Source organism: Vulpes vulpes, chromosome 1 (genome assembly GCF_048418805.1).
Source record: "Vulpes vulpes isolate BD-2025 chromosome 1, VulVul3, whole genome shotgun sequence".
NCBI classification, from domain to species: domain Eukaryota; kingdom Metazoa; phylum Chordata; class Mammalia; order Carnivora; family Canidae; genus Vulpes; species Vulpes vulpes.
Window position 1 is genome coordinate 32559189 of NC_132780.1, and position 144179 is coordinate 32703367.

A 144179-nucleotide genomic window follows, 5' to 3' on the forward strand; every position below is an offset into this window, starting at 1 on the left:
GGGGATTGTTAGGTCAGGCTACCCACACAGTAGGTAGCAGCGGGACTGCACACAGCGACAGCATCAGGACTGGGGTCCTCACAGCTCCGCCCCGCGGCGCTCAAGTTCGGAGAACACGCCCAGGGGGTGTGTCCAGCGCCTCCGGGGGGCGTGGCTAAGAGGCGAGGAGGCGGGCCTCAGCGGGCCTCAGGTAATCGGGGCGGGATCGCGAGGCGCCACGCGTCGCAGCGTGATGACGTCAAGCGCGCCCGGCGCGGCGCTTCCGGCGTGCGCAGCCGCGCTGTCGGCGTCCTGGTCGCGGAGAGGCGCGCTGTGCGCTTGGCGGGGATGTTCCCGGCTGTGGGTGCTGTGGGTGAGGAAGAGGAGCCGGCGGAGGAGGACTGCCCGGAATTGGTCCCCATTGAGACGAAGCTAAGAGAGGAGGAGGAAAAGTCTGGTCCCGGCGCTAAGATCCCAGTCACAGTTATCACCGGGTATTTAGGTAACTAACCATCCCGGTCAGAAAATGCCGTGAACGCTGGTATCCTGGGCGTGTGGGGGCTGCCGGTGCCTCTTCACCTTAGGCATCTGGGCCTTCTGGCCCACAGCAGGTGTCTCTGAGGTAGGGGCTGGGTCGCTCGCTCCCCGGTTCGGGTGGCTTTTCATCTCGGGGCTTACGGATGCCCAAGCCCCCTTTGCGTTAGATGCACCTTTGTCAGGGGAGCTGGAAAGCTAACTTGGCATCGTGACACTAGTTCTGGCTCTGCGCTTAGAGGCCTGGACCCGCCCCTCACCCGCGTGACCCCTCCCTGGCTGTCTTAGTTACCTTCCTGAAGCTCGGGAGCCTCCTTGGAAAGTGGAAGTCATCTCCGTCACCTGTTGGAGTTGGTTTTCTCGTCTCCTAAATGAGGGAGCAGGAAACACCTCCCCTACAAGTGTGTTATCTTTACAGGGTGCCCTGTCTGCACAGTGCGCCACCCACAACGGGCTTCCTCTGGTAGATTCCCCTTCCCGCCCCATGGGCCAGTCTCTTTATTTATTTATTCATGAGAAAGAGAGAGGCAGAGCCATAGGCAGAGGGAGAAGCAGGCTCTCTGTGGGGAACCGGGTGCGGGACTCGATCCCAGGACCGTGGGATCACGCCCTGAGCAGAAGGCAGACGCTCGACCACTGAGCCACCCAGATGCCCCCGGACTAATTTTTAAAGGAATTTATTTTTGATGTTTCCCCACTATTATTCAGAGGCTGCTCTGCTAAGAAGTTGAGCAAATTCCTGGTCCAAGACCGTGTGGTTCAGTTTGGCTTTTCCCATTTTTCTAATTCCTAGGTCGGTAGAGCATTGGAGGTAATGGCCTGAAGGTTAGGAATGAGGGCTTTTGCCAACAACCTTGTTGCTGAATATAGGGGATATAGTTTCTCTGCTTATTCCTGATCTTTTTCTCTCTTTTGAAACATTGTTCTGTCAGCTTCCACCACATTTTTCTTCTGAAATTTCCACCCACTTCTCTGGCTTGTCTTTTAAAAAATTTCTCCCACCTGTTTTTAACTTCATCCTTTTAACTTTACACACAGGTACTTTCTATGCTGGTGTCCCACAGACATCTCAAACTCAGCGGGTCCAGAACTTGAAATGTTACCTAACCCTCCAGTCCTCCTGCTCCTGCGATTCCAACCACCTGGAATATTCTAAAAATTTTCTAATTACCCTTGTGTAATGCTTCCCTTTAATACATTCTTTGTATTTTAGCCTTAATGATCTTTATAAATGTCAACTGATTGTGTCACACCATTCAATGGTTTCCATTTGGGCTACAGTTCAAATTCCTAAACACGAATCAGAAGGTCCTTTATGATCTGGCTCTTGACAGCATTTCTAGGCTTCAAAACTGTGGTCCAGCCACATTAAACAACTCTTACTCATAAAAGGTGCCAAGTATGTTAGGCCCTGGAATACTTTTCTTTTTTGTTACTCCTCTGTGTAGACCTCCCTCCGAGGTGCTCCATGACATCTTGTACATCTCTTATCCACTCTATAATTCTGTGGCATAATTGCCTCTTGATTGATCTGAATTAACTTCCATCACGCACTCAGTCTTTGTAAGCATCATGAAAGTAGAGACAGTTTGTCTCTGTTTTGTGCATTTTTCACCAAAGCCTAGCATAAAATCTGGCCCAGAGTAGACTTTTGAATGCACCAACTGTGCCTTAAAGTCTTCTGCTTTAAGTCTTAGTAATTCTATTAGACAATCTCTTAACTCCACCTCTTCCTCTCCATTTTCATGGCCTCAATCATGTTCAGGGTCTCTGTCTCACACTCCATCTGGTTTCTAAGAATTTCCTCAATGCCCTGTCTCCTCAAGCTCTGTCCCTTTCACTATATACTTCACACTTTTGTGATGAGCTTTTAGAAGCGCTCTAAACACAAGCCTTTCATCCCTTTAACAGCCTTTAAAGGAATATGGCCTAAAAATGTAGAAGATATTAATACCCTAATGATCGGGCAGCCCTGGTGGCGCAGCGGTTTAGTGCTGCCTGCAGCCTGGGGTGTGATCCTGGAGACCTGGGATCGAGTCCCACGTCAGGCTCCCCGCATGGAGCCTGCTTCTCCCTCTGCCTGTGTCTCTGCCCCTCTCTCTCTCTCTCATGAATAAATAAATAAAATCTTAAAAAAAAAAATACCCTAATGATCATTAAATCGCTCCTAGTTGTATGGTAGAAATCTTGTATGTCCTTCAGGAGAGACCTATGAGCTTACATGGAAAAGTTCTTAGCAGTACTGTTGGGGAGAATAAAATGCTGGAGAGAACACAAATGCCCACCAGCAGAAAAGTAAATAAATGATGTATTCATACAATTGAACTACACTACAGTGCAATTTTTTTCCCCGTCTTTGAACTTTGCTGTGTATAGTTGTTCTCAAGATAAATGTTTTTCTTCTACTTGAGCTGAACATACTAGGTTTAACATGCCACCTACTGGATAAAGTTAGTGTAGCTTTATGAATTTATTTTCCTAAGTACTGAATATTCTGTACATTAACGTTTTCTACATCCATTCTCCTATTTTGTGTATGTTTTATGGATAGGTAGACAGATACAGTTGACCCTTGAACAGTGTGGGGTTAGGAGTGCCAACATCCTGCACAGTTGAAAACCTGCATATAAACCCCAAAAAACTACCAATAACCTACTGTTGATCAGAAGCTTTACTGATAATATAAAGCCAATTAACACATATTTTGTACATGTATTACATACGGTATTTGTATAATAAAGTAAGCTAGAGAAAAAATGTTATGAAGAAAAATCATAAGGGGGAGAAAATAAAGTACTGTACCATATTTACAGAAAAAAAAAAATCCCAAATGTAAGTGGACCCATGACCCACACAGTTAGTTGTTCAAGGGTCAGCTGTATATATCATATTTTCTTACAGGTTACTGTCAGCATACTGAAAGTAGCCCTATGGTCATTTTGAATTTGTGTCTGTTTAATGACGGATATTGAAATAAAAAATAGGGCTTTATATGTAAATGTTAGGGAAATAAACCATATATATTTAGTTAAGAAACATTGTCATCATGTAAAAGTGCCTAAATATTTTAAATAAAGTATATGAATAATTTAAATAAAGTAAATTTACTTTACAATAAATAAAGTACCTCAGTACTTTATTACCAAGAAGCCATTATTTCAATAATTCCTCACTCAGTAGAAAGTTTAGATGCCTTAGTGTTAATTATATCATAAATTGTGTAGAAGGCAAATTTTTGTTATATGAGGTTGAAGAAAGCTGTGATCCAAGTTGTAGTAATATTCGTAAATATAAGATTCAATCAGTATAAAGCTTTTTTAATAGTTTGCAAAAGATACTTTAATCTTTTCCTCTGGAATCTTCTATACCATAGTTAAATATTTTAAAAATAGCACAGAAATTTTTAAAAACAAAATTTTAAAAATATTAGGACTTTTTTGTTGTATGTGCCTTTAAAATTAGCCTTTGAATGTTATTTAAATATATTTTATAGGTGCTGGAAAGACAACACTTCTGAACTATATCTTGACAGAGCAACATAGTAAGAGAGTGGCAGTTATTCTAAATGAATTTGGGGAAGGTAAGTAAAATTCAATGAATGCCATGCTGTAAGAATTTGTAGGGTAGCTTACCCCCCTAATTGAATTGATGAGAATACAAAGTATTATAATGTGAACACATTGATGCAGATGGTTTTGGGAAAATTAGATTAGTTTCTGTCAAGCCTTATTTTGTAGAGATTGGAGGTACTGAAATCAAGTAGGTTTTTTTTTTTTTTTTTAAGATTTTATTGATTTATTCATGAGAGACACAGATAGAGAGACACAGATAGAGGCAGAGACACAGGCAGAGGAAAAAGCAGGCTCCATGCAGGGAGCCTGACATGGGACTCAATCCCAAGGACTCCAAGGATCACGCCCTGGGCCAGGGGCTCATGCTAAACTGCTGAGCCACCCAGGGATCCCCCAGATGGTTTTTATAAAATTTTATGTAACTTTGGAATTCATAGCAACAGAATAAATTAGATTTTTACATGAAAGAACTCCAGAAGTAAAAATGCAAACATATGAAAGAAAGTTCTTTCAGGCACTTTCTGTGTACTTTTGTACTGATTATATATTGTTCACTTGTAACTTCTGAAAAATATTTAAAAATGCTTCGGTTTTTATAAGTTTACCTTGTTGGATGTTTATTATTTGCAAAGCATTTAAAACTGAAGATTTTTTTTTTTTTAAGATTTTATTTATTCATGAGAGACACAGAAAAAGAGGCAGAGACACAGGCAGAGGGAGAAGCAGGCTCCATGCCAGGAGCCCGATGTGGGACTCGATCCCAGGACCCAGGGATCATGCCCTAAGCCGAAGGCAGATGCTCAACCACTGAGCCCCCCAGACGTCCCATCATTTTTTTGTTTTGTTTTTAATATTGAACTGTGCTTTAATATCTACACAGCAGTGTTAGACACAATTCTTAGATTACTTTTAGAAGTCTTTCTTCTTACAAGTGAACTTTAAAGCTTGCTTTTAACCAAAAATATGTTGAACTATTTCTTATAGTATGCTATTTTCTCAGTATTAAATGAATAATGGAGCTAGGTTTTATGAAGAAGGGAGACCTGTTAAACTTGATTTCTCATTTTAATAAACTAAAGTGAAAAGCTCTGTTAAAAATGGTAAGATTTTTTTAAATCTTTTACTCTAGCTTCTTATTAACATCTGTTGGACACTGATCACATTATTTGTTACTGTTCATTTTTTCATTTTTTCCTGATCATTTATATAATTTTGTCCTTTACAGCATTTGAAATACTTTCCTTTGCATTTTATTCATATCTTTTATACCCTGAATTCTGTAGCAGTCCCTTTCAAAGCTCTTTATCCTTGCCTAACTGAAATATAAACAGAAACTATATGAATGAAAAATTACTCAGTTTTGTTTTTTGGCCATTTGCTTTACTGGATTTAGAATTCTTCCTTTCTTTATTGGAGGAAAAGTAAGATACTTAAAATTATTCTTGTATGATAACAAGTATCTCAGAATTTCAAGTATATATTATTTCCTAAGTAAACATTGCTAGAAAACTTAAGTTTAAAAATTTAATTTTTAAATGAGCAGCACATTGATACCCTGGCCAGACAAACTTTCTCAAAATGAACTAGAGTGTTTACTCATACTGGGAATATTGAGTAGTCTCAATACAAACAAAAACAATTTAGAGGAAGATGGAAAGTAAAAAATAGATAAGGCAATCTTTTAAGAGCATTCAGGGCATACAAAAATCAATATATTAAATGTACTAAATGGTCGCCATGGACAAAAAGGAGTGCTTTTGAAATAGCTACTTTATTAGGATATAGGAGTGAGCAAGCGAGAGGCCTGAAGAAGTAAGTTTGAGTCATTAATTTTGGATTTGCCTTTTTAGGGACTTAAATCCTCTTAAAAACGTAAAAGCTAAAGTAATCTAGAGTAGTATAGTTTAAAATATTGAGGCTGCGCAAACAGAATGTATTGTTATAAATGTATAAAATGATTTGAAATCTGTGCTATTGATAGTCTCATCTTTGTTTTTGTTGGCTAGTGAACGTAATCTAAAGAGTGTTTCTTGGCCCTGGATGGCTCAGTGGTTTACTGCCTGCCTTCGGCCCAGGGCGTGGTCCTGGAGTCCCAGGATTGGGTCCCACGTCGGGCTCCCTGCATGGAGCCTGCTTCTCCGTCTGCCTGTGTCTCTGCCTCTCTCTCTCTGTGTCTCTCATGAATAAATAAATAAAATCTTAAAAAAATAAAATAAAATAAAGAGTGTTTCTTGTTAATTACAGGAAGTGCAGTGGAGAAATCCTTAGCTGTCAGCCAAGGCGGAGAGCTCTATGAAGAATGGCTGGAACTTAGAAACGGTTGCCTCTGCTGTTCAGTAAAGTGAGGAATGTGTTTACTGTGTGCTTGTTGGTTTGTTATAAGTGTTTATTGATTATATTGATTATATTTACAGCTCTTATTTTCTCTTGTAACTGAATTTCACAGTTTGCTTCTTTGTATTTTCACATAGAAAATAACATTCAGATGTATTAAAGTGTTTCTTGCTATCTTACTTATTTTCTTGTCTGCTCTAATGCTTTGGTCCTTTTATTGAGTTTCTAGTTTCTAGTCACATTTCATGTATACAAAAATTATTATTCTACATTGAATATGTCATTGGTCTAATTTCCAAGGATTCAATTTCTAAAAATAAAAATAAATGACCATCCAAAAGGTCAAAAGGCTTATGCTGTGTTCTACCAGTGATAGTTGTTTCCAAGGACAGTGTCTGTTTTTTTCACTAACATACCATAGATCTTAGAAAAGGACTTGACATACATATTCACTCAAATATTTGTTGAGTAAATTAGGAAAATTAATACCTGTGCAGTTAATTTTGTATATTATATTATTTTAGTGAATTAAATTTTTTCTATGTCGTTTACAACTTAGGTATTTGACTTTGAGTCAAATATATTAACAAAGCTAAAATCATGACAGATTTTCTTAAACAACCAAAATGAAATCTAGTAAGTATTTTTCTTGCACTGTTGATATTCTAAGAAAAAAGGGAAATTAAAGTCTGGTACCCTTATTCAGAACCAAATTGAAGAGTAATGATCATGTCCCTTTAGATGTTATATTAAACCACTGTAATTCATAAATTTTATAATTGTTTTGGATGTTCAGTGTTTTCTTACGTAATGCTATGAAAATAGATTTTTATTTTAGTCAGGGTTATTAAAGTTTCTTCTGCTTTTAGTTTTAATAAAATTAAAGTATTAACTCCTCATGTATCTGATTTATTTTACTTGTCAGTATATATGTCTCTGTTTTTCTCCACCATTGGTAAATATTGATGGACATTGTGTTAGAAGTTTGGGAATGAGTTAATTTTTTACACGGCTAAAGATATTTTTGTCTCGGGTTGCTATATATACACTTTAAAATGTTTATAATGATCATTTAAAAATATTCAGGTAATCAGCTGTATTTTATATTTTGGTATTCTCCAGGGACAATGGCCTTAGAGCTATTGAGAATTTGATGCAGAAGAAGGGGAAATTTGATTACATACTATTAGAGACCACTGGGTTAGCAGATCCTGGTAAGAAATGACATTATTAATAACCAGAATATAGTTTTAAAACATTTTTAAATGTATTAGAGAAATATGTAAATTAAGCATTAAACCTGTACTCCAGACTAAACACTTTTTGTTGTTGTTTAAAACAGGGAAAATACTGGATTGTGGGTTTTTTTGTTTTTGTTTTGCAGGTAAATCATGATTAGAGTAGTTGGTACTTTTAACTTGATTATAGGATTGAAGTTCAATTGATTGATTTAAGATCAATGGTAGGAACACAAATTGTTAAAAGTATGGAGATTTAGGAAAAATAAGGACTTTTTTTTTTTTTTTAAGAGTTTATTTATTTATTCATGAGAGATACAGAGGCAGAGACACACAGGGAAGAGAAGCAGGCTCCACGCAAGGAACCTAATGCTGGACTCCATCCCGGAACTCCGGGATCATGCCCTGAGCCAAAGGCAGATGCTGAACCACTGAGCCACCTAGGCATCCCAAGGCAGTCTCCTTCTAAGTTCTACTTCTATATTTGATTGGTTATGTACTCTACAGAGATCTTATTTCTTTTTTTTTTTTTTTATAAATTTTTATTTATTTATGATAGTCACAGAGAGAGAGAGAGAGAGAGGCAGAGACACAGGCAGAGGGAGAAGCAGGCTCCATGCACCGGGAGCCCGATGTGGGACTCGATATCGGGTCTTCAGGATCGTGCCCTGGGCCAAAGGCAGGCGCTAAACTGCTGCGCCACCCAGGGATCCCCCAGAGATCCTTTTTCTGATTACTTTCTAATCCAGCTTTCTCAGAGGGTCATTTAAAGATATTTAAGGGCTTTTGGACTTTAATCCCAGCATTGCTTACTTTTTCAATCAATTGCTAGCATTTTGTTTTTCTATTACTAAAGTTGAAATAATTTTATTTATAAATACTGTCATTAGGTACACAGTTAAATTAAGCCTATTGGGCCTTTGTCCTGAGTGTGGAATTAATGATTATCCATGAGTTTTTATCTCTGAATAGAATTTCATGTAAACTTCTCTATTGAAAGCTACACAAAGTTAAACCGTGTTTGTTTTTTAAAGATATTTATTTGAGGAGAGAGAGAGAGAAAGAGCACACAAGCAGGAGTGAGGAGTAAAGGGAGAAGCAGGCTCCCCATCAAGCAGGGTGCCTGGTTGGGACTCGATCCCAGGAATCTGGGATCATGAACCAAGTTGAATGCAGGTACTTCAGATGCCCCTAAAGCTGACTGTTTTACTCTTTTAACAATTGATTTGTTTCCTTCTTACCCAAATGTCTTTTAGTTGACAGATTATTCCTAGTTTGCTTAGTGTTCATGTGTTCATTTTGTAAGTCTTAAGTGTACCTTTTTTTTTTTTTTTTTTTAGTTAATGGCATTGGGCCATAAAACTATTTTAAAAGTAGTGTTTATGAATAATTTTTTAGGGGTCATAACTGCTTTTAAAACATCCTAAAGTACCTGAAAGGTCCAAATGTAATCAGTAGTTATTGTACTTAAAATAGTAACATTGTCCTTATGTTTTCTTTTTTTCAAAAAGATTTTATTTATTTATTCATAAGAGAGAGACATAGGCAGAGGGAGAAGCAGGCTCTGCAGGGAGCACGACGCAGGACTTGATGATCCCAGGCTACTGGGATCATGCCCTGAACCAAAGGCAGACAGACGCCCAACTGCTGAGCCATCCAGGTGTCCCTTTCCCTGTGTTTTCAAATTAGTATTGATTTGGGCTGTTTTGGTCCCGAACTAGACCATATTACATACATTTTCATACATTTCCAATAGATCTGACTAATAGGACTTGAACTATTTAACATTGATGTTGAACATTAACCTGGTAAGATGGGGAAATATACTGTATGTCTCCTTTTTGAAATAGCAAATAATCAGTTTCATTCATGGTAGCCACTTTATAGAGAAAAACTCTTCTAACTTTTCTTTTGTAGGTGAGTTTGATAAAACATGGTTCAGCTCTTCAGAGAGAGAAAGAAAAGTTAAAGATCTCAGTGAAAGCTTTTATACAAATTGTAGGTATGAATAGGTTAATGTTTCTTTTAACTTTCTTTAGAGTAATGATTTTATTGTTTGGGTAAAATTGGAGCATTCATTATAAAAAAGATTTACCCAATATTTAAGAAAATGCAGAGATGAAAGTTAAAAATCAGTCACACTATATCTCACTATCATGAAATACAAAGTAGGTTGATTTTATTCCAGGGATTTTATTCCAGTGCTACTTGTTGAATGACAGCATCAGTCTCTGCTGGAAGCTTGGGAAAATGCAGATTCTTGGGCCCCAATCCCAAATCTATGAATCAGAATCTGTAAGAGTGCGGCCCAGCAATCTATTTTAATAAGCCCTTCAGGGGATTCTGATACATTCATAAATTTGGGAAGCCCTGCTCTGTGTGCTTCTGAATGCTGTATAAACATACAGAAATAATTTTATAAAAATGTGATTGTGTTGTTTGTGCTACTCTTAATAATTATTAATTTAGTTTTACTTCAATCTTAAAGAGCACTTGGAGGCAGTTCAAGATGGCAGCTTAGGAGAGTTGGAGATGGAGGTGTGATCTTGCCAAAAACTTCACCCCTCATGCAGCAACTCACAGTAGGGAATTTACAGGTCTGGAGTCTTTCTTGACATGAGGAGGGACAGGTTTATACCCCACTTTGGGTATGCCAGTCCTTGGAGTCTGCACTGGAGAGACAAGGCCCCCTAGATGGATTTGGAAACCAAAGGGGCTTGTGTACAGTAGACCTTGGGGGCTCTGGGGAATCTGAGATACTCCTTTTGAGGGGCTCACACGTAAGCACACTCACCTTGGAATCCAGTGCAAAGGCAGTGGTTTGAAAAGTGACTAGTGTGAAGTGATTTATATGTGAAGATTCATTTGCTAATTCTAAAGTGTTTGCCGGAATAGTTGGGACCAGTTGGGACAGAGGTGCTTGTGAGAACCATTTTTGTGCTCTCCTTCCACTTTGCTAGTGTAGTCAGTCATGGTGGACACAGTCTCCCTAAAGCCATGAGTGTGTGCCCCATCCCCAGCCATCCCCCTGCCTCACTAAAGCTTTGAGAGTATCCTGACCATATTGTTCTCCTACGTCCCTAAAGCCATGGATGTGCCCCATCCCCAGTACTCTTTCAGCCTTGCTAAAGCCCGCCTTTGAGTGCAGTCCACAGAGGGAATGCCCGTTAACCAACTGTCCCTGGTGGCCAGACGGGCTTGAATTTCTGGGCCCCATGGAGCTATAATAGGAAGGTAGTTTGGGGAAGGCTACCATACCCAAGGCACTACAGAGACAGCAGGCTGAAATACACCACTAGCCTACCTGTGAAAAAGGCCCATCTCGTTGTCCTGGAGCTCCAGCCTAGGGATAGGCTTCAGAGGTGCTCTCGAAAGGTAGGCAAGGAGACAACACCATCTTTGATCTCCTTTGGCTCAACACAGCTTGCTGATACTTCCAAAAAGTTTATACACTTGTCTGAAGCCCTGATTTTTGCAGCTGGAGTTCAGGAGACCCCTCTAGATCTCTTGGGCTGGAGATCAGCAGGGTTTACAGTTATGGGGCCCCAGGGCCATGTATTTGCATACTCCAAGAGCTCCTTCCTGTGGAACTTTCAGTCAGCCTGAAACTAGGTGCTGAGATCTCCTTTGGAACACTGGCAGGGCTTGACACACTCTCACCAAATGGGATCTATCAAGAATAATTCAGGCTAATTAGGTAATCCCAAAGTTTCAGACAACCAAGAGCTAAGGCAAGATGAATAATAAGATTTATTCACCTATATAAGCCTACTTCATCAAAAGTGGAGAGGTAACCTTTGCTTAATACATAGAAACAGAGATTCAAGGAAAATGACACAGGAATATTTTCCAAACGAAGGAGACAAAACCTCAGAAGACCTTAATGAAGTAGAGATAATTAATCGACCTGATAAAAGGTTCAAGGTAATGGTTATAAAGATGTTTACCAGAGTCAGAAGAATAGTTGAACACAGTGAGACTTCAGCAAAGGGTTAGTAAATATAAGGAAGTACCAAATACAAGTCACAGAGCTGAAGAATACAGTAACTGAACTGAAAAATACACTAGAAAGGTTCAGCATCAGAATAAATGAAGCAGAAGAATAGATCAGTGACCTGAAAGACAGGGCAATGGAACTCAGCCAAATAAAACAGCAACAACACAGTATTGATGAAGACAGCTTAAGGAACCTATGGGACAATGTCAAATGGAATAACATTCACATTACAGGGATCCCAGGGGAAAAGAAGATGAGAGGCAGAAGACTTCCCTAATCCAGGGAAGAAAACTGACATCTAGGTCTTAGAAGCACAGAATTCCAAATAAGATGAACTTAAAGACATCCACATCAAGAGACATAATAATTACAATGTCAGAATTAAAGAGGGGATCTTAAAAGCAATAAGAGAAAAACAACTTGTCAAGTACAGGGGAATACCCAAGTCACTATCAACTGATACTTCAGATGAAGCTTTACAGGCTGGAAGGGAGTGGCATGATAGATTTGAGGTGCTGAAAGGAAAAGAAACTTCCAACTAAGTATATTCTACCTGCCAGTATTGGAGAAGAGTTTACTAGACAAGCAAAAGCTAAAGGAGTTCACCACTACCCTAGCCTTACAAGAAATGTTAAAGGGACTTGCTTAAGTTGAAAAGGAAAGATACTAATAACAAAACGTGGGAAAGTAAAAATCTCACTTGTAAGGGCAAATATATAACAAAGGTAGTGGATTAACCAGTTATAAACCTACTATAGGGGAACGTGTGGGTGGCTTAGTTGGTTGAGCATCTGCCTTTGGCTCAGGTCGAGATACCAGGGTCCTGGGATTGAGTCCCACATTGGGGTCCCCATAGAGAACCTGCTTCTCCCTCTGTCTGTGTCTCCCTTTCTCTTTGTGTCTCTCATAAATAAAATCTTAAAAAAACAACAACAACCCTACAATGAAGGTTAAAAGACAAGTGGCAAACTTGTCTACAACAATTTGGTATGCACAGAGTAAGATGATGTAAAATATGTCATAAAAAACAAAATGTGGTGGGGAACAGAAATGTAGAGTTTTTATAATACATTCAGATTTAAGTTGCTATCAACTTGAAATAGGCTTGTATTTAATATGTAAGTATATATATGTAAATATATACCTAAATATATAAGTATAAATATAAGTATATAAATATAAATGTGTGTGGGTGTGTGTGTAAGTAGGTTGTTAGCTGTGAACCTCATGGTAACTACAAAGCAAAAACTTATGGTAGACGTAGAAAAGATAACGAGCAAAGATTCTAAACATTAAACTAAAGAAAGGCATCAAACCACAAGGGAAAAGAAAAAAAGAACAGAGGAACTACAAAAACAACCAGAAAATAATGAACAAAATGTCAAGAAGTATGTACCTATCAATAATTGCTTAAATGTAAATGGGCACAATCTCCAATCAAAAGATGTAACGATATACTCTTATATGTTGGCTAATTGAATTAAAAAGACCTACAGTAATAGAATAGATTTTTTAAAAAAGGCTCATTTATATATTTGCCCATAAGAGATTCACTTCAGATCTAATGGCACAGAGACTAAAATATTTATGCATAGGAATTCCTAAATAAATCAGATATTGACAGACTTAAAGGGAAAAATGGACAGCAGTACAATAATAGTAGAAGACTTTAATACTCCACTTATATCAATGAATAGGTTATCCAGATAGAAAACCAATAACATATCAGCCTTAAAACAACATATGAGGCCAGATGGACTCATTAGGTATACAGGTAACTAACTCTTGAACAATGAGTTTGACCTGTGTGAGTGGGTCCGCTTATATACAGATTTTTTACAATATAATACTGTACATATATTTTCTGTTCCTTATGATCTTTTTTTTTTTTTTTTTAATTTATGATAGTCACAGAGAGAGAGAGAGAGAGAGGCAGAGACACAGGCAGAGGGAGAAGCAGGCTCCATGCACCGGGAGCCCGACGTGGGATTCGATCCCGGGTCTCCAGGATCGTGCCCTGGGCCAAAGGCAGACGCCAAACCGCTGCGCCACCCAGGGATCCCCTTATGATCTTCTTAATAACATTTTCTCTAGTTTTTTATAAGAATATGATATATAGTATAACCTACAAAATATGTATTAATCAACTATAGTGTCAGTATGGCTTCTAGTCAGTGATAGGCTCGTAATAGTTAAGTTTTTAGGAACACAAAGGTGACATATGGATTTTTGACTGCACAGGAGGTCAGTGCCCTAACTCTTGGATTATTCAGGGGTTAATTGTATACAAAGTATATTATCTAAAAGCCGCAGAATACACATTCTTCTCTGCATATGGGTAGGCCTTCAGGATAGGCCACACATTAGATCACAAAACAAGTCTCAGTAAACTTAAGATTGAAATCATATCAAGTATCTTCTATAACGATAGTGGTATGAAACAAACCAATTACACAAAACTGGAAAAATCATAAATACGTGAAAAATAACATACAACTGTTATAATCAATGGGTCAGTGAAGAAATCAGACAGGAAATTAAAAATGCCTTGACATAAATGGAAATACAGCATTCCAAAATCTATAGGATGCAGCAAAAGCAGTTCTAAGAGTGAAGTGCACAAAAAGATAACTCTACCTAAAGGATTTAGAAAAACAACAGATAAATGCCACAGTTGGAAAGAAATAATAAAGATTCAGAGCAGAAATAAATGAGAGACTAAAAAAATATAGAAAAGATCAATGAAAGTAAGAGCTGATTATTTTCAGAAATGAAAGAAGTTAACATAACACAGAAATCAAGGATCAAATAGACTATTCTAATGAAGTGGGTTAATTCCTAGTAATATACAGTCTCTCAAGACTTCCAATCTTCGGGCAGCCTGGGTGGCTCCGCAGTTTAGTGCCATCTTCGGCCCGGGGCGTGGTCCTGGAGTCCCGGGATTAAGTCCCACATTGGGCTCCTTGCATGGAGCCCGCTTCTCCCTCTGCCTCTTCTCTGCCTCTGTGTGTGTGTGATAAATGGATAAAGTCTTTAAAAAAAAAAAAAAGACTTCCAATCTCCATGAAGAAGTAGAAAATCTGAATAGATGCATTACTAGTAAGGAGATGTAATCTCTCTTTTTTTAAAATTTTTATTTATTTATGTATTATAGTCACAGAGAGAGAGAGAGAGAGGCAGAGACACAGGCAGAGGGAGAAGCAGGCTCCATGCACCGGGAGCCCAATGTGGGATTCGATCCCGGGTCTCCAGGATCGCGCCCTGGGCCAAAGGCAGGCGCTAAACCGCTGCGCCACCCAGGGATCCCGGAGATGTAATCTCTAATCAAAAACCTCCCAGCAAACAAGTCCAGGACCAGATGTCTTCATGGGGGAATTCTACCACATATATAAAAAAGGTGTAATACCTATTCTCAAACTATTCCAAAATATTGAAGAGGAGGGAAAGCTTCCAAACTCATGAGGCCAGCATTACTCTGAGAAGGACACCACACAAAAAAATTACAGGCTTGTATCCTTGATGAACACAGATGTAAAAATTCTCAACAAAATATTAGCAAACTGAATTGGACAATGCCTTAAAAGGATCACACACTATGATCAGTGGGATTTGTTCCTGGAATGCAAGGATGGTTTAACATCTGCAGATCAGTGTGATACACCCTATAACAAAATGAGTAACAGTCATGTGATCATCTCAAGTGGGGAGAAGCCTTTGATAAAATTTGGTGTCCATTTATGATAAAAACAAAGTGGGTATAGAGGGAATGTACTTCAATATAATAAGAGCTATATATAACAGACTCATACTCAATGGTGTCAAGCGGGAAGCTTTCCCTCTAAGATCATGAACAAAATAAGAATGCCCACTCTTGCCTGTTCTATTCAATATAGTGTTGGAAGTCCTACCCACAGCAGTAACACAAGAAAAAGATAAAAGCATCCAAATTTGAAGAAATAAAACTATTGCTACTTGCAGATGACATAATACTATATATGGAAGACCCGAAAGACCCCACCATAAATAAATAAATAAATAAATAAACTCATTCATATTGCTGTATACAAAATTGGTATACACTTATGTGTTGTGTTTCTATGCACAAATAATGAAACTGTCAGAAATTAGGAAGTCCTTGTGAAAAGCCTAACAAAGCAATGTGTATCAAATAGGATAAAATACCTAGAAATACATTTAACCAAGGAGGTGAAAGACCTGTACATTGAAAACTGTTGGATACTGATGAAAGAAGTTAAGTCACAAATAAACGGGAAGTTATTCTATGCTCTTGTCTGGGAGAACTAATACTGTTAAAATGTCCATAGTACCCAATACAATATACATGTTCAGTGTAAACTCAGAATTATATTTAATTTTTTATTTTATTTTTTTTTAAGATTTTATTTATCCATGAGAGACAGAGAGGCAGAGATATACATAGAGAGAAGCAGGTTCCCTGCAAAGAGCCCGATGTGAGACTCAATCCCAGACCCCAGGATCATGGCCTGAGCCAAAGGCAGATAGATGCTCAACCACTGAGCCACCCAGGTGTCCCTCTATCAGAATTTTAATGCTATTTTTCACAAAACTAGAACAAATAATTCCTTTAAAGATTTTTAAAAAGTAATCTATACCCAACAGGGGACTTGAATGTACAACCCTGAGATCAAGAGTCACATTGTCTACCAACTGAGACAACCCAGGCACTCCTAGAGCAAATAATTCTAAGGTTTGTGTAGAATCAGAAGATTCTGAATAGCCCAAGCAGTCTTTAGAAAGAAGAGCAAATGGAAGATATCACAGTCCAGACTTCAAACTATACTGCAAAGCTGTAGTATGAAAACAGTATGGTAATGGCATAAAAACAGACACAGATCAATGAAACAGAATAGAGAACCCAGATATAAACCCACACTTTTCTGGCCAATTAATCTATGACAAAGGAGGCAAGAATATACAAGGAAGGAAAACTGTCCCTTCAATAAATGGTAATGGGAAAACTACACCTAAATGAAAATGAAACTATACTATTGTCTTACATGATACACAAAAATTAGCTCATAATCGGTAAAATATTTGAATGTAAAGCCTGAAACCATAAAATTCCTAGAAGAGAACAGGTGGTTAGCTCCTTGACATCAGTCTTGGCATTGAATTTTTGGATCTATCTCCAAAAGCAAAGGCAACAAAAGCAAAATCAGTACGTGGGACTATATCAAACTAAAAGGCATCTGCACAGCAAAGGCAACCATCAATAAAATGAAAAGGCAATCTACTGATGGGAGAAAATATGTACAAATCCTATATCTGATAAGAGGTTAATATCCAAAATGTATAAAGAACTCAATAGCAAAAAAACCCCAAAAACAAACAGATTGAAAAGAAGGCAGAGGATCTAAACAAACATTTTTCCAAAGAATGTATACAAATGGGCAACAAGCACATGAGAAGATGCTCAACTAATTTTCAGGGAAATGCAAGTCAAAACCACAAAATGATACAACTGCATACCTATTAGAATCAAATCAACAAGAAATAAGTGTTGGTGAGGATGCATAGAAGAGGAACCCTCTACAGTTTAGTGCCGCCTGCAGCCCGGGGTGTGATCCTGGAGACCTGGGATCGAGTCCCACGTCGGGCTCCCTTCATGGAGCCTGCTTCTCCCTCTGCCTGTGTCCTCTCTAAATAAATAAATACATACATACATACATACACACATACATAATATTTTTTTAAAAAAAGAAAAGGGAACCCTTCTACACTATTGGTGGGAATGCAAATTGGTGCAACCGGTATAGAGAAACAGTATGGTGATTCCTCAGAACATTAAAAATAGAACTATCATGTGATCAGCTGTTTCACTTGTCGGTGTTTTTTTTTTTTTTTTTTTAAGAAAATGAAAACACTAATTTGAAAAGGTATTTGCACTCTTATGTTCATTGCAGCATTATTTACAATAGCCAAGATGTGGAAACAATGTGTCTGTCAATGGATGAATAAAGATGATGTGATATAGATAGATAGATAGATAGATAGATAGATAGATAGATAGAGGTAGATATAGATATATAGACAACGGCCTTGCCGTTTGCAACAACAGGGATGGACTTTGAGGGTATTATGCTATGGGAAATACATTCGATTTCACTTATCTGTGGAACCTAAGAAACAAACAAAACTCAGATACAGGGAACAAATTGATGGTTATCAATTTGGGGTTGAAGGCTGAAGCCCTGAAAGGGGTTAGAGGGCTGAAGCAGATGGAGGGAGTCAGTTATATGGTGTTGGATAGTAACTAGATTTACTGTGGTGATCACATTGTAATGCATACAAATACTGAACTGCATACAAATACTGAGTCATTATGCCATCCACCTGAAACTAAATTCCTATACCATTTTACCTTAATTAAAAATGTCTTTTGTGGGCAGCCCGGGTGGCTCAGCAGTTTAGCGCCGCCTTCAGCCCAGGGTCTGATCCTGGAGACCCAGGATCGAATCCCACGTTGGGTTCCCTGCATGGAGCCTGCTTCTCCCTCTGCCTATGCCTGTGCCTCTCTCTCTCTCTCTCTCTCTCTCTCATGATTCAATAAAATAAAATCCTTAAGAAAAAAATGTCTTTTGTATATGTGAACCACCTAATGATAGCCAACACATATTAGGTACTTCACAAATCAACTGTTAGTATCACTAGAATGAACTATCTAATAAATTGCTCAATCAAAGGTAGGAAAAAGCAAAAAAAAAAAAATATGTAATTGAAAAAGAACTTGAGAGAAATGAAGGAACCCTGAATATCAGAAAAATGTTTTTCACTGGAAGGGATAGGAGTTAAGGGGAAAAAAAGGTTTATAAAGAACATAAACAAATGGGACAAGTTGTTTTTTTGAATTCTATGTGTCAGTTCAGAGTATTTCTTGACTCCCTGATATAAAGGAGTAAGGAATGAATACTTGTTCTTATTCCCATCTCCTGGTTTTGGTGGATATATTCTATGCTGTGTTGTTAAGATTTTTTTTTAAAGGACTTTATTTTTTTGAGAGAGAGGTAACAAGAGATAACATGAGATAACAAGAGATAACATGAGAGGGAAAAGCAGACACCCCCACTGAGCGGAGTGCTGGATGTAGGGCTCAGTCCCAGGACCCCAGGATCATGACCTGAGCTGAATGCAGATGCTTAACCAACTGATCTACCCAGGCACCCCTGTTTTCAAGATTTCTAACATCTATATTCTCTCACACTTCGTTTAGTTCTGTTTTAAACCGTTTTAGTCCTCATCACCTCAGTACTGTGGCTTCTCCATTCCTGAGTTGACGAATCTCTTGATTGAGTGTATTTCAGGGTTAGGTAATTGTTTCAAGCTATAGATGGCATGTTCCTTGAGTTCTTTTTAATTTTTTAAAAGATTTATTCATTTGAGGGACGCCTGGGTGGTTCAGTGGTTGAGCATCTGCCTTTGGCTCAGGGTGTGATCCTGGAGTCACAGGATTGAGTCCCGCATTGGGAGCCTGCTTCTCCCCTTTGCCTGTGTCTCTGCCTCTCTCTGTGTCTCTCTCATAAATAAATAAAATATTTTTAAAAAATTTATTCATTTGAGAGAGAGACAGAGTCAGGAGCAGGGCAAGAGGGAGAGGGAGAGAAGATTCCAAGCGGACTCCTTGCTGAGCACGGAGCCTGACATGGGGCTCAGTGTCATGACCCTGAGATCACAACCTGAGCTGAAGCCCAGAGTTGGACAGATAGGCACGCAGGCACCAACCAGGCACCCCTCTTGCTTGAGTTCTTGCATACTTGCTTGAGAATGCTTGTCTTTTGTTTTTATACTTGAAGGATGACTAGGTATAAAATTTCCAGATCACAGGTTCCTTCTCTAAGAACATGGCAAATATTGCTCATTGATTTTGTATTTTTTGATTGGCAGGATTTCCTTTTTTATTCATTAGGAAGGATATGTGAGTGATATATTTTTTGAGCTTTAATGCTGTTGTTTCCTCTAATGCTTTGAGTATGTCTACCTGATGTTTTCATTGTTGAAAAACAACTCGGCAGGAGGTGATATCCTTAGGGAACATTTGTATTAGAATTTTGTGGTCATTATTATATTGGGGCAAGGAATGCTACTGTAGAAAAGTCTGATTTTTTTTTTTCTGCTTTCTTAAAAGTGACCTGCTTTGTCATCCAAAATGCCTGACAATTTTTTCCTTTTTATTTGGAGGTCAGTAATATAACCAAGGTACATCTATGTGTCACTCATAATTATTTTTTTCTTTACACTGTGCTCTTTAATCTGTAGGTTTCTTCATTGAGGGACATTTTCCTTATTTATTACCGTGAAGATTTTTTTGTCCAATTATTGGGTCCTATATTTTATGGTACCAGTTTTCCTATTGAATATTATCTTGTTCTCCATACCTTCTATCTTCTACTTGTTTTGTCTTTTGCTTCTTTTGCATTTACTTTAATCATCTCAGATTGGTCCTCTTTGTCAGTAATTTTGTTTTTACCAGTTTCTCTTCTGTTCCTTGATGTTTTAAAATAATTTGTTAAGTAATGATATGTTTGTTGGCTGTATGTTTATTTCTTTAGCACAAACTACCATTTCATATTATTCTGCTTTATCTTGCCCCTTAGAGTTTGTTTTTAATTGATTGTTTTGTTTTTAAGTTCTTTATTATGAATTGGCCTTTGAGAATTTTCTTTGGCTTCCCGGGTTGTTTCCTTCCAGAATGAGTTCTTTGCCATTTATATGCCTTATTCATTTCTTCAACTTTTTCCCTTTATCTTTTTTGTTTCTTCTAAGTTGTTATATAGGTGCATTGTTTTTCAGCATGTTGGTGCTTGATGTAGGAGGCTCAGAGAACATCGGCCTACTTATATATGGTGTTGATGAATTATTTTTAATATCGTACCCATCTTACCTAAACTTATTTTTCTCTTGGGCCTCAATTTGAATGCTGAATATTGCAGGGAGCAGGGGAAGGGACACAAAGAAGCAGGGTAACTGAGAAGCCAGATGGGCTATCTGACTTTTAGGCTCTGCTCCCTTAAAGTACCAACTGTTCCCCTCCTGTTTTTCCTCTAACTACTCATGAATTCCATACCTTGTGTGGATACATCCTCGAGCTTCAAACCCTTGAGTTCATTTTGCTCTGAGCCCTAGGAAGTGACGACCCCTCCTCCAAAAATGTGGAAATGGTTAGAAACTTTTACCCTTGCTTGACTTTTCCCCATATTACTTATTCCTTGCTTAGTTCCTCTTCTTTTGAAAGCTGTTTCTGATAAGTATTTGGATTTTATTAACTCTTTCCCCACAGCCACTTCTTTGTGGAGGTAGAATTAAGAATTATCAGAAGTCACATAGGACTTTCTGTTTCTTATTGAGACTATCACTCTTAAAATTTGTTACAAGAGGTTGTATATTTGGTTGTTGCTGATAACATTTAGCTTTTAAATTTTTATTTAAATTTTTATTGTAATCAGTTTTGAATAGGGAGATTTTATAATCTAGCTCAAGGTTTCTTAACCTTGACACAAATGACATTTTGGGTTGGGATAGTTCTTTTTCATAGGGGATTGACTTGTGGATTATAGATGTTTTGTTTGTTTTTGTGGTTATTGTTGTTTGCATTGTGGGATGTTTAACAGTATCCCTGGCTTCTACCCACAAATGCCAGTAGCATTCCCCTAGTTGAGACAGTTAAAAATATCTTAATGGGCAGTCCAGGTGGCTCAGCAGTTTAGCACCTGCCTTCGGCCCGGGGCATGATCCTGGAGACCCAGGATCGAGTCCCACCTGCGTGGAGCCTGCTTCTCCCTCTGCCTGTGTCTCTGCCTCTCTCTCTCTCTCTGTCTCTCTCTGTCTCTCTCTGTCTTTCATGAATGGATGAATGGGATCTTTAAAAAAAAAAAAAATATCTTCAGGCATTGCCAGATATTCCCTGGGGAGAAAAATCACCCTGGGTTTGGCACTACTGATTAACTTATTCTCTCATCTTTATTCCTCTTGCTAAACACCTGCATCTAAATTTTAAACAGTTCTTTCTTGGGTAGCTTGGTAAGTGTTACCAAAGATGCACCTCAAAAGAAAAAAAAAACCCTTATACACTCTTGCAGTTCAACTTAATACTACACGAATGTTAACTGTGTAGGACTTACAAGCTATCTGAATAGTAATCCATGAGTTAAAAAAAAAAAAAATGTTTATGAACAATGTGGAATTTTACTGCGTGAAAAAAATTAAGACCTTTTTTTTTTTTTAATGACTTCTTGTTTGGAGTAATGATACTCAGTGTAGATTTATGTTTTTCTCCCCCATTAATTAAAATCATGTTGTTAGCCAAGTAAGTGAAGAAAATTCTTATTGGCAATTCAGTTGTTTCCCGTTTAGAAGACTGACACTCTCCAGTTCTAAGCTAAATAATTGTCATGGTAAAGTAATTTCCTTGAAAAGAACAGGCATTGATTCGCCCCTGTTACTCACAAATCCTATTTCAGTCAAATTGGAAAACTATTAAGTTTTTGGGAAAAAATCAATAGGTATCAGGAAACCATTAGATCTTGTGGCCCTTGCTATATCTTGCATGAGTAATCACTGTAAACAGCTGACAGGTATTTCTCACTGTTGACACAGAGTGATGCTTGGGGGACCACATCTCTTCAGGGTAGGTGGACGGCTTCAGACACTGGAATGAGTTCAGTTATCCTTGTTTTTCCCTACTCCTCATTCTTTTAGACAGCCCTGTCACTAACTGGACCTGTGATGCTTTGAAAAATCAAATACTTTCTTTACTGCCAGTTTTCTTTCTCTTGTATAGGGCATACTGATCAGGGCTTCTGGTTTGCCACCAAACCAATTTCTGTCAAAAACAAGGTTTAATTTTTTACTTAGACATTATTTTTCCTCAGACTCAAATTTTATATCAGTATTGAATAGTGTGAGGTTTTATTAGTAGTACTGTAGATTATATAATTTTACCTTCTCTTTCTCTTCTATAAAACTTAAAAGCTTTTCTCTCTTTTTGTCAAATGACTTCAGAATTATCTATGTTGTGGTTTGCTTTCCTTTAGAGAGATAATTCATTATTTGTGAGCTGTATGATTATTAAATTTGAGAGAGGAAAAAAATAAGTCCTATATGCACATATAATACCCAGATTATTTGGTAATATCTGTTAGTAGATTATTATGGCACTGATAGAAGCTTGGTATTGGGTTTGTATGTGATAAGAGTTGATCTGTTTTCCTTCCTCCTTTTTTTTTTTTTTTTTTTTTTTGAGGAAAAGGGAGAAAGGAAGAAATGAGTATAAAGAGTAAAGGATTCTATCATTGTAATTTCCATAAAGAAGTTTGGAAAGCCATACTTAATTCGTATATGTGTTCGCCTGCTAATTCTGTTAGGACAAATTAAAACAGCATGGACAGAATAATGTTTCTCAGTTTTGTTTTTTTCCTCAGTTTAAAGAAATATTTTTATTTGATGAATATTATATATATTTTTCAGGTGCTGTAGCTTCTATGTTTTGGGTTGATGCTGAATTAGGGGTTGATATTTATCTTGATGGTAAGTGAAAAAGCAAATATTTTTGTTTTCAAGTACAGTGTTATAGTTAAGATTTTTTTTCATTCACATTTTAATCCTCGCATTGTTACTCCTTTTAAATTTGTTTAGTTTGATAATGAAGTGAGCCTTTGTTTATAACAGATTACAAAGCCTCAGACAATGGTAGAACTAGATGCTGGATCTTAATGTCACCTCCCAATTAGTGCTTTCACTAAGATTTTCCTTTTAAAATACGATGTAGGGGATCCCTGGGTGGCGCAGCGGTTTGACACCTGCCTTTGGCCCAGGGTGCGATCCTGGAGACCCGGGATCGAATCCCACATCAGGCTCCCAGTGCATGGAACCTGCTTCTCCCTCTGCCTGTGTCTCTGCCTCTCTCTCTCTCTCTCTCTCTCTGTGACTATCATAAATAATAAATAAAAATTTAAAAAAATTTAAAAAAATAAAATATGATGTAGGTTTTTTTTTTTTTTAAGATTTATTTATTTATTCATGAGAGACACACAGAGAGAAGCAGAGACATAAGCAGAGGGAGAAGGAGAAGCTGTCTCCCTGCGGGGAGCCTGATGGTAGAACTGGATCCTGGATCCCAGGATCAAGCCCTGAGCCAAAGGCAGATGCTCAACCACTGAGCCACCCAGGTGTCCCTGATGTGGGTTTCTTTTATCCTCTGTTTAATTTATGTACTTAGTATATTAGCAAATGTACAGTATGAGGATCATATTTCTACATTTCATTTTTCTCTTGAAGATAAGAATTAAGCAAAGCCCTCACCCCTTACTTTATTTGCTGTAACACTTTTGGACAATTTTATTCATAGACTTCATTTAAGACATATTAGAAACTTTGTGAATGAAGTAACTATGCCCCTCTCATCCTTTACCTTTCTTTAAACCAGGTCTTCCTTAGACTAAAGAGTGAAATTTAAGACTGTGCCCAGTCATTTGGCGCTAATATGTGTAGCATGTAGTTAGTTGAATTCCCTAGATATCGTCAAACTCATTCTGCTGTTACCATTTGAAAAAATTATTTAGCTTATAAATTCAGAGATTGCCAAACAAATTGACCTTTTGGAAACTTAGGTACATGTTATGGAAAATATTAGTGTGAGATTCAATGCAAAGTACTGAGAATAAGATCTCTTAACACACCTCAGATTTGTTAAGCAATAATTTAAATGTTAAGAAAAGTCTCGATTTTGATTATGTGAATATAAACTGGAAAAATAACCTATCTTGTGTAATTTATCACATTGCACTTTATATTATGGAATTTGTCTCATCATATTTTGGAATGTGAGCTTTTTAAAGGCCAAAGAAATCTTATTTTCTTCTTTATTTAATTTAAAAAATATTTTATAATCTCTATAATGCCTTAACATGGTGCTAAGCACTCAGTACACATTTGAAATGTGTTTACTTATTGGTGGAATTGAATTAAATTGCATCTTTGTCAAGAGAAAAACCAATACTTTATTGAGTAACATTTGGCAACTGAAATAGGTTAGTTGTGATTTTCATTCTCAAGTATAAAGGTGATTAAAAGATGTATTCCTTTGTAGGTATCATAACTGTTGTGGATTCAAAATATGGATTAAAAGTAAGTTGAAAGATTGCTGTGCACAAATAACTAATTATTTGTTAAAGCTGGGAATGTGGATTGATTATCATATTCTACATTTTGTTTGGATATTTTAACAAAAAACTTTTTTTAAATATCCTGAATGGTAGATGAAATTTGTGTGTCTTTTAATTATTGCATTTTAAAATTAAGTTATTTTCTGTTACCCTGGTTTGATATGATAGAAATTGGAAGTGTAATATTTTATAATATTTTATAATGACTGTATTAAAGGATACAGTTTGGGTATGTGTAACTAACTCCTCACTGGGATTCAACCCCAATGTTGATGGGTTTTTCTAGTTGATAGAAAAAAGTGAGCTTGATAAAGCAGAACTTTTTTTTTCTTGTTAAACTGCTATCAGAAATAATTGCATTTAAAAATATAATTGCTTTACCTTATTTTGAAGAAATCAAGATTTATACATAGGTGTAATGAGGAGAAACTCTCCTTTAAAAGTCATCCTCCTGTGAATGTTTTCATAACTATCAAGCTCCTCAAATGCATTTAAAGAGACTTCAGTTCATAAAATGCACCTAGTAAGATTTTTTTTTAAGATTTATTTATTTATTCATGAGAGACACAGAGAGAAAGAGAGGCAGTGACACAGGCAGAGGGAGAGGGAGAAGCAGGCTCCATGCAGGGAGCCTGATGTGGGACTCGATCCTGGGTCTCCAGGATCATGCCCTGGGCTGAAGGCGGCGCTAAACCACTGAGCCACCCAGGCTGCCCTAGTAAGATTTTTTTAAACATATTAGTGCATAAAATAAAACAGTAATTCTCAACTTTCCAAGTCAAATATTACTAGGGAAAAGAGAATGAAATTATCTTCCATCTCCTGGTCCCAGTCTGGAATGTGGATAGCACCCTAAGTAATCATTTCTAGGAAATTTAAATTTAATTTTTAAAATTTCATGTCCATTTTGTATTCTGTTCCACAATATATCTGAATTTGTTAATTCGAAAAAGTTTTCCTTCTGGGGCACCTGGCTGGTTCAGTCCATGGAGTTGTGTGACTCTTGATCATGGGGTTGTGAGTTCAAGCCTCATGTTGGGTATAGAGATTGCCTAAAAAAATAAAATCTTAGAAAAAAAGTTTTTCTTCCAAACCTTCAATAAAATTATTCTCTCGGGGTTATATGACAGGCTTGTTAAATGGTTACCAGTATCCCTTCCCTGGCCCTTTGGCTCCTTCAGGAATAGAGCAGGCTAATTTGAGATGTTTGGGAAATAATTTCTTTATAGATTTTAAGTCCAAATTTATTAATCATCTTAGGAATCAAAAAAAAGATTCCAAATATTTCATTTTTACTCAGAAAAATTCCAACTGTTCTAAAATCGTTTTATTTCTAACAAAATGTTTATGGGGGAAGCAAAATACATCAAATTCTTCACTCTGAATGTTTATTATAGGCATATTTGAATTAATCTTATGTATATTTATTATCAAATTTGAGATGCCTACAGGAGATAAGTTATTTTGTTCTTTTGATAGACTTAAAGTATTGAGAGTTATTGAGAGTTAAACTCTTTATGTATTTATGATTACAGGATTAATTTTATATGTATATTTAGATGTGCAGAGGAGTTAAATAGAATCTATTGTCAGTGTAATTGAGGCCATATAAACAAAGCAACATTCTGAATAATGCAAACACAGTAAACGTTTAACCTTCTGCCACCTTGATAAAACCTCTTAAATTATTAAATCAATATACCTACACAAAACTGACATACTGTCAGGATAATGGAAACTTTAGATTTTCTAAGTCAGATGCCAGATAAATAACTTTTCTTTTATATAAAGAATTTGCCCACTTGTCCAATTCCTCTGGATGCAAAGCTTGACCTCAGTAGCTGCTTGTGATTCAGAGAATTCTGAGGCAGTACAAGTAATGACACTTGGATAATGGGCAGCAATTTAAGGGTGTCATGCTTCACAGAGCCAGCCCATCACAAGTAAAGCTGAGAAATGGTACCCTGTGGCCAGGCAGCCAAATTGAAACTGAAATGGTAATTGATATCATGGGCTATCACTCTAATGGGATTGTCACCCATTGATCTGAAATATTCATTTTTTAATCACGGGCAAAGAATTGGACAACTTCAAATGACAGCTCTCTATTCTCAGGACTTGACACCCAGGCTACCAACATTGTTCTTTTCAGTTCTACAAACGTGACAGCATTTAATGCAATAGAATCAATGGATGAAGTTACACAGGAAAGGTCAAGCAAGAGGTTTCTTTCTGGCTCTTCTGTTATATTGCACTAGCTGTTGAAACAATTCAGTCAGAAAACAGTTTGGCTTGGAAAAGACTAGAAAAATAAATAGACTGACATTATGCAATAATCATTTTCTAGCAGCTGAAATAGCATCAGATCTATATCCAATCCTTTAGAAAGAGAGAGCTGCTTACTGCTGCTTTTTTAAAATGTAGTCTGACATCTTTGACACTAGATTTCTTTCCAGTTTGGTCAACAACAACGTTTTCCCCATCTTTCTCTTTTCTTTCCCATCCACCTTGTTTCTGTTTCTGCAGAAAAGGACACCCAGTAGCCATTCTTGAAGTCATGTCTACCTTGGTGTTATTTCAAAGGGTTTCTTTCACAGTAAGAGAGAAAGAAACCTTACACTCTTAACTGTGTGCTGACTTGGAGGGTTGAATCTTGACTCTTTGGATGTGTTGGATTAATTAGTACCAAAATATTTTTTCTCTTTCCTAATATATAAGCAAAAGCCATAGTTTCTCAGCAGAGATAAGGAATCCTTTGTGTGTGTGTGTGTGTGTGTGTGTGTGTGTGTGTGTATTCACACATATGCACTCTAAAATTTGGGGGGAGGGGATTGCAAATATTTTCCTTCCTTGCCTGTACAAGTAGAATAGAATACCAGAATTCCCATTTTTTAACATTATAAATGGAAGTTATCCGACTGAATCATTGATACTGGAGAATGTCCTCTTGAGAAACAGAGTGGTTTTAGTCTTTTTGCAGTTTGACTTGGGGAAGTAGGAAGTTACATAAGGGAAATAAATGTTGGTAAATATTTGTATGATAAAATAAGTGTTAATGTGCATTTATTATTTATGTTTCTATAACCATATATGCATAGAACAGGGCTTTTTATCTGTTTTTCTATAATTATGTATGATTATAACATGTCTTATCTGTAATAGATTGTACATATTGGCCTATTTTTATTTTGGGGATTTTAACTTGTTTTTATTTTTGATTCTTCTTGACTTCCTGAAGGTAGTAAAATATTGGTTTTTCCAAGTTAACTTTTGAGTGTAGATTTCTAATCTTCTGGAGAAGTAAATGCATTAAAAACATGGATTACTTGTGAAACTATTAGTTCTATTTAGGTATAGAAATGAAAAACCAAAATCTCTTATTTTCTTGCCATATCTTTTTTTATAACCCACTAACTCACAGCCAGAGAGCCCCAAATTCATATGTAAATAAAGCTTCCAAAAGGTCAACAATGTAGTACTTTGAAAAATATTCCAAATTTTTGAAAGAACTAGTATATTCCAGGATCTTTCAGGAACAGATACCTTATGAAAAATACATCTTTGTTAAATATACACCACTGAATAGAAAGGGATTTGTTGCTGCACATCAAATAGAATATTTCAAATAACATCCACTTATCTTTGTCAACAAATAGGGGTGTTAACTACAGTTCATTCAACAAATATTTTTTTAGCCTGTGCTAGTTATTATTTCCAGAATGGTGAGAGCCCTTATTCTCTATAGGACATTAATAATAGGGTTTACAGTAGCCTCAGGTCAAGAATAACTAGTAAAAATAGTAAACTTACATAAAATGTACCCATGAACATTAAAACTAGTTGTTAGAAAGATTTAACTAGCTTTATAATTTAAGTTTTAAAACATAAATATTTGCAGCTTGATCTTCTGTTGACAATGATTGTCGGAGCCGTGAATTCACCTAGAATTCAACATCATTTATAATTCCCATTCATGCACACAAAACACACACCATTAACACACAACTTACTCCTCGTGTCTTGAGAGAATCTTCTCTTCTTTAAATCTTTGGCCTCCCAGTCAATCCCAAGTTCAAATGTCTTTTAACTCAAACTTCACTCTCAGATATTTAACAAGTTTCCAACCACACTTCATCAATGCTTTTCCTATTCTTTTCATGTTGCATTGCCAAACTCTGAAGCCTGCCTCAAAGAGATCACCAGATAAAAGAAAATAAATGAAATATAAAGTGGTTATTTCAGAATAGAACATGGGAGGATCAGAATTGTTCAAGATTCCCTGCTGGGATCGATCATACTTTGACTGCAATGATGTTTAGTAACTAGAGATAAACTTGAAATACTAGAATACATTATAAGCCTAATCCTAGGTAGTCTTATGAAAATGTATCTCTTTTTATCTTCTGAACCTATCTATATTCACATTGCTCTTCAAGATATCTTAAGTTATATTTTTTCCTCTTTTCAGAGCTGCTTCTTTGGGGGCTACTTTTTTTTTTTATTGAGGTGTAATTCATAAGGGGCTACTTTTCTGATAAGGCTTCTTGTAACTATGGCTGGATGTTTTGTTCTAGTCTTCCAAGAAGGGCCATTTTATTTTTTAGAGTCACTTCTAAAGTCATGTGGTCTTTAACTTTGGGGACTATTTTGCATATAAGTGCTAATGCAAATAAATTTAAACCCAAGTAGACCTTATCACATGTCACCCCATGAATGTTGACAATGGAAGGAATACCTTGCCTGTAGTATAATATCAGTTCTGGACTGAAAAGCTGGGGAAGAAAATTTTCTTTTTTGCATAAACCAGAAAAACCGCTAGTGTGCAGTTTCCTTGTTGACCTCAGCAGATGAACTGAGCTGATAGTGTTATTTCAGATTCGCGGAATTATCTGAATCTTGGTTTGTGTAGACTTGCAATCTACATGCAATTTTAACTAAATCAGATAGCTTTTACATTTTCACTTTGTACATAGGCTCTCCCCACCCTTTTCAACATCCATTAGTTAATTGATCTTTGTAAACTGGCATTGAAACATTACAACAATGTTTTGTTGCACCAATTTTATAAACTTTTACAGTGCAATACGTGTTATTTTTCCGAGACAAACCAAAGGTTAACTTCTCAAGGTTCTTGCTGCCTGCTTTAGCAGCATTTGATGGGAGGATCTTTTATATACATTTGTAATAGATGAAAAACCAGATTGCGAATCCTTTTTTTTTTTTTTTAAAGCTTAAACCATGTACCAAGTTTTTGGTCCAAATTGTGTAGGATAAGTTAAACTTAAATTGCATTCTATTAACCAATATGAGTGTATTTCTGTAAGCATAGTTATGTTGAAATAAAGTTTTAAAAAGCAAAAAAAAAAAAATAGTAAACTTTGTCTTTTGGCAAGGAACAGTTTTTGATATAATACTCTAATAATAAAAATGTAATTTGTAATTTTTAGGTAATCTCTATGAGAATACTCTTACATGATTGTTAACATTTATGTAACATCTGTATACAAGACTGATTTTATATGACATAAAAAGCTTTCACTCATAAGTTTTTAAAATAATGGTCATTTTACTTCAATTGAGCTTGTTTTCAGTTTTTGAAAAATTCCCCTATCATAAGGTATCCTGTGACAGTGACAGTATTAGATTTAGTTTCTTCTTTTGTAAAATGAGAATAGCTATTTCCTTGAATTCTTATGAAGGCTAAATGTGTTAATGTGTAAAAGGATTTAAGAATTTATGAAGTTTGATTTCAAATACAAAGAATGTTAATATAATCAAATTTCCTCTAACCCCAGTAAACAGCTTTTTATTGTGAGGGTTGGAGTAATGAAGGTGAAACGTTTTGCAGAGATGAGCCTTATGGCATTGATGCCTTTAGGGATTTAAATAGGATTGTGGACAAATAATAACTGCTTCTGGAGAGATAAAAGCTTCCTTGTAGGCCCCTAAATTAGTGTCATAGTATTTTTTTGGAGCTAGTAGTATTTTTTTGACCTCTGGAGAGGGTCAGCAAAGTCAACAGTTGCCCTGAGAGGCCATGTCACTAAAGTGTGGGTTTCTCTAAGTGATAAACTGCTTTTAGGCTAGGATTGGGGCTGTGGCCTTCCCTTGTTTCGAGGGCATATGAAGGGCTCAGCACTGAATCCATATTGTATGTGATGCTAGGATGGGAAGTGGGAAGTGGGACTGGAATGGACAGAAGTGTATTAGATTTTAAGGAAGGCTAATTTTAGTGGTTATCTCTTTAAAATAATGAATATTTAGAAGAAAAACAGTTTTGAGAAAAGAAAAAGGCCTATACTTTGACAAAAGCCTATTGCTTTTTGTTTTTATTGACATTATTTAAATCTAGAGGGTTTTCCTTTTAAGAAAAAGGAGATAGCAGGGGAACAATTTCAGTCCTGCCCCCTCCTCTCAAAAACCCAACAGATTCACTGTAGGAAAACAATTACAAATGGGGATTAAAATGCTTTAAGTTAGAAAAATTAGTTCTGCATTTGCATGTTCAGTGATAGAACTTGTTGAAATCTATATTAGAAGCAAGAAAGGAGTCTCCAAAGTAAAATTCATTGTGTTGATATTAGCATTTATGTTTTCCCACAGTAACTTTTTTCAAACTTTGTTTTTTTAGCATTTAGAAGAAGAAAAACCTGATGGCCTTATCAATGAAGCTTCCAGGTATTCATATTTAAAGTACATACTGATTACTGGGGGCACCTGTGTGGGTGGTTCAGCATATCATGATCCCAGGGTCCTGGATCAATCACCATGTTGGGCTACTTGCTTCTCCATCTCCCTCTGCCCCCTGCTTGTACTCTCTCTCATTCTCTCTTTGTCACATAAAGTGTTAAAAAAAAATAAAGTATATATTGATTACTAGCGAATTGGAAAGAAGAAATTATTATGAAATCTCAAGCCAAAGTGAGAAATACAAAAACATAGTCAAGGAAAATGTGTTATCTTTTTTCCCTGGTAATTGAATTATTGCTGTTTATAATGGTCTGATGACTAAATTTTATTTAAAACTTTTACTATATAGCATAAAATGAGTGTTGGGCACAGCAGTTCTCTGAGAGGAGCTTGGGAACAGTGGAATATTTAAAACTAATGTAATTTAATTGGGATTGAAGAGGATTATAAAGAAAAGAATTGGTTCATTTACTGCCTTCTTCAACAGTAATTCATTTGATTCACATATTCACTGTTATTTAGAACAACAGAGGGACAAATATGGAAATAGTTTTAATTTGCATTTAGAACATTTTTTTGTTTAGATACCTTTATGTTCCTAATTGGGTTGTCTTTAGACTTAGAAATATTTAACTTAGTGTGCCTACCCTAAGCATTCTTGCTAATGGAGGAAAAAGCTTTGCCATACAGCACAGTTGCTAAGTCTGCTGCTGGGGTAAAGGGGGGGGCTCTCTGACGTTTGCTAAGGATGATCCAGACATTAATAATAGATTGCCAGCAAGCAGTTGGCTCCCTCTCATTTTGGAGTGTGGTGCTCTGTGGTGCTGTAATCCTGCCTGAACACTGCATTGGGTATATAGGTATAATTCAGATTAAACTGAACTTAAACATTTTTGTAAGTTTATTTATTAAAATATATTCATTATAGAAAATGTAATGTAAATAAATAAGCCAAATAGAAAATAGTGAAGTGTCATAAAAGCCACAATGAAGATGAGGCACCTGGGTGGCTCATTCAGTTTAAGTGACTTGATTTCAGCTCAGGTCAAGGTCTTAGGGTATGAGAGATCTAGCCTGTGTTGGGCTCTGTGCTCATCAGGGAGTCTGTTTCTCTCCTTTTCCCTCTGCCCCTTCCCTCCACTTGTGCTCTCTCTTTCAACTAAATAAACCTTTTTTAAAAAGCCAAAATAAAGTAAAACATAGAAGGCCTCCAATTTAAATATAGTAACTGTTTATATTTTGAGATGTCCACATTAAATCTTTATTCATAGAACACTTAAACAAAAACGGGATTGTGATGTATATACTACAATACTTGGTATATACTTCAATACTTGGTTTTTCAATGAATTAAAGTTCATTTATTTTTGAGAATTTGGCTATGTTCTTTGAAACAAATGACAATATCTTCAAGTAGCATAAAACTAGAATTAGGGATAAATAGCCTAGTGATTAAAATTTCCTGAAGAATTGAGGAAAATTTAAAGAATCTCAGTTCTCTACTTCTGTTAATAGAAAAAGAACTTCTATTTATAGTAAGCTATTTTGTTATCTAGCATTCTGTCAATGGGATTCTTTAACTTGAATGTCTGTGTATCTATTTTACAGAGAAAATACATATTTATAGTGATGAAAGAGACATTTGTCCAAGATCTTGATGTATCTTCTGAAGTGTAGTTTAAAAAAAATGGTTTGGTGTTCATGTTAATTTGTTTTATTTCCTTGAAAATTCTAGGTAATAACATGGAATATTTTAATCAGTAGACTATCCATGTTTGACCATATTGAATATCTGACTTTTTTGCATTTCTTTATAAAATTATGAGTTGAAAATAATCCTTGATTGTAAACATTTGGGAATACTTTGTAGTTTCAGAGTAACAAGTGAGAGCACTTCGGAAATATCTTTTGAATGAATACATGTGAAATCTGAATTTAATAGTGATGGATGCAATTTATTCTTACTGTTTGAAGCATAATAAATAGTAAATTCACTTACTGTATAGAGTACTATATAGTTCTTAATGCTATTTGATCTGAAGGAGGTGTTGCTATTTTTAATTTCTTAACATTTCTCTTGACATCTGTTCTTTGTTTGCTAATTTAGGCAAGTCGCTTTGGCAGATATCATCATCATTAATAAAACAGACTTGGTTTCAGAAGAGGATTTAAGCAAATTAAGAGCAGCCATTAGGTATGAAATTTTAAGTGTTAATTACCTACAGATCCGAAGTGTACTATACAAAAAACTAGTATATTATCCTGTAGAAACTTAAGTTCAAGGTTGACCTGCATCAAGTATCATTTGGGAATCATTTATTGTTGATGTCTGATTGGCTATTATGTAATGGCAATATATAGAATTATTCCCCATTTCTCACAAAATGGAGTTAGAACATAGACTAATATTCAGGATCTTCTGACTCCATCCTCCTTTTCTGGTCTTCTCTTTGACTCTCTCCCTACAGGAAGCTCTCTAACTTTACTCAGGGTGACTTACTTTCCCATGGATGTGTCTTGCCAGATCCTTTATTTACTCTTACGTGCTCTCACTCTGCCAGTCCTTGAATTCCTTCATTGTCTCTGTTTTTCTTTGCTTTCTTTTTTTGTTTTTCATAAGCAATTTTATCCATTCTCTAGAGTCCTCCCAATGCCCCCTCCCTCACTCCTCTGTGAAGTCTCCCCTGACTCAGGTGGTCTCCTTTCCCTGAGCCCTCACTGATTTGTCTTCCCTGACTGTCAACTAAACATGCCTGTCTTTCAGCTTTGGTTTGATGTCTTCAGTGTCCGTGGCCAAGATTGGTCAATGTAGGACAAGATGAATGATACTCACTCAGATGTGCTAAATGACCCAACAGTCATTTGGACTTTTCAAATGGCATTTGAGTTCAGGGACTTTGAATTATTTTTTAAGTCATAAGTTAATAAATGTCATCTTCAAAGAGACAGTCAGTAGCTTTTATTATTAATCATTTCTAATGGGTGTAATCTGCTGACATCAGATTTTGATTCTGTTTATATAGCGTGTTATAAATTGAATCAGTAAAGATAAGGCTTGTAAGAAGATTGCCTACAGTGATTAATGATTGAAGAAGTAAATTTCCTATTTGTATATTTGTTTTATCTTAATAATAATATCCTTTGAGTCTTTACTATGAAAAACTGTAATACTGTCTCCATGTGGAGGGCAGGTAGTGCTGCATAGTGGGTTTTGTTTTGTTTTGTTTTCTTTTTTTTTTTTTTTTTTTTTTGGAAGATTTTATTTTATTCATGAGAGACACAGGCAGAGGGAGAAGCAGGCTCCATGCACCGGGAGCCTGACACGGGACTTGATCCTGGGTCTCCAGGATCACGCCCTGGGCTAAAGGCGGCACTAAACCGCTGAGCCACCCAGGCTGACCACTGCATGTGTTTAAGAAGATGAACTTTAGAATCTGGTTGGGTTCTACTTTTTGTCTGTTTTTTTGCTGTGTTCTTTTTTTTTTTTTAATTATTTTTTTATTGGAGTTCAATTTGCCAACATACAGCATATCACCTAGTGCTCATCCCGTCAAGTGCCCCCCTCAGTCACCCCAATCCCCCGCCCACCTCCCTTTACGCTACTCATTGTTCGTTTCCCAGAGTTAGGTGTCTCTCATGTTCTGTCACCCTCACTGATTTTTCCCACTCATTTTCTCTCCTTTCCCCTTTATTCCCTTATACTATTTTTTATATTCCCCAAATGAATGAGACTGTATAAAGTTTGTCCTTTTCCGATTGACTTATTTCACTTAGCATAATACCCTCCAGTTCCATCCACGTTGAAGCAAATGGTGGATATTTGTCGTTTCTAATGGCTGAGTAATATTCCATTGTATACATAGACCACAGCTTCTTTTTTTTTTTTTTTTATTTATGATAGTCATAGAGAGAGAGAGAGAGAGAGGCAGAGACACAGGCGGAGGGAGAAGCAGGCTCCATGCACCGGGAGCCTGATGTGGGATTCGATCCCGGGTCTCCAGGATCGCGCCCTGGGCCAAAGGCAGGCGCCAAACCGCTGCGCCACCCAGGGATCCCCTAGACCACAGCTTCTTTATCCATTGATCTTTTGATGGACACCGAGGCTCCTTCTGCAGTGTGGCTATTGTGGACATTGCTGCTATAAACATCGGGGTGCAGGTGTCCTGGCGTTTCACTGCATCTGTATTTTTGGGGTAAATCCCCAGCAGTGCAATTGCTGGGATATAGGGTAGTTCTATTTTTAACTCTTTGAGGAACCTTCACACAGTTTTCCAGAGTGGCTGTACCAGTTCACATTCCCACCAAGAGTGCAAGAGGGTTCCCCTTTCTCCACATCCTGTCCAACATTTGTTGTTTCCTGCCTTGTTAATTTTCCCCATTCTCACTGGTGTGAGGTGGTATCTCATTGTGGTTTTGATTTGTATTTCCCTGATGGCAAGGGATGCGCGGAGCATTTTCTCATGTGCTTGTTAGCCATGTCTATGTCTTCCTCTGTGAAATTTCTGTTCATGTCTTTTGCCCATTTCATGATTGGATTGTTTGTTTCTTTGCTGTTGAGTTTAATAAGTTCTTTATACACCTTGGATACTAGCCCTTTATGTGATATGTCATTTGCAAATATCTTCTCCCATTCTGTAGGTTGTCTTTTAGTTTTGTTGACTGTTTCTTTTGCTGTGCAGAAGCTTTTTATCTTGATTAAATCCCAATAATTCATTTTTGCTTTTGTTTCCCTTGCCTTCATAGATGTGTCTTGCAAGAAGTTGCTGTGGCCAAGTTCAAAAAGGGTGTTGCCTGTGTTCTCCTCTAGGATTTTGATGGAATCTTGTCTCACATTTAGATCTTTCATCCATTTTGAGTTTATCTTTGTGTATGGTATAAGAGAATGGTCTAGGTTCATTCTTTTCCACATGGCTGTCCAATTTTCCCAGCACCATTTATTGAAGTGACTGTCCTTTTTCCAGTGGATAGCCTTTCCTGCTTTGTCGAATATTAGTTGACCATAGAGTTGAGGGTCCATTTCTGGATTCTCTATTCTGTTCCATTGATTTATGTGTCTGTTTTTGTGCCAGTACCATACTGTCTTGATGATCACAGTTTGTTGTACAGCTTGAAATCCGGCATTGTGATGCCCCTGACTCTGGTTTTCTTTTATAATATTCCCCTGGCTATTCGGGGTCTTTTCTGATTCCACACAAATCTTAAGATGATTTGTTCCAACTCTCTGAAGAAAGTCCATGGTATTTTGATAGGGATTGCATTAAATGTGTAAATTGCCCTGGGTAGCATTGACATTTTCACAATATTAATTCTTCCAATCCATGAGCATGGAATATTTTTCCATCTCTTTGTGTCTTCCTCTATTTCTTTCAGAAGTGTTCTGTAGTTTTTTAGGGTATAGATCCTTTACCTCTTTGGTTAGGTTTATTCCTAGGTATCTTATGCTTTTGGGTGCAATTGTAAATGGGATTGACTCCTTAATTTCTCTTTCTTCAGTCTCATTGTTAGTGTATCGAAATGCCACTGATTTCTGGGCACTGATTTTGTATCCTGCCACACTGTGGAATTGCTCTAGGAGTTCTAGCAATCTTGGAGTGGAGTCTTTTGGGTTTTCTATGTACAGTATCATGTCATCTGGGAAGAGGGAGAGTTTGACTTCTTTGCCAATTTGAGTGCCTTTTATTTCTTTTAGTTGCCTGATTGCTGAGGCTAGGACTTCTAGTACTATGTTGAATAGCAGTGGTGAAAGTGGCCGTCCCTGTTGTGGTCCTGATCTTAGGGGAAAGGCTCCCAGTGTTTCCCCATTGAGAATGATATTTGCTGTGGACATGTCGTAGATGGCTTTTAACATGATGAGGAATGTTCCCTCTATCCCTACACTCTGAAGAGTTTTGATCAGGAATGGATGCTGTATTTTGTCAAATGCTTTCTCTGTATCTATTGAGAGGGTCATATGGTTCTTGTTTTTTCTCTCCTTGATATGATTTATCACACTGATGGCTTTATGAGTGTTGAACCAGCCTTGCATCCCGGGGATAAATCCCACTTGGTCATGGTGAATCTTTTTAAAGAATAAAAAAAAAAATTTTTTTTTTAAGATTTTATTTATTTATTAATGAGAGACACAGAGAGATAGAGAGAGAGGCAGAGACACAGGCAGAGGGAGAAGCAGGCTCCATGAAGGGAGCCCAACATGGGACTCGATCCTGGGTCTCCAGGATCATGCCCTGGGCCCAAGGCAGTGCTAAACCGCTGAGCCACCCAGGCTGCCCTAATCTTCTTAATGTACTGTTGGATACTATTGGCTAGTATCTTGTTGAGAATTTTTGCATCTGTGTTCATCAGGGATATTGGTCTATAATTCTCCTTTTTGGTGGCATCTTTGTCTGGTTTTGGAATTAAGGTGATCCTGTGTTCTTTTTAATTCTCCTCTCTAAAATGGGAAATAATATGTACTTCGTTAAGTTTGGTTTAAGTGTTCATGAGACAGTGTTGGCAAACTTTGCACAGTGCCTGACACATAGTAAGTGCTCTCTTAGCTACTGTTGAAATTATTAGAGTGTAGATTTTTTTATCATGGTTTATTTACATAGTATTTTCAAGCTGCAATGAATAAAAACAGGAAAGAAATAGAAAAATGGTTGATATATTTTAAAAGTCTAGAAAGATGAAAGCAGTGAATGGAGATTACTTCTTTTACCCCTTTTGACACTGGTCTCCTAAATTTTGTTTCTCTTTCCAAAATCCTCTACATCATTGTGATTGCTGGAAAGGAGGACATAAATCCATGTAGCAAACATTTTTGGCAAGAAAGAAAAGATTATTGCTACTGGACTTATCCATTGCCATATTAACTGTTTAAGCTGGGTCTGTAACATCAGCAGTATTGACTATTATCCACCTTGTTGCCAGGCTACTCTGTAAAGCAATCCCAGGAAAGAATTTGGACAAAGCACTTTGATAAACGACAGACCCTTTGGTTTTGGGTCCTCCATTGTACATCAGACTTGTAACTGACTGGGTGTTTGATTTGAGGAATTGGAAGAAGATGAACATATCTGAGAGAAGCGGCCATCAGGCCATACAGTATATTCAGTTGAGATTAAGAACTTTTTTTTTAAATTTTTTTTAAAAATTTATTTATGATAGTCACAGAGAGAGAGAGAGAGAGAGGCAGAGACATAGGCAGAGGGAGAAGCAGGCTCCATGCATCGGGAGCCCGATGTGGGATTCGATCCCAGGTCTCCAGGATCGCGCCTGGGCCAAAGGCAGGCGCCAAACCGCTGCGCCACCCAGGGATCCCTGAGATTAAGAACTTTTGAAATGGTGGAGAGACTTGCCACAGAACCCAAGCTTCAATGAAAGGCACATATAGAAGCATGTAGCACTGAAGGCAGTGGGATTGCTGGTATAAAGATAAATGTGGTATATAGTATGTGGCAAAGAATTTAGCTAGCATTTTTGGTGCCATACAGAGGGAGTCCTGTTTCATTATCTTAGTAGTATCAGAAAGGGAAGGACTGGCAGAGACTCTCGTTAGGGAACCAAGAGGTAATTATGTGAAAGAACTTGGATGCTTGACTTAGTGTTACTGTGAATACTCAGGACCATCTGGGGTCAAAGCCACTCACAACTAGGTTTTTACTTCTAGGCTGTCTATGGCCATTTCCACAATGTGTGCTTGTGGAAAATGAGTCTCAGTAAGAATCTTGATTTATCTACTAATTTTGAAAACATTAGAATTACTGGCTGTTCATGAATCATTTTTCCTAAAGTGAAGGATCTCTTTATAATTCAGAGTAGCCCCTAGTTTGTCAGTTGTGCTGTGGATTTTTGCCTATCATGTCTGAAGTAGAATATACCTGATTTATGATTAGAAAAAAAATAAATTATAAAAAATATAAGTTTTATTTAAAAATATGTTATAAAAAATATAAATTTGTTTTAATTTTTTATCCAGATATATTTGTATATGCTTATTTCCTGTTTTAGAATAACATGCCTTATGATTTTTTAAAAATTTAACAATTTTTATCCTTTCTTCCTCATTTTTATCTTTATTTCAGATCAATAAATGGACTGGGAAAAATTTTAGAAACACAAAGATCAAGGTACTTTTAAAAGCCGTTATGAATATTTACAAATAATTTTAGTTAATAATAATTATTAAGTAATTGATAAATATACTTGATTCTACTATAAGAAAAATACATGTGCATTTTTAAAAAATGGGGCCCCCAAAATGTTTTAAATGTTCTTTATAAATTAGTTTGGTTGGGCAGCCCAGATGTCTCAGCCGTTTAGCGCCGCCTTCAGTCCAGAGCCTGATCCTGGAGATCCCGGATTGAGTCCCACATCAGACTCCCTGCATGGAGCCTGCTTCTCCCTCTACCTCTGTCTCTGCCCCTCTCTCTCTCTCTTTCTCTCTCTCTCATGAATAAATAAATCTTAAAAAAAAAATTCCAATCATAAATAAATAAATAAATAAATAAGTAAGTTTGGTTTATTTGGTCAATAAATAAACCAAATAAACTTTTGCTTCTTCTTGTAGCTAAGACTACAGAGCCATGGTAAGACTGGGTAACTGTGCTTTTGCTTCATGAGGAAGACAACCTAGGACTTTTCATCCACTCAAAAAAAGTAATTAGTATAGAAATCTCTAAAAGTATATTATTAGGAATCTTATCTTAGCTTGAAGTACTTAAATGGCTTTCTAATATTTAAAAAAAAATCTTAGTTTTTTCTATAGTTGGAAAAATCTGTTATGTAAAAATAGATGCAACCTTTAAGTTCCTAACACATCCTTTTTTACATTTTGATTTCCATTTCCTGTAGGTTCTTCTGTCTTTTTATTCTGTTCATACAGATGTGCATTACTTTGCAAAATAAACATATTCTTGAAACATCTGTGAAGTGTATTTCTGTGAATTCTGTTTTCCAATGAATGCTATTCATGATTTCAGAAACTTTCTTAAGAGGATTTGTCGTTAAGCTCATTTTTTAATAAGAATGGTTCAGCAGCTGATAGACCCAGCAACATGCAGTCGCATCTCTAATGCTCACAGCTGGCAGTCTAGTGCCAACCCAGTCCTTAATTCAGAGATTCTTTCCTTGGAAGTGCAGCAGAGGTCTTAGCCGAGAGGCTTGTCTGCTATGGCAGTGATTAGAGGTGCTGACAGACTACCCTAAGTGTTAGGCAGTAACAGTGGCAGCTGCTTGTGTGCATGTGAACAGCTGGGGAATTAATTTGGTATGCATTCTCAGAAGCCACTCATCTGCTGGCAGAGGTAGCAGAAGAATGCCCTTAGTGTAAGTCTTCTACAAGCATACACCAAATGTGCTCCCTGCATTTCAGATTCCAACTGTAGAAAATCTCTAACTCCTACCAGAGCCATTCCTCAGTTATTCGTCTTTTTCTATTGCATTTTACCATTTTCTTTCTCCTTAAACTTTCTCTTCATTACAAAGGGACACATAGAGGACCACATAAAGCTGAAATTGGTTTTTAAAAACCATATGCCTGGGATCCCTGGGTGGCTCAGCAGTTTAGCACCTGCCTTCGGCCCAGGTGTGATCCTAGAGTCCCAGGGTCGAGTCCCACATAGGGCTCACTGAATGGAGCCTGTTTCTCCCTCCTCCTGTGTCTCTGCCTCTGTGTGTGTGTGTGTCTTTCATGAATAAATAAATAAAAATCTTAAAAAAAAAAAACACCATATGCCTAAATGGCTGTGGTTCTGTTGTTATAGCATTTATTTGGTTCATATTTATAGACAGATCAATTTTTACAGGCTTTAACTTCCTTAATTTTTCTTTCTCTTGGTTTTCATTTTAGACCTTTATATACTGCTAAAGGTTTTATCTTGAAGAGATTGTTGTGTAACAATTTTGATGTTTATATGACATTCCTAACGTTTGCTCTATTATAGAACAGTAAATATGAAGTGATTAAATTTAGTTACTTCAAATGGATGAATGAGCACATAAATAAAATCTCCTTTTTTCTTCTGTATCTTTTTTTTTTTTTTTTTAAGATTGTATTTAGGGCAGCCCGGGTGGCTCAGCGGTTTAGCACCGCCTTCAGCCCAGGGCCTGATCCTGGAGACCCGGGATCGAGTCCTGTGTCGGGCTCCCTGCATGGAGCCTGCTTCTCTCTCTGCCTGTGTCGCTGCCTCTCTCTCTTTTTTAAGATTTATTTATTCATGAGAGAGAGAGAGAGAGAGAGGCAGAGACACAGGCAGAGGGAGAAGCAGGCTCCATGCAGGGAGCCTGATGCAGGACTCAGTCCAGGTCTCCAGGATCAGGCCCTGGGCTGAAGGCTGCACTAAACCGCTGAGCCACCCAGGGATCCTCTCTTATCTTCAGTGTCTTGTGTTTGCCATTGTATCTGAGAATCTAGGAACTTTCTGAAATAGTACTTCCTTGCTGTGAGGACTGAAGTTGAATTAAGATCTTTTTCAGTGAAGAGCAGACCTCCATGGTAGAATTCTTACCCTGGTCATGAATCTTACATTAAATATTTCCCTCAGTTCCTTGAGGCAGAGCAACTTGAGCTTCCCAGTTTAGAAACTAGAGATCTTGTTTTTAACAATAATGGTTGAGGTCAGTGATGGAAGTTTTGTTTTATTGTGTTTGGTTTTTTGTTTTTAAATTTTAATGTCTCAAGCATTTTGTGGTTGACAAACACTGATAGTGAAACTGACAATAATAAGACTGCTGTAAGCATATGTAGAAAAGGCTTACCTTGAATATTTAAGTTGAGGAATAAGAGTCTTATTGGTAAGACTTAAGTTGACTTTGAAGCAAATGGAAGTTCTAATGGACCACTTAGACTTAAGAAGGGGAAGTGGAAGATCAGAAGAAGGGCCATTCTTTTTTTTTTTTTTTTTTAACATTTATTTATTTATTCTTGAGAGACAGAGAGAGGCGGAGACTCAGGCAGAGGGAGAAGCAGGCTTCTTGTAAGGAGCCCGCCAGATGTGGGACTGGATCCCGGATCCTGGGATCATGCACTGAGCCTAAGCCAGACGCTCAACCGCTGAGCCACCCAGGGGTCCCAAGAAGGACCATTCTTACCTCTTCCTGACTCTTTTTTAGTCTTAGATATTTCAGAGGACTGAACAGAGGAAAACCAAAATTCAGTTGTTCAGTAATATTAATTCAACAAACTACTTACTGGGCTTTCTCTTAGTTGTTAGGCATTTCTTGGCTTGTTGAGGATTTAAGCAATGGGTAAAGCAAAAACTGCCTTTGGAGTAGGTGTTGAGTCATTTGGGGGAGACAGAAGTAAACAAGCTCAATATATTAAATATAATTAATAAAACATCAGTATTAATTGTGTAGGGTCCTATAGGAACCGGGAGATAAAGCAACAACTACCCAGGTCTTCTTGATGAAGATTCAGGACATTTTGAGAAGGTGATTATTGACCTGAGTCTTGAAGAATGAATAGGATTTTCCCAATGAATAAGAGTAGTGATGCTTTTTAGGCATAAGGAAGATTTTGTATTCCAGGGACCTGTGAGTATTTTAGAATGACTATAGCACATGGTATGTGGCAGAGAGAAAAAGACTGAAGAGATGGAGAACTTTCCACAAAAGATCTTGAATGCCATAATATATACTTTGGATTTTTTTTTTCCTGTGGGCAAAAAGGAGTTTAGTGAAAGATTTTAAAAGCAGAATGAGTCCTGGAGAAGGATTGAATATGATGCAATTCTCCACCTAAAGCAGGAGCAGCTTCCAGGTGAGGTAGTGATAGCAAGGATTTGATAAAAGGTGGTTAGTTGAGTTTTGTAGATAGTGAGTTTGAGGTGCCACTGGGGAAGGTCTTCGGAAATCTGGTTCTGGAGTTCAGGATTTAGCTATTGGATGGGTATGACAATTTGTAAATCTGGGATTGGCTGGTGGCCCCTGTTTAGGAGACTCATTGAACTTTGGAAAACTAATCTCAGAGTAGCAGCTGACCTCCCCTCTGCACCACATAAAAACTGATGGTAATCATCTTTTCGTTTTTATTTTTTTGTATTACTGTTCTGGAAATATCTGATATTTTTATCTCTAATGAAGGAAATTAAATATATTTCATGCCATAGAATTAGTTTTTAATTGGATGAATGAAGAAATTTACTTTTCATGGTACTAGATTTTGGGCAGGTCCATGTTAACTCTAATCTGGAACTTTAGGCTTTTCCTGTTTTCCTCTCCATTTCAATCTGGTGAGATACAGTGAGAGACTGGTATTATTTTATTCTCTGTATGTGCTCGCTTTGGCAGCACATATATTCTCTGTAGATTTTTTTTGCCCCTCCCCTCCAACACTGCTCTAGCACTCCCCATCCCCCAGTGGTCCTCGCAGTGGAGAGCCCCAGTCTGGTCCAGGTGGGAGCAGAGCTCCCCCAGCCCTATTCCAGCCCTTTCCCCATGTGTACAGAAAAGAGAGGCATGAACCCTGGCACCCCTAGCATCCCAGCTCTGCCACAGGAGCAAGGGCAGCAGCTACTTTGAGGCAGCTTCAGTGGAGGCTTATTCTCTAAATTTTAACAGGTACAGATCTAGTGTTGATCCTGTGTGTTTTGGAAATATCAAAAGATTCTGAGTATCAAGCAGAATTATTTCTAAACTTGAGACATAGATTCTTAAGAACACTGTCAGAGTGAAACTGTTTATTTAAGAAATGTGTGTTTCAAAACTGACTTTCAGTATTCATACAGTTGGCCTGAATTTCGATATCCAGATGATTGGCAGGTGTACATTTTAAACTAGCTATTTCCTAAGGTAAAGGTGATAAACTTGGGGGAGAAGTTCATTCATTTGCATGTATCAGTATAAACATTTACTCAACTGTCATGGTGAAAATGGAAATATGTTTAATGTTAAGGCTTTGATCTCTTATGTAAGTTGGTATTTAAAAATGTCTTCATGGAACATTTACTTCTTTGATGATTTTCCTGATTCTTTTCATCTAGAATGTCCTGAATTTGAAGTGTTGTTATAGTTTATTAACATATAACTTTGGAATGTTACTCTTTTAGTAAGATGGGAATATGTCTGCCTTATGCCAGGATAAGTATTCATGATCAAACAGTATTGTTGCCGCAGGCATGAATATATGGCAGACTGCTGAGAATCAGCAAAACAGGCAGAGCTGGTCACTCCTAAGTTACAGGAGGTGGTTTGGCTTACATGTTGGCATATTTTTAAAAATCTTGAATTTGATTAAGTTTTATTTTCCTTGTGACAGAAAAATGGCAAATTCTCAGAGTCTAATTTGGAGATTCATACTGCTCTCACTTTCTTGAAATATTCCTTCGTTGTAAACTTTGATAATAAAGGCTAAGGATCACTGTCCTCTGCTGTTTTACAGACTCATGTAAAAATTGGAACTTACTAGTCTTTGTACTTAAATCAAAAGTAAAGCTCTGTCTGTGATAGGATATTCTCCTCTGATTTGAATCACTGCTTTCCTAATAAAGCCATAATTACCTCTAAATAATTCCCATGGAAATAATATTTATTCAGATAGAGAACTAACTGTGATGTTGCAGTCTCTGCAACTCTGGCCTGAAGGAAATAAACCACATTCATAGGATGTAGATTAGAGTCATAGAGTGAACATTTATACATTAGTTCCCTGACTCCTCATATTCTTAAAATATTACCTGTTATATCATGGAAGGGGGGAGGTGAAGTAAAAGAAATACAGACATTCCCAAGGTAAGGTGGTACTGTATTGCCACACTAGTTCAATTTGCTTTACTTCCTCCATTTCATCTTTTGAGTAATAAGCTGCTGCTTTGCAAAATTCCATTTCTATAACTGATTTTTTTTGGGGGGGTGTAAAAATGTATTTGAAATCAAGCTTATAAATTTAGAGGATTGAAAAGAGAATTTAAAGTAAAAATATAAATATAAATAGCTTATTGAAGCAATGATCAAGTAATTTTCTGCCTTGACTTTATACTGTTTACTGTTTTTTTAAATTTTATGAAGAAATTCTATTACAAAGTTTGACAAAAAGCTTTTTGCTCCTTGCTTGTCATTTTTATGTGTTTCCCAATATGATATATAGATTAAATTTTAGGTCTACATTTTTGGCAAAAGTCTTAGATTTTTTCCTTGATTAATTGAATATTTTTCACAGAATTTCCCATTGTTAACACTGGATTTCTTCCTTTTAGAGTTGATCTCTCTAATGTATTAGATCTTCATGCCTTTGACAGCCTTTCTGGAATAAGGTATGTTTTCTGTATTTTGCTCACTTTTATTGTAATGTACTTTTTATTCCATAGTTATAGAAATTACAGGAATGGTTTATACAGTTACACATTTTATTTAAATGTCTTATCATTCCTTTGGATCATTCCTAATGATTATGTTCTTGAAACTTTTATTAATTGGATGTTTAGAAATCATAATACATTTCCTATAAAAATCGTAGTGTAGGGATCCCTGGGTGGCGCAGCGGTTTGGCGCCTGCCTTTGGCCCAGGGCGCGATCCTGGAGACCCGGGATCGAATCCCACGTCGGGCTCCTGGTGCATGGAGCCTGCTTCTCCCTCTGCCTATGTCTTTGCCTCTCTCTCTCTCTCTGTGGCTATCATAAGTAAATAAAAATTAAAAAAAAAAAAAGAAATCGTAGTGTAAATGGTAGTTAATGTTAAGGATTAATTAATATGTCTACACCAACCACTGTGTGTAATACTTTATAAGAAAATGCATGAAATACATAAAAAATTTTTAGCTTGAGGTATTCCTACAGACTTCTTCTTTCTCCTAAGTGATGTATCACTTTCCTGTTTCTTTCCCTGGAGGAAATCTTTTTGATAAGGGAGAGGAATGTGTTTCTTCCCTGGACATCAGTATCTTTTTGTTGTTGTTTTTAATAATCATCTTATTTTTAAGTGTACAACTCAGTAGTGTAAAATATATTCACATTGTTGTGCAATAGTTCTACAGAACTTCTCATCTTGCCGAAGTGAAACTCTGTAACTGTTGAATGACAGCTCTCCATGTTCAGCACCTGGCAACCACCAATCTATTATCTGTTTTTTTTTCTTTTTTTAAAAGATTTTACTTATTTATTCATGAGAGACACACACAGAGAGAGAGAGAGAGAGGCAGAGACACAGGCAGAGGGAGAACCAGGCCCCATGCAGGGAGCCTGACGTGGGACTCAATCCCAGGCCTCCAGGATCAGGCCCTGGGCTGAAGGTGGCACTAAACCGCTGAGCCACCCGGGCTGCCCTCTATTATCTGTTTTTAAGAATTTGACTACTTTAGGGGTGTCTGGGTGGCTCAGTCAGTTAGCAGCTGCCTTCAACTCAGGTCATGATCTTGGGGTTCTGGGATCAAACCCTGTGTTGGGCTCCCCTTTCAGCAGGGAGTCTGCTTCTCCTTTTCCCTCTGCCCCTCCCCACCACTTGTGTTCTCTCTTGCTCTCTTTGTCAAATAAATAATTAAAAAAAAAAAAAGAATCTAGATTCCTTATACCAGTGAAAGTTATGGCATTTGTTATATTGTAACTGGCTTATTTCACTTAATCCTCAAGGTTCATGTTGGAGCATGTGACAGGATTTCTTTCCTTTAATGCTAAATAATATCCCATCGTATGTACGTACCACGTTTTCTTCATCCATCCATCCATTGGTGAACATTTGGGTTGCTTCCACCTCTTGGCTGTTGTGAACAATGTTGCTGTGATGTGGGTGTGCAAATGTCTCTTTGAGATTTCTGCTTTCATGTATTTTTAATATTTGAGGCATGCCATACTATTATTCACAACAGCTGCACCATTTGAACTTGCCACCAGCAGCGTACAGGGTTCCAGTTTCTCCACGACCTGGCCAACACTTGGTATTTCCAGTTGGTTTTGGTAGTAGCCATCCTCCTGAGTGTGAGGTGGCAGCTCATTGTGGTTATGCTTTGCATTTTTCTAATGGTTAGAGATCACGAACATCTTTTCATATGCTTAGTGGCGATTTGTAGATCATCATCTTTGGAGAAATGTCTATGCAAATACTGCATCCATTTTTTAATCAGGTGGTTTGTTGTTTTGGGCCAAGCTGGAGGAGTTTTATATATATATATATATATATATATATATATATATATATATATATATATATATTCTAGGTATTACACCTTACCAGATATGTGATTTGGAAATATTTTCTCCCATTTCTTCTGAAGTAGTTGACTCACAAAAGCCTCACGTGAGAGTACCCTCCCTGTGCCCAGAGGAAAGGAACATCCTTATCTCTAAAGACTAAAGTACTCACGGAGGAATCTGAAAATACTGGTCTCTCTGAATATCCCCCAGTTTAACACTTGTTTCATACTCTGCCCCCCTTGCATCTTTCCTCAGCCTTCCACTCTTCATCAAATGTAGCATAAAAACACTCAGGTTTAACCATTTCTTTGGTTTTTCATTTCTTTATGAAGGCTCCTTTGTAACATAAAATTTACATTAATAGGGGCATCTGACTGCCTCAGTCGGTTAAGTGTCTGACTCTTGTTTTGGCCCAGATCATGACCTTAGGGTCCTGGGATTCAGCCCTGTGTTGGGCTCCATGCTTGGCACTCAGCCGAGAGTCTACTTGGGATTCTCTCTCCCTCTCCCTTTGCTCCTCTCCCCTGCACGTTCTCTCTTTCTCTCTCTAAAATAATATATTTTTTTAAAAAACTTAAATTAATAAACTTGTACACTTTTCTCCTGTTAATCGTTCTAATTTTCACACCTGGCCAGGATCTAAGAGGGTTGAAGAAAACTTTTTCCTTCCTTGCACAAGTTGTTGGCAGTTATTTTTAACAACATTAAATATTGAACATGAGAGAGTGTGTGATTTTTCAAACATTTTCTAAGATAATCTCATCCCACACTTGCTTAAAAACAGTGATAATGCATTGGTGACACTTAAAGAAGTATCTACTTATGTGATGCCCTTTCTGGCTCAGGCCTGTGCATAACTTTTCATTGTGCTCAGTTGCTAAAATGGAGAATCCTTTCCTGAGCAACCAGCTGGGAAGGATTTAATTTGACACTTTCTCTACTAAGACCCCCTCCAGTGAGGCTCATTTCCCTCCAGCAGTTCCTACAATCCTCTTCTCTTTTCTAAACTCCCTGTTACTAATTTACCCCTCACTGTTCTGCAAAGCAAAACATCTGCAAGATTTTAAGTCCTTTTCCTCCTCTCAGCCTTTACCACCATCAGTGTCCAAATGTGTGCTACAGTTGTTAAGGGTATAACTTGTGCCATATTGATCTTCTTGTTCTTTTTCATATCAAAACAGTACATTTTTAAGATTCTTTTTGTTTTCTCTCACTGGCATCTGACCCGAAACTTATATTTGTGGATACTACTTATTTCCTAATAAGTAGATATGTTTAAGGGAAAACGTTGATAAAGGAAAAAATACACTCTTCTAACTTTCTTTAGGTACTAGCATTATTTTCACATTAGGAAGCATGGGGCATGTTGAGGAAATTTGTATCTGTATTTTTCTAGACCAGTAATAGATCTGTTGGAATTGAAAAGAAATGTGCTGACATATTTAACCACACAAAATCATGTTGCTGAAGATTAGTTTTTTCTGTATTGTGCGTATATTATGCATGTGAACTTATGTACATTTTTTATTGAAGTGTAACATACAATGTTTTATTTTCAGATGTACAAAATAGTGAATTGAGAATTCTGTATCTTACTTAGTGCTCACTTTCCTAAATGTGGTCACCATACAATGTTACTACACTATTATTGACTATATTCTCTGCTTTTCATCTTTGAATTATTTATTTTGTAACTGGAAGTTTGTACATCTTAGTCCCCTTTACTTCTCCCATGCCCCATCCCCCTCCCCTCTGGCAACCACCAATATTCTTGCGTGTTTGTTAAATGTGTACACATCATCAGGAAAAATCTTTAAACAACCTGCTAGTTTTTTGCTATTAGAATACGTAAACAGTATGTAAAATTGGAACTGTATAATTGAGTTGTGGAAACTCTCTTCTTTTATGTAGCTCTGTATTCTAAGTAACGTAGAAGGTTAAATCGGAAGTATATTGATCTCTGAATTTATAATCAGCTGTTTTTAGTTTGCAGAAAAAACTTCAGCATGTGCCAACAACACAGCCTCACCTTGATCAGGTAAAAAACATCTTTAAAGAATTTTAAGCATTAAAAAAAATAAATTGGTTCTTTTAGCATTGTTTTATTTGAGACTTGCTAAAAAAATATTTTTGAACTGTGTTGCTAATTTTTAGAATATGAGTGCTTTTGAGGTAATCTCATTTAGCTTCTTAAAGTCTAACAGGAATTCATCAAACCAGAGTTTTTTAGAATCTTAAGAAATCATGCTTGCTAGCTTCTCCATTCAACAGGTCATTCAGCAGAGTTGATCCGTTCTTGTGGTAAGAAATCACCACTTAAAAGCAGCCTGGGAGTTCTATATGCAGCCTATTTTTAACTATGTTGAACTAACAGATTAAGGGAAAGTCTGGTAAAAGCATTTACTGCTTAAATAAAAATTGACTTTGAGTTTCACCTGCATCTAGCACTGAAAACCTGACTCCCTCAGGTGTCCTTCATTTAGGAGCTCTCAGACTGTACTCCTGAGGTAAATATTGAAGCTACTAGGAACAAACAAAAAAAACATGTTTTCACTGTACTCGTCTTTCTTTTAAGCAAGTCATAGACGGTGGAGGTTTCAGGTAACTTCTTTGTTCCATTTAAACATGGTGAGAGCAAGGAGGCCTGTGAGTGAGTGGTGTCTGGTCTTCCCTCCTCTGGAAACCATCACTCAGCCTTTGAAGGATTACTTTTTATGATGGGGCCACTTTTTTGTTTGTCTTCATTCTGGCTCGTATTTATAAGGACCTATACTACCGTGTTTGTGCCACTCTTCCTCTCAGAAACTTAATAAAATATTCATTTTTGGAATTCTTAAAATGAGTGAATGAGAGAAATACAATTCTCTGGTGGTAGAATTTTTGGGAAAAACCAACTGTTTACTCAGCAGTAGTCCTAAAGATGAACCAGAAACGTATTCTTATGGACTTTCCAGGTGAGGGACATCACACTAGGAGTCATAGGTGTAAAAGATGAAGAATGTAGTAGTCTCTTTCAAGAATCTTTATAATTGCTAGTGTCCATACCTGGGGTATCTTGCACATACCCTGTCATGGCATTGATAATGCCTTGTAGTTTGGGTTGAAATGCTTTTTTCCTTGTAGTAATCTGTGTACTCCTTAAATGTGGATTCCTCAGTGCTTAGCACAGGGCATGGTGTATGGTGCTGCTCAGTGAATATTTGTTCTAAGAATGAAAAGCTGTGATTCTCAAATGGGGAACATCAGAGTTACTTGTGGGAACTTTAAAAATATATATATTGGATGTTCTCAGTAGTCCCCACCTGTCATATATGCTGGAGTGGGGCCTGGGTATGTGCAAATTAAAATGTATGTACATTTTTAACATTTATTTACAGAAATTTCCAAAGATATACAAAAGTACAGAGAATAGCAAAAGGAACCTAGTTGCAGTGGCTGCCAGCTTTTTGCTGATTTTATTTCCTCTGCTCCACATTTCTTCTGGTGGAGTATTTTTTAAACAGAAAATTTCAAATATACATAAAAGTAGAATAGTATAATAAAACTGCAAGTGCCCTTGCCCTTGCTGGAGTGTATTAAAACAAACCCCAGACAGTGTGTTATTTCACCAGTAAGTAGGGCATGTCTTTTTTTTTTTTTTTAAAGACTCTGCAGGAGATTCCGATGCACTCTCCTGCTTTAGATCAATAAGAAAGGGCGGAATATAATACTGCAGACAAAGGACTGTGGGTCTTCTTTGGTTTAGTGGGTCTGAGACTTTATGAAAGATAGTTGGTTTTATTTATTTATTTTTAACATACAGTAAAGCTTACAAGTTTTTAGCATACAAGTTAGCGTGTCTTTACATATATTTGTGCCTGTGTATCGGTCCATCTGCACACATGAACATCTATCTCTGTAATTCCCTCTTAGATGGAGATACAGATTTCCACAATTGTTAAGGGAGTTCTCTTGTGTCTCTTTCCAATTAGCAGCACTCTTTGCAAAGATGCAACTGCTATTCTGAGTAAAACATCAAAACATAGACTTAGACAAGGAGGTTTTTGTTTGGAAGAAAGGAAAGAGAAATCCAAATTTTTGAAATTGGAAAAGTGAGAATGCTCTAGAAGAGGACCCTTGTGTAGAAATCTTGGTGGATGTTTAGTATTTGAATCCTGAGCTCAGGTGTTGGTCTTTGATGTGCTGATGTGCGGGGCAAGCAGAATTCATGCTGTGCTGTCCCACAGCGTCAGGTAAGCAGGATTGGAGCTGATATCAGGAGACCAAGCAGGAGGATGCCCTGTGACAAGAGCCTGCACTGTGTGGGTCACAGGGGGAATAGAAATGGGATAAATCGAGGGCTGATTCACACGTAGACTTGCCTGAATAGCCTTACTGACTGATGCTGGGGCAGAAAGATGGGAGAAGTGCTGGGAAACAAGCCTGCTTGGCTGGAGAGGCCGAGGCCTAGAGAAACCTGGAAGGCACATTGATTTGGAGAAGGATACCAGACTTTCAGCTTCATACTTGGTGGCAGAGTATCACATTTGAAATGACCCATGTAGAGTTTCACATTTGGGGTTGAACATGTTACTTCCAGAGAAAGAAAATAGGCAGAAGTTGTTGCATGTTAGATATTGTTTGCCAAAGAGTAGGACACCAAGGGAAATATCCTGGGAGATAAAAAAAATAAAAATAAAAAAAAAAAAACAGACAAGAAAACTAAAAGTTTGGAGTTATTCCTAAATTTTATTTTAGGGGTAGTACCTTATTTTTTTTTTCTGACTGATTGCTTTGGTATTTTGCTTCTTCCTGTGTCTGGGGAAAAGAGAGTTAATTTTAGATTCAAAACAACTGGGAAAAAGTCTGATATGGATAATATCTAAGATATAGTAGGTATGTTATTAAAGTTTTATTCCTGAATCCTCTGTAATGCAGCTCTCTAGCTTTCATGGACTCCTTGTTCCTCCCTATAAGGAGGACCCAGGGTTGGAGGGTGAGAAGGTGAAAAAACTCAAATGGCAGTCTGTGCATAGTTTATTAAGTTAGGAATTATGAGTTGTGACCCTCATCCTCTGCACTGGGAGTTTGCAGATTTCATCTTTAAGGTTTGTCTACTGTGTGAAGAGTGTATTGGTGCAGAAAAACATCTAGTTCTAAATTGTGTATCTCACTCCTTGAGCCCCCTGATACATTGGCATAATTTTTAAAACCCATTTAATCTCATCCTGAAGTTAATTGTACCCCTTAGAAATATTGTCATATCTCTAACCTGCCAAAAGCAATGTCATTCCCAGTAAGAATTCGTTAAGCTAGGATAAAGCAGTATTGAGTTCCATTTTGAGACCTTTCCAATATTAAAACCCAAGTTATCCAACTGAATAAAATACATTTTGAGCAGGTTTTTTTTTTAAGGTTTTATTTTTTTATTCATGAGAGACACACAGAGAGAGAGAGGCACAGACACAGGCAGAGGGAGAAGCAGGCCCCATGCAGGGAGCCTGACATGGGACTCGATCCCAGGTCCCCAGGATCACGCCCCAGGCCGAAGGTGTCGCTAAACCACTAAGCCACCTAGGTTGCCCATTTTAAGTAGTTTGAAAGGTTGAATTGCTACGGTCTTTTGAAAATGACAAATTATGAGTGTTTTACTATATATTTTGATATGTTATATAATTGCTATACATTTTGATATGGACTTTTAGGTATTTGTAGTGATTGCTTTAAGAGGGAAAGAAAACTATTTAAATGCATACTATTAAACTTATAAAACAAATATTTTAAATTTTTTTTTTTTTTTTTTTTATGTAGTCATACAGAGAGAGAGAGAGAGAGAGAGGCAGAGACATAGGCAGAGGGAGAAGCAGGCTCCATGCACCGGGAGCCTAACGTGGGATTCGATCCCGGTCTCCAGGATCGCGCCCTGGACCAAAGGCAGGCGCCAAACCGCTGCGCCACCCAGGGATCCCTAAAACAAATATTTTAAAAGCAGAATGTGTTTATTTAGATTTAAAAATAAGTGCTTTAAAAAAATTATGGCGGGAAAAAAATTAAAAAATAAAAAATAATAATAAATAAATAAATAAATAAATAAATAAATAAATAAATAAAAATAAAAGAAATTATGGCGGGCAGCCCCCATGGCTTAGTGGTTTAATGCCGCCTTCAGCCCAGGGCGTGATCCTGGAGACCTGGGATCGAGTCCCACGTCGGGCTCCCTGCACGGAGCCTGCTTCTCCCTCTGTCTGTGTCTCTGCCCCTCCCTCTCTCTCTCTCTCTGTGTCTCTAATAAATAAATAAAATCTTTAAAAAAAAAAGATTATGGCAAACACATGTGACCTACCCTCTTGATAAATTTTTTTTTTAAAGATTTTATTTATTCATGAGAGACACATACAGAGAGAGAGAGAGATTCAGAGACACAGGCAGAGGGAGAAGCAGGCTCCGTGCAGGGAGCCCGACGTGGGACTCGATCCCAGGTCTCCAGGATCACGCCCTGGACTGAAGGCAGCGCTAAACCGCTGAGCCACCTGGGCTGCCCAGGATCCCTGCTCTTGATAAATGTTTAAGTACGGTATCATTAGCTGATAACTCTCTGCGTAGTCTTGTACAGCAGATCTCTAGGACTTTTTCATCTTGCATGACTGAAACTGTGTTCACTGGACAGCAGCTCCCCATTTCCCTCACCACCTAACCCTGGCAACCACCCTTCTACTTTTTACTTCTGTAAGTTTGACCATGTAGATACCTCGCTTAAGTGGAATCATGCAGTATTTGTCCTTCTATGACTGGCTTACATCACTTAGCATGGTGTCCTCAAGGCTCATCCATGTTTGTGGCACATGGGCAGAATTTCCTTTTCTTTAAGATGAATAACGGTTCATTAATATGCCACATGTTAGTACCAAACTATTATACTGCATTGTCTTTATCCGTCTGTTAGTGTTATACTGTTTCCATCTCTTGGCTATGGTGACAAAATAAGTACTTTTAAAAAGCTGACATTTTAAAGTCGATTATAGTTGGCTTTCATGTCTCACAAGAAAGTGCTTTCTGCTTTTCCTGTTGCTAGCAACAGTGGAGACTAAATGTCAATATATTTTGTCCTTAGATTGGTCTTTAGTACTGACCTTTTGCAGTCCTATATGTTTGGATAAAAAACAACTTGGTCTTTTCATATTCTCTGCTATAAGCCTGTCTGCTGGGGCACCTGAGTGACTCAGCAGTTGAGCATCTGCCTTTGGCTCAGGGCATGATCCCAGGGTCCTGGGATTGAGTCCTGCAGCCAGGCTCCCTGCAGGGAGCCTGCTTCTGCCTCTGCCTATGTCTCTGCCTCTCTCTGTGTGTCTCTCATGAATAAATAAATGAAATCTTAAAAAAAAAAAAAAAAGCCTTGTGCTTTTCTGTTCGTGAATAAAATTGCTGTTAATATATGAAGTTTTAGGAAATTATTGAAAGCCGTGCTTTACTATGTTTCTCCTTCCTGTTCTAAAGCTTGGCTTGAGCATCTTATCCTAATTATTCAAGGGGGGGGGAGGGTTGTGTTATCATCATTTTATGTTTAGCCCTTGTGTATTTTCATCATTAAGTTGAAATTTTGGTTACAGGAACAAATGGAGCTTTGGATTTTAGTTATGTGACCAGCTACAGGAAATTTTGAGCTTCTGGTTCCTTAGAGTGGACAGTGAGATATTTATCAGGAGCAGGAGGAAAAATAAATCTCAGCGTTAACATTCTAAATGATGTCAACCTTCTCAAACCAAAGGTGACATTCTACTCGTATTCTCATCTCCAGATACTCTTTTTCCGTTTGGCACATGCTTGGTCAGAGATAAGCTGAATTTTCCTTTGTATTTTTTCCAGAGAACAGAATTATACTTTTGTTTTTGAGTTTCCCAGCTCTAAGTAGTTTAATTTTTCTGAACCTTATTCCTCCCCAATTTATAAAAGGAAAGTAATTCTCTTTATTCCACAGGATTGTTATCACAGAGTAAATGAAAAGATGAAGTGACCCAGGCAATAGTACCTGGCTTGGTAGATAGTCAAGTACACTGTAGATACTACCTTCCCACTTAGTGCTGAGAGTCCTGGAAGGAATGAATTAAACCATGAATATCCTTTCATGAAAGTTTCTCTGTTTAAATATGAACCCACTGATCACCTCTGCAGAATACTAAAAATGGAATTACTGCCACTAGAACTCAGCGAGATAGTGAAAAAGATAGACCCACTATAGTTGTTAGGCAGCATACATGTTCATGAATGTATTCCTTACTTTTGTCTTAAAATGTACCAACATTGCTATAAAATATATCAACATTACTATTAAAAAAAAAAACATGATTATCTCTTGATTTCTAGAGCATTATTACGGTGACATTTGAAGTACCAGGAAATGCAAAGGAAGAAAGTCTGAATATATTTATTCAGGTGAATGTACTATTTAACTGATAATGATTTGCCACCTGTTGTGTTACATGGTGGTTGCTGGCAGCAATGGTTAGTCTTATTAAAATATGTCACTTGATGCAGAATCTTCTGTGGGAGAAGAATGTAAGAAACAAGGATGATGACTGCATGGAGGTCATACGGCTAAAGGTACAGTGTTCAGTCTCTACCTTTATACTTTTGGACAAAGGCCCTTTCCTTTCTTGACTGTTAAACTGTATTTAAACACAAGCACTGGTTTTAGAGCAAATAACTTTTGTTTGTTTTCATTTTTTCTTTTTTCCATTGCTGAAAAGAAGCTTTGAAAATCACTGCGTAAAGCGTGGTTTATTTGCATAGCTTCATTTAGTGTTGCAGCTAAAACAACCTGTGTGCTTTGAAACATCACCTCCTGTTTTCTCCTCCCAAGTGTTCTGAGCAGCTATCTGGCTGATGAGCTTGACTCGCTGGAACTCCTTTCCTTGGCATGTAGCATGGTCAGTTAGAAAAAACTGAATGAACATCTTTGTTGTTGTTGTTAGGGAACAGTGGGGAGGGAGAGAGTGGGAAGGAGACAAATTTTAAGCAGGTTCTGTCCCCAGTGTGAGCCCCATGTGGGGCTCAGTCTCACGACCCTGAGATCATAACCTGAGCTGAAATCAAGAGTCAGACACTTAACCAACTGAGCCACCCAGGCGCCCTTTGAATATTTTTTTCATTTAATTTTCCAAGAGAGCTTCATTAACAGAGAAATAACATCAGAAATCTTGCTGCAGCTAAATCTGTGTTGCTTGGTGCATTTAGCAGACACTAAACAGTTATCATACTATAAACAGAGTTAGAGAAGACTGGAATTCTTGCTCTGTGTTTGGAAACCCATTCGTGTTACTTGATGTTTGGGTATTTATGTCACGGAAAGTTTTTTCTCAGGGGGCAATGGTTCTAGTTGTGTGCTTAACCGATCAGTAGTCATTTGTCTACTCTCGTTTCCAGAAGTATGCATGAAGTTTTTATTCTTATTATTTGTTGTTATTACTATTAGTAACGGGATTTTCCAATTAGCAGCTAACTCACCGGGGTCATAGAATGACAAAGAGACTGTCGAGAAGCCATCCAGGTTTAGATTTCTTTACTTCCTGTGCTGACTCTTCCTGGGATCCTGTTCAGAGCAACGTGGGTGACACTCAGTCTGTTCACAGGTCATTCCCACCCAGAGGAACTAAGCGTGATCCTGCTGCTGCTTTAATGACTGGAGCACCATCCACATCCCATGATCCTAAACTGAGAGATTGTATTTCATTCTGTAACTGCTTTTATCTCCTGCTATTGAATGGGGTACTCAGTACAAAAGCAGCCCTTTGGGCATTTATATGAATGCTACCACGAAGTCCTCCACACAGAGTTCAATGGTTCCTCCTGCACCATCCCAGCGTGACAGTTTGTCTGCAGTCATCTGTCCTCCTCGGTTCTTCCCTTGGCCTTCCTCTATCACAACAACACTGGGAGATCTGGGGCAACACAGCCTTCACCTTCATAGACTTCCTTCTTTTCTGGCTACAAAATGTTAGTGTGATAATGATAAACATGTTTAAAATGTTCACTCAGGTAATAGCTAACACTTCCAAGTCTTTATACAAGTAATAGAAAATTGATGTTTAGATCATTATTTCTGAGGAGTTATTACATACTCAGATTTTAAAAGCAGACATCAAATCATACGGTACACTCTAATACAATGCTGTATGTTAATTTTATCAGTAAAACTAGAAAAAAAAAAGAAAACAGAAGTGGGCAAAGGAAAACAGGAAGATCATATACCTAAAATACATGGTTATGTGGCCGGAGTGACTATGAGTCATTTGTCTCTTATTGTTTTTGCAATGTCTATATTAATTTTTTTTAATTTTATTTATTTATTCAGGACAGACACAGAGGGAGAGAGGCAGAGACACAGGCAGTGGAAGAAGCAGGCTCCATGCAGGGAGCCCGATGCGGGACTCAATCCCGGGACTCTAGGATCACACCCTGGGCTGAAGGCAGGCGCCAAACCGCTGAGCCACCCAGGGATTCCCTCTATATTAATTTTATAACAAATATGATAAACATTATTTTAGAGAAATTTTCTCCTCTGAGGGACCAGTTTATGAGATAATTCATTTCTCATTTTGGCACATCAATTAAAAAAATGAACTTTATCCAGATTGTTTCCTTTCCTTTATACCGTCGTTCCCTGCACTGCTCATTGCAACCCAGTCAAAATTATCACCCGAGTCCTTTAATACCTCAAATTTTCCCACTAAAACTGTGAAACAAGGATAAAATCCTTAGAAACATCAATAGAATTAGATTCATATTTGGGCACCCCTGGTGGCTTAGCGGTTTAGCGCTGCTTTCAGCCCAGGGCGCGTGATCCTGGAGACCTGGGATCGAGTCCCATGTGGTGCTCCCTATAAGGAGCCTGCTTCTCCCTCTGCCTGTGTCTCTGCCTTTCTCTCTCTCTCTCTCTCTCTCTCTGTATGTGTCTCTCATGAATAAATAAAATCTTTTTTTAAAAAAAAGGAATTAAATGCATATTTTATCATTTGGTTGTTTCAGTTTTTTATTGTAATGCTGAAAGGACAGCCTAACATATTAATTTTATCATTAGAAAAAGGGATTTTTGCACACTTTTTTTTTTTTTTTTTTTTTTTTACAAAATTGGAGGTTTTAGGGGCACCTGGGTGGCTGAGTTTGTTAAGCGACTGTCTCCAGCTCAGGTCATGATCTCAGGGTCCTGGGATGGAGCCCTGCATTGGGCTCCCTGCTTGGTGGGGAGTCTGCTTCTCCCCCTCCCTCTGCTGCTCCCCCTGCTCATGCTCTTTCTCTCGCTCCCTCTCACTTTCTCAGATAAATCAATAAAAAATAAAAATTGGAAGCTTTAAGAAACTCTTTCTATAATGCACAAATAACTGGATTCAAGTAATTTTAACAGCATCTTCATGGGTTTGTCTTTAAAATGGAATAGGAATAATCCATAACACTGATGCTCAGTTTCTGCTTTAAATTTGAACTGAGGCTGATTGATCCCCCTCCTCTTGATCCCTCTCCTCTGAGCAGGGGCTGGTGTCGATCAAAGACAAAGCAAAGCAAGTGATTGTCCAGGGTGTCCATGAGCTCTATGATCTGGAGGAGACTCCACTGAGCTGGAAAGATGACACTGAGAGAACAAATCGATTGGTTCTTATTGGTAAGTAACAGTTAAATTTCTAAAGCGAAGTAAAATGAAAAAAAAAATAAAGCAAAGTAAAATGTATATTTGAAAGTGATATAATATGCTACTTAACCAGTATTAACCAATCTCAACCCCTCTGTCAACCTAACTAAGCCTGTGGTGAATGTATGTGATGTGATAATATTCATAAGAACTTGTTAGAGGTTTTGTTCTTGTTCAAATTTAGGAAAGTAATTAAATTGCCAATTTGGTTTTAGGGACTTACCTAGAAGTAGGAAGTTAAGGGAAGGAATCACTAATTATTTAGCTTGTGTAAATTTCTGAAGATTATCAAGCCGTTAATGATTTGGAATTGATAGGCAAACTGTCATCTCTAATAAGCATAATATAATCACACCATGTTTTATTCTGTTTGCAGGCAGGAATTTAGATAAGGAGATCCTAAGACAACTGTTTGTAGCTACTGTGACTGAAGCAGAGAAGCGGTGGACAACACATTTCAAAGAAGATCAAGTTTGCTTATAACATTAGAAGCATCACAGAAATTAGGTGATAAATCAGGAGTAAGTTTCCTACTGAGTGTATTTCAAGCATTTCTTCTATGTATTTCTTCTGCTGTGGATTCCAGTGTACTTTAAAATAGTGTTTATTTTATGGAACACATAAGATGTAGTAAGTACTTCAAACATTTGACATTCATACAATAAAATTAATGTCTTCTGAATTGCTTTTTATTTTGTTTTTTTTGTTGTTGTTGCTGTTTGTTTGTTTGAGAGTATGTGGGAGGTGTGCATGTGGGGGAAGGAGAGAATCCTAAGCAGGCTCCATGCTTCACACAGAGCCTGACCTAGGGCTTGATCCCACAACACTGAGATCATGACCTGAGCCAGAATCAAGAGACAGACACTCAACCCACTAAGCCACCCCAGACACTCAGAGTTTTGTTTTTGTTTTTTTAATAGATATTTCACAAAAATATTTGTCAGAATTACTTTGGGACTTCCATATGCTAAACTTTTCACCCATGGAAGTTATTTATAATCTTTTTTTTTTTTAAAGATTTTTATTTATTTATTCATGAGAGACAAAGAAAGAGAGAGACAGAGACATAGGCTGAAGGAGAAGCAGGCTGTATGCAGAGAGCCTGATGTGGGACTCAATCCTCGGACTCCAGGATTAGGCCCTGAGCTAAAGAGAGATGCTCAACCACTGAGCCACCCAGGCATCCCTATAATCTTGATGATAAAACTTACTTTCACACTGTAACTTTTTCCCTTAGAATAACACTTACACTGATGATATAGGCATGATTTTTTTACTGTTATTAACAAAAACTTTTTTTTTTTAAGATTTTACTTATTTATTTGTTAGAGACACAGAGAGAGAGAGAGAGGCAGAAACATAGGCAGAGGGAGAAGCAGGCTCCATGCAGGGAGCCCGATGTGGGACTCGATCCTGGGTCTCCAGGATCACACCCCCGGCTGAAGGCAGACGCTAAACCACCGCTGAGTCACCAGGGCTGCCCAACAAAAACTATTTAAAAACAAATACCATCACTCTTTTTGTTAAATGAATTTGAAGTCTTGTGGCTAGAGACTTAAAAGTGAAAGAAATCTGAGTAAAAAATTAAAGCTATCTCTTATTCTTAGTCAATTCTAAGCTGGTAGATTAATGGAACTTCAGCCATTTGCTTGGTAATATATTTAGATGATTCCAATTTGAGACCTTTTAACGTTAAGTAGAATTTGCTATTGATAACATATTCATCTTGATTTCTTTGAACTTTTAATTTTCAACATAAGCAAAAAGATGAGGTGCAAAATTTCAGACATAACTGCAAATAATTTAGGAATATTTAACCATCTTTGTATCAGTCGTTGGTGTATAAATGTGGCTTACTTACATCCTATTCCTGCTAAAGGTCAGGTCACTGTAACTGTATTCAGATTGTAAGAGAAAAGCATGAGATGGGATTTAAAGAAGAACTTTCAAAAAAAAAAAAAATAAAAAAAAAAAAAAAGAAGAACTTTCCCAAACTAATGATCATTAAATATCAGGCTATCGAAATGTTTTGGAATATTTTTTCCCCAGAATTTTAAGAGTTCTATCTCTGTACCTTTAATGGTTCCATTGTTTGGAGACAGGCCGACTGATTAGATTATCTGTCTTTTGGGGCACCTGGGTGGCTCAGTGGTTTAGCCTCTGCCTTTGGCTCAGGTCATGATCCCAGGGTCCTGGGATGGAGGCCCATGTTGGGCTCTATGCTCAGTGGGGAGTCTGCTTCTCTCTCCCCCTCTGTTCCTCCCACTCATGCTCTCTCCCTCTCTCTCTCAGTGAATAAATATAATCTTTAAAAATTAAAAGATTATCTGTCTCTTTCCCTGCACTCTGTCCCTTTTTTATAAAAGTTCTCTATATTTATCCATTTGCCTCCTGAATCCATTCTCTTAAATTCATGGTTGAGAGAATAAGCTTACTTAAGGTGGCAGCAGATTGCCCAATAGAAACTCAGCTGATTTTTGAGTCTGATCTGGGCTTTTAATTGCAGTTCTTTTGCTTCTTGGCTGAGTAATCTTGGGCAAAGTGTTTTCTTGAGATTGGTTTCTGTATTTATAAGGTGGGCGGTGATAATATCAATCATTCAAGGTTGTTGTGAGGATTGAATAGGTTTCTAACACACCCAGCTCAGCCCCTGGCACACAGCAGAGCCTGAATAAATTTTTTCTTATTTCTAACAATTTAAATTTGATTTGTTTATAGTTAATGTTGCTACACTAATATTCCATAATGTTCTTTGGCAAATAATAAGAATCTAGATTCATCTGTTCTAGGCCATGAAAAAAGCTTACTTTAATTGTCCTGTTGTGGGAGAAATGCCTGAAGTAATATTAATCTATACTCTTAAAGTCTGTCTTTATCAAACTCACAAATACTTGTCTTTTCTTTAAAATGTATTAATCTTTAAATATTTTTTATTATGTAAGTATTGACTGAATACATTTGTGTTGTAAAAATGCAAATGTTGCAGATGAAGTCTCCCCTGACCTTTCTCCTTCTGTCACTGTCACTCCTTGGGGGTAAGCAATGTTGTCAGCTTCATGTCTGCCCTTTTACGTGTTTCTTTTCACTTACACACACATGGCTTACACTGTCGTCCAAAGTGAATTATTTTCAGTGATTAGAGTCATAATTTAAGCTGCTGCTTCAGGAGATTGAGGAGCTTGCCATAAATATATCCTCAAGGAAGGGTCTTATTTTTATAATGTGTGTGTTTTAGATAAAATATCATTCTTTATATATTATAATGCAGTTTGCTTTTAAAATTTTTATTTATTTATTTTGTGGAGAGAGTGAGAGTGTGAGTGCATGTGCACCTGGGAGAGAGGGGAGGAACAGAGGGAGAGGGAGAAGCAGACTCCAGACTCAGGGCAGAGCCTTACGCAGGGTTTGATTCCTGGACCATGATGTCATGACCTGAGCTGAAATCAAGAGCCAGCCACTCAACCAACTGAGCCACCAAGCACCCCTGCAGCTTGGCTTTTTTTTTTTTTTCTTTTTCTAAACTCAATTATTAGTGTTAGATTTTTCTATGGCAGTGCATATGTCTTATTCTGTAATTGCTGCACAGAAATTAATTGTATAGCATAGAATACATTCATTTAAAAAATCATTTATTGAGAGCTTCCAGTCACCCACATGTGAGTGCTAGACTGATGCTGCACAGGACAGATGAGGGCCAGGTTCTTACACTGTTTACATTTTAGTGGAAGGATATAAATTAGAAAATATGAGGAAAATAAGGCTGATAAAAGGACTGGGCGTGGTTGAAAAGATGGTTTCTGAGTTGAGAATGGAGCTGAAAGGAGATGTACATTGGAAGGGAAAAAGGTTCCACACAGAGGGAGCAAGCAGTAGAACGGCCTCTGAGGTGGGAGTCCACACAGCGCCATGCAAGACCAGGCGGGAGGCCAGGGCCACAGAGGGTGGAAAGCCAGGGTATGAGGTGCAGTTGGACTTGTGAGCTAGGGCCAGCCTCGTTGCTCCCTGTGGAGCAGCCAGCATGTGCTTTATTCTGAATGCCCTGGGAAGTGGCTGAAGGGTTGAAGCTGGAGAAGTCCTGTGGTTTGTGATCTTGTGGCAGATGAACCAGTCCTTTCCTGCCTTCGACACTGCAAACAGTGCTGCAGTGAACATCATTGTGCAGCGTGTCTCTCTGTTGTCAGGTGAGAATGTTTCTCTAGAATACAGAGATTCAGGGATCCCTGGGTAGCTCAGTGGTTTAGCGCCTGCCTTTGGCCCAGGCCGTGATCCTGGAGTCTGGGGATTGAGTCCCTCATCAGGCTCCCTGCATGGAACCTGCTTCTCCCTCTGCCTATGTCTCTGCCTCTCTCTGTGTGTGACTCTCATGAATAAATAAATAAAAATCTTAAAAAAAAAAAAAAAAGAATAGGTTCGGGCGGAATCACTAGCTTCCGGCATGTGCACATTTGAAATGCTTAATAGAACTGATAAACTGCTCTTCCAAATGGCTGTAACTTTTTGCGTTTATACAGCAGGGTATGAAAGTACCCATTTTTCCAAACCTAGTTAACACACTTCATCTTTGCCGGTCTGGGCAGAATGGCATCTCACTGTTTTAATTTATATTTTGTACTATATTTTATGTTATTTTTATTTTTATTTTTTTAGATTTTAATTATTTGAGAAAGACAGCACAAGTGAAGGGTGGGAATGGCAGAGGGAGAGGGAGAAGCTGACCCCCCCTCCCCGTGAGCAGGGAGCCCAATGCGGGGCTCTATCCTTGGGACCCTGGGATCAGGACCTGAGCCAAAGGCAGACACCCAAGCATCCCTAAACTTAACCTTCTTAAAGTGTACAATTCATGGCTTTAGTATATCCACAGGTAGCAGCAAGTACTAGCACCACTATCTCATTCCAGAACATTTTCCTCACTCCGCAAAGAAACTATCCATCCATCAGATCAGCAGTTAGTCCCTGCTCCTAGCCCCCAGCAACTGCTGATCTACTTTCTGTTTCTATAACTGTCTACTCAGACTCTTTCACCACCATAATGTTTTCAAGATTCATCCTTGTGGTGTAGTATGTATGTATCAACCCTTCGTATCTTTTTGTTCCTGAACAAAAATCTATATACCACATTTTGTTCATTCATCAGCCGATGGACATTTTGAGTTTCTTTTTTTTTTAAGATTTTATTTATTTATTCATAGAGACAGAGAGAGAGGCAGAGACACAGGCAGAGGGAGAAGCAGGCATCATACAGAGAGCCTGATGTGGGACTCGATCCAGGGTCTCCAGGATCACGCCCTGGGCTGCAGGCGGCGCTAAACCGCTGTGCCACTGGGGCTGCCCCATTTTGAGTTTCTACTTTTTGGCTATCAGGCCTTTTTTCCCATGTTTAATTTTTTAAACTAATAGAATGTAATTTTCAGAACAGTTTTAGATTTACAGGAAAATTGAGCAGATCGTACAAGATACAAGTACGGATGGTACAAGTTCCCATATCACCTACCCCCCCCCCCCCCCCGCAACACGCACACACACTTAAGGTGTTAAATAGTATGGCACATTTGTTAAAATTAGTGAACCAATATTGATACATTATTAACCAAAGTCCATAGTTTATTCAGATATCCTTAATTTTTACATAGTTTCCTTTATCTTTTCCAGAATGCCATCCAAGATAGTTGGATAGACAAGTTAGTTGTCATATCTTTGTAGAATCTTCTTGGCTATGACAGTTTCTTAGACTTCCCTCGTTTTGGTTACCTTGATAGTTTGAGAATGGTTTTGCTTAGGTACATAAGATGCTCCTCTATTGGAATTTGTCTGTTTTTCTCCTGATTTAGATGGGTTTTGGGGAGTGAGATCACAGGGTGCTATTTTTATCACATCTCAAGATGCTATTAACATGGTTTATGACTATTAATGTTAACAGTGGTCACCTGATGACCTGGCTGAAGTGTTTGTCCAGTTTCTCCACTTGTAAGATTATTCCCTTCCCTCCCCTGCCCCAGACTGTACTCTTTGGAAGGAAGCCACTCAGCACTGCCCACCACAGTAAAGGAGTAAGGAAATATGCTCTTCCTCCCTGAGGAGTATCTACATTATTTGGAATTCTTCTTCATGGGCAATTTGCTTCTTTTCCTCTGCTTATTTTTTTGGGTTTTGTTTTATTTATTTTTTTGGGGGGGGGGGTTGTTTTGTTTAAATGAGCTCTATGCCCAGTGCCCATGTGGGTCTTGAACTCAGGACCCTGAGATCAAGAGTCACATGCTCTACTGGCTGAGCCACCCAGGTATCCCTCTTTCCCCCATTTATTAATTTACTTGATCATTTCATTTTTATCAGTATGGACACATGAATATTTACCTTATACTTTGAGTTATAATCTAATACTCCTTCCTCAAATTGTCCAAGCTAGGGCCACGGAGGTGGGGGGGGGGACGGGCTCTTTGTCTCCTGTGCCCCCTTTGACACACCTCCACCAATGGGGGTGGTTTCAGTTGTTTTGTTTTTGCCTGTCTTTCCTTTCCTCCTTTCATTTTTAAATAACGCAAATCCCCACAGAAGTTGACTCTAGGAAAACTAACAATACTCCCTTTCCAGGTCTTCAGATTCCTCTGCTGCTGGCCAAACTGTGCCTTACCTGCAGGGGGTTGACCGGGAGGCAGCTGGGAGTCTGAATTTGAATGCAACACCTGTCAGCCCTCCTGGAGCTTAGTTTAGTAGATCACACAAGTAGTAATTGGTGAATCTGGGATTCAAACACAAATCTGTTAGGCTCAGAAGCTTGGGTCATTTGTCCCAGGTTAGGCTACATTTGACTGAGAAGCCTGAGGGTGAGAACCTCAGGAGTACAGGATAAGCTTTTAAAAGACACGAGAGGAAGCGGTTTTCAAAATTTTATCCTGAAAGGACTAGCTACTTTGAGCTACTTTTTTTTTTTGTCATATTTTGCCCTTTTAGCTGACCTCTGATTTCTTGCTGAAAATTCATTATCATTTACAAGCACAAATGAAAGATTCACTCAGTGACAATCAGTGGCATGATACAATATTTTCACGCCGTGTTTTTATTAGATGCCTTCTCAAATTCTTTTCACTAGTGGGTGGATATTAAATTATGAATATGCGCTGTTGCTCAGCATTTCACCATAAGATCCCCTTAGATAACACATATTATATCCCACCACTCTAGTCTCTGAGCAGATTTAAATGAACCCAATTTAAAAATCCTTGACTTTCAAGGATGTCAGATGAGTCAAACAGCTTTGTCTGCCCTGTCACTCCTCCAGAACCGCACCTCCCCTTTGCCTTATTTAAGGTTTCAACTTTAGTATTTATTATTATAGTAAAAGTGCTTAATGTTGGATTTTGAAAAGGGAAGGAGGAGGAGGGAGAGAAAACATGTGAGAGATTGACCCTCAGACTGGTGCATCCCTTGGTGTTTGTTGTGAGGCTATTTTTCTGAAAACAGGATTTTTCACACTGGCTCTGTACTGGTTAGGATGTGGCAAAATCAGTGTAGTTGGTTGTGGATATTAAAAAAAAAAAAAAAGCAAAACAGTGGTCACTTGTTTTATGAAATCTATTTTAGTTACCAAAGTTTATCTAAAATAGTGATGTAAAATATACTTCCTACATTTAATGTCAAATGTTCAAAGAAGTTGGAGAATCAGTGATGCAAGGGGACTTCTCCGTAGCTCTCCTGCTTTCCTTTCACCCCGAACTTCCATAACTTAGCGCCAAGGACATTTCGTCCTTTTCTGAAAAGCTGAGCAGGAGAACATTTGGGGGAGCCAAGGTGGGGAGTAGATGGGACCCTGCCAGCCTCGCTCCCACCCCCCACCCCCAAGAACATTAAGAATATTTCATTCATTCCGGATGAGGATGGAATCCACCAGTGAAAATGAGTGAATCACCAGCTGTGACACACTAAAGCATTTAAACATTCTTTCAGAGTCAAACACCGTAGATTATAGGACCCCCCTCCCCCATTTCTAGCCTCCAGGGGAGAGGCCTGGGTGTCAAGGCGGCCACCGACGGTCGGGTCCCGTGTCTTCCCACCTGTTCGTTCGCACCATCTCGAGCGCTTTGCGGGCGCATCTTCCCCGGGGGCGGGTGGGCGTGAGGAGGAGGAGGAGGAGGAGGAGGAGGCGGCGGCGGCGGCTGAAGGTTCTGGCCCTGTCGGGAACGCCGAGGACCCTCGCCATTGGACTGCGTCGGGAGGAAGTGGGAGTCCGGAGGCAGGGGAGGAAGGGGTATAAAGGGGGAGGAGGGCGCGAGGCAGCCGCCGTAACAGGCGAGGCGCGTCTTCGCGGGCCTGTTGGAGGCGGAGACGCCGGCAGAGCGGAGCAGCGGGGCCACCGCGCCGGGCGTGCGCTCGCCCCGCAGCCTCCGCCCCAGCCCGCGGCCGGGCCCCGCCTCCCGCGCCCGCCGGCCCGCGCCCATGAACTCGCCCCACCCCGACGGCGACGGCGACGGCGACGGCCGCGGGCGCGCGGACCCGGGAGCCGGCCAGGCGGACGCCCCGGGCGGGGAGGGGGCCGGGGCCGGGGCCGGGGGCGGGGGCGGGGGCGGGGGCCCGCGGCTCCCCGGGCTCGGCGCCCCGCCGCCCGCCAAGCCGCCCTACTCGTACATCGCGCTCATCACCATGGCCATCCTGCAGAGCCCGCACAAGCGCCTCACGCTCAGCGGCATCTGCGCCTTCATCCGCGGCCGCTTCCCCTACTACCGCCGCAAGTTCCCCGCCTGGCAGAACAGCATCCGCCACAACCTGTCGCTCAACGACTGCTTCGTCAAGATCCCCCGCGAGCCGGGCCACCCGGGCAAGGGCAACTACTGGAGCCTGGACCCCGCCTCCCAGGACATGTTCGACAACGGCAGCTTCCTCCGGCGCAGGAAGCGCTTCAAGCGCCCCCCGCCGCCCCCGGGGGCGCCCCTGCACGCCCCGCGCCCGCCGCCCGCCGCGCCCGCCGCCCCGCACGGCGCCCTCCCCGGCCTGCTGCTCGGGCCCCCGGCCCCCGCCCCGCCGCAGCCCGCCCCGGGGGCGCTGCTGCACCCGCTCCCGCTGCGCTACCTGCTGCTGTCGGCCCCGGCCCCCGCCCCCGCCCGCGCCCCCGCCCCCGCCCGCGCCCCCGCCGCGCTGCAGCCCCCTCTGCGCGCGCGGCCTCGCCAGGAGGGCCGGGGGCCGGGAGCCGGACGCAGCCCCTTCAGCATCGACAGCATCATGCGCGGCGTCCGCGGAGGGGCCCCCGGGGCCGCGCAGAGCCCGCCCCCGCCCCCGCCCCCGCCCCCGCCCCCGCCCCCGTGGGGCTGCTGCCACCTGCTGCAGGTGTCCGCCGCCGCCGCCGCCGCCGCCGCCCGGACGCTGTTAGAGCAGCAGCCCCCGCCGCCCCCGCCGCCCCCGCCGCCCCCGCCGCCCCCGCCGCCCCCGCCGCCCCCGCCGCCGCGGGACCGCGCCCTGCCCGCCTCGTTCTGAGGAGCGCACCTGCGCCTGGCGTGACCCGCGCCCACTCCGCGGGGCACAGGGCACACCTGCGGGCTGAGCCCCGCGCCCTCGAACCGCCGCTAACCCGGCCGCCGTTTGGGTCGCTGCGAAACATCTACACGGCTGCAGCTGGAGAGGGCTCGGACCACCGGACCCCGGACCCCGGATCGCGCCAACTCTCGCCCTGTCTCTGCCAGCCTCCGGGTGTGGCTTCCAGCGCCTTTCCCGGGACCCGTGTCCGGAGGCTGAGGAACGTGAGTGGAGCATCTCGTGCTGGCCAAAAATACGTAGACAGTGTCCGATGCTGCGCGACTTGTTTCCCCTCGTTGGCTCCCTAGCAGTCCTAAATACTGGTCCCAAGCCAAGTGCAAGATGCTCATGCTCTTTATGTTTTCCTGAAACCGATGTGTAATATAGAACTTTAATTTCAAGACACTTGTTTCCGATCTGTGTGTTTGATGTGCCATCTTCCGTGGAAAGATGTTGAAACTAAAGCTAGCTCTATAGACGAAATAAAATGCTAGATCACTACGGTAACATTGTTTCATATCACTTCTGGGTTTCTCTCTAAATAGAACTTCTTTTGTTTATTTTTAAAGACTTATTTATTTATTCCTTCTCCTCCTTGCCGCTCCCCTCCCCGCACCCCACCCTCTCCCTTCTGGTTCCCCCAGATCTATGAACTACAACATCATGAGGACATTCTTTTGTAACTTGTTCAATTTCTAGAGTTATAAGAAAGCTTATTTATTAGTGAATATAACCTGGCTTTGCAAACAGAAAGCAAAGCCTGTATTTGGGACTAAATACTAATTGACTAGAGTGCTATGAACTTGCTGTAACATTTATGCCAATTGCAAGTTGCCCTGCTAGGTGGTCTTAATCTGGCATTACCTTATTTTCTATATCTGGCTTAATATGAATCGGCAATGCCTCAGTGATGCATTAGATCTCTAATAAAGTCTGCATACAAATGTAAAAAAGAGAGAGAGAGAAAGAGAGGCAGAGACCTAGGCAGAGGGAGAAGCAGGCTCCTCCAGGGAGCCCGATATGGGACTCAATACTCGGACCCAGATCACACCCTTGAGCTGAAGGCAGACGCTCAACCACTGAGCCACCCAGGTGTCAAAATGGAACTTGTTTTAAAACATAGTTCTTTCCTCCCTGTTAAATAATGTAGTTTTACAATTCATGTTCTTTAAAGGTATCAGAAACAGTGTTCAAAATGGCTTTCAAAACTTCCAGATAGTTGGGAGGGGGGAAAAAAACCCTTCCAAATAGTTGAAGTTGAAAAAGTCCTGGGTTTTAAAACATGAGATTCAGTATTTAATGAAACCTACAGAAGAAAAAGAATTGGCGGAAAACGTAAATATATTCTCCATTTGTTCTTCATTTTTTAAAAAGCTTTTATTTATTTATTCATGATAGACAGAGAGAGACAGAGACAGAGAGAGTCAGAGACGCAGGCAGGAGAAGCAGGCGCCCTGCAGGGAGCCCTCTGCAGGATTCCATCCCGGGACTCCAGGATTGTGCCCTGGGCCAGAGGCAGGCGCTAAACAGCTGAGCCACCTAGGGATCCCCTGTTCTTCATTTTTCTAAATACGTTGGTTTTTCATATGAATAAAGTGGAGCATCATTTGAGATCAATTTAGAATGTAGTGGGCAACATTTACCAGGAGAAAATAAAAGGTAATTTTTTAAAAGCATTAGAATTTTAAAAGCCAGATTAAAAAGGAAGCATCAAATGAAGCATTTGTGTTCTGGACATTTACAATTAAATCAGTTTTATCCCCAGATGGATGCCATCTAAGGGCTTATTGTCCCTTTGTTTAGAACAGAAAGAACTTTGCTGTTGTTATTTCAAAAAGAATTTCTGAAAGAACTTTGCAATTAGAAAAGTTTCACTGTCATTGGGCTTCAGGTGACCAGATGGGAAGGAAACCAGAGGAAGATGCCAACAGGAAATACTCCCCAGAGAAAGCAAGTTTCTAGAGACTCTGCCACAACTCTGGGTTGTGTTTCAAAAGAATTGCATCCTTGCCACTTTAGGAAAAGTCACTTGGTAAGTGTGAGAAGGTCCTTCCCCTTCATCCACAGCTGTTCCAGCTGTGCATTTCTACTTACAGGCAGGACAGAAGACAAACACATTTTTACAGCCGTTTACTTGGTCCACTTTTACCCCGGTGTCTCCCCTCCTCCCCATCACTTAGAGCTTCCCAAGGGCACCTGGGTGGCTCAGCGGTTGAGCATCTGCCTTTGGCTCAGGGCATCATCCCACTGTAGGTCCTGGGATCCAGTTCCACATTGGGCTCACCGCAGGGAGCCTGCCTCTCCCTCTGCCTGTGTCTCTGCCTCTCTCTGTGTGTGTCTCATAAGTAAATAAAATAAAATCTTAAAAGAAAAAAAAAAGCAACTTCTTCCCAAGTCCTGGCTGCAATCCTCACCTTCTCCAGGCTTGCAGTAGTGCAGTTCTGAGGACCTTCTGGAAATTTTTCAAGCCCAACCCTCGACGGCCACCTAGACTGAACTTACATTCTCCCTCCTCCAGTTTCCTGCAAAGGCCCCTGTGCTCTGGCTGTGGGAGACCCAAAAGCCCCTCTACCCTCCCCCCCCCCCACCCAGCCACCTTCCCTTCTCACCTTGCCAGACCCTCCGCACCCAGCTTTAAGATCCAGATCCATGTAGCATGTTCTGCAGGTCTGGGGCTACCTGTGTTTGGCAACAAGCCTTAATAAAGAGAGCTTGTTTCCTGCCAAGTACAATCCCTTTTAGGGTCCAGAACCCCCAGCTCTCCCCCTCTTTGTGCAAAACAGTCTCCAGGCCTTCATGAGTTTATTTATTCCATCAACAAACTTCGTGGGACCAGCAGGTAGAGCTGCCGGGGAGCCCAGGGCAGACCCCGGGTGCCTGACCGGGTTCCTTCCCCTTGCGGGGAGGGGGCGCCAGACCAGCAGCGTCACCAACTCGGGTGTCTGAGGGGCAGAAACTGGTCCAAGCCACCCGCCTGCCAACATATCGTATAACCTCCAGTGCTCATCCCATCAAGTGCCCTCCTCAGTGCCCATCACCCAGTTACCCCAACCCCGACCCCCCCCACCTCCCCTTCCACAACCCTTGGTTTGTTTCCCAGAGTTAGGGTCTCTCATGGTTTGTCTCCCTAATTGTTCCCGCTCAGTTCCCCTCCTTTCCCTTATAGTCCCTTTCACTGTTTCTTATATTTCACGTATGAGTGAAACCATAGAACGTGAATTTTCAAGAAAGGCCTCCATTGGGTGGAAGGGTACATTAAACCTTGGGCTCCAGGCGAACTTGGCCGCAGCGGGACAGGTCTGGCCTCACATGGGGCTCGCAGGGTGCCCCTCCCGGCCGAGGACTGGCCCTGGCCAGGCCCTCCCAGCCCGCGGTGGGGCGCGCGGGGTAGGGGTGGGCGGTGGTGGTGACGGGGGCGTCAGGGGGTCGGGGGTCCTGCGCCCCCCCCCCGGGTCCCCGCTGCCGACAGGGCCACACCGGCGCGCAGGGCACAGCGCTTGCCAGGTGGGCAGAGCCACGGAGAGACGGGGTCGCCTCGACCTCCCGCTCGTCCTCTGAGGCCGGGCTCCCTGGACGCTTGCTGGGCGGCTGGGGCGACGGAAGCCGGGGAAAGCGACTCCCCGTCGGGTCCCACGGTGATAATAGCACTAATACCTCGTGACAGTAACCACAGTGGCTCCCCGTCCTCCTCTGCCCGCTGTGTGCCAGGTTTAGCACCCTCCAGCACCCAGGGGGAAGACACCCTGGAATCCCCGTCGCACAGATTAGGAGTTTGCGACTTAGAGAAAGCGAGACTCTTAGGCTGTGGCCTCGGGGCCCCATTTGGTTTCCATTAACCCTAAGGACGCCCGCGACCTTCTCCTGCCTGGGCCCCGGGCGGGGGGCGGAGACCGAGCAGGTCTCCCAAGCCCCGGCCCCGGCCCCCTGCCCCCTGCCCCAGGCCGGGCGTGCGGGGAAGCTCATCTGTCCCCGCGCCGGGCTCCCCCCGCGAGTGTGCCGGGCCGTGCGCCCCCCGCGAGTGTGCCGGGCCGTGCGCCCCCCGCGAGTGTGCCGGGCCGTGCTCCCCCCGCGTGTGCCGGGCCGTGCGCCCCCCGCGAGTGTGCCGGGCCGTGCGCCCCCCGCGTGTGTGCCGGGCGGTGCGCCCCACGCATGTGCCGGGCCGTGCTCCCCCCGCGTGTGTGCCGGGCCGTGCGCCCCCCGCGAGTGTGCCGGGCCGTGCGCCCCCCGCGTGTGTGCCGGGCCGTGCGCCCCACGCATGTGCCGGGCCGTGCTCCCCCCGCGTGTGTGCCGGGCCGTGCTCCCCCCGCGAGTGTGCCGGGCCGTGCGCCCCCCGCGTGTGTGCCGGGGCCGTGCGCCCCCCGCGTGTGTGCCGGGCCGTGCGCCCCCCGCGTGTGTGCCGGGCCGTGCGCCCCCCGCGTGTGTGCCGGGGCCGTGCGCCCCCCGCGTGTGTGCCGGGCCGTGCGCCCCCCGCGAGTGTGCCGGGCCGTGCTCCCCCCGCCTGTGTGCTGGGGCCTCACCCGGCTACGCCCGAGGGTCCGTCCTGGGGCAGCGGGGACGCAGAGCAGTGGGAGAGTGCGTTCCGCTCGGCACTGGGGTCCCTGTCCTCTCTCTCGGGTGAGCCCCGAGCACCCAGGCAGCCCGGTGCACCTGCGCGCGCCGCCCGGTGCCTGCAGCGCCCTGGGCCGCAGCCCCGGGAATCTGGACCCGCGCGGGGCTCTGGGTTCGCGGCGGGTCGGGGGAGCGGGGCGCGCCCGCGGGGGGAGCCGGGAGGGCTGCGAGGCCGCGCTGGGACTGCGGGCGCTCAATCCGCCCTGCGGTCCGAAGGCGCGGGCCCCGGAGCGGGGCGTCGGGGGACCCCGGGCAGGTGCTGGGGGGGTGGTGCCTGTGCCCGCGTCCTGCTCCCGCATGCTTGGGGCGCCCAAGGTCGCAGAAACGTCGGGGGGAACGGAGCTGGCGAGTCAGGAGCCTTTCGTCTTCGTCTCCAGTCGCCTGAACCAGACGCCCCTGCTCCGTCCCTGGGGCCATAGAAGCCACGAGGACAGAAAATCTAGAGAAACAGCAGAAACAAATAAGAGAGAAAGCGAATATGGGCAAAACGGGAATAAGAACTAACACGAAAAAAAAAAAAGAAGAACTAACACGACTGTGAGCGAGACGACGCGAATTTCATCCTTTGAGATTTTGCCCCGATCCTCCACATTTCACTGAAAGCCTGGGGAGGGGGGGGGGGGGACTCGGCTCTCCTTCCCCCCAGCGTTTAGGAAGAAAGCAGAACGTCTTCCCCAGGAACCTCTGACTCGAGCCCGAACTGCATGTAATCTTACCCAGACTACCTGTAATTCCTACAAAAATGGGTTAGGCTTGATGGCTGTTTTGTCCTGATTATCAGCACTGAAATTATTTAAGTGTGTTTCATGGATCCATTGATTCCATATGCACCATTCGAAGAACTTCAATAGATGATAGCTAGTAATGTCCAAATCTGCCGCCACCACCACCACCCCACCCCACCCCCCAAAAAGAAAACCACCACGGAGAAATAGGTGTAGGAGAAGCAAAAGGGTTTGAGAATCCTGCCTGAAATTCGGTTCAACATCAGTTCCCTGTTGCTCAACTACTTTAACATAATCAAGGTTTATATGTCAAAGTGGGTGCTTATAAAAGAAGTATCTGGGGATAGACCTCATTTTATTATCTGTTCTTGGGATGCAGGAGTATGTTTATTGAAACCAGTAGTCAAGAACATTTTGGGATAGTTATAACTTATTCAGCCAGTGAAGCGGTTTCTATTCCCAAAATACCAGCAAAGAGAATGAGATTAAATTAAGCATAAGATTTAAAAAGCATATCCTTTTTTTCCCAGATAATTTTGCAATGAATAGCTGTGTCTATATTTAAAGTCGAATTTATGACCAACAGTTTTTATTTATTTTTTAAATTTTATTTACTTACTCATGAGAGACAGAGAGAGGAAGAGAGAGGCAGAGACCCAGGCAGCAGAGGGAGAAGCAGGCTCCATGCAGGGAGCCCGACGTGGGACTCAATCCCGAGTCTCCAGGATCACGCCCTGGGCTGAAAGCGGCGCTAAACCGGTGAGCCACCTGGGCTGCCCCTGACCAACAGGTTTTAAAATTAACATGACTAGTACTGTGTGATCTGAAACATCTTTTATAAGATATTGTGCCGTATTTCAAGCACTGACTAGTTTTCCCTTAAATTTCAAGTCTTTTTGAAATATATATAATGGAAACTTTCAAACATCCACAACATTAGGGAGATTAGTATAATTAACCTGCACGCGCCCCTCCCCAAGGCCAACCAGGTTTCATCTTTACCCTCTGACAGTTCTCTGCCCCACTGGATTATTTTAAATCAAATCCCGGATATCCTGTCATTTCACCCATAAGTATTTTTGAACATTTCTCAAAAAGATAAGAATTCCATATGGTGGCATGTAACCAGGATACCATTAGCACACCTGAGTAACTCACTATTCAACTCACTATTCAACTCACTATGTCAACTTCTCCAGGCAGTATTTACATATTCTGAATCATCTCAAAACTTTTTGTATAGTTGGTTGGTTTGCATTAGGACACACACAAGGGCTGCATATGCATGGTTGATACCATCTCTTCTGTGTCGGTGAGGAGGCTTCCATCCCCTGTATTGTGCTGCATTTTTATTGTTGCAGAAACCGGACTGTTTCTCCTAAAGAATTTGACATTCTGGATCTTGTGGTTACAGGCAACGTGTTTCTGGTAAGATATTCTCAAGTACAAGGTTATTTATTTAGACTTTTGAATATTTGCTGATAATAGTACTGTTTGTAGAGGGGCAGGGAGTTTTCAAGATACCTCGAAGAGTCAGCTGTTGAGAGAATAAATTTTGTTAGGGGAAGCATGGGTCTGGGTCGGCTTATATTAAATTTTCCCAAATGTATAATTTTAAAAAAGAGATTAGGGAACCCTGGGTGGCGCAGCGGTTTGGCGCCTGCCTTTGGCCCAGGGCGCGATCCTGGAGACCCGGGATCGAATCCCACGTCAGGCTCCCGGTGCATGGAGCCTGCTTCTCCCTCTGCCTGTGTCTCTCTCCGCCTCTCTCTCTCTCTCTCTGTAGGACTATCATAAATAAATAAAAAAAAAATTAAAAAAAAAAAGAGATTATATACCAGGATGTCTAGCTGGCTGGGTCGATAGATCATAGGATTCTTGATCTTGGGGCTGTGAGTTCAAATCCCACATTGGATATAGAGATTACTTTAAAAATAAAATCTTAGAGATTACTTAAAAATAAATAAAAATAAAGTCTTGGAGATCACTAAAAAATAAAAATAAATAAAAATTTAAAAATAAAAAATAAGTAAAACCCAGGAGCACCTGGGTGGCTCAGGTCATGATCTAAGTGTCCTGGGATCCAGCCATGGGTTGGGTTCCAAGCTCAATGGCTCAGTGGGGATCTACTTGTCCTTCTTCCTCTCCTTCTGCCCCCACTCACCTGTGCACGTGTGCACACATACACATGCGTGTGTGCTGTCTCTTTCATAAATAAAATCTTTTAAAAATTTTAAATGAGAGATTATTTCCCATGTACTTACAGAAATATAAAATTACCAATCAAATATTTCTAAATCTAAAATTTTAACCTAATAAATTAGAATCAGGTCTTCTTCTGGCATGAATGAATCTCTTTATGCCTTCAAGTCCCAAAGACACTTTGTGTCAAAACTTTGTTTTATATTGTTTTGTATTTTAGAATGAGAAGTAGTAACAATCAATGAGGGCCCAAGTAGGATACTATGGAACATAAATTTTGTGCTCATGAGAAGAAAATTCATTTTAGGATAATTCTAAATTGAAGGGACTCGGGGTGTGAAAGAAATTAGATTGGACAGGAAAAAATGAATAAAAAGCTTAATAAAAATGGAAAATAACTGGGCGCCTGAAAGGCATAGTTGGTTGAATTTCTGACTCTTGGTTTGGGCTCAGATCATGATCTCAGGGTCCTTGGTTCAAACCCCCACCCCTGCACTCAGTGGGGAGTCTGCTTGAGATTTTCTCTCTCTCTCCCTCTGCCCCTCCCCCCCCACTCTCTCTTACAAATAAGTAAATAAATCCCTAAAAAAAGGAAACTAACCAACTTTTTGGGAGTTTCTTTTACTTTCACAGGTATACACACTAAATAAAATTTCCATTTCCATTCTTCTGGAAAAGAAGAAGATATTGGGTATTGAGCTTCTATTACCCATTTGTCTCATTCTGCAGTTCTTTGCAGATGTTTCTGTGTTATACATTCTCTGAAATCCCTATGAGTCTTATTGATCTTTATATTTCAAACGATTCCCAGCACATTGTCAAAAACACATGTGAAATTAATCTAAATCAGTTGTATCTATAATACTGATAAGTGTTCAGAAGTATTGGGCTCTGATTTGAGCTTAGGTGGATCTAAATATTCAAATTACCAATATTGTTTGAAAATTATTATTCATCCAGAACAGATAGGGATTTTAGATAAGGCTGGATCTGTATAAGACCTTAATTAATAAGTCACATTTCCAGACCATTCAATATCTGTTTGGTAAGCAGTTGATGCTCTATATGATGCTGTTGGGTATTTTTTGTTTGCTTGAATTTCCTGATTCACTGCATTTGTCACTTAATATGATATGATATATGTATATTATATACATGTATGTGTTTATTAGATGTGTATATTTGTGTATATTAGATGTGTATATTTAGTAGCTTTGGAACTTTAATCCTGGAATAGATTTCCAATGTTTACTAAAACTGTTTACATACCCACTGCAAGAAAACAGTTTTTATTTCTTAAAAACAAAAACCCTCAAAACACCAGGCTCCTGTTTTCTCAGTGACCGAGGCTAGGTGGCAGCCAGGTCTGCAGTCTCTGGACAAGCATATGTTGGTTTGCATTCCAGCTCTACCTCCTTCTAGCTCTATGATCTTGGGCAAACAACCTAACCTCTCAAAGCCTCAATGTCCCCATCTGTAGAGTGGTGACAATTGTAGATTTCATTGCGAGGTTTACCTGAAATAATGTACCTGGAGCACTTAGCAGAGTGTCTGGTGCATAAAATGCTCTAGAAAAGTCAGCTGTTCTTTAGTGATGATAATAAGTATGATGTGTCCCAAAGTCCTGGTGGAATTTTGCCTGACGTTTTCTTTGTGTGCCGGTCACTCTTCACATGGCGGGCATCCTTTATTTGCAGCCGTCAGGGGTGGTGCACCTGTTACTTCCCTGCCAGAAGGTGCCCAGCGCAGGGCTCCTGCCAGGTGAGGTCAGCCTTCCTGTGTGAGGAGCCAGCATGTGTGCCACCACTTCCCGAGGAGAGCAGAGTCCAGAACACCCCTTGGGCGGGCTCTCCCTGTTGGCCTAGGGAGTTGCTCCTGTCTACCACTCAAGCCTGGCATGGTCATGTGAAGTACACAACCTCTAGAATTAGAATTAGCACACGTGAAGTGACAGAGGCATCCTTCTCTTGAGTGAATCATCTGCCTCATTTCTGCCCAGCCTCATTCTCTCCAGCACTGCATAGGAAGATTTTTTTTCCCAATATTTTCCTGGATTTTTTTCCCCAATAATTCCTCAAATATTGATTGAGCAGTGACTGTGTGAAGTGTTTTGCTTGGAGCACGGGATGCGGGGATGAGCAAGACAGATGAAGCCTCCGGCCTCTGTGTCCGGCCGAGGTCACAGACCAGGACACAGGTGACCATGCTATGCTGGGTATTGTGAGAACATGGAGACGGGTTGAGGGCATGTGTGCAGCCCTGTGGCAGAGGGCGCAGGTCACTCTCCCTGCTGAGATTGGAGGTGGTGAGAGACATGGGTTCTGGTTTATCTTCATCAGGTCCAGTTGGTTCTGGTGGGTTCCATTCTGCACCCCCCCACCCCACGCTTCAGGTGCAGCTTTGCTCCCTGACTGATGGCTCCATCACCCTGCAGGAACTTCCAGCCACCACCAGACGCTAAGGCATCTGCCTACTGTGGACGTCGTCACCAGCTCTCATAATTGTATAAGGCCTGACCCCTATCATATCCCTTATAGGGGTTCTGCTTCTCTGAATCCAGGCGATGCACTCCCCATTAGGTTATAAACTGCTGGTGGAAATGGACCATATGGCATCATTTCTCCTCTGGAGCCTAGACCAGGGGTCAGCAAAATCCTGTCTTCAGCATCATGGGCCATGTGTAATCTGCCACTTTTCTTTCTCTTCTCTTCTCTTCTCTTCTCTTCTCTTCTCTTCTCTTCTCTTCTCTTCTCTTCTCTCTTCTTTCTTCTCTTCTCTTCTCTTCTCTTCTCTTCTCTTCTCTTCTCTTCTCTTTTCTTCTCTTCTCTCTCTCCTCTCCTCCTCTCCTCTACCTCTCCCTCCTCTTTCTTCTCTACCTCTTCACAACCCTTTTAAAAGGGGAAGCCATTCTTGGCTCATAGGCCATACCAAGGCAACCCACGGTAGACCATAGAGTTTGCTGCCCCTGGTCTTTTCTACACCAATGGTTATCAAAGAAGTGGAACCTCACTCATGGAGTGATTTTTGTTTTTTAGGCACAGTGATTGGGAGGCATTACTAAAATTTTGGGAGGTGATATTTAGGTCTTCTTTTTTTAATTTTTTAATTTTTTAATTTATGATAGTCACACACACAGAGAGAGAGAGAGAGAGAGAGAGAGAGAGAGGCAGAGACACAGGCAGAGGGAGAAGCAGGCTCCATGCACCGGGAGCCCGACGTGGGATTCGATATGGGGTCTCCAGGATCGGGCCCTGGGCCAAAGGCAGGCGCTAAACTGCTGAGCCACCCAGGGATCCCTTTTTTTTTTTTTTTTTTTTTTAGAGAGAGAGAGCATGAGTGGGGAGGGGCAGAGAGGGAAGGAGAGAGAGAATCTCAAGCAGGCTTCACATCCAGCACCAAGCCTAATGCAGGGCTCCATCTCACAACACTGAGATCCTCACCTGAGCCAAAATCAGGAGTCAGACGCTTAAATGACTAATCCACCCAGGTGCCCCTGGGTGAACATCCCGAAATATACCAGACAGTCCCACCCCAGAAAAAAACCATATATGGTATTTGAATCAAAATTCATGGTGTAACACCTCCTGCCATGGTCTGCATCTGTGGCTGTCACTTCCATGGTGGTTTACAGGTTTATTATTTTTATATTTTTTTAAGATTTTATTTATTTATTCATGAGAGGCACACAGAGAGAGGCAGAGACACAGGCAGAGGGAGAAGCAGGCTACCTGTGGGGAGCCCGATATGGGACTGGATCCCAGGACCCTGGGATCACAACCTGAGCCAAAGGCAGATGCCCAACCATGGAGCCACCCAGGCATCCCTAGGAGCCAAGTCTTGAAGTCTGTTCACTGGATTTGGCACTAGCAGGTCACATGCAGAAGACTCTGGGAGCCAGAGGAAGATAAGGGTGACCTATAGGGTGTCTCAGTTTCCTGGGGCTGCCACCACAAAGCACCTCAAGCCAGGTGGCTTAACACCAAAGCCATTTCCTCTCTCTGAGTCCTGGAGGCTAGAAGTCTGAAGTCAAGGTGCCCAAAGGGCCTCTTAATGCTCTAAGAAAGGTCTATTCCATGCCTTTGTTTTAGTTTCTGGTGCTGTCAGCAATCCTTGGGGTTCCTTGGCTTGTGGACACCATGCCCCAATCTATGCCTTCATTGTCATGAGACATTCTCCCTGAGTGCTATGTGCGACTCCTGGCCTCTTCTTAGAAAGACACTGGTCTGAGTGGGGAACAATTAGAGAGGGAGACAAACCAGGAGAGACCCCTAACTCTGGGAAACAAAGGGTTGTGGAAGGGGAGGGGGGTGGGGGGATAGGGTGACTGGGTGACAGGCACTGAGGAGGGCACTTGACAGGATGAGCCCTGGGTGTTATACTATATGTTGGCAAATTGAATTTAAATTTTAAAAAATGTAAAAAAGAAAGAAAGAAAGAAAGAAAGAGAAAAAGAAGAAAGAAAGAAAAAGAAAGAAAGAAAGAAAGAGAAAGAAAGAAAGAAAGAAAGAAAGAAAGAAAGAAAGAAAGAAAGAAAGACAGACACTGGTCTGGGATGCCTGGGTGGCTCAGTGGTGGAGCGTCTGCCTTCACCTCAGAGCATGATCCCGGGGGTCGGGGGTCGTGGGATGGAGTCCCGCACCGGGCTCCCCACAGGGAGCCTGCTTCTCTGCCTATGTCTCTGCCTCTCTCTCTGTGTCTCTCATGAATAAATAAATCAATTCTTAAAAAAAAAAAGACACTGGTCACGTTGGACCAGTGTCTTCATTAATTTACTAACTTAACTAATTATATCTGCAAAACCCTATTTTCAAATAAGGTCACACTCTGAGGTTCCCGGGAAAAACATAAATTGTGTGTTGGGGGAGTTGGAGCAGTTCCTTGATCTTCAAGTATCAAGGAAAAGAGTGTGGACTTTGCTTCAAGAAGTTGGAGAGAGGGCAGCCCGGGTGGCTCAGCGGTTTATCGCCACCTTCAGCCCAGGGCGTGATCCTGGAGACCCAGAATCGAGTCCCGTGTCGGGCTCCCTGCATGGAGCCTGCTTCTCCCTCTGCCTGTGTCTCTGCCCCTCTCTCTGCATGTCTCTCATTAATATATAAATAAAATCTTAAAAAAAAGACAGGAGAAAGACAGGAATAAAGGGAAGATTATTCTTTTCTTTCCCCAAACAGGAGAGTCTTCAACATGCTACTGTGTTGAATAACCGAAGGAGCCTGGGGATGGGAGGTCAAGGATTCGCAGCTGAGAGCAAGTCATGGGTGGTGCAAGGCCCTGGGGCTGGGGCTGGAGCCCAGGAGGTAAGTCCAGGGTGGGCAGGCAGGGGCAGGAGGGGGGCGAGGTGCCGCAGCCAGATGGGGACACGTTTGGGGCCGGGAGGATCCTCTGCAGGGCGGGTGCAGCGTGACCACGCGGCCTGTTGGGGTGGCTTCGTTCAGCAAATCAAGAGCAGATGTTGAAGCGAGCAGCTGAAACAACAGCTTGAGAAACTGGGCCTACTCTGTGGGGAGAGGATTAGTTAAGGATTCTGGCCATGGGAACCCAGAAGAGGAGGGGAGTCTGTTCGTGCCTATTACACAGGTTTAGGGGAACAGCTTCCGCGTCAACTGGGAAAATGTGCGTGGACGCGGGAGGGGAGAGGCCCTGCCATCGAGGTGCCAGCCCCTGGCTCGGAGACAAGTCTCCGCCCCCTGCTCTTGCCTTCCTTGTCCTAAAAGTCCCAGGTATGGCGATCTGGAGGTGTCCTTATGGCAAAGAATGGGGGAGGGGGCCGGAGCCCCAGGGCTGGGATGCGAGACAGCTCAGGTCGGGAGGGGCTGGCGGCGGTGGGACAGGTGGCCCCCAGGACAGCCTGGCCTTCAGTTCCCGGAGAGCAGAGCCACCAGCAGCCTTGGGGGACAGTCCCCAGGACCAGCTCCGGACGTGAAATTCACGAACACCTGTCACAGGCCAGCATCCCACACCTGGGAGCCCTGCAATCTCTCTTTTGCTTCAATCCCCACCCCACCCCCCCTTGGCTCCTTCATCTCAGAGTCTGTGAGAGGAGCCAGGAGGCTTGGGGAATAATTATTCCGAAGGAAATCCCAAATGTGTTGTGTTTATCAAGTGCAGGGAAAAATTGGAAACAAGGTAAGGGTTTTCACAGAGCTTATTCCCACTGCATCAAGTTTTGGGTCCATAGGAAGGAGCCGTTTCTGGATCATGCTCTTTAATTGTTGTGGAAACTCTGGCCTTAAATCTGAGCAGATGAAAACCATTTTAGGGGAGTTGAAGTCCTAATCCTTGGTGGTGTAAAGCAGCTGAGCCCTGGCCCTGTGTTTTCACACATGGATTTCAACAAGCTGCCTCTACAGCTAGAACCATGATTCCCAATCAGGGGCAAATGCTGTGCCCCCAAGGGACATTTGGCAATGTCCGGAGAATATTTCACCCCTTCTATTTTTGAAAATCGTGGCAGACGACGGATAATATAAAATGTAGCGTTCTGACCGCATTTTGGTGGTTGGCTCTGTGGCCTAAGAGCATTCACACTGTGGTGCATCCATCACCACTGTCCATCTCCAGACCCCTTTCATCTTCATAAAACTGAAACTCTACATGATCAGAGGTAACTCTCCATTCTTTCCTCCCTCCAGCCTCTGGGAACCCGCATTCTTCTTTCTGTGCCTCTGTGAATTGGACTTCTCTAGGCCCCTCACACAAGTGAACACACTGTGTGATGACAGTCACAGCTGGGGAGGGGGTGCTGCGGGCCCCCAGGGCGTGCGGGCCAAGGGTGCCCCTCAACCTCCTACAACGCACAGAACAACTCCCACCACACAGTGTCACCCAGCCCCAGGTGTCACTCATCCTGAGCTTGGGAAACCCTGAAACCAAAGAGGTCTAGTCTCAAGCTGTAGCATATTAGTCAGCAGATACCAGTTGTACCACAGTAATAAAGCATCTGGAGACCTGTGATGTCACAACAAGTTTAGTTTTTGCTCTCACCATGGGGCATCATTGGCGGCCCAGGGTGGTGAAGCATGTGATGGCTTTGAAAGCTTCTGTTGGAAGTGGCCACATCACTCTCATCCATGGTTTATCGGCCCAATCAAATCACACGCCCATGCCTCATTTCAGAGGAAGCAAGGAAGTGCATGTTTGTTGTGTGCCTGGGAGAGGCACGTAGCAGTTAAAACTAAAGTTCATGGTGTCATCTGCTCCGTGGCAGTGCTCGGGCCGCAGTGCTCGCACCGCTGACGCTGAGCAGCGGGGGCATCAGCTGGGCCTCCTTACTCCCCCTCTTCAGGCCTTGCTGTCAGACTGGCCTCTGCTCTACTTCCAGATTTTTCTGTCGACCTCTGTTCCAGTGAACCTCACCTGACACATCATCATCACCCAAAGCTCATAGATTACAGGAGGGTCCACTCTTGGTGTTATAGACTGTTTTGGCAAATATGTAAGGATATGTATCCACCTTTATAGTATCACAGAGAATAGTTTCACTGCCCTGAAAACCCTCTGTGCTCTATTTACCTCTCCCTGCCCCGGCCCCTGGGGACCACTGGTCTTTGTATTGCTTCCATAGTTTTGCCTTTTTTAAGAATGCGATACGGTATGACATTGGAACATTGGAATCATACAGTATACAGCCTCTTCATGTGGGCTTCTTCCACTTAGTAATATGCATCTAGAATATGTGGGGCCAAAGTGAGCACAGTAATATGCATCTAGAGTGCTTCCTTGTCTTTTCATGGCTTGGCAGCTTGTTTCTTTATAGCGCGGAATCATATTCCATTGCCTGGATGGACTGAAGTTTATCCACTCACCCAACTGAAGGACGAATTTGTTGGTTCCAGGTTGTTGGCCACTTTTCAGAAAGTGATTTAACGGCAAATACTCTGAGACTTGGGTGATTTGGAGGAAATTTCAAATATTTAAAGGAGTAAATTCTTTTTTTTAAAGATTTTATTTATTTATTGGAGAGAGAGAGAGAGAGCATGAGCAGGAGGGAGGGGCAGAAGGAGACATAGAAGCAGACTCTGCAGGGAGTCTGATGTGGAACTCCATCCCAGGACCCTGGGACCATGACCTGAGCCAAAGGCAGACACTTAACCAGCTGAGCCATCCAGGTGCCCCTAGAGGAGTAAATTCTTAGTTTTCATCGTAGGTCTTTTTTTTTTTTTAAATATTGGTGGGGGGGATCCCTGGGTGGCTCAGCGGTTCAGCGCCTGCCTTTGGCCCAGGGCATGATCCTGGAGTCCCAGGATCAAGTCCCGCATCAGGCTCCTGGCATGAAGCCTGCTTCTCTGCCTCTCTCTCTCTCTCTCTCTCTCATGAATAAATAAACAAAATCTTAAAAAAAAAATAAAAGATTAGTGGGATTCTATCCTGGCTGCACTAGAGTCACAGAAGAGCTCTTAAAAGTACTCTGATGCTGGGTTCCATTTCAAGCGATACTAAATTAATTGTTTGGATTTTCTAGGTGCAGCCAAGATTGAAAGTCATTTGCACAGAACTCATCCTGGTTGGTATCAATCTCCTTAGAAATTGGAGATTCGGAGATCCCTGGGTGGCTCAGTGGTTCAGCACCTGCCTTCGACCTAGGGCGTGATCCTGGAGTCCTGGGATTGAGTCCCACATCAGGCTCCCTGAAGGGAGCCTGCTTCTCCCTCTCTGTCTCTCATGAATAAATAAAATCTTAAAAAAAAAAAGAAAGAAATCAGAGACTCTGTTTTGATAAGGCAAGTGATGACTACTCCTGATCCTTTAACTTTTTGCCTTTCTCTGTGCTACGAACTAGAACTATAGGGACCTCAGTAGAACCAAAATTCATTCATGTGCATGAGAAGATTTTAAGCTATTTTTTTTGTGAAAATCTTGACCTTGCTGGAAGTGCTCTTGAAGCTTACTTGCCAAGGGAGCATAAAAACAGTAGTGGGGCACCTGGATGGCTCAGTTGATTAAGCATCTGACTCTTGATTTTTGGCTCAGGTCATGATCTCAGGGTAGTGAGATGGAGCCCCCCATTGGGCTCTGGGCTGGGTGTGGAGCCTGATTGAGATTCTCTCTCCCTGTTCCCTAAACAAACAAACAAACAAACAAACACCATCACTGAGCAGTTACTGTGCAATGCACATTGGACTGAACACTTTTGCATATAATATTTAACATTCTTTTTTAAAATTTTATTTATTTTTTTAAGATTTTATTTATTTATTTTTTTCATGAGAGACACACACAGAGAGAGGCAGAGACACAGGCAGAGGGAGAAGCAGGCTCCATGCAGGGAGCCTGGTATGGGTCTCAATCCCAGGACCCTAGGATCACGCCCTGGGCTGAAAGCAGGTGTTAAACCACTGAGCCACCTAGGCGTACCTAACATTCTTTTTTTTTTTTTTCAATCCAGTCTTCATCCATTATCAGTGTGATAATTCATTTGGAAGTTTATATAAAGTAGGAGAAAGGGGCTTTTTTTTTGTTTTTTGTTTTTGATTTGTTTTGTTTTGTTTTTACCTTGCTATCAAATCTGGAAATTTATTTTCCTAAGACCCATATATATCTTCTATTTTTAACTTATTAAAAATTTCATGTCAAGGTAATACAGCATTATAGCATTATAATAATTATAGCATTATTATAGCATACAGCAGTATAGCATTGCATTAGTTTCAGGTATACAGTGTAATGATTCAATTTGTGTATACTGTGAGATGATCACTACAATATGTCCTGTTAACATCCACCACCATACATAGTTAGCATTTTTTTCTTATGATGATAACTTTTGATTCTTTTTTAAAAAGATTTTATGTATTTATTTGACACAGAGAGAGAGTGAGAGAGAGCACAAGGAGGGGGAACAGCAGAGGGAGAGGAAGAAGCAGACTCTCTGCTGAGCAAAGAGGCCGACATGGGGCCCAATCCCAGGACTCTGGGATCATGACCTGAGCTGAAGGCAGACACCTAACCAACTGAGCCACCCAGGCACCCCATTGATTCTTTTTTTAAAAAACTTATTTAGAGAGAAAGAGAGCATGAGTGTGTGTGCACTAATAGTGGGAGGGGCAGAAGGAGAAGGAGTGAGAATCTCAAACAGCCTCCCTGCTAAGCATGGAGCCCAATGTGGGGCTTGATCTAATGACCCTGAGATCATGACCTGAGCGGAAACCAAGTGTTGGCCCCCCAATTGACTGGGCCACCCAGGCGCCCCTTAACTCTTGACTCTTGGCACAAGCTTGCAAGGCTGGTACTTTTATTGCCTCTGGCTTTGCAGCCAAGGAAACTATAATCCGGGAAGGCTAAGCAAATCACACAGGTTGTAATTTGCAGACTTGGGCTTCAAAGACCTATCCAGAAATTCAAAAAAATTCTTGCTCTTTTTATTATATCATGCAGCATAAGCTCACTGCAACTTAGCACAATTTGGAGTCAAAACTTTCCCACCAAAATCTAAGTTCTGAGGTTTGCATTTCCGAGCACAATGTTCATGGCTTCCTGTTTACTCAGCAGCACTTCCGGGAGCATTTGGGGCCCTCTGAGGGCAATCAAGCCCTCAGCCATCCTGCTTCTGAGAGAGACAGTCTGATAGATGTATTAACCTTCTAGGCTTCCAGTTTCCCTAAGCCCCGACTAGGCTGCAACAGCCTCAGAAGGCATATCTCTGATGAAGTTACGTCAGATACAACTCTAGAAAAGCCTTCCCAAGAATAAATGTTAACAATGATGCCCTCCACTTGAATCGAGAGGAGGCCTTAAATGGTATCACCAGGTACTCTTCCCATGGCAAGCACCACGAAAGGCTGAGACAGGGGGCCTGAGGGATAGCTTTTAACAACGTCGAGGGGCATGATTCCTCAGAGTGGGCATGAGAATGATTTTCAAAGAAGGGAAGGATGCTCTCATTCTAACTTGAGGCAGAATAATAAGGAGTAAGAATCAGTAGCTGTGACCCCAGTGGTCACTTCAGACTTTATGCAGGAGGGAGAGGGGCTTATAGCTGTGATTTCGTGTGGAGGGCTGGAGGATTGGGGAGTAGTCTCAGAGCTGTGTCTGTGTAGCAGGTGCACCATTTTCACCCCCATCATGTATTTATTTGGGGTGACTTTGGGAGCAGGTCCCTGGAGGTTATGAGGGTCTAGAGTACCTCAGACATCCTGGAATACCACTACTGTGAGATACGGAATCAGAAGATGACAGTCAGATGTCTTGATGACCTCAAGACATTCGGTAGAACACACACACACACACACACACACACACACACAGAGAGAGAGAGAGAGAGAGAGAGAGAGAGGCAGAGGGAGAAGCAGGCTCCATGCAGGGAGCCCAACCTGGGACTCGATCCGGGGTCTCCAGGATCAGGACCTGGGCTGAAGGCGGTGCTAAACCGCTGAGCCACCTGAGCTGCCCAAATAAAATCTTAAAATAAAATAAAACAATACAAAAATCAAATCAAATCTCCCCTTCATGGTTTTGGAACAAAGTTGACACAAAGAGCTGTGTTCAATCTTCTACAGTTTTCCATAGGCCTTAGGAGTCTCTCCTGGTCCTGCTCTGACTCTAATTATTTGTGTGTTTCTCTCTCAGCAGATATGCCAGTGTCACAGGCTTGCATGGGATTGTGTTCTTGACTTCAGGAACATCTGGACCAGGCTACAGTGGCTGAAAGATGACATGTTCTGAAAGGTGAGTGCCTTCAGTGTGTCCCAGGTAAGTGGCCTGGGCACACACACACCCACCAGGCCCTGCCACTCCAAAGACCATCACAAGTGCTGTGATAGAGCACTCACGTGCAATGGGAGGGGAAAGGTTTCTAAGCACAAGCATGGCACACCTGGAGGGGACCCTAGAGAGAAATCTGGTTCATGCTCCTGGCTTTATACAGGAGGAAACTGAAGCTCAGGTTCACACAGGTAACAAATGGCCAATGTTGGGAAATCATGTGAGAGACAGATCTGAGGACCAGGCAGGCACCTGTGATAACCACTGGTGGTAGGAGCTAGGGATCTACGGATGGGGAAGGGAACTACCCCGGACACAGGCTCCAGTCTGGGGGCCAGGGAGCTCATGGGATACCCACTGGAATGAAGGAAAGAAACTGAGGCAGGAGCTGTGCTCTGCCTGGATGTGTGAAGGTGACAAAGGAAGAGGAATTAGCAGAGCAGCCAGGAAGGTGAGAAAAGAGACAGTAGAGGGTGAGAGCATCTGGTGCCAGAGAAGCCAAGGCAGGAGAGGATTTAAAGGGGGGCTCAAGGAGTTTCAGAGTTTTTTTTTTAAGATTTTATTTTATGTATTTATTCATGAGAGACACAGAGAAAGAGAGAGAGGCAGAGACACAGGCTCCATGCAGGGAGCCCAATGTGGGACTTGATCCTGGGACTCCAGAACTATGCCATGGGCCAAAGGCAGGCACTTAACCGCTGAGCCACCCAGGGATCCCCCCAGAGTTTCAGAGTTTGAGTTGGTGATGGTCACGGCTGCAGAGCAGGGACAAGGAGGGGAGGAGACAACGTGGAGCCGGTGGGCACAGAGGAGAATTCCAGATGTTGGCCAGAGTCGGAGTCTGTGAGGAGAGGGAGGCTGGACCCTGGAAGGGGAGACAAGTCAAAGAGTTTGTCTTTAGGAGGGAGTCTTGTTTGGTTTGGGGGAATGAGCTAATCTTGCATAATGGGATTAAAGTTTTCTTTTGCTTTCATCTCTGAGGATTCCTTCTTATCATCTTTAAAGCAGGGATTAGAAAGAATTTGTCATAGGTTTATGAGGATTAAATGGGTAAAATGCACAAATAATGCTTAGTATGATTCCTGGAACATTATAAACACATAACACGTGGTAGTTATTTTAAATATTTTATTGCTACAGATTTGTGAAGGACTCATTCCAGAATTTTGAGGAAAATATTGCTTACATTTTAAATCTTGGTATCTTATAGTTATTACTTTATGGGGGTAAAGTTGATAAATAAATAAATAAGATTTCACATATTTTGAAAGATTGGTCTGGAAACAGGCCCAGAGAAACATTATTTTTTTTAATCTGTCATGTACATGTGGAAATTATACATTTTAATTAAGTGCTATTATATAAGCCAAATTCCATCCTCATGGGTGTTGGTGGGAGTTTCCCTTTCAGGAGGGAGAATTTGGTTTTGGACTTATTACTTACATCTGCAAAAGGAGTAAGGAAGAGCAAGAACAGGACACTCTGATAAGCAATTTGGCTGCTTGGTGGTTTTTTTTTAAATATTTTATTTATTTATTCACAAGAGACAGAGACAGAGAGAGAGAGGCAGAGACACAGGCAGAGGGAGAAGCAGGATCCATGCAGGGAGCCCAACGTGGGACTCGATTCCGGGTCTCCAGGATCACACCCTGGGCCAAAGGCAGGTGCTAAACTGCTGAGTCACCCAGGGATTCCCTGCTTGGTGGGTTTTTTTTTTTTTTTTCATTTTTATCTGTAATTCAAGATTGGGGTAACTATTTTTATTTATTAAAAGAAAACTCTTTTGGTAGGCTGGAATGATGTTTAAGCAAGGGTAAATCACAGATGATAGACTTTTCTCTTGAAGTACTCCATTGCTATGCTTTTTTGAGCAAACTTCATTAAAAAAAAAAAGAGCTAAAAAATGGAGGTGGGGGTGGGGGTATGGTCAGGAAACCAAGGGACAAAATCTTTTTCTTTTTAAAGAAGACACCTGTGACGCCAGCTAGAGAGCAGGGCCACATGGGGCGGAAAGGGATTAGTTACAGCCCTAAAAGAGGGATAAATGCATCTGGTGTCAGATTAACTCTAGCAAACAGACTTGCTTCATCCCAAATGCTCCAACTCAAAAGCACGCTGATTTCAGCGTTAGAAACGGATGTGTGAAGATGACTTCTCAATAAGCAAAGTGTGGTGGGTGCATCTTAGGTGGACATAAAGCAACATCAGTAGGTCTTAAAAACATGATGGTGAGTGCAATAGTATTTTAAAAAAGACTTGATTTAATGCTATTATGTAATTTAAAGCCACATGTGCATAGACAGTAGCCCTACCAACTTCTACAGAGATGCATGCATTTAAGGACATGTATCTGACATATTGGAGAGGTTGCCTAAGAGGTAGGGGAGAGGTATGTGAGGATCAGAGTTAAGAGGGGAAGAAAAAGGGATCCCTGGGTGGCGCAGCGGTTTGGCGCCTGCCTTTGGCCCAGGGCACGATCCTGGAGACCCGGGATCGAATCCCACATCAGGCTCCCGGTGCATGGAGCCTGCTTCTCCCTCCGCCTGTCTCTCTCTCTCTCTCTCTCTCTCTCTCTCTCTCTCTGTGACTATCATAAATAAATAAAAAAAAAAAAAAAAGAGGGGAAGAAAAAAATAAGAGAAGGGCTTTGCACAGATTGATAATCATAAAGAGCCATGAACTAAATATGATTTTAGTTTTTTGAAGATTTTATTTGACAGAGAGCACAAGCAGGGGGAGAAGGAGAAGCAGACCCCCCACTGAGCAGAGAGCCTGACCTGGGGCTTGATGCCAGGACGCTGGGATCTTCACCTGAGCCGAAAGGCAGATGCTTAACCAACTGAATCCCCAGGTGCCCCTTAACTGTGATTAAAAAAAAAAAAAAAAAGGAAATCTTGTAGCCATTGGTCTTCTCCTTCTGGCTGTATAGTCAGTCCGATGCAAAGGCAAAGAAATTTCAAGCAAACATGCTATCCTAAGGGTGACGGGGTTCAAGGGATTCCTGAGAGCGTGTTGGGTTGACTTCCAGAGGGTAAAACCAAAGAACTTCGGTTTCAGCCAAGTGTCAGAAGCAGGGCACCACCTGCGTCTGGCCTCCAGGGGGCGCTCTGCTGCCCCTGCCCACCTGGGCTGCAATCCTGGGTCCTACTGCTTTTTGGGGGGCTGTCTCCCAGGATATCTTTACAACTTTCGCTTAGACCCTGCTCTGATGGAAGAGTTATATTATAAGGATGAAAACAAGCAAGCTGGGAACTACGTCATGGCATTTTTACATTGAGAGAAATAGGAATATAGGAGAGCACAGATGGAATACCTTAAATATTTTATGACTTTTTCCCCCCACTCTTGGTCTGCCTGCTTCAGTTTCAGCATGTATATTGGCCTAGAAGAGTTGTTGGAATGAGTTTGAGCTTTGATCTTGTATGGTCCATCTTGCTAGCAGGGATTCTCAATATGCAGTCCCTGGACCTCGCAGCACCAGCATGGAACTTGTTAGAAATGCAAATTCCAAGGCCCCTTGGGGATGTCTTGAACCACAAACTCTGGGGATGGGGCCAGACCACCTGTGGTTTCACTAGCCCTCCAGGTGGTTCTGAGGCAGTTAAAGCATTAGAACCATTGATCTAGATCCCTGAGTCTTAAACTTGGCTGTATAGACTTTCCTCATAGTAACCTGCCAGCTTTTTATAAGCTTGAGGGGTTTTTAAAAACTCCCAGGCCAGGATGTCTGGGTGGCTCAGCAGTTGAGCATCTGCCTTTTCAGTGGTTCAGGGTGTGATCCCGGGGTCCTGGGATCAAGTCCTGCATTAGACTACATTGGAATCTAGGAGGTAGGGCCCAGACATCAGTATTTTTTATTTCTCCAGATGGTTCTAATGTGCTGCCAAGTTAGAGAACCAATGATCTGGACCAGGCCTTCTCAAACCTTACTGTCCATTTGAATCAATGGAGGTCATGTTACAAGTTGTGACTGGGTAGGCCTGGGATGGGTTCTGAGCTACTGCATTTTTTACAAGTCTCCAGGGCACACCACCACTTCTGGATTGCCAACCACATTTGGAGAAACAAGGATCTGGTGTGCAGAGGAAAGAGCATTAACTGGGGGTTAGTAGATCTGGTGTTAGGAGGTGGGAGAGGAGGGATAGTCTTCTCAATGAGAAGGCACTTTGAGACCAGAAAACAAAGCTAACGACTCCCTACAGGATATGTAGAGTAGTTTTATTCAGGATAACTTACTGATGAGGGAATCATGTGGGCGACAACCCAGAGCTATGCAGCTATTCTCAAAAAGTCTGAACCTTAGTCCACAGATGTTATAGAGCAATGGGACTTGCAGAAGGGTGTTGTAGTGAGATCAAAGGGTTCACGTGCACCTAATTGACAGTTAATCTTTCATTAGATCTTGTGGCACAGTCTCTGTGTCAAGAAGAAGACACACCATGTCATTTTAAACAAATTTATAGCAGGCCAAAGCGAGACTCCCCCCATCCCAGCCTTGGTGGGCATTTCTTTCTTTCTTTCTTTCTTTCTTTCTTTCTTTCTTTCTTTCTTTCTTTCTTTCTTTCTTTCTTTCTTTCTTTTTAAAGGTTTTGTTTATTTATTCATGAGAGACAGAGAGAGAGAGAGAGAGAAAGAGAGAGAGAGAGGCAGAGACATAGGCAGAGAGAGAGGCAGGCTCCATACAGGGAGCCTGATGTGGGACTCGATCCCAGGTCTCCAGGATCAGGCCCTGGGCTGAAAGTGGCGCTAAACTGCTGAGCCACCCGGGCTGCCCTTGGTGGGCATTTCTAAGATACATATATTTATCTCTAAGGGGCCCAGAACGAGTAGCTCCGAGAGAGCACATAACCAAGATGGCAGGCCAAAGATGGGGTTGATACTGTCAACACTCCTATACCTGGCTTCCTGGTCATGTTTACTTTTATCTGGCTGTCATCCAGCTTGGACTGCCACTTCAGTTCTCTGGGCCAACGTTTGTCTTCCTTATCTATCTCATAGGGATGTTGAGAACACTGAATGACTAACAGAATTGTTTCCCAAGTGTGTGCACGTACCCCATGAATTTAGAGAGTGTGTGGAGAAACATTTAATATTTTTAATAGTTGTGAGTTTATTGTTATGAGTACTTAGAGTACTTATCACTTTACAAGTGATAATGGCCTTCAGTATATAGTGGCCCTAAAACTACCTTTTAAAAGACATGTATCTGCCCTTAGAAAGTGTGGCCATTTAAATAAATAATAGTAGAGGTCATTGACAGAGCAAAATAAAGACAGGATGGGAATGAGTCAAGTTTGGGAAATGCTGAGAAAGCAGATATAGAAAGAACTATGAAAGCTAAAAAACAAACAAAAAAAAAACTCTTGATTTTGATTATATGTTAGATCATTTATGGAATAGGCATTCTGCAACACTCATGTTGCACTCAGGGGTGATGGACTCATTATTCAAAAAATATTTATTGAGTGCTTGCTTTGCACTGGATACTCACTCTTTTGGTCACTGGGGAGAGAGACAACAAATCATCTCTGTCTACAAGGAAATTATAGGAGGATAAGAGGTCATGAAATAAACCAAAATGTTCTTTTTAATTTAATATTTCATATGAAAAAAAAAAGTCTTGCTCACTAACAGCTAGGAAAGTTGCCCTAACATAATAATTCATTCATGTACAAATCAAAATCAGGAAAAGTCAAAAGTCTCAATTCTGACAAATTCTTTTTTTTTTTTTTTAATTCTGACAAATTCTAATGGATTGGCCATATTTACCAGATGTAGGGAAAGGAGCCAGGCTGATTTCTTGAACTAACTCAATGGTCTTTGTGTAGTCATGTTATAAGGATGCCTCGTGACAGCCCATGAGGACAGAGCTCCATGAATCTAGTCACTGGCTCTGACTCAAAATAAGAATTTCTAAGATTCCTAAATAAGGAGGCAGGAAGGAATCTAGTATGATTTGACCCATACCTGTGGTCCTCGGCCTCTGCCCCTGAGCATGTGTGGGGATTTTCCACAGGTCATTTCCTGTTTTATTTGTTTAACACTTTGGGAACAAATGACTTAACCTCCTCTGGGTTTCAATGTCCTCACCCATGAAATGACAGGATTGGACAGTCACCAGGTTCTCTTTAGACATAACATTTTGGTATCTATGATTTTAAATTTGAGGAGGGATATCTAATGGAGAATACACAGGGGAGGAGTCAAGGGCTTATGAAAGGTTTAGTTAGACGATGAATTGTGAGAATAGCATTTTTTAATAATGTCTTTGTCCAATTGAGGTTTATTTTTTTAAAAGGTTTATTTATTTATTTATTCATGATAGACATAGAGAGAGACAGAGGCAGAGACACAGGCAGAGGGAGAAGCAGGCCCCATGCAGGGAGCCCGATGCGGGACTTGATCCTGAGACTCCAGGATTGCACCCGGGTCAAAGGCAGGCACCAAACCGCTGAGCCACCCAGGGATCCCTGGTTTCTGATCCTACCTGATTATAGTGCCTGGAGGAATGAGTGTGTTAAAAATAAAAATGAGGGGGCACCTGGGTGACTCAGGGGTTGAGTGTCTTCCTTTGGCCCAGGTTGTGATTCCAGGGCCCTGGGATAGAGCCCCACATCAGGCTCCCTGATCAGGCTCCCTCCCTCCCTGCAGGGAGCCTGCTTCTCCCTCTGCCTGTGTCTCTGCCTCTCTCTGTGTGTCTCTCATGAATAAATAAATAACATTTTTTAAAGCTAATCTCCTAAAACCATTGATTAAAAAAATAAATTAAAATGAGGTAAAACTCAACTTTATTTGAACTTCTTCATAATGCTGATTTTTCTCTTTAATCTGAGGGTGTGAAAGCTTTGAAAACATGCCCTGAATTGGGTCTATCTAGGGAAGGTGAAGGTGGAGTCAATGCCTGATTAGTTGGTTTTTTTTTTTTTTTAAAGATTTTATTTATTTATGAGAGAGAGAGAGGCAGAGACACAGGCAGAGGGAGGGGCAGGCTCCATGCAGGGAGCCCGAGGTGGGCCTTGATCCAGGGTTTCCAGGATCACACCCTGGGTGGAAGGCAGGCGCTAAACCACTCAGCCACCCAGGGATCCCCACCTGATGAGTTTAAATATCGTAGCCAATAAAAAGAGTGACATAAGCGCCCTCCCTTTCACCAACATATGTGTAGAAAGGGACAGAGAAAAATTCTCCATTTTTAATTGTAGGGATTGGGGAACTGAAATGCAGCCATCCTTGCTTGCGCCTCTCGATCGTGGCTTGCTCAGATCCAGAGGCAGGGAGACGACCCTGTCAGGCCAGCCTCCCTTGCCAAGCCTCCCGCGTCTCTAACCTGCCATCTGGAGACAGGGGTCTGAGATTTATCTTACTTGAACCAAGGAGGAGCCAAAGGGAGGCTGGAAGTCTGCTGGCTCTGTTGCTCCGTGTGGAGAAGAAACAGACGGGGTGAATTTGTGTCTGATCCCGAAGGAGAAAGTGTCTTTGTGCTATATTTCTTTCTGACCTGGAAACCCTGAAAGCAGTTCAGTCACAAGCTGGAAGAGGCAGTTCCTCAGGTCTGGATTTGTTTGCGTTTTGGGGAGGGCCTTGATTAGAAAAGAAGAAATGCTTTATTTATATATGCCAGATGGAATGCAGGGGTCCCTGCTCCGTCTTTCCAGGCACCAGGAACCTCTTGATGAGAATCAGTCGTCTCAATTAGGAGTCTTTCCGTGTTGGGAAGAACCTGATATTACCATTTCCTCCCCAGGATTTGCTGGCATCCGTGCGTTCCCTTCAAGTGATGACAAACTAATTGCACTGGCTTCCTGTCACCAGCACAGTCTTCCTGCAGAGATGGGGTGGAGGGTGATAGGGGGAAGGGAGGAGTCAGTCTTTCCAATGAGCTGGGTCCCAGCTTGCATTTCTCTGCTAACACAGACGGGCTCTGTTGCACTTAACATCTCTCCACTGTAAGTGGAGCTGTTGGACCATCTTCCTCGTGCGCACTTGCCATCGGTACCCTCACCGCCTTCAGAGGCTGATTTGCTATCAAAAGGCCTAGTCTTCATGACTAAAAGGAAGTTTCTTCCTATGATACTCTGAGCCTACATGGAGGCAGCTCTGACTCCTCTTAGCTTGCAACCCTGTTGTGATTAAAAAAATTAAATAAAGCAGGATGGGTGATGTAGTGGTGCCTTCTGGACATGCCTGTCTAGTGGAAACTGAGAGGGTAGTGGAAGGTTTTGAGGCTTCCCCGGCAGCAGCGGCAGCCGGTGATGTAACCAGACAGTGTAGAAGTGTGGGAGGGGACCACACATGGCAAAAAGTGAATGATCATTTTTATATAAAAGAAGTAAGAGGGTGATGGGCAATGAGGAGGGCACTTGATGGGATGAGCCCTGGATGTTATATGTTGGCAAATTGAATTTGAATTAAAAAAATGTTAAAAAAAAAAAGAAGTAAGAAAAAGAGAGGGGATAAAGGGATGGAGCCCAGAAAAGTGCACGAAAAGGAAAAAAGAAGATTTGCTTTGATGATGAGCCAGAGAGGCCATTATGGGCTGAGTCCATGTGTCTCATTTTTAAAGCTTTTTTACTTAAAAAACATTTGTAGGTATGCACGTATTTTAGAATAGCTGCAGGTATGTGTGTATTACTTTTATAATCAGCAAATGGATTTACTTCCTTCTCTCTCAGGGCCTCCTTCCCCAAGTCACTGACCCCTGGCAGCCCTAGTTACCTTCTCCCTCTTTCCAGAATGCCGGAGGACAGCTGAGCTTCATGACCCTGGCTCGGGGAGGGTTATGCCATGTAAACATTGGATCTCTAAGTAGCTCGCCTCTTAGAGAAAGTGTGTCACGGTTGTTTTTTTTTTATTTTTTTATTTTTGTGTGTGTGTGTGTCACGTTTTTAAACTTAGTATTCTGTGGCGCTTATTTCATGAGACCATGAGACGTTAGACTTGTTATTTTATTTTTTCCGAAGAGGAGGGAGCTCAGTGGTGGATGTAACTGATAAGGTTGTTTTTCCTTTGTGCCATCAGTCGAGGTTCTGTGGGCCTAGGAAGGGGGTGACCACTGGACTGGCACCTCCTATGTAATGTATCATCGGTACCTTTTTTTTTTTAACGGAATGAAAATGCGGGAGTTTTGATCTGGGGCAGTCTGGCAGGAGAGGGCTGGTACACTTGGTTTCCTTCTGTCGCACTTTTGGTGAAATGAATTAGACTTTTAAATCAGGAACTTGAGCGAGATGAGTTAGATCTTTGCACAAAAGCAGTGGAGGATTTCCAGCTGGCTGGGGGTATGATATGGAAATGTCTTGCTAAATCGGGGGTCTGGTGGAATGTTGCTCTCCTGTTTCTTGCAAGCGAGCTGTGGGTTGCATGCAGAATGGAGCGAGCAGGGAGCGTAAGCATTGTCTTGCTTGTGGGAAGACCTGGGGGTTCAGATGTTTTTCATTAGGAGCTGGTTGTGAGCTTTTTCAAGTTAAAGCACTTTTAGTAGGAAAAGCCTCCCTGATCTGGGTCTTCTCTTTCTGGATATTCTCCATCAGGGAGGCAGGTTTTAGCAGAAAAGGTTGTTAATGGTGGATTTTGTGCAGTGGAAACCCTATGGGAGGATGGGAAAGATGCAGAAAGAGGTGGTTATGGACCTCACCACTTTATTAAAAGCTGTTTGTTTTATTATAACCAGCCAGGACAAAGGCACTCGCTCTGGATGAAAATGTTGCCTTCCCTTGCAATTATAGATAGCTTCGTGCTGAGTCTCACACAGTAATGCATTTCTTCCCCCCGACTGATAACTGATTTTTCTGGTTGTCCAGGCAATATCCAAATTATCAGGCAAATATTTGTCTCTGAAACAAATATTTTATACCATATTGAGCCAATCACCAGCCCTTTCCAAAGTAAGGCCTGACCTTTCTTTTCCCTCCATTCATTTGTAATTTCTGTTTGTTGGAATCCACTTCCTGTTGGTTCTGTGGATTGGCTCTGATATAACCTGAACAAGGTTCTTCACACCCTTTTTAGACAGAAAACACAGTTTGGCTCATTGTTTCTGGGTTCACACATGGGTTTTCTTGCCTGTGGATACTGATACTGGGGACTTTCTTGGATGTTGTATTAAGGACTGGGTTATACCAAGAGCTGGAGGCATGGGGGGGCAGGGCAGGACTGCCCAGGACTTGGGATACAAGCTGGCAGGTGTTAATGTGGGTTGATCCTGGGAAACTCAGAACTTTCAGGTTCCCATGTGGGAGAAAAAAACCACCCACCATCTGACTGGCAATGTGTGTCCAAAGAAGGGCTAGACGCATGTTGGATGAAGAAACCAAATCAATAGTCATCATCATATTAAAAACAGATGGGTTGATCTTCTTTTTTTATTTTTATTTATTTATTTATTTATTTATTTATTTATTTATTTATTTATTTATTTTTAAATTGAAGTTCAATGGACTGGTCTTCTGATGGCCAATCAGTGGCTGAACCTAGTGGAACAAAGTTAGGGAGGTTCAAGGGAAAGGCACCAGGTAGGTTTTCTTTGTCACATCCTGTCTGGCCTTTCGGTTTCTTGTCCCCATGGTTCAAGGGTGGCCCTGCTCACTCTGACCCTCTATCTCAGTGCCTTGCCTTTAGGAAGAGGGGTGGCTGGCAAATTTCTTGGTTGTTGGCATATGCTTAACCTTCCAAGAGTTCTGTTTTTTATTTTAATTAGGGAGTTCTTCAGTAAGAGCAGACCATTCTAAGATCCTAAGTCAAAAATTTGAAACGGTGGAATTTCATATGACAGGGAGAGATAGTTTTGGGCAACTTAGCTTTCCAAGTGAGCCTGACACGTGAATGACCACTTCTTCAGTGCTTCAAATATGCTTTCAGTTTACTGGATTAATTCTTCTCCCACTTTCTCCAGTATCTGGAACAAGATATGTAGTGGTTAGAATGGAATCAGAGTTTTGCTGTTTACTAGCTGTGTGAACTTGGGCAAGTCATTTAATCTCTCCAAACCTCAATTTCCTTCTGTAAAATAGAAGTAATAATGATATCTTTTCAAAGAGTCTTTTTTTTTTTTTCGTTTAAAATTTTCTCTCTCTTTTTTTTTAATTTTATTTACTTATGATAGTCACACAGAGAGAGAGAGAGGCAGAGACATAGGCAGAGGGAGAAGCAGGCTCCATGCACCAGGAGCCCGATGTGGGATTTGATCCCGGGTCTCGAGGATCGCGCCCTGGGCCAAAGGCAGGCTCCAAACCACTGCGCCACCCAGGGATCCCAAAGAGTCTTTTTTTTTAAGATTTATTTTTTTAGAGAGAGAGCATACACATGTGTGCGAGTGGAAGGAGTGGGGCAGAAGGAGAGAGAGAGAATCCTCTAGCAGACTCCCTGCTGAGCTTGGAGCCAATGGGGGACTCCATCCCAGGACCCTGAGATCATGACCTGAGCCAAAATCAGAGCTTGCTCCTAGCTGACTGAATCACCCAGGTGCCCCTTTTCAGAGTCTTTTGAGTTTTTGTGAGCTTCAAATGGGTAACACACACACACAATCCCCTTGTTCTTATGTACATAAGATATTCTTTAAAGATAATTAAAAAATCTGGAAACATTTGATTGCCTCCAGGGAGCTAAGCAGGCATAGGGATGGAAAACTTTTCATTGTTATTCTCTTCCCTATTTTTGGAATTTTGGACCACACGAATGTGTAAGGCACATAAAATATTAAAATTAAAACATTCCTAAATAACTTACTAGGAATTTGGTTCACATAAAGACATGTCACTTTGCTAGCGGCTCTCTTGTACTCAGTACAGGCCACTGATGAGTGCTTTTTAGAACTTACTTCACTTGATCCTGATGAGTATTAATGTGAAGAAGATGCCCTGGAGGGATTCATAGTTGGGATATCAGACTGTGATGGTTTGGCAGCTATCTTATATATATGTAATAACTTTGTTTTTATTATTTTTTAAGATCTTATTTATTCATAAGAGACACACAGAGAGAGGCAGAGATATAGGCAGAGAGAGAAGCAGGCTCCCTGCGGGGAGTCCGTTGGGGGACTTGATCCCGGGACTCCAGAATCACACCCTGAGCCAAAGGCAGACATTCAACCACTGAGCCACCCAGGCATCCCTATGTAATAACTTTATTTTTTATTTTTTTCCTATTAATAACTTTAAAAAGCGTTTTTGTTACACAGCATTTCAAGCATATGGGAAAATAAAAGTCTTTGTTTATAATTATTTAAAATGCTCTTAGGGGTGGCTATAGAATTTATTATCCAAACTGAGATACTGGTGAGGATCATGCTGGAGTAGCAAATGTAAACTCAACAGCCCCAGGTAAACTAGGTTGGAGGGTCAGTTGGAAATTAAGTGTTACCATGACTGTTGAAGTCCCCACTTGGGCCTTTCTTCCTGGTCCATGTTACCCGTGCCCTTCAAGGGAGCCACCATCTTGACGTAAATGTGCACCTGTTCATGATCTGTGCGTGGACTCCATGGGTGTATGTCATAAACTCTAAACTACAGAGTATTCCTTTATGTGTTTCTAAATGTTACATAAATGAAATCCCTAAATCAGTAAGGCATTTTTTCCCCCTCTTGTTCCTGGAAAATTGAAGGAACTCGACCAGGGAATGATGATGTATTAGCTAAGGTTCTTTTGATGGAAAGCAACAGAAACTACTTCTAGCTGGCTTAAACCAGAGGAGGATTTAATGATGAATATTGAGGCATCTTAAGTATCTATCCATGACTGGAAAACAGGAGGTTCAGGGCAGCTCCTTGGGACATGAGCACCAGTTAGCCATGGGTTCAATCCTTCCCTCACACATTATCAACATGGCCAAGTCACAGTGACCCCCAATCTCTCTCTGGATTCTGGGAGTCAAATTCCAGAGACAGTGAGAGAATCCAGTTGGGCTGGCTAGATAACCCTCCCTGGGCCAACCCCCTATATTTGGTCAGGAATGCAGGATTATGTAGTAAGTCCATAACCACAGAGAACCCATCCCACAGTGCTGGGGCTATTCCCTGCAGAGGGGAAATTGTGAGCTGGGCACCTAGAGAGGTGATAATCATAAGTGAGCAGAGGAAATGTGGAGATGAGAAGGAAAGCTCTGTGTTGATGATTTCTTCTGAAAAAGAACAAAGAAAGGGTTTCCATTTGGGAATTCCTTCCTGGAACTCCTTGGGAAATTTACATGGACTCTCGAATTCTGGATTCTGAGAAAAGTCAATTGAGAAGTCAGGAAAATTGGAAGAAGTGTTATAATTCTCCAGGGAGAATGAAAGCTTAATAGTCCATATAGAGACCTTACTGGTTTGAAGAAATCCACTGACTTCAAGTTGAAACCAAAAGCAGAAAACATTGATGCATGGAACCAAAGGTCAAGGTTGACATTTCTGGGGCTGAGGGCAGGAGCCGTAGAAGAGAAGCATCAGAGGGACTTTCTTGTATCTGTTGCTCTAAGTGGACGTTCAGGGCTTTGCTGATAGTGAGTCAGTCTTTGAGATAAACATTAATAAGTTCATGGGCTAGTACTTTTTACATGCATGGTGTGCTAAGAAACACCAGCTTTTGGAAGCAGAATATGTCCTTAAGTCAACTATTCTGACATTTGCCTCTCTGAAGTGCTCTGAACCTTACCAGAAGATCCAGAATATTAAATTATTTGAATTTTACTGGAGAGAACAGTTGATGCTTTGTGGTGCTAAAAATTTCATTTAAAGAAAAGGATAACATTGAACTATTTTGGTATCACTTTTCCAATTTTTAAAAAACATAATCCTGCATTCCTGACCAAATATAGGGGGTTGGCCCAGGGAGGGTTATTTATTTATTCATGAGAGACAGAGAGAGGCAGAGACATAGGCAGAGGGAGAAGCAGGCTCCGTGCAGGGAGCCCAATGTGGGACTCGATCCCAGGACCCTGGGATCACACCCTGAGCCGAAGGCAGATGCTCAACCACTGAGCCACCCAGGTATCCCTACTTTCCAATTTTTAAACAGTTTTTATTTAACATTTATTTTGTGTGAATGTTCATTTCTTTTGAATGTTTTCTATTATCCTGCACCTGTATTAGGTAGAGACCATTTTTATATTACTGGGTTTTATAATCTTGTCATAACATATGGGTTCATAATAATAATAAGCCATGCATTTGCTATTATATCTTTTTTTAAAAAGAGGACCACAGAAACTTTTCATATAATCCTACTATAGAAAAAATGGTTCTCTGCTTATTATTATTATTTTTCTTTTTAAGATTTATTTATTTGAGAGAGACTGCATACATACAAGTGGGGGCAGGGGCAGAGGGAGAGAAAGAGAATCCCAAGCAGACTCCTGGCTGAGCATGGAGCCAGGTGCAGGGCTTGATCTCATGCCCCTGAGATCATGATCTGAGCCAAAATCAAGAGTCAGCTCCTTAACTGACCGAGCCACTCAGGCGCTCTGTGACTACTTATTTTTCAAAAGCATCTAAATAAAGTGTTATGAAACCTGTGGAATAACATGAATTCTGGAATCCCTGAGAATTCTCAGAAATTCCATTTCCTCATTCTCGAGTACTATTATTAATATCCATCAAAAGTTTGGATGCAGCGTAAGGGAGTAGCATCCTATATTGGATACCTGGCAGGGTTAATGGTGGCAGGTTATTTATCTCTGAGCTGCTCTCACTAATGATGTCCCCACTCCTTGGGGCACTAAGATACATGGAGACAACTGCTACTGGGTAAAAACCTGGTTGATTTCAGCTCCTGCTGAAACTTGGAAAAATCAATTCCATGAGAAATGAGATGACCTTTTTCTGGCTTCCAAGGAAACATTAGAAACAAGGAGAAAAATGCTGACCAATGAAGGTGCCCATAGGCTTCCTGTTGAAGTTGATGGCTATATTTTAATTAACCGAGAAACCCTGATCATCAGCATCACTTTGGGGTTAAAACATTGTGTTCAGAAAACCCCAGGTTAGAAGGCCGTTGTGTGTATTGTTTCTCTATTTGCTTGAGTTAATTTTCAAATCAGTGCGCCCTCTGTAGGCGTGCTCCCAGGGAATAATCAAGAGGGAATCTTGGGGAGAAACTCATCTGCATGGGCAGGGCATGTAGAATTGTTGGGGACAGTGGTTCCTGACACATGTACAAGTAAGAGCTGAGCTGGGCCTGGCCTGGCCTAGAGGGGCTGACAATGTCATCGGCTCCCAGACCTAGAAGGGACTGGTCCTGATGACTTAGTATTTATTCTTCCTTTTTCTTTCTTTTTTTTTTTATTTAAAAGGTTTACTCATTTATTTTGAGAGAGAGAGAGAGAACTAGCAGGGGAAGGGACAGAGGGAGAGGGAGAATCTGCAAGCAGACTCCCTGCTGAGTGTGGAGCTGGATTCAGGCTTGATCCCAGGATCCTAAGATCTGAGCTGAAATTAAGAGTTGGCCCCTCAACTGACTGAGACACCCTGGGGCCTTAGCATTTTTTTAAATTTAAGTATAATTAACATAGAGTGTTATATTAGTTTTAGGTGTAGGATCTAATGTTTCAACAATTCTGTTCATTGCTCAGTGTACTTTTAATCCTTTTTATCTCAACCATCCCCCTTCTAGTAACCACTGGTTTGTTCTCTCTTTTTAAGAGTCTGTTTTTTGTTTGTTTGTCTCTTTTTTTCTTTGTTTTATTTCTTCCACATATGGTTGAAATCATATATATTTGTCTTTCTCTGGCTGATTTATTTCACTTAGCATTATACTGTTTAGATGATCCATGTTGTCACAAATGGTGAGATGTCATTTTTATGGCTGAATAATATTCTCGTGTGTGTGTGTGTATGTGTGTGTATTGCAATATATAGGTGATATATATATATATATATGGATATATCCATATATATCACATCTTCTTTGTCCATTCATCCAGTGATGGACATTTCATTGTTTCCATATCTTGGCTATTGTAAGACAGTATTTCACTATGAGTCATGCAAATTGACCCAGCCTTCATGGCTAAAAAAATCCACTCATAAGGCAGGAATACTTGCTAGTATGACATACTTGGTATTTAGCTCCATGATGTAGATGGATATAAATAGCTTTAAAAAATGACATTACATAGAAATGTTAAATATTTATTCAGAGATTGGCCATATATTGGGGGAAGGGGATCCTAAAACCCAAGACATAAAAACCACCCAAGAAAAATTCCATGTAGGCTATGATTGCAAATGTAAGTTTAATGAAATATGGAAAATACATTTCCTTTATAATAAAGACTTAGATTGTGTTTCTTTTTGAAGCCTTAAAAACAAATTTCAACTATTAAAAAAAGTGTAGAGATAGCTTTACAACCTTTTGCATTTTATGAAATAAAGGACTTTTATAGATTGCTTATAAGCCTGTCAATTTTCTGTTATTGGTGTATCATTGATGCTTCTAGATGCTGTGGGGGACTCCTGGAAATGGAATATTCATTTTTGGCAGATCAGTGGCCTATTATTTTTACATAAAACTGCATTAAGATGAAACCTTTTGCTTTCCCAAAACCACAATTTTTACAAGTTAGTCAATTAACATTAAATACTTCTCAGAGTTGGGGCCAGAGCACTGCTGTAGTCAGGAAACCACACTGCAAGAGTTTTCCATCAACTTCTCCTGCTGGCCTCAGGGGATTCCTAATAGCACTTCAGTACTCCGAGTCTACACCAAAAGCAGACTCCAGGGGCACCTGAGTGGCTCAGTGGTTGAAGGCCTGCCTTTGGCTGAGGTCATGATCCGGGGTCCTGGGATCAAGTCCCATATCAGGGAGTCTGCTTTTCCCTCTGCCTATGTCTCTGCCTCTCTCTGTGTTTCTCATGAATAAATAAATAAAGTCTTTGAAAAAAAACCAAAACAACAAACAAACTCCAGTGGAACTGGAGCTTTCATGTATTAGGCTGATGGCTCTTTTTGCACAATTGTTTACAAAGCATTTAAGGGTTACAATAAGACATAATCAGAGAGGGAGGCAAAGGATAAGAGACTCTTAACTCTAGGAAATGGAGGGTTGCTGGAGGGCAGGTAGGTAGCCTATGGGGTAGATTGTGATGGACAATAAGGAGGGCACTTGATATTATGAGCACTAGGCGTTATATGCAATTGATGAATAATAACTGAACTCTTCATTGGAAACTAATGATACACTATATGTGAATTAATTGAACTTAAGATAAAGATTTAGGACAAAAAATTAATTTTTTTTCACCCTTAATACGAGTTCACTAATTTGCAAGTGATGTCATGCTGGATATTGTGCTGAAAAGGTTAATTAGACATAATTGCTGCCATCAAGGATAATACTGGCTGATGTGAAGATTCAGAATCATTATTATAGTAATAGGAATTATGTTAATACCATTTTAATAATTAGTAATATTTAATAATAATAACTTAAAATAATTTAATAATAATTACATAATACGAAAAAATTGCCGTGCTAAGCAATTTGTACATATTTGCTCTCTGAATATGATCGTCAACCCTGGGAGGTAGGTGGTAGCATTATGCCCATTTTATAGATGCAGAAACTGAGCTTTAAAGAGGGTAAGCAACTTGTCCAAGGCCACACAGGCAGTCATCCATGAAGGTAGGAAACAGTTTTGAAGCCTGAGATACAAGTACATAGAGATCTGCTGCGCACAAACATTTGCAAGACACACGTGCTACAAGTACCTTTCACCTTTCCATCACTTGAACACTCACTTAGTGGCCTTCTAGTGAAGGATGTGGAGAAGCATTAAGTTCTGTTGGAATTATTCTGTGTGATTTTATTTGCTGGGGGAGAGAAGGCTCAGTGGAAGGTGGTGTGTTTTAGGAGAAATATATAATTGACTTCCCCATGACCAGAAGCTTTTTGGGCAGATGAAAAAGAGTATTCGTGCTTCTGAGATGTCCACTCATGAGATTTTCCACCTGCTTTTCTGCCTCTTGTCTTGTACTTTTGGTATTTCTTCTACTCTTAGTGTTAGTGAGCCAACGGCATGTTTTTAGCACTCCCTATGTGCCAGAAGTACTCTGACTGAACAGGAGTGTGTAATTACCAGGGGTCAAAGATGTGTTTTTCCTGCCAGCAGGGGTCAGGGGCAGGGGTGGTGGTATGTGGATGTGTGTGTGGGGGGGCATATAGAGGAATAGGACATATAAAATAAAATTATCTATGAGTATATTTAATTCATTTTAAGTCTCAAAATCACTCAAGAGTATGTTTTTTTAATTGGGCAATTTTACCTGTTCCCCTTTGCATATTCTGATAAGTCCATACATAGAAGCCTGATAGAAATTAATCTTTTAATGCCTCACAAGAATGCAAATTATAGAAAGATGTAGCTGGAAGGGACCCCAGAGATCTAAAGTGCTTCATGGGCTCTTCATGTCCTTGCAAAAGACCTTACTTTACCGTGGTCAGGCAAAATTTGGAAATTTAAAGTTAAATAGGTTTCTTTCCTGTGGAACTCTATGGTCTTTAATATGGTAACGTGCTTTGTGAATCTACAAGATAGAGTGTAAAGTGTTTCAACACTCATTTGACCCCCCACCCCACCCCAAATTCCTTTTGTGGGAAATGCAGGTCTAGCTGAGGCAGCTCTTGCAATCTATGAAGATGGTAGTGGACACCTTTTTGAGGGCAAGGAAGTCCCAAGAGAAAGGAAGGATAGATGGGGTGCTCCTGTTACAGGGCAGGAATTCTCAGTGAAACCTGAAAGACACCCCGGCAAATGGGGCTCCTCCCCTTCACTGTGAGCCACACCGCAGAGAAGTGTGCACAAAGGGGTGGACCAGCCTCTTAAAATCAGGAGAGCGTCTTTATCTCTGACCCAGCCCACGGGGGACATATAAAGGTAGAAGGGGGCTGTCTCCAGGCTACAGTCACAAAGCTGATCTGAGTCTTTCCCTAGACAAACTGGGCACCTGAGTTTAGGTTGAGAAGCACCAGTGTGAAAGCTCTCAGAGCTTTTCATAGGAAAAATGTGCATCATAAAGCTCCAAGAATGAGGTAGTGTGTGCAGGATTTTTAAAGTTGCTTGACCATGCAGCTCTTGCTTTGTGTGGCATGTGGGAGGCACTCATGTTCTGAGGAAAGCCCTTTGGGAAACACTGATCTAATCCAACCTTCTCATTTTACCAGTGAGCAGCTAAGGACAAGGCATTTCTTCTGTGGGGCCCTCTCGGGTTTCTTTCTCCATCACTGTAACACATTTATTGGAACTAACTTGACCAACTTTGAGGGCAGCTTTGGAGAGATTTCTTTAGTTCATAAACTTTTTTTTTTTTTTTGTTCAAGGGGAAATCACTCTATATATATCTTGAATTTCCATTGTCAAAAAACACAGATGAATTCAACCAACAACGTGTATGGAATATCACCTATGCCCAAAGACCCTTTATGCAGAGTGGTGGTCTACAAAGATATAAAATAGTTCTTGCCAAAGAGGACATCAATAATCATGATAAATACGATATTGATGGTGATACCATGAACATCTAACATTTATCGAAGGCCTTTCTGTTTGTCAGGCACTATACCAGGTATTTTAATCCTCCCAACAATTGATGAGGTGAGGATTATAATAATTCTTATTTTGCCGTGAGGATAACCAGGTGAGGAGAGGTTAAGGAATTATTCCAAGGTCATACACAGCTGGAGGAGAGAGGATGTACATAGAAAGTTGTAGCAGCACATGAAGCATTCCTTATGAGTGATGCAAAGTGCTGTATGAATTTAGTGAAAAGAAAAATAAGTTTTGAAAGACTTGATCAATTATGTGGTGGACAATTATGGTTGGTCAACCCATCTCTCTTCCCTCTGGGGAACAACACCCCCTTCCTTTGGAGGAGCTCTTTTGCGTTTCACTGTGGGGTCTGGCTCCGTGGGTGGGCACATCGCGTTAAGCTGGACCAGTTGGAGTCTTTGGGAATTTGGCGATTAGAAGCAAGGGAAGAGGGCCGCCGGGTGGCTCAGCGGTTTAGCGCCTGCCTTCGGCCCAGGGCCTGATCCTGGAGACCCAGGATGGGTCCCACGTCCGGCTCCCTGCATGGAGCCTGCTTCTCCCTCTGCCCGTGTCTCTGTCTGTCTGTCTCTCTCTGTCTCTCATGAATAAATAGATACAATCTTAAAAAAAAAAAAAAAGAAGCAAGGGAAGAGGTTTTTCCCCTTGGCTGGTAAAACTGTAGAAGCTTTTCTGAGATGTTCATGCCTTTTCCCCAGCCCTGCGGAAGGAGCTAGGCTTTGGTAGGAGAATCGGTGTTGGAGGTGGAGAGATGGAGTAGTAGATCTTCTGGCCAACTCTGAGGCTTGGAGGCTGAGTCCTCCTCTTTCTTGGGGCAGAGAATTTACTACCCTCTCTTCTTCTGGGAATGACACTGTTCTTCCTTGCAAAAAAAAAAATAAGAAAAGTTACTAGACAGTGATTTTTTTTTCAGTTTTATATCTTATTTGACAATCAGTGATTAGTTCTCATCCACATTAACAGTCTGTAGATTTTTTAAAGTGGTGACAGGTACATAGGTAACCAGCATGTAGAGCTTGTTTGGTGAATCTTCATCCTCGTTATGTTTTCTGGACAACCGCACATGGATACGGTATGGAACATTCCTTATTCCTTTGGCCCAGACAGCTTTGTTGAGCCTGGTGTCAATGCGCACATCTGGAGCTCCCATCTCCTTCATGGCAAATTTCCGGATCTCTTTGAGTGCCTGAGGGGCATGCTTCTAGAAACCCACTCCATGGATACATTTGTGAATGTTGATAGTGTATTCTCTGGTCACTACCTCATTGATGGCAGAACGGCCCTTCTTCTTGTCGCCACTCTTCTTTGCGGGAGCCATTCTGCTGGGCCCTAGTTGGAAAGGAATCCTAGACAGTGATTTAAAAAACCTACACTATAGGGATATACACAGATCCTTAGATGTGTTGAGGTTCTGTCTATTGGGTACTACAGAGGAATGGGCTCTTGGGGGCCCAAGGAGAAACAAAGACAAATATTTTTAAAAAGATACAACAATAACCTAACTTTGGTGTTTAAGAGAATAACTAAAATGTCCCAACAGGGTTCAGTTGATGGCTTCAGTGGTTTCCCCATCACACTTCAGTGAGATTAATAAAAACAGGAGGGGCCATACAAGAATTCAGACCTACTGCAAATGCCACCTTAGCCATTCTTGAATCTCACAGAAAGCTTCCCTTTCCTCATCTGTAAAATCAGAATGATATGAAAGTCGTTCCTCCTTCTTTCGTTTTGAGCCTCCACAGAGAAAACAGATGCGAAGCCTTTTGTCAACTGCAGAACAGCATGTAAGTGGTGGGTCCGTTTCACAGTCCTCTTACTGGGATCAAACACTTTATAACCCCGCAGGAGGTCAAACTCAGTCCCAGCAAGTGGACAGTATTTGGGGGAGGAGAAGGCGCAGGAGGAGATTTCAGGCCAGGAGCCTTAGAGGGTGTTAAAAAATGCTTGGAAGGTGAAAGGTGATGGATGAAAAAAATAAAAAAAATTGTCCCTTCTCTCTTTGGGTTTTATCCTTTTGGTCCATTGTCTCTTCAGTTCTGTTTTCTATGGGGGGGGGGGGGGTGGATTTCTTGGTTTGGGATTTTAGATGGGCTTTTACCGAGACACAGGGCAGAACGAGAAGGTGCAGGGGAAGGACCCAGAACGGGTCCTGGTATCCTGTTCTTGTTTGGGTTTATTCATTCATTCCTGGTGGGATACTGGAAAGGGCTCGACCCTTCGCCTCTGAATGATTAACCCGAGTAGGAGCTCAGCAGTGTGGACAAACACCGTGTGGGACCAGCCCGTTTGAAGCACGAACTGGGCTAGGGGGGCTGAGAGGAGGAAGAAGGGTAGAGAAACACGGTCGTCCGCGTCGCTGCTGTCGCACCACCAGGGGAAAGGACCGTTCCGCGCGCGCCGGGCCGGGCCGGGCGGGCCTGACAGCGCCTGATTCCCGGCGGCAAGTGGTGGCGGGCGGGCGCGGGCGCGGGCGCGGGCACCCACAGCAGGCGAGCCCGGCCTCGGGTTTCAGCGCCCGCGGGGGGGGGGGGGGGCTCGCAGCTCGCAGCTCGCCCTCCGGGGTTATTTTTGGCCGGGGCTGCTCGGCGGCGGCAGAGGGCTCAGCCCCGTCCCACCTCCTCCCTCCCTCCCTCCTCCTCCTCCTCCAAAAGAGAAACTTGGGCTGGTGAAGCGCTCACTGGCGGGGAGCGGGGAGCGGGGAGCGGGGACTCGGGGGTCTAGTCGGAGCCGCGGGTGCGCTCCGGGGCGCGGCGGGCGCGGGGAGGCTCGGGCCGGGCGCGCGCCGCGGGGGTCCCGGGGTCGCCGGGGTCGCCGGGGGCGGGCTCCGGCCGCGGGAGCGGGTCGGGCACACCCCGAGAGGGAGCCCAGCGGGGCAGCCCAGGGACTGCGGGCGCGGAGGGAGGCGGGCGGAGCTAAGTTTCTGGGAAGGTAGAGGCGGGACTCGGGGGGCGGCGGGGGCGCGGGGCGGGGCGGGGCGGGGCGGGGAGGGCGCGGGGCGGAGGGGGCCGGGGCGCGGGGCGGGGCGGGGCCGGCCGGGGGGCGGGGAGGGGCCCCGGCGGGCTGCGGATCCCCTCGGGCTCGCGGGAGCCGCGCAGGACCGGCAGCAGGCGCCATGGAGGGGAGCCCCATCCCGGTGCTGACGGTGCCCACGGTGCCCTACGAGGACCAGCGGCCGGCCGGCGGCGGGGGGCTGCGGCGGCCCACCGGGCTCTTCGAGGGCCAGCGCAACTACCTGCCCAACTTCATCCAGAGCGTGCTGTCGTCCATCGACCTGCGCGACCGCCAGGGCTGCACCATGGTGGTGGGCAGCGACGGCAGGTACTTCAGCAGGACGGCCACCGAGATCGTGGTGCAGATGGCCGCGGCCAACGGGGTGAGTGCCCGCCGCCCCCGCCGCCCCCACCCCCGCCCCCGCCCCCGGGGCCGCCCCCTCCAGGGAGCCCTCCCCAGCGCCGCGGCCGCACCTGCCCGCCTTCCTTCCGGGCCTTCTCCTCCCCAGCCCTCCCTCGGAACCATCTGTTGGGACCCGTTCACTGCCCCCCCCTTCTTTCCTAGGCTACCAACATCGTGGGTCCCCCCTTCCTTCTTTCCCCCGTGTCCTACTTGTACTCCTCTTCCTCCCCCCTAGATTTAACGGTGGTGGTGTCTCCAGCACGGGCGTGCATCCTGCATCCCACCCTGTACACACACACACACACACACACACACACACACACACACACGAGTCTCCCGTGTTGATCCTTGGCACGTTTGGCAAAGTGGCCCCTAAAGATTTTTAATACAAGGTGATTCCTTAACCCAGTGGAATTACTTTACTATTAATTTGATTCAGGTAGGGGTGGGGTGGAGATCAATCTGATGCCACACAGCCTGGGGTCTCCTTGTGGGGGGCCCTGGAGGGGTTATCCCTCCATGATCTGGAATGAGACTTGCCATGCCTTTCCTCTTTCTTTTTTTTTTAAGATTTTATTTATTCATGATAGACATGGTGGGGGGGGGGGGGGGCGCAGAGACACAGGCAGAGGGAGAAGCAGGCTCCAGCCTGATGTGGGACTCGATCCCAGGATCCCAGGACCCCAGGATGGCTCCCTGGGCCAAAGGCAGGTGCTAAACCGCTGAGCCACCCAGGGATTCTCCTTGCCATGCCTTTCTTAAAGCAATTCCTAACTTCTCTGCAGGACGCTGCTGGTTGACAGCATTTCATGCCTCTTCTCCCTTTCACTTTTCATCCTCATTTCCTCTCTCTTCTCCCATGACCTCGGCAGACTTTGGGTTTTTCCTCTTTCTACCTCTTTTCTTTCTGTCCTACAACTAGAAACCCCTTCTGGCATCACCCTGTACCCCAGGGCCCTCCTTCCCAAATCCCCCAGCCTCTCAAGGACTTCTGCAAGCAGGACACCTCACCTCAGTGGTCTTGGTGGGAAGCGTCTAAAAGAGTCATTTCAGCCTTGTGCAGACAGTCAGATCCACACACGTAGCACATTTAAGCAAAATCTCTGCATATGTGTAAATGAGTGTGAACATTTAAAAAAAGTGAAACTGAACAACTGTCTGGTATACGGATTCCCTTTCTCCTTCCCAATCCCCTCCTTTTAATTTTCTCCCTTCCTACCTTTTTTTTTTTTTTTTAATCTTTAGGGTTGTCCATGCTCTATGATTGTGTATTCTGATTCCCCTCTCTCAGTGTTTTAGGGATGGGGAAAGTGGATGTTTTTCCCCCCCCCCCAAATAAAATAACCCAAAAGCAATTGGGAAAAAAGAGCCGAGGGCTGACTTTGGTGGTCGTGGAGCTGTGATTTCTAACCCCTGCAGACAATGCTGCTGGAGATACAAGACTTGTGTTTCTCTCTGGCTCCTTATTTGAGATTGATAAAAACTGGCTTGAATTGGGGAGTTGGAGAGAGGTTGACAAATGGTCTTTTACTCTTGTCTGACAAAGCTGTTCCCATGGACTGATGGAGAATAATGGGCCTTGGGAGGCTATGGCAGCTCTCGTACTCCTTTCTGGGCCAGTTTTTCTAGGGAGTGAGAGAAACATCCACTTATTTTTTTTGTGGGTGAGGATATTTTTGAAGCTCCAGTTGTCGATTTGCATGGTCAAGGTATTATTATGTTTTCTTATTTCTTGGCACCCGTTACCATCAACTTCTTCAGTGGATCTTCTTAGATAAACACATTTTATTAACTTTAAGGGTGGACTTTATTTTGGGAAATAGCATATGTTAACAAATGGTTAAAGTAGAATCACGCTTAACCTCACAGTTGTTGCAAGAGACAGAATGACAAGTTACAATCCACAGGGAGGCACCATCTCTTAAATAATCTGAAAGTATTATTTCTAAAATGGGTGGGTATGGGTGAAGGGAATGGTCAACATCTACCAAAGTTTCAGGCAGCCAATTTTAACCAATCTTTTCCTCATTTTATTTGCCTTCTTGAGGGCTTTTGCTAAAGCACGTGGATAATCAGAAGGCTGGCTTCAGGAGAGAGGGGTGGTTTACCATGAGCAAAATTGGTCTTGAATGATGGTAAATTGATAGGAATGCACTTTTCTTCTCACTTAACCTGTGGAGTTATACTCAGGAGTGAGAAACTGCCTTATTCCAAAAACTTTGCCTCTCTTGACTTCCCATTGGATATTCATAAACAGGCTAGAAAAATGGAAGAAAAATAGAATTATTCTCTTCAAACTGACTTGAATCTGGGTGGGCTGCATCTCTATATCTGAAAAATCTTGGTTGTGTTGTGATAGAAAAAGTTGATTTTACTAAGCAGTTTAATATAAGAAAACTATAGCTGCTCTTTGATTATATAATTGCTGAAGGAGAACAGAAGTTTGGAATTTCCAAAATGATGAACTGCACTACTTATGTTCTAATATGTCATAGAGTTTGAAATAGATTCTCAGATATATACCTGTACAATTTGGGCAAAAAAAATTTTTTATTGTAAAATTATGAAAATTTCAAACTTCCAGAAAAGTGGAGAGAATAGATAAATGGCATCCACGTGCCCGTACTCTAGACTTAACATTTTTTTCTGTATTTGTTTCCTCTTTGAGTGCTAAAGTATTTTGAAGTATATTAAAAGTGACATTTTATCCCTAAATTGAGTATGGATTTCTAAAAACTAAGAACAACTTTCTTGATAGTTATATCATTATCATCCCAAACAAAATAAAAAAGGATTTCTTCATACCATCTATTACCCAGTCCACATTCAGATTTCCTCAGTTATTCTGAAATGTCTTTTATAGCTGTTTTTTCAAACCAGTTTCTTCTGATCAAGGAACACACGTTGGATTTGGTTGTCTTATGTCTCCTTTAACCTAGAAAATCTCTTCCTTTTTATTTTTATTTTTTGTTAATGAAATCGACTTGTTGAAGAGACTAGGTTGATTGGCTGTCCTATAGAATGAATGCTCCCCCTCTACTTGCCTTTCTGAAATTTTCTGATTTTCTTTTTATGGTGTCATTTATCTTTTCGCTAAATTTGCTGTGTATATATGTATGTACTAGGAATTAGTTCTAGAGGCTTAATTAGATTCAGGCTCAACTTATTTATTTATTTTTTATTTTTGCAAGACTATTTCACAGGCCATGGCGTATATTCATGTTGTATCATGTTAGAGAACAATCTCTGGGTGACCCATTGTTCGTGATGCTGAGAGGATTATAGGGCTGTTGTGGTGATTGCCTCTGTCTTCCAGTATTTTCTCCCTTGGAACTGGTCAGTAGCCTGTGGGGTGAGCTTTGTACCATGTGAATATTCAGTTCCTGTCAACCTTTCTTCAGTTGTTTTAGCATCCATTAGTGATCCTGGCTTGAATGGATTATTTCGTTAGGGGTTTCAAATGATTTTTGGATTCTTTAGTTCCATCTACATGCTTCAGCTAGCGTTTTTCTAAAGACTGGGCATTTCCCTCACTATTGGGCTATCTTGGAGTATAGTTCCTTCTATATTAGCAGAATATAGAAGAAAATATGTTTATTTCTCTCTTTTTAAATTATCAATTTTCAAAGTAAGGATTTGGTGAAATAGCCACGTCCACCGTTGACACATGAGTTTTGTTTTGCTTTGCTTTGCTTATGCTCTTTTGCGTATCACTGTGGACTCTTGAATTTTTATATAATAAGTTTGAATGGATTCATAAATAAATGAGAAGATATTTTTACCTGTTTTTGTGATGTTTATGTAGCTGTGTGAAATTATCTAAAAAGTCCCCAGAAGTATTTTAATGCTTCTTTAAAGATACAAACTGTATCAGACCATATAGAGCAAAAGAAAAATAACTACTAAGTAGGAGAGTAAATAGCATGGTTTAAATGAATTGTGAAACTTGATTTGTTACTAATTTAAACTGAGTTTGTAACTAGGTGATTTTTTATCCTGTTTTTTCCACATCTGCTTCAGATCCTTTCCAGAGGTTTAGATTCTCTAGGTATCCATTTATTTTAATCTCTTAAAGATTTCAAGGTCTCAATGCAAATAATGGCTACATTATGAATAAATGCCTTTGCTTTCTTCTGGGTGGATCTATCTGTGACTAAAGGTATCTCTCTCTTACTCCTCTTTGTTCTAGTCTTTTTTATTTTTATTTTTTCCTAAAATACCTTTAATATTGGACAGATGGCAGCACTGTGTCTGCCTGAAGATGTTGACTTTTTCCAAAGTCTTTTATCTCTGGAGATGACACTATATACTATCAGTGTCCAATAGAACTTTTTGAGATGATGGAAAGGTTCTGTAATCTACCCTCGCCACTAGCCACATGTGATTATCAAACTCATGAAACGTACTTGAAATGTACAAAATGTGACTGAAGAACTGAATCCTATATTTTATTTAATTTTAATTAATTAAAATTTACGTTTAAATAGTTACAAGTGATTAATAGCTACCATACTGGATAACACAGCTCTATAATTTAGCATTTAAAAAGTAGAATTTCTTTTTTTATGGGGCCAGACTGTTCAACCAAAAGCAATTATAAGTTAGATAAAAGTAAATCACCAAACACTACAAATGCATATTTGGCAAAGGCAAACCAGATTTCTTCATGTGATAACCACACTCTCTTTTGACTTCAGCCCAAGAGACAGTGAGGTATGGTAGAAAAAGCACTGCATCTCTCAGCAGCTGGAAGGCTTGCTTTCTTTTCCTAGCTCTGCCATACAAGCCACAGGGCAAATGCTTCGCCTCTTGAAATACCTAAAAACCACTTGTTTCCTCACCTATAAATTGGGTATGACAGCATGGCTGAATTATCCTGGCAATCAAATGAAAGCATTATGCAACATCCATACCATTAAGAAATGTAAAGGAATATTATTATGGTCAACTGATTATATATCATAAAATAATTATTTGGCTGCATGTATTGAATAAAACAACTTATAACTCTGTGGCAAGTTTTAGCCAAGAGAAAATTCATTTGCTGATTAGCCACACACTCTACTGGCCATATGATGATCAGCAGTGGTAATAATATTATTAACATACAGTTCAGCTTACAGAATCAGTTCAGCTTACAAGAACTCCTCAGTGCCTTATGAAATCTTCTGGAGATAGAGGTCAAAGTGCAATGGTATGAAGAAGGCTGAGTCAGCAAGGGACTTGGGTGCGCCTTCCAGACGGATGCTTGTACCAGTTTTGTCTGATTCCAATGGGCCATGCAGAGGTGGTTGTTCCAAAGAATGGGAGTGCACTTGGCTTGACATTTACTAGAGCTATCTGGGGATCAAATTTTGATGTGATCCCAAAGAAAAGGAACAGGTTTGGAAGGGAGGCAGAGTGGGATATGGTGGGGTGTGGAACATAGGGAAGAAGAAGGAGGTAAGCCTGTGTTTGAACACATAAGGCTTCTTTTCTGGGATGGATCTGGAAGTCTGGGATTGGCTGACTTCAGGTCTCATCTCTAAAAGAGAAAAAGAACTGGGTGGTGATTGTTCTGTATTTTCTACTGGTGTTCACTACAGAATAGGTGAACGGAATGAGTTCTATGGCCCAGACATTAGGAAGGGCAGGTTTGTAATACACAAAAAAGCCCTAGAGAGCCTGCCATAACTTTGTCTTGCTTCCCTTCACAAATCCCCATCCCTGAACTGTGGAAATGGGAAATCCATTATGTGAGCAACAGCAAAGTTAGGTTCCCCGTGGTTCTGTCTCTCTGTCCGGTCAGTTCATTCTTGAAACTTTTAGCCTCACATTGTCATTCACTGTTTTTATGGGGAAGGAAAAGGAATGGGAGAGGTTTTAGGAACAGCTGGGCCCTCCCAGTTGCTGGGGTGGGTTATTTTAAGCTTTGTTTAATGTGTCCAGAGACCCAGATGACATTTTTAACTAAGCTGCTTTATTAAATCTTGTGATAAAGCATAACGATGTTTATGGAAAAGACAGACACACATCAGCAACGTTATATGTGAAACTTGCCCTATGAATTTTCTATAAAACATCTGTTCCCTTTGAGTCCTTTGTGAACTCTGGAAGTTTGATCGTTTCTGTACAGACTTCAGGGGTAGAAGTTGGAACGTATTTTTGAGGAATCTAAGCATAGGTAATGGCTTTGCTGACCTTAACCTTCATGTTTTGGGCTCTAACCACTCTTATGTTAGACAAGAGTAACGTAAACAAATACTGTGATAGGATTTTGGATGGGATTATTTAAAAATAATAGGTGGGGTAGAGAGGAAGGTCTGAATTTCCCACGATTTTTAAATTGAAGGTAGAAAACTCAATGTCTCTTGTTAGCCTACAGCTTTGACAGTTACTTGCAAACACTTGAGATTTGGCCAATATGCCCTTAATGTTTATACTGGGGGAGCCAAAAGAGAAATTTTAGGTCCTTTCATCTGACTTGACTCTCATTAGTTATGAATAAGAGGATATCTAGCATATACACAAGACTTGTTAAAATCCACATTTTCTGAATCTTTATCTTTCATCTCCTATATTTTTAGTGACGTCATATTTTGGAGGGTTGCATTGTATTTGTATGAAGAGAAAATGTTCAGGAAATTCAAAGAAATTCCAAGTCACAGAAATTTTTCTTTCCCTTTCCAAGTTGCTACTTCTAGGTGTTTTTAATGTTACATTTAACTATTGCCTTTTTGTTTTGTTTTGTTTTCCTCTGATAAGAGTCCTCTTTTGTAGCTAGGGGTATCTAGTTTTGTATTCAGGGCTTTCTAACAGAAAGAGAAAAGAAGTTGAAACCAGAAGACCAGAGTTTATTCTATTTGACAAAAGATGCCATGGAATACAGGGAAGAGTTTTATAACGAATAGTTAATATCTGCAATATATGAAAACCTTTTCCAAATTAGTAAAAAATTCAAAAGAAATATTGTCAATTACAATAACAAACACATGAACTGGAGATCATCCTCAGTAATAACTGAAGAAATATAAACAAAATCCATCAGTTTGAAAAAACTCTAAAGTACTCAGAGTTGGTGTGAATGTTTGAAAATTGTCATGTTATTGGAAGTTAAATTGATATAACCGTTTGTCCAGGCAGTTCGGCAGTGTGTATTGAAGTTAATGAAGTACCTGTCCAATAATCCAGGAATCCCTTCATCCAAGAATCTGTCTTGTAAATTTCCTAAGACAAATGTGGAAATGTCTGTGTACAAGAATACTTGCCACAGCATTTGCAAAAGAAAAATGTGGAAATAGTGTATATGTTCAGTGGTGAACGGGTACCTAATTTATGACACAACCATACTGCCGATGCATCAAAACCCATAAACAGAGGAGGTGGATCTATATGGTACACGAAAAAGATGTGAATGATAGTTTGTTCAGTGAAACAAAGCAATTAATAGAATAAGAAGAATATGGTTCCAATTTCTATCCCTCAAGTCTGAAGAGAAACGATCAAACTTCCAGAGTTCATGAAGGGCTCAAAGGGAACAGATGTTTTATAGAAAATTCTTAGGGCAAGTTTCACACATAATGTTGCTGATGTGTGTCTGTCTTTTCTGTAAACATTGTTGTGCTGTATCACAAGATTTAATAAAGCAGCTTAGTTAAATATGTCCTCTGGGCCTCTGGACACATTAAATCTATAATGTAGATAGTGTTGGAAGAACATACTCTAGTCAGCAGTGAATACGTCTGGGGTATGTGGGTATGTATGGTGGGGAAGGAGAATCCTTTCCCTTTCTACTTCATATACTTCTCTTTATTAAATATTCATACACACATACACATTGTTTTGATGATTAAGCACACCAGGATCCAAGCTCTGGATGTGAATCATGATTCTACCATTTGCAACATGTGTGAGCATGGAGTCGTCACCTGGCTTTCTGAGGTTTGTCTTGTCATTTCCACAGGCACACACACATGCACACACCCTGCCATGGTACTTGAGGTGGCAACAGCTGTTCTGGCATAGACTTTAACTCAAAGGACTTTTCTGCACGGTCTATGCATTATTCCCTGGTACGAATGAGCTGAGTCAATGCCATGCTTTTCCACCTTAAACCTTTCTGCAGCTCCGGCTGTCTGAGCAGCTCCCCCCACCCCCAAGCCAGATCTTAATCTGCTCATTTCACGAGGATTTTCAAGCCTAATGGACTGGGCCATGTGAGAGATTACTGGGAGGAACAGACCAGCAGAGGCTAAGAGACTCCACACTAATCTGCTGAGTCGTCTGAAAATGCACAGCTGCAAGCACTGGAAATGCATTAAAGTATTTTGTCAGGATGTTTGTCAGGGTGCCTGTTCCTGCAGCCTTGCTGAATGTTTGGTTCGGAGGCATAATCTTTTTTTGGACAGGATCTCCCAAATGTAAAGTGACAGATGCTAATGTGGAATATAATACAGAAGACCCAGCCTTACTGTCATAAATAATGGTAAATTGTTTAATCTTGCTGAGTTGTAAATCTATTATTGCCAGAGGTCTTTAGTTCACTGGAACACAGTCTAAGGAGTGGGGGCACTTAGCAAATGGGCAGTGATTATTTCCCCACCAGACAGGAATGGGCCTAATGGAATTTATTTAAAAAGCTACGTAAATGCATTTTAATTGATTGCGACAACTACTCAAGAAAAAACACATGGCTGTAGAGACTGAGTTTTTTTGGGGGGGAATATATAGGCATACACATAAATACGTGTGTATAAGTATATATATATATATATATATATATAATACGTGTGTATAAGTATATATATATATATATGTCATTATTTATGACAGTATATATATATATATATATATATATATATATATATATATATATATATATATATATTAAGATGCAGGGAGCCTGATGTGGGACTCGATCCCAGATCTCTAGGATCACGCCCTGGGCTGAAGGCAGTGCTAAACTGCTGAGCCACTGGGCCTGCCCTGTTTTTGTTTTTTTAAGATTTTATTTATTGACTCATGAGAGACACAGAGAGAGAGAGAGAGGCAGAGACACAGGCAGAGGGAGAAGCAGGCTCCATGCAGGGAGCCTGACGCAGGACTCAATCCCAGATCTCCAGAATCAGGCCCTGGGCCAAAGGTGGCACTAAACCGCTGAGCCACCCGGCTGCTATATATATATATATATTCTATCTATAAAGATTCCAAAGATACTGAGTTTATATATATATATAGCTTTGTTTATGTGTGTGTATATATATTTATATATAACTTTTTTTCTGTCTACCTATAAAGGCGCCAGATGGAAAGTGTTTTTAAGCATTTAGAGAGTTTATCAAGTAACATATTTATGCACACATATGCACAGGATACTCCCTCCCCCAAATATATATCTTCTTCCTGGACATATTCAAAAGAAGAGTAGACCAGATGTCAGAAATGTTTGAAGGCTACGTAGAACCAAAGGAGGTGGCTAAATGTTCCCCAGTGACCTATGTTTCTATGGTAATAAATAGAATTGTGTTCGAGTTGGATGGGCTGATATTAAGAAATATAAGTAGAAGAAATCCTATTGTTCTAGGCAGGAGTCTGTCTTGCAAGGACAGCTCTCTGCGGTGAGCTCAACAACATGGGTAAGTTAGCAGGTCGGCATAGCACATACCAACAGATAGTACAGATCGGAGGCACGGATATGAAAATGAAATGATCCAGGTCAAGATGAGGGTACAGATGTGATCCTGTCACTCCTTACCATGGACTTCAGCGGTTCTCAGTGAGCAGGCTTGATGGTTAAAGAAGGAAGAAGACATTGTTTTTATGTAGGCATGTTAAAACTAATTTGCTATTTCATTGCTGCCAAGCTATATTCAGTTTAATTTATTTGATAGCTTGTGTTTAGTCCTCAGTTTTTAGTTTCACATAGAAAAACTTTGAGTAAAAGGACACTTAAAAAAATTTATTTTAGAGAGAGTGAGAGAAAGAGAGCATGAATGTATGTATGCAAATGGGGGCAGGCAGGGAGGAGAGAGAGAGAGAGACTCGCAAGCAGACTCTGTGGTAAGCACAGAGCCAGATGCAGGCTCAATCTCATGGCCCTGAGATCATGACCTGAGCCAAAATTAAGAGTCTGACACTCAATTGACTGTACCACCCAAGTTCCCCAAAAGAACTCTTTTATATTGATCAGTAAATGATGGTACATTTAAATAAGGGAAGACTATACACATACTAGAATCATGTTGTGGAAGGATATTCAGTAACCTAGAAATGTATACACCAGGGAAGGCCTGGATATATTAAGTGAAAGACATAGGTGACACAACAATCCCTTTTGTAAAAATATGGAAGTACGTAAATGAGTGACAGAGACAGAGAAACAGAGATACGAAGACACAAAGTTTACACACAGTAATGTGAACAGTGCTCATTTTCAGCTTTAGAGATGACTCTTATTTTCTTCTTGTTTATGTGTACTCCCTAAATATTCAAAAGAGGAACACACACACATATATATATTTGTAGATAGAAAAACCACTGTAGGTTAGCAAACAACAAAAGATTCATTCAATTACTATGAATTATGGAACTCATATTTAAGAATTAAGAAATGGCCTGGGGGAAGAGGAAGAAAGGCAAAGGAAGCTCCTTGAGTATTTATTTGGTGCCAGACACTGAACTACAGCTTGCTTACATTACCTCCTCTTACCTTCCATCTTTTAGATAACAAAACTGAGACACAGAGGGATCTTGCCCGAAGTCACATAGCCAGTAGGTGGCAAAGTCAGTTTCTATATCCTTGCCCATTAGATACCAGAATCTCAGCTTTTTTTTTTTTAATTAAGATTTTATTTATTTACTCCTGAGAGACACAGAGAAAGAGGCAGAGACATAGGCAGAGGGAGAAGCAGGCTCCCTGTGGGGAGACTGATGCGGGACTCAATCTCAGGACCCCAAGATCTTGACCTGAGCCAAGGGCAAACACTCAACCACTGAGCCACCCAGGCATCCCTGGAATTTCAGCTTTTATCTCAGGGCACTCAACTCTGCTTTCTTGACCCAGGTAGATCCAATGTTTCCTATTAGCATCTTCAGTTGGGTTGAGCACCTCATAAAATAGCAGCAGACAGGCCCTTTCTTATTTCAGTGTGCCAAGTTCTGAACCTCAAAGATTTCAGGATTTTCCAAGTGCTGAATTACCTAATTACCAGGAGGGACACAGTTCTAATATCACCACCCCCATTTTGCACTCGAGGAGAGCTAGACTGCCTGATTCTCAATGAGATCTTGAAAATTGGTGAGCTGGTTGAGGAATAGAACAGGCCAAACTTCTGCATGCCTGTGACGTTTCTGCACCTGCTCAGACATCAGGGACTGAATGTGAAATCCATCCTGGTTGGATTCTAGTGCACTCCCATCTCTCCTTCCAGCCCCGAAATGTGTGCACAGAGACTTCCAGGGGGACATAAAGCTGAGGATGGGCTCACTTGCTCCCATCTGGTCTCCACATAACAAAGCATATAACCAATCTCATCATTATCTATGTGCAAATGGAGAAGTCCCTTGATGTTTGGATAACCACATCCATGACTTGAGTTTGTGATTTCTCAAAATTCCACTTAGCCATCTCCTGCTTACTCATGTGCCGCACTGTGCAAAGCCTGGCATGCCTCCCTGACAGCGGGGGCTGAGAGATTGAGGCCCTCCCATCATGGCAGCTTGGCTTTGGGATTTCCTTGTGGGTTTGGGTTTTTGTTTAATTGAGAAGACAGGAAACAGGCATCTTTGTGTATATGGCTTTCTGTGCACTTTGGAGATGGCCATGGTGGTGGCTGTGTGGTCCTGCAGAATACTTCTTTCTGGGAACGATCAAGGAAGCTTCTGTTTATTGCTCTCTTTTCTTTCTGATCCACTTTGGGAATTACAGGGATAGGACACAGTGAGTGGAGGATATTGGGGAATGCCAGGCTTACTTTTTCTAGCTCTTTGGGACTCTTTAAAAAAAAAAAAAAGACTTATTTAAAGCCAAAAGGAAATCATCGGTGGGGGTGGGGGAGGGGGAGTCATATTTAAGGGAGTTCACACATGAAAACAATCCTGGTTCATTAGTGTTATGTTACTGGGAAGAACTCAGTTGGAGTAAAATATCTGCCTTTCCTCTGAGACCCTAGCCTGCGGGTTTAAACTGCACGTCACTGCTCTGTAGGGCTTTGAGCTAGTTAGAAACCGAACTCACTGCTAAATCTAATTTAGAAGAATAGTTGTTAGTGTTCTGAAGAGAGGGAGCCATGAAAAAGAAAATTATTATTTAAAAAAAAAAGATTTTATTTATTCATGAGAGACACACACAGAGAGAGAGGCAGAGATACAGGCAGAGGGAGAAGCAGGCCCCATGCATGGAGCCCAATGTGGGACTTGATCCCGGAACTCCAGAACCAGGCCCTGGGCTGAAGGTGGCACTAAACCACTGAGCCACCAAACCACTGAGCCACCCGAGCTGCCCAAATTATTACTTTTTTAAAAATTGATTTATTTATTTTGAGGGGGGAGCAGAGGGAGAAAGAGAGAGAGAATCTCAAGAAGATTCTCCACTGAACACAAAGCCCAGTGTGGGGCTCAATCTCAAGATCCTGAGATCATGACCTGAGCCAAAATCAAGTCAGATGCTTAACTGACTGAGCCACCCCGGGTGTCCTGAGAAAGAAAATCATTTTAAAAATTAACTTTATCGGCACCCAATGTAAAGAAATGGCAGGGCTGGGAGAAAGCTTTATGAGATAAAATGTTCTCTTCTCAGGACACTGGTGTGTGGCATGTGGAGGGGTACACTGATTCCCTCACACCTGCTATGCCCATTTAGGGGTCAAGCAGTAATAATGCAATCCAGGTGAGGTTTAAGAGTCGATGGGAGGTACCAACATCAAATTAGACCAGACACAGAGGATCGATTAAGTGATGGCACCCTGCAAAATGTGCCTAATTGCACACTGGCCCCTGCTATGTCCACTCTTTCCCAAGTGTGTACAAGTGCTGACCAGGGAGGAACAAGCTCAAGCTGGGTCTGTCGGCATGTCTGTGGGTCTGGGAAAGCGTCGGCGTTGCGGGTGTCTGCAGGTGCCTGTGTGATAGTGTTTATGTGGCTACCTGTGGATCCGTACTTGTGTACCACCTACTGTGTGTGTAGTAACAGGGCACTAGGGGCCACCTAACCCCTCTCCACGAGTGGGAACAGAATGACAATGTTCCTCAGTGGTGGTGAAGGCCATCCTGTTTCCCCTTCCAACAGCCAAAGCCGGACTGAATGGGAAAGGAACGGCAATTCCTCTGGTGGCCCCGTGGGAGGGTCAGGGAGGGGGCCACAGGGTGCCTTGCCCTGGGCCCCCCTGGGTCTCAGCCTGGGGTTCACTCAGGAATGAAAGGCAGAGGCTGCCTGCTGCAATGCCCTAACCAAGACCCACACTGATTGTGCAAGTAGACCATCTTCTCCTTGCAAGGTAGCAGTCTGCTACATAGGCAAGGGGTAGTACTTCTGAGACTTTTTCAGAGAGTGAAATGGTAGTTTAAGGGATAAACTATTGTCTAAAAAGGGAATTTAGGGGCACCTGGGTGATGCAGTTAAGCGTTTGACTCTTGATTTTGGCTCAGGTTGTGATCTCAGGGTCATCAGATGGAGTGCCACTCCAGGATCTGCATTTAGTGGGGAGTCTGCTTGAGATTCTCTTTCCCTCTCCCCCATCCCTCCTCCTGCTCACCCCCAGATGCGTGCTCTATCTTTCTCAAAATAGAGAAATCTTTTTTAAAAAATGAATTTCAAATGTTTGAGGAGAGTGATGGAATTCGGGGAGCAGTAACATAACTTATATCATGCTTAATTTAACAAAGGGTTTTTATTTATGGGATCTTGTCTTAAGATTCTTGGCTTTGCCAATGAAGACACAAAGTCTCAGAAAAGTGAAGTGATTTGCCCTGTACTGAGTTTGTGGAAGAGGAAATACACAGTGTAGAGGAGGCACATCTGCTTCTTACATGCAGTATTTCTGTCCGCATTCTCACGTTCATCATCTGTTGTGAAATTAGTCATGCGGCCCCACTAGATGCAAGGGTGGGCTGGGAAATGTGGCCTCTGGTTGGGGGCTAGAGGTTGCTCCTCAATGAGAAGTCTGCACTTGGAAGGGGGGGCGGGGATCAGTGCTGTTTGTGGACTACGAACCAAGTGTGCCACAGGTGCATTATTTTCTTTCTTTCTTTTTTTTTTTTTTTTTAGAGATTTTATTTATTTATTTATTCATGAGAGACACAGAGAGAGGCAGAGACACAGGCAGAGGGAGAAGCAGGCTCCATGCAGGGAGCCCGATGTGGGACTGGATCCAGGTCCCCAAATCATTTTCTTAAGTATCCTTTAAAATGACTGAGGAGGGATCCCTGGGTGGCTCAGCAGCTCAGTGCCTGCCTTCGGCCCAGGGCATGATCCTGGAGTTCCGGGATCGAGTTCCATGTCAGGCTCCCAGCATGAAGCCTGCTTCTCCCTCTGCCTGTGTCTCTGCCTCTCTCTCTCTCTCTATCATGAATAAATAAATAACATTTTTTAAAAAATAAAATGGCTGAGGAGTATTCTATAAGTTGGTACATCACACTCCATGTAACAGGTCTTTCTATTATTGTTCCTTATTTATAAATATTGCTTTTGATTTTTCACTTTTAATGAATACCGCTGTAGGAATTATCTACACACACATATCTCTTCCCCCGTTATTATTTTATTTTATTTTATTTTATTTTATTTTATTTTATTTTATTTTATTTTATTTTATTTTATTTTATTTATTTTATTTTATTTCATTTCATTTCATTTCATTTTATTTTATTTCATTTTATTTTATTTTATTTTATTTTTTTATTTATGATAGTCAGAGAGAGAGAGAGGCAGAGACACAGGCAGAGGGAGAAGCAGTCTCCATGTACCGGGAGCCCGATGTGGGATTCGATCCCAGGTCTCCAGGATCGCGCCCTGGGCCAAAGGCAGTCGCCAAAACGCTGTGCCACCCAGGGATCCCCCCCTTTATTTTTTTTAAAGGTTTTATTTATTTATTCCAGGGAGAGAGAAAGGGAAGGAGCAGAGGGAAAGGGACAAGCCCGATGTGAGGTTTGATCCCAGGACACTGGCATCATGACCTGAGCCAAAACCAAGAGCTGGATGCCTAGGTGGATGAGCCACGTAGGTGCCTGTTTCTCTACAAGCAATTCTAAAAAATGGGAAATATAGAAAAATATGACTGAAAGTTACAAATATTTTTTTCACATTCATGAACCTACAAACCTATTCTCTGAGGGCAGTGACTAAACCATCTTCATTACTATATCTGCAGGGTCTTTGACATACCTGTTTCATGGTAATACTCAATAAAATGAGTTGAATGAGTAAATAAATTTTAACAAGAGCATGTGAAACATAATTTATTATGGCTATGGAAAACAATATGAGTATAATTATTGTCCTATGCCTTTCCCATCTTGATAAATGACACCATCATGCATTAAGATATTAAAGGTGGAAATCTGGGAGTAGATTCTTTTCCTCGCTGCCCTTGTATTAGTTGTTCATTACTGTGCAGGAAATTAAGACAAAACTTATGGCCAAACATGACAACAAAAATTTGTTTTACTCAAGGGGATAGGTTGTTCTGACCTGGAGACTCTTATGAGGTCATAGTCGTGTGTTGGTGGGGGCTTTGTCATATGAAGGTTTGGTGGGGGCTGGAGGATCCATCAGGAGATGGCCCACTCACACAGCTAAAAAGTTGCTGCGGGCTGTGGGAGGCCTCAGTTCCTCTCCCTTTGGGTACCTACGTAGGGCTCCTTGTGTGTTTTCCTGACAGAGTGGCTTGGTCTCCTTCAGAGTCAACCATCCAGGACAGCAAGGCAGAAGCAACAGTGTCATTTATGGCTTCACTTGGAAGTGACACACTCTCTGTTGTACGGTGTTCTACTAATCACCTGGTCCTGCCTTGTTCAGTGTGGGTGGGAATGGCGGGAATGCACAAATGCCAGAAGGCAAGGATCATCCGGGGCCATCTTGAAGGCAGGCTACCAGAGTTTCTTTCTTCCACATTTCATTCTAACTACGTATTCTTTTCATTCTCCTTCCAAAAAAACAAAAACAAAAACAAAAAACAAAACAAAAACAAAAACAAAAACCTCAAATAGAATCCCTTCTCTTCATTTCTCTTATCTCTAGCCTCGTCCAAGGCACCGTCCACACTCAGCTCTGCTGTGATAGCCTTCCATCTGATCTTCCTCTTTTGGCTCTTGTCTCTCTAACACATTTCTCACAAACTAACCATTGATTCATTTTTCTCAATGAATCAGTTCAATGTACTTACTGTGGTCTTACTATGTACCAGGTTTGTTCTAGGTTCTTGAAATATAGTGGTTGATAAAACAAAGCCGTTAGAGCTTCTGTATAGTTGGGAAATAAACAAATATGGAAAATGTTAGATGGTAATATGTATAGTAGGGACGATTAAAACAGGAAATAGGAAACTTCCTATTCCTAGGGATGTGTGGGTGTTGTGTTATACAGGTCAGTCAGTGGTGCTCTCTGATTAGTTGACTTTGGGACAGAAACCCAAAGGATAAGAGGAGGCAGGCATATAAATATCTGGGTAAAAGTATCTGAAGCAGAGGAAAGAGAAAATGCAAAGGTCCCTCATCATGCTTGACAGGTTTGAGGAATAGTAAACCAACTAGTGCAGCTGGAGCAGAGGAGGAAGGGATGTGGAAGATGTCAGGTAATGGGGTTAGGTCATGTTGGGGCCTTGGTAGATTAGGACAATGATGACTTTGGCTTTACTTTGGCTTTGTTGTTGACATATACTTTGCTGATGTGATATGGCTTGCTTTCTGAACAGATCATTTGGACTGCTCATTCTGTGATCTTTTAGAATGTAAATGCTCTCCCGTCGTTTCCACTACTTCAAGCTCTTCCATGAATTCCCATTGTGTTTAGGATAAAATCCAAGCTCGCTTTGTTATTATTATTATTGTTTGTTTTATTATTAAAATTGACACCTCATTATTCTATTTCACAGAACCCTGCTCATCTCCTTCCTAATATGTATCTAACTAGTAAATATTATTATTAGGCTTATTTGTTTATAGTCTGCCTCTTTCACTTGAAAATGTATACTCTGGAGATGTTCTGGGTCTTTCCATACTAAATCATCCCAGGATTGCTTTATTCTTGGAGCTCTTGTGTTTGCTTTTTGTACATTTTTTCCTGTATGTTCCCTCATTGTCATGTTTGGTCAGTTACCTACTTCTAGCAATGCTCTAGTTGGTGCCAGGGTAATTTTGGTTTGGGCTGGATGCTAGAGCTCGCCTTGGCTTATGGGCTACAGCAGTACTTCTCAAATTTTAATGGATAAATGAATTAGCTGGAAGGTGGGGAGGGAGTCTTGTTAAGGTACTTACTGATTCTTCCTCAGTGGGTCCTGAGTGGACCTTGAGGTTCTGCATTTCTGCCATGCTCTTTAGTGGTGCCCATGCTGCTGCAATTCTTTGTGAAACAAGGAGATTTGATCACCAAATTTGAAATCACCCACAGGGCTTTAAAGACTACAAAGCCTTGATTCTACCCCGAGATATTCCAGTATAATTAGTCTGAATATTGGTAATTTTAAGGCTTCATTAGGATTCTGAATTGTAGTAACATTCGAGAACCACTGGACTGGATGACATTGGTCTCTATTTTAAGATAAAGCATCCTGGGTAATACTCTGCAGGGCTATGTGGCTTTCTTTTTTAAAAGTCAGTTTTGTAGCTATAGAAAGACTCTGGCCACACCCGTGGATGACTTCCAGGTCTCTGCTTACCATGGCTGGATGGTTTTTCCTGTATCCCCAACACATGTTACCAGTGGCAGAAATAAAATTCTTGCCTTTTAAGAGTGGTCATTCCGAGTGTGGTTAAATACACCTGCTGCTGATGAGGCTCAGTAAGCCATGTCCCTCCTGTATGAGCTTGTACTGAGGAAGAGAGAAGTGGGTGAAACAAAGAAGCCTCCATTTCTTTTTTCTTATAATTTCTAGCATGTTCGCGTGTAGAGTTTCTAAGCCAGTAACAAATTAAGAACTTCTTGTGTAGTTCAAGCTACCCCTTTGGTCATCAAACATGGATGTTTCAAATGACTAAAAATCAGTGAAGCAGATCCAATTTACAACTTGATAATTGACTGCTAGATGTGGGTGCCCCAATGGTGTTGGAGGTACTGGACAGGAGAGACAATGCCAGAGCTCTCCTTTACCCCCTAAGCCAAAACCCACTCAGTTCCTTTTGCCAAGTGATTTACTGTGTATTAACGGAGGCTTCGATCCCATGTAACTGGATTGATTTTTTTTTCCTTGGCCAATCTAGATTGGACGCCTGATAATTGGACAGAATGGCATCTTGTCAACACCTGCTGTTTCCTGCATTATCAGGAAGATCAAGGCAGCTGGTGGGATCATCCTAACAGCCAGCCATTGCCCTGGAGGACCAGGGGGAGAGTTTGGAGTCAAGTTCAATGTTGCCAATGGAGGTATGTAGCTTAGAATATACCTTAATCATCATAATTTCTGTTCTCTTATGTTATCATAGTCTTTTTAAAAAAAATATTTGAGAGAGAGAGAGAGAGAGAAGCAAGAACACAAGAGCAAGAGAAGGGGCAGAGGGAGGAGAGGGAGAATCTTGAACAGACTTGGGTTGAGCATGGAGCCTGATGCGGGGCTCCATCTCATGACCCTGAGATCACGATCTGAGCTGAAACCAAGAGTCTGACACTTAACTGACTGTGCCACCCATGTGGCCCTATTATTATAGTCTTACAATGATCCTCTGATATATAGACAAGCAAAGTGGAGGGGAAATGGCTCAGAAAGTTCCAGTGAGGTGCTGTATTAGACAGGTTTCTTCAGAGGAACAGAGCCAGTAGGCTCTGAGATTTTTTAAATAAGGAATTGGCTGGGTTCTGGTTCCAGATGGTGATGTAGGAATATCAGAACTCACCTCCTCATGGGCACACCGAATCTACAGATATATGGATTAATTTCCTCTGAAAAAAACTCTAAAAACTAGCAGAGCAGCCCCTTTACACAGAGAAAGGGCACATGAGAGGAAAATGTCCAAGTGGGTAGGAGAGGCTGGGATACAACCTTACCATAAACCTCACTGCTGGTGAAATAATTCACTATTTGGAGAGAATGCAAAAACCCTGAGCTACTCTCCGAGGAAGAGAGGGTTCGTCTTCTACATTGGGTACTCCAGCTTTTAAGACTGGCATCTGAGATGTGAGCCCCCAAAACATCTGCTTTGAAGACCAACTGGTTCATACCCTTGACCCACAGGGCTGTGGTGAACTGAGGGATGGCTTTTAAAGGGCCCACACACAGCCTCCTTGTCTGCACTGGGGCCCAGAGAGGGAGTTGGCTTGGGTGATGATGGAGGCTGAAAAGTCCTGAGACCTCTAGACCCAGGAAAGTTGATGGCAGAGTTCTGTTCTGAGTCCCAAGGCCTGAGAAACAGCAGAGCTGGTGGTGTAAGTTCCACTGTGAGTCCAGCTTTGAAGGCAGGAGAGGACCAGTGTCTTAGTTTGAAGCCATGCAGAGAGTGTGAATTCTCCTTTATTCAGCCCCTTATTGTGTCCAGGTTTTCAGTGGGTTGGATGAGGCTATCACACTGGAGAGGACACTCTCCTTCACTCAGTCTACTGATTCAAATGCTAATTTTATCCAGAAACAGCCCTACAGACACATGGGAATAAGGTTTCACCAAATGTCTGGGCACCCCGTGGCCTGGTCAGGTTGACATATAAAATTAACCATCACAACAACCCTTGAGGTGACATGACAAAGGAGTGGCCTAATGGGATCTTGAAACCATTTGGTCTCTTGGTCGTCTTCCCTCCTTAGCACAGTGAAATAGTTGAATAATTGATGCTTCTCTGACCTGGAAGGACTTTGGATTTTAAAGTTGGAACATACCCCCTAAATCGGGACCCTTCCTGTCATTGTATAGATGAAGAAATCAAATCCCCAAGAGGCTGTTATTTGCTCAAGTTCACATGGCTGCCCAAGGCCAGACAAATGATTTTTTAGCATAACTTGTAGACATCCCTCTTTCCTATAGTGTTGACTTTCTCTCACTGACATGCTTAGAATTATTTCACTTTTCCTTACAGTTACAGAAATGTATAGTTTGGAGGTCTTTGTGGGGTGGGAGATGTGTATGTGGGGTGAAATGAACAAATTTTTAAACGTACATAAAGTTAAGGGGGAAAATAAATGGGTAGCCTGTGTCCATCATCTTGGTTTTCCATTTTGCACTTTATTTTCCTAAAGGATTTTAAGATAAATTACAGCATGAAGACATTTTACACAAATCTTTCTGAATACATCTCTTAAAAAGGAAGACATATTCCAACATAAGTACATTATCACACCTGACTAATTCTCTAATATCATCTAAAACCTAATCCACTCAGATTTTTCCAGTTGCCTCCAACATGTTATTTATAAATGTTTTATTTAAACCAGGATTCATCCCAGAACTATGCATTACATTTGGTTGTTAATTCTCTTAATCTAGAACACTGAGTCTGCATTTATATGTGGGTAGGAGCAAATTTTAACCATTAACAGTTACCTTTATGAATTATTTCTGGCCTGGGCCAGGATATTCATTATTTCCCTCTCCTTGTAGCCATTTTGGACACTATCCAAACAAATGAACTTCACTCATGTCAACTGTTTAAAAAAGAAAAACACCTTATGAAGTGTCCCATACTTAGAGATGTTCTGCTTCATTAAAAAGCACACTTAGGACTCATGTCTAGTCTTGCTACTGAGGATTTTAGGAAAAAATTGGCAATATTCAGGTATTCTATATGCTGTTAACACAGGAAACCGAATGGGCTCAGAAAATGGGAATTTGTAGAGAAATGTGATATAAAAGTTGCCAAGTTAAACAATGGATTTCAAGTAAGCATTTGGAATTTATATTTGATTTCATATCTTATGAGAACATCTCAGTCATCTCTATGATATCCTGTGAAGCATAAGGAGAGAAGATATTATTTAAATACCCATTTTGTAGACCAAATTACAGGAGGAAATGAGACCTATTCAGCCATAGAGTGGGGCATTGAATTTTTCATTTGGCCTTTAACTGTTTTGAAAGTACCTTTCTTATGCTTAATTCTTCATATTTGCATGTCTCAGCATTCTTAATGAAGCTAACATTCTTAATAGCATAGAAAGATTCAGTTGGTTTCTTCCTACTCAAAGTAGAATAAATCTTTATCATAATTTCTTTTCCTGAAGAGGTATTCCTCTCTTTTCATTGTGTGTCATATAGATACATTTTATGTAATGAATTAAAAAGCTAAGTATCTTGGGGTGCCTGGGTGACTCAGTCGGTTGGGCATCCAACTCTTGATTTTGGCTCAGCTTGTGATCTTGGGGTCATGGGATTGAGCCCCATGTCAACCCCACATCAGGCTCTGCACTCAGCAGAGGGTTTTACCTCTTTCTCTCTCTCTCTCTCTTCCTCTACCCATCACCCCACTCATGCTTTCTCTCTCAAATAAATAAATAAATCTTTTAAAAAAAAGCAAAAGGCTAAGTGTCTACAGAATTAGTAGGCACATTCAGGGATATGGACATATCTGGAACTATGTTGTTTTTAAAAGGGATTTAGAGGACAGGACCATTCTGAGCATGTTTTTTTAAGTAGAGGGGAAGATGCTAGAGGGGACATGGAATTCATAATAAAAATACTGGATTTTCCAGAATCTTACAATGTGCTTGCACTATACTCAGAACTTTACATGTATTATCTCATTTAATCCTTATCCCAATCTGATGAAGTCACTGAGGAATAAAATGGTTTAGAAAATTTGACCAGTGTTGCAGAATGAGTAAGCTGTGGAGCTCAATTAGAGCCCAGATTCTGGCAAGAGGGCAGAACTTCTGAATAAGAAGGCGAAGATGGGGAAAGAAGAAACTCTAAGGGGTGCGGATTGGAAGTTTGGGGAAATAGTTGCTGTGTCTGTTCAAAAAGAAAGTAAGAAGATAGGTTGCCTGCTGAGATAATTTGACAAGCATAGAGGAGGGACTTGGGACATGTTTTGTAAGAGGTACACTGGGAAATTTGTTGAGGATTCATGCCTAACACATTGTAAAGCTAATAAGCAGCTTCATTCTTAGGGGGAGCCAATGGGTGTAATTTTGTGACTATCTCCAGCAATATGACGGAGTCTAGAAATGGCAGCAATGGGGGCTGATGATGGCAATGACCCAGGGTGGGCATGGCACAGCCTCAAGGAGGCTTGTGCTTTTTTTGGGTGTCTGGACTGACTTCAGACAGTTAGGATTCAGAATCCAGCCTCTGTCTGTCACCAGTGAGGGGACTTTGGTTAAGGATCTCCACCTCTTCAAATTTCAGTTTCCCCATTTGGAAAATGAGGATAATATTAATTTCTACTTCATCTGCTTTTTGTGAGTGTGGAATACCAAGTAAAGTGTGAAATGTGGTATATGTAAATTTCAATAATTATAGGCTCCTGTGATGATGCTAACAAGGGAATGGCTCAAATGGTGGACCATAGTGTCCTGCCTGAGATAGGAGACCAGTGAAACTAGAATGGGCTGATAGCCTGGGATTAATCAAGTGATGATGAGCATCAGTCTAGGAATGAGCAGGTTCAGCAGCGATATGAAGGAGGGTAGCTGGCAGGTAAGGAATTTGTGGGTTGAGGGCACTCAAATTTGACATTTTTGAAAGGATTGCAAGAGACAGTAATACTTAAGATATGACTCTACCAGCCCCTGACTAAAATGGAGAGGAAAGTCATGGGAGTGGAAGATGTCAAGGAACTTGGAAGTTGTCAATGGATGCAGAGGCTGTTGATGAACTGTGAGGTTAACAACATGTGTGGTTGAGTGGCATCCTAGAAAACTACCATGCTAAAGTTGTTTAACGTTTAGAAACCAGTGTGTGTGGTCATGAAATCAGACTTTTTAAAAGTGAGGGACACAGCCAAAGAACGTAGGGTGGCCCCCAAGGGAGCAGGGAGATAGTCATGCATTCTCTAATCGGACATGAACAAGACTACTTACTGCTTTAAATTTTGCAAAAGGTTAAAAAATGTTAAGGAGTGGAGGAAGAGGGTCATTTTTTTTTCGGTCTTTGGTTTTCCTATAGGACAAGGAAATGTGGGTAAAATCTACTAGGCTTCTTTCTTATGCACTAGAGTGGGGCTATTGCTATTCCTTTATTTTTAAAATAGCTTTCTTGAGGTTTAATTTATATACAAAAGATCTGCACATATTTAATATGTGCAGTTTAATGTGTTTAGGTGCTGTTCCTTTTTTTATACATTCCATGAGCATTTATTGGGATACAAAAACCATGCTGTGCTTCAAGGCACAGGTCTAATAGAAATATATTGTGAGTTGGAGATGATTTTCAACTTTCTAGTAGCTACAAGAAAAAGTAAAAAAAAAAAAGATGAAATGAACAATGCCATTTTGAACCTAGTATACTGAAAATACTATCATTTCAGCATGTTACTGTAAAAATTAAATACAATCTATTATGTTTTTTTTCTAGGAACTGTTCAAAATTTGATGTATATTTTGCAATTACAATACTTATCAATTTCACTAGCCAATTTCAAGTGCTCTATAGCTGCATATAGCCAATGACTACTGTACTGACTATAGGGAACTTGAAGGATTGGGATAGAAAAGAAATTATTTCTTGATTTCTTTTTAGTTGAAAGTTACAATAGAGTTGGTGAGTATAATTGATACAAAACCCACCTATTGGCTAACATTTATATTTCAGATCTTTCAATGTATTCATTTGATTCCCAAACTTGTTGCAAAAAATCAAAAGTGACTTGCAGTAAGATATAAAAATTAAAAAGAAAGTGAAAGGAGGACAACTGTTGATTTTATGTTCATTTAAAGTCTCTCTCAGCACAATTATCCTCTTGACCTTGTGAGGGAACACATCAAATATTTTTGGCTAAACCTCATTTTAAAACCTTGGAAGTCACTCGAGAGAGTGAGTTGGGGAAAATAGTTGACCCTGGTAAGCTCCTGCCTCCACAAGGCAGCCGATCAGGGAGTAGAAGTTGTATTTTCTTTCTCTAGGTGCACTTGGGAGGCTGCAGTTTAAATCTGGAATCCCTTACTTCTGTCAAGTGCATATCCTGTTGGTGTCTCATATCCTGAATAAAGCTGATTACATAATCGGGTCTCCCCGGCAGGTGTGAAACTATTTTTAGGGAAGATGTATCATTGCTCAGAAGTGGATTCAGACAAACAAACATGTGGGTTATTAGCCTACATAAAACAGGTGAGGCTGACCAAATTTCTTCCATACTGGATGAATACAGCATAAGGAAAATGGAAGCTAATTGAACTGTCAACTGTTGTCCATTGTTTGGAGAACGAATGAATCATTCTTTTGCTTGGTGGTGAAGGAGGTAACATTCCCTTGATTGAAGTTGCAGGCACTTTTTAAATAACTTATTTTTGGTGGTATACTATTTTCAAATGCAGGTCCTGCACCAGATGTGGTCTCAGACAAAATCTATCAGATCAGCAAAACAATCGAGGAATACGCCATATGCCCTGATCTTCGAATCGACCTATCTCGGCTTGGAAGACAAGAATTTGACCTGGAGAACAAATTCAAACCATTTAGAGGTAATAGATTATATTTTGAAGAAGTTGGAATAACTCCATGGGTGGGGGCGACTGCTTTCTGCAGGGGAGAGCGCACATTAAAGTGATTGGATTATCTATTTTGGGAGTGACTTCATAAACAGATGTAGTATGACTGTAGCACAAAGGAAGGTGAGAGAAGCCAAGAAACTCAGAACTGGCAACTTTCAAAAATGACTTCCCAAGCCCAGGATCATTTTCAACATAGGAAAAATGTCATAGCTGACTCCCTTCTGGCATTCCAAGAATAGATTGTGAATCGCCAGGATATGTCTTCACTTTTTTAATCAACTAAGGTGAAAAAGCTGGAATATCTTATACAATTAAGAAGAGAACCAACAAGATAATGGAATCATTAAAATTTCCCATGGAATGTAGGCATTTTTTTTTCCAAGCCACTAAAGCGCTGTTCAACTTGATTCAGTGTGCCAGTGATCACCTCTTCTATACCAAGCACTATGTTAGGAGATTTTCCTAGGATCCCAGTACATACCAAATGGATTTAGGCAAAGAACAGAATGAAATTGCCCCCAAGTAGCCTTTACTATAGAGTGACTGAAACTTTAAAGTACTCAGATTATAACCTTTAACTTTACAGATTAATATTGAACCATATAACAACATTAATATCATGCATGTTATTTCCCCCTCTCTTTTGTCTTATTACTTTTTCCTAGAATGTATACAATTAGCCATAAACCAACTTTTTACTCTGTTAGTTTCCTATTAGCTTAAATACAATTGGTGTTAAGATGTTATCCTTATTTGACAATGAATTTAGCTAAAAAGATTAAGTACCAGGCTCACAGCCACATGCTATTTGAGGGACAGGGAAGAGCCTGAAATGGATTGTTGAGGGGTCACACTATGAAGCCAACACTACTACCATTTTCTTGAAGAATTTTGAGTCAATTGCTTGTTTAACTAATCAGCAGAAACTAATTGAAAGCCATATGATACTGGAGATGATGATGCCTCCTTTTATTAATCTAGTTGCAAGCATGCGCACACATGTACACACAGTGGTTTGACAACTATAAACAAGGGATATATTATATGAAACAAATGTATTTAAATATGCTTATTTACATATTTTGGAAAAATTGGACAATAAGATGACTGGGAAAAATTAGGCATTACTATGAGGAAGAAGTTATGAGTGCCTTATTTACTTTTGGTCATTTTCACAATTTTTATACTTGTCTAAGAGACCCACATCTTTGGTGAGTTCAGATTCGGGCTCTTTCTGCAGGCACATTGCTAGTTTGATGAGTTTTCTAAAATGTTATGGATACCAGGAAGCGGCTAGAAGAATTCCCTGGTTCCTAAGAAGAATTTGGAAATAATCGCTGGGGATAGTTTATGTTCTATGTTCTTGATGTTTTAAATGTTGAGGAAGGTTTGAGTTAATTGGACACACATCATTCCTTGGCATTTCACTTTACGGGGTCAAGAACATGAACTATTTGATGTGAACTTTCAATTTTCACTGAATTCTACTTGCTTCCTTGTTTTTTACATTTCTGTTTACTATGCATTATCTTCTATGAATACTAAGGACATTTAGGCAAATGGTTCAAGGGCTAAAGAACCAGAATGAAATTGCCAAAATTATCCTATATTGTAGAGTGAGTAAGTCTTCTAACATATTCAGGATATAATCTTTTATTTTATAGGTTATTTTTTACTGTGGTATAATATATATAACATAAAATTGAACATTTTAACCATTTTTAGGTATACATTTCATGTAGATTAATTCCTAATTTATTGTATAAATCAATATCTCCCTCAGGCCAAAGGATTAAAAATGATTTGTGTTCATCAAAAAATAGTTACATTATATTTGAATGAGTACACATACTACACTGATTTAGGTGTAAAGAAGAATATTTTTAGATGTGTATTTGACCAGACAAAGGGATAGTTTCATATAACATATTAAAATTCCATCTGTTAACACTTATACCTGGATTTACTGAAAATTATCAAAGGTGGATTGGTAATATCTTTAGGGCAGATTTAAGTATTTCAGAATTCCCAAGTAGTAGGTATTTGAAAAATTTGAAAAACAACGTACATATGCTTCAAAACTTAACTATGAATTTAAAAGCAGGGCTTATGAACAAATTTTAGTGTCTAAAGAGTCAAATATTTACTATTCTAGGAAAATACTTTCTTAGTATTATATGCTGATGGTGAAGTTTAAAAAATGTAATGTCTTTTGGGTTTTGTGTATGTCAGATAACTGGAAAAGACTAGTTTTGGATTCCTGGTCACTGGGTGGTGCCAGACACTGAAGAACGTTTGTGTTTAATGAAGATTTCTAAATATCTGGCACTCACCCTGAAATCTGTACTTGATTGGGCACACCAGAGACTTCATACAAACTCAGTATTATATTCTTCATCACCAATTCTAACCCTAGATTTGGTGGACCCCAATGGTGTTTAGAAAATAAGGGTCACTACTGAGGTCACTCCTTGATTTGTTTCAAACCCACTGAGTGGTTCTTTGGCTAACCCCCACAGTGAATGAGCGTGTCAAGATGCCTCTTGACATTGAGGTGTGTACATTTTTTGGGAGAGAGGTGGTGGAAGAAAGGTGGGATAAAAGGGTACAGTTTTAACACCTTTATTCTGTGGTTGATTCTTCATTTGCTAAGAGGAATGTATAACTTGTATTAAGTACACCTATCGATGACTGGAAAAGTCTGCAGGATCTTGATTGTGCCTTAATTTGTGACTTAGCCTACAAATGGATACTTGGCTTCCTGCATGATGTGTAGGGTTATGATGGGATTGTGAACAGAACGTCACCCTATGAGGGTCGTGATTCATTTTATACTTCCAGGTAGACTTCATGGATATGGTCAGTGATGTTTCCTTTTCCTTTCATATCCTTAGTGGAGATAGTGGACCCAGTAGATATCTATCTCAACCTTCTTCGGACCATCTTTGACTTTAATGCCATCAAGAGTTTGCTGACAGGGCCTGGCCAACTGAAGATCCGGGTTGACGCAATGCACGGAGGTAAGTTTGTGGTCTTCTCCCAGTTGGTGGACAGGAAATGTTAAGGAGGGCAGCCTGGGTGGCTCAGCGATTTAGCACTGCCTTCAGCCGAGGGCATGATCCTGGAGATCTGGGATCAAGTCCCATGTCAGACTCTCTGCATAGAGCCTGCTTCTCCCTCTGCCTGTGTTTCTGCCTCTCTCTTTCTCTGGTCTCTCATGAATAAATAAATAAAATCTTAAAAAAAAAATGTTAAGGAGAGCTCTACCCATGGTGGGTTTCTGGATTATGAGGAAGATTGGATTCATAGATATTCACACAATGTGTGGATGTTCAGATATTTGGAATGTTCTGGAAAATTTCAGAGTTCTTCTCTCTTTTTTTCTTACTTAGTTTTTAAAAAAAAAATATATCATTTTTTAATTGAAGTGTAGTTGACATGCAATAATAGTTTAAGGTGTGCAACATAGTGATTTGACAGCTCTACATGTTATGCTCTGCGCACCATGAGTCTAGTAGCTACCATCTGTCACCATACAATGCTATTATAATACTATTGACTCTATTTCCTATCCTGTATCTTTCGTCCCCATTACTTGTTCATTCTGTAACTGGAATCCTGGATCTCCCACTCTCCTTCCTCCGTTTTGCCCATCCCCTTGATCCCTCTCCCTCTGGCACTTTCTCTCTTGATGCAAATGAAAATAGTGTTGAACAAATGAGTTGGAGCCTATTTGGGAAGGATAGTTAACTGTAATCATTTAAAAAAATCTATTTTGATAAAAAAGTATATTTTGATCAATGTACATGCATATAAACAGTCAAGTAGTTAAAAGTTCATTATAAAAAAGTCTACCCCTCTGTTCCCCCCAATTTTCTACAAAGGGAACTTTTTTTAAATAACAGTTTTAACTTTTTGGGGGGGAAGTATTTATCTCCCTATTACTAAATACTATGAATATACTGAGTTTCAGTTTGGGCCTTACTGACTTGATGATGGAAGATGAGGTCATAGCTTTTTTTCACCCTCTCCATTCACTAAATCCAAGCACACTTCTCTCAACTAATTATATTCTCATTTTGGTGAGATCAGTATGCAGTGTCTATATTATCAGATCCCTGCTAAGCCATGCAAAATACTATAGTTATATTTTCTCACAGAAAAATTTAATTTTCTTCATCTTGTTTTCTCATTGCTTAGTTTTCATTAGATGGATTTACCAGTATTAGCCCCCATACTCTCTAGGGGTCTAAGTCCTCCTGCCTTGTGTTCCTGGAAATCTCTGATCTGCTCTGTTCTTCTCTGCACTGGTTGTTCTCTGAGTTGCTCTTATCATCATTCTAGATATTCTCTGTACAATTTCTGGTGTTGGATATCCTTATTTCTGGATCCTTTGTCTTCCATTTTTATGATTTACTCCTGTGTTTTGGAGGAACCCATTCTCCAGGAGCTCTGAGAAAAAATTGATGGGAAGTAAATGTGTTTAGTTATTGCATATCTGAAAATGCCTTTTTTTTCTCCTTACTCTTAACTGATATTTATCTGGATACAGAAATCTAAGATGAATATTATTTTTCTTTAGAAGTTTGAGGGCTTTGCCACATTGCCTTATAGCCATCATATTGAACTTGAGAAGTCTGATGCTATTCTGATTTTCAGTCTATGGTATGAAATCTTTCTTTTTTCTTCTCGGGAGACTTTAAGGGCCTTTGGCTTATTATCAGTGTTTCTTCCTTTTGCAAAGATGAGTCTTACTGTGGGGCTATTTTCCTCTATTATGCTGGGAACTTGGGGGATCCTCTTAATCTGGAAACTTGCATCCTTAAATCCTGGGAAATTTTCTTGTATTACTTCTTGAGTTATTTCCTCTATTACTGTCTCTTTTTCTTTCCAGAATGGTTATTGCTTAAGTATTGAACCTACTGGATTAGTTCCTTAGTTATCCCTATTCTCTCCTCTGCCCTCACCACCCATTTTCTTTTTCTTTGTTTTGTGCTGTGTTCTGAGATTTCCTCAACTTTATCTCCAGGTCCTTCCATTGTGTTTTTCAGTTCCATATCATATTTCTAATTTCCTAAAACTTTTTTCTTTTCCAAATAATCTCTCTCTCTCTTTTTTAGAGGTTATACAAGCATGCATGGGAGTTGGGGAGAGGGGTGTTGGGAGAGGAAGAGAGAGAATCTTAAGCAGGCTCCATGGCCAGCTGGAGCCTGACATGGAAATCGATCACAGGATCCTGAGATCATAACCTGAGCTGAAATAAAAAGTTGGACGTTTAACTGATTGAACTTCCTAGGCACCCCAAAATAATCACTTTTTAAAATATTCATGTTTCATGAATGCCATATTTTAAAAAATAAGTCATGTTTACTGAGATATAATTTATATGCAGTAAAACTGACATCTTTTAGGCATGCATACAGTTTGATGAGGTTTTATAAGTGCATATATACATGTAATGACTATTGACAATGTAGATATAGAATATTGCCCTCATTTCAAGTTCCTTGTGGCCCTTTGTAATCATACCCCTCATCTTAACCCCTAGCTCCTGGCAATCACTCATCTGCTTTTGCCTGCATAATTTTGCCATTTTCTGTAAAACTACCTAAATCAAAGCATAAATATGTAGCCCTCTTCTTCAGGCTACTTTCACTCACATAAAGTTTTAGAGATGGGTTCATGGTGTTGACCATATCAATAGTGATTTCTTGTTACCACTGAGTATTTCATGGAATGGATGTACTACAGTTTGTTTATCTATTCATCAGTTGAAATAATTATGGTTATTTCTAGGGTTTGGCTACTACAAACAGAGTTGTCATAAACATTAGTGAATAAGTCTTTATAGGTTACATGATTTTGTTTGTCTTAGATAAATACCTAGGACTGGGATTGCTGAACCATAGGTCAAGTCCACATTTCACTTTAAAAGAAACTGCCAAGCTCTTGTCCAAATTGGCTGTACCATTTGCACTGCTAATAGTGTACGAGGGCTTCAGTTTTTCCATGTCCTCATCAACACTTGGCATTGTCAGTCTTTTCAATTTTAGCCATTCTACCGTATCTTGTTGATTTCTATTAAAATATTACCAATATATATTTTATTTTTTTAAAGATTTTATTTATTTGAGAGAGAGAGCATGCACAAGTTGGGGAAGGGGCAGAGAGAAAGGGAGAAGCAGGCTCTCCACTGAGCAGGGAGCTCAATGAGGGACTCGATCCGGGGACCCTGGGATCCTGACCTGAGCTGAAGGAGATGCTTAACTGACTGAGCCACCGAGGTGCCCCTATTAATGTATATTTTAAAAGTTTTCTTCACCCTATATGGTTTCTTCTTTTTTTTAAAGATTTATGTATTTATTCATAAGAGACACACAGAGAGAGGCAGAGACACAGGCAGAGGGAAAAGCAGGCTCCATATGGGGACCCTGATGTGGGACTCGATCCCAGATCCTGGAATCATGCCCTGAGCCTAAGGCAGATGCTCAACTGCTGAGCCACCCAGGTGTCCCCTCCCTGTATAGTTTCTGTTTCTTCCAGGTTGCTCTTTATTCTTTTTGTTTTGGTCTCACATTGACTGCATTTTTCAAAAGTTTGGCAATCCTTGGCTGTCTGGCATGTTTGAGAATGGGGCACTGAAAATTTTGTTAGGAGGTCTGAGCCCATGTGTAACACTAATCCTCCATGGCTTTACTGTAAGGTCTTCTGGTTGGGCTGTTTTGTTCTTTCTTATTGCCCCAATCATATTCCCCAGAAAAGGGTCTTTCAGGTTCTTGCCCTAGCATTATCTGGCCTAGAGGGAAGACAGCTTCTCTTTTTTTAACAGTTTGAGCAATATATCTGGTTTTGAGCCTCACTGCCTTGTTTGTACTGTATATCCATCCTCCAATCAATCACTCTGGCCGAGGGATGGAAGATGTTGATTGGGCAGACTTAGGTCACCTTCTCAGCCTTGGGGCAAGTGGGATTTAGCCGTATCCACCTGATAAGAACTAAGATGGGGAAGGAATTTATTCTCCAGAGGAAACCCAAAGTATTGCTACTAGAGGAAGGGGAAATAAGTGCCGGACAGCAATGTTCTTTGTGTCTGCAATCATTTTAACTCTACCAACTATCTAATTAGATGCTGTAAACCACTGAAGCATATAAAACTAAGCATGTTTTACAAAATAAGTGCTAAGGAGTGGTATTTTCCGGTTCAACACACATTTATGGAGTGCCTAAATAAATTCCTGTGTTAAGAACAGAAACATCATATGTTAGGAACAGAAACATTATAATCAAGGGATGCAAAGCACATAGTTTCTGCATTATTGGGCTCTTAATACAATAGCAGCATGAGTCAAATCTACAGGTGAGTGAGTGAGTGAGTGATGGTAAGACTGATGCTATGTAATGTATATTTATGAAATAATTAGGTCCAATGGCTTACAAGAAGAAACCACCACAGGTAAAGTTTCAAGAAGGAGGTAGCATTTCTGGAGGATCTGCATTTCTTAGAAAGAATATAAATCAGATAGAGATGGGGAGTAGGGATGCCACCCAAATGGAAAGGACATTATAAACAAGGGAATGCTTAGTGTGTGCAAAGGGAATGGAGCCTGAGGTAGAACTTACAGCACATTTAGGGACCACTATGTAATCCTGTTGGCTGAAATATATGTAAAGCATTGTTTTCCATTTAATTTTCACTGATACAACACAACCCTCAAACAGTGAACATCTTTTGATTTTGCCTGTCAGGCATGCTAGATACTCAATGGATAGTAGTTGAAGTAAGTGTTACTCTGTGTTGTGTCTTGAAAGGGCTTGTAGAATTTTTTTTCTCTCTGCTATTAAATGGCCTTTCTTCTTCTAACCAGAACAGAACACACTTGTGGGTTTCTGCAAAGATTTCATATTGCTGCATATTTCTTTTCAGTTATGGGACCCTACGTGAGAAAAGTCTTGTGTGATGAGCTGGGAGCTCCAGCCAATTCTGCAATAAACTGTGTCCCCCTGGAAGATTTTGGAGGGCAGCATCCTGACCCAAACCTGACATATGCAACAACCCTTCTGGAAGCAATGAAAGGAGGAGAATATGGATTTGGAGCTGCATTTGATGCTGATGGGGTAAGTAGGAATGTTTCCTGCCTTCTAACCCTTTTACCATATCATAAGCCAAGCATTGGAAGCCAGAGAATTCATGGAGCTGGCTGACATGTATGCAGCATTTGAACCCTAATTGGCTCCGCATCTGCTCTTCTTTTTACTGGCTCTCCTGTACTGCAATTAAACAGCCTTTATGTTTCTTAGTTCCAGAGTGCATTATGTTATTAAAAGGTTATTTCTTTTAAAAAATATTCATGTAATAAATCTTTATTTATAGTTGGTTTTGTTAAAACTGCATTAAGGAGCTAGGTAGGTAGTTCAACAATAATTCTTGTTCTCTATTATATTTTGGGGAAAGTATGAGATAAGTATATGGAGACT

General features: G+C 41.1%; 2 protein-coding genes and 1 pseudogene across 4 annotated transcripts in view; 2 read left to right on the forward strand and 1 right to left on the reverse strand.

Moving 5' to 3' along the window:
- The first annotated feature begins 237 nt into the window (after positions 1-237).
- ZNG1A (Zn regulated GTPase metalloprotein activator 1A) lies at positions 238-59988 on the forward strand. Of its 3 annotated transcripts, none has more exons than XM_026001580.2 (15): positions 238-481; positions 4007-4093; positions 6330-6426; positions 7542-7633; positions 23157-23216; positions 24778-24815; positions 31485-31531; positions 33651-33737; positions 39607-39651; positions 45718-45774; positions 49634-49685; positions 55988-56056; positions 56159-56224; positions 59150-59279; positions 59683-59988. In XM_026001580.2, exons 1-15 carry the CDS (start codon positions 328-330, stop codon positions 59787-59789), a joined length of 1188 nt encoding a protein of 395 aa, XP_025857365.1. In that variant the 5' UTR covers positions 238-327; the 3' UTR covers positions 59790-59988. The 3 variants fall into 3 exon arrangements, with proteins under 3 accessions (XP_025857365.1, XP_025857367.1, XP_025857366.1); XM_026001582.2 differs by having other exon boundaries at positions 241-601; XM_026001581.2 differs by lacking the exon at positions 39607-39651 and having other exon boundaries at positions 247-481.
- A 48505-nt stretch (positions 59989-108493) lies between these two features.
- Positions 108494-108871, reverse strand: LOC112922046 (large ribosomal subunit protein eL31-like; annotated as a pseudogene).
- Positions 108872-110594: 1723 nt separating this feature from the next.
- PGM5 (phosphoglucomutase 5) overlaps positions 110595-144179 on the forward strand; it is a 190231-nt gene continuing 156646 nt past the window's right edge. The window contains exons 1-5 of the mRNA XM_026001579.2: positions 110595-110926; positions 129337-129499; positions 135528-135674; positions 138599-138724; positions 143629-143819. Of these exons, the coding sequence (XP_025857364.1) occupies positions 110666-110926; positions 129337-129499; positions 135528-135674; positions 138599-138724; positions 143629-143819 (888 nt within the window). The 5' untranslated portion in view covers positions 110595-110665. The remainder of the gene's footprint in view (positions 110927-129336; positions 129500-135527; positions 135675-138598; positions 138725-143628; positions 143820-144179) is intronic.

Coding starts and splice junctions, on each gene's coding strand:
- ZNG1A (XM_026001580.2), top strand. CDS start 328: ATGTTCCCGGCTGTGGGTGCTGTGGGTGAGGAAGAGGAGCCGGCGGAG. Junction 4,094..6,329: donor TCTAAATGAATTTGGGGAAG/GTAAGTAAAATT, acceptor TGTTAATTACAG/GAAGTGCAGTGGAGAAATCC. Junction 49,686..55,987: donor CACAGCCTCACCTTGATCAG/GTAAAAAACATC, acceptor CTTGATTTCTAG/AGCATTATTACGGTGACATT.